The sequence below is a fragment of the Botryllus schlosseri genome, chromosome 7 (assembly GCF_051294905.1).
Source record: "Botryllus schlosseri isolate E-star chromosome 7, Bs_hap1, whole genome shotgun sequence".
Classification (NCBI taxonomy): Eukaryota; Metazoa; Chordata; class Ascidiacea; order Stolidobranchia; family Styelidae; genus Botryllus; species Botryllus schlosseri.
Window position 1 is genome coordinate 7,261,514 of NC_137242.1, and position 144,179 is coordinate 7,405,692.

The window sequence follows — 144,179 nt, forward strand, 5'->3', positions numbered from 1 at the left end:
CAACATTGTCAGAATGAAGCAACACGGTGTGTCAGCAGCACTAGCAGTGTACGCACAAGTTGAGTGTTGTCAGCCAACAACTGCTGCTGTTGAACGTTCTTGGCAAGCTTCTTAGTAAGGACGTGCAGTCCGTGCACTTTCTACCCAAGAATGTAGGAAAGTATCTCTCGTTGTACTACAAAATATTTTAATTATTTCTACCATAATACATATTGTAACCACTGGAATTCTTCATAGGGCCAGATTTCGTTAAAATAATGTTTTTTTTTCAAGTAAAAAGTTGCCTGTTTCTAAGCCAAAAACGATTTTTCAGGCCAAACTACTTCGTTAGGACAGTCAGTTCCAACCAGAAATGAAGAGAAGTGGTACAATTTTAACACCTAATTTGCATATCTTAGGTCAAAATTCGGTCAAAATTAAGTTTTTTTAGGTCAAAAAAAGTCAAAATTTGGACTTTTTAGGTCAAAATTTACTTTTTTTTAGGTAAAAAAAACCCGCCCTAATAATAACCTTTTAATATTAGGAATATGACTCCTGTGGTTCTAGTTTAATACCCAGAAAGATGCATGAACAGAATACACGATCCATCATGTGTGTGAAAAAATGTATTGTAAACGACTGACAGATACGGAAAGAGAAAAACATTATCACAGTGTTGTTTGATGTTAACATACAATGTTTCATAACGTTCGACTGCGCAGAATGTGAGAACAATATTACATTCTTCTCGTTTTGGTGCTGGAAATAAGCATCAAACTGCAGAACAGGTTGATATTATAAACAAAGCGGTCGTTTTAGAAGCAGAATGTCTGAGTCTTTGTTGTTGGAGTGTCCATACGCCCATACCTTCCAAGATCTCCTTTCATAGGCGAGGATACTTTCTGCCTCATTCGATATTCATGATTTTCAGGGATAGGAGATAAAACCTTCTTCACGGAATAGCTTATGATTTTAGGTAACTGATGATGGCGCAATGATTTGATGGCGAGATCTTTGGATTGATCAGTTTTTATTTGCGCTATTTCATTCGAATGCGGTGCGCCGCTAGACTCGCTGTCTTCTTCAATTGCTTTCAGCAATAAATCCCCAGGTCTTTCGAATCTTTTCTTCCGGCGGCCAGCAGTATTCCGACCATCTCGCGTGGAACGTTCCTGGCAATATTCTTCTGATTCACGACCTTCCATTACTATCACGCCGCTTCTCATTTCAACGGTCGGGATGAATTCAATGTACTGACGCCTTGAGTAAACGTACAACTCTTTTATATATAGGACTGAGATAGTAAGAATGCAAATAGTTCGAACGATTTTGACAAAGCGCATTCTGATGCGAATTAAGCGAAAACACGATCAGGTTACAGTCTGGCGCTGCAACTGGAAACTTGACATCCGCCCGCTTTATTGTGTCGCACTTAGAAAAGCCGGGGATGTATCAAGTTCTGGTTTCCGTAAATATCTCATCCTACACAAATGGTCCACTAACTAGATAATATTGCAGACCTATTGACCTGCTGTTTTATACGTGACACCAACAAAAACAACGCACACTGCAAACATCGATCAGATTCAAAGTCAGATTCAATCGTTTACATAGGCTACTTCACAATCAATGACTGCCATGCTATAAAGTTCATCAACATTGGATTCAGCGAAAGCTAAACGATAGCTCATAACAATCTATACCTCGTGCCGAGTAGCAGACGATAAAACATCCTCCATAATATTCGGATATTGTCAATAAATTTGATTAAAACTCTTCGACTTAAGATATCAAACGTTACGCAGTCATTTTGAAAATATGTTCGGAAGTCGATCCGTAATCAAAATTCGGTGCAAGTTTTTATTAACATATTGATAATGTCAATACTGACAGGATCCGAATGTTGACTGAAGGGCGTCTTGGCTGCTATAAACCTTCGTGCCGAAGCATATTCCCAACATCAATTTGACTGAAATGGAAAAGGATAAATATGGACCTACTAATTTGAAGTGAACAGATGATTCTTTACAGCAATATTTAGTACAAATTACGAGATCAACCTGAAATTCAGCTTGTATGGATTCACGTGATATCGCGTAACAAACAGGAAAGTCTCACTCGGATAAAAATGCACAGCTGTTCACGTGACGAATTAGCTGAGGATAGACTGGGTGAGTCTGAGAATCACCCGGTAAAATTAACGGATCAATAGCGAATAAGACAAAAGTCGACCTTTAAAATTACATCCACTATATATCGCTTCTACACCTTTATGCTGAAGTATTTAGATATGCCTGCAGCCTATCCTATCTATTTATAACTATTTTGGATATATTGTCATAGCAGTATTGTAAATACAACGATTATATTTTAAATATGCCTTCTCCGAGGCAAACGCATATAGAATACATAAGTCTGACAACATTAGTCTCAATACGTGTACGACCAGATTGCCAAACATTATAAGAATATAGATATATATGAAAATATTTAATTAAATACCTTCCCTATATTTGTACCCATATAGGAATACTTCCTTGTGTACCATGAAACTAAAAAGTACGACAGTGGTCATTTGATCGTCGACTAGATCCCATTGGAATTCTAGACTGCTTCAGACTACGCCATGTATCATCTGGACTGGTTTCATTTTACCAACATCTGCCAAATCATCGTATCCTGAGACCTTCCTGTCACCTAATATTACTTTTCGCCCTAAATATCCACGCCGGATGGAAGTCTATAAGAGGACGCTTAAACCTACAACAAAAGATTTAAACGTCGTGCTCTGCCGATTATGAGCGAAGAATGTGACGGAACGCTTCAGATGATCGCTTCAGCAAACAGGAGATGGAATAAAACACATTTAACATATCCGCCCGATGATCATATTGGCTCACAATTCAAATCTACGGGTCTTAGTCATAAATAGGGTTGTGCATAACGATCCGAATATTCGAATTCGAGTCTATAGTAATGATTCGAGTAGCGAAATTATTTCTAAGAATTACTTTACCAACGAGAAACATAGTTGCGATGTTTTTTTCCAGCCGTGGGAGCCGTCGTTTAAACCTCCAGGCCAGTAGGTGGTCAAATCCAAAGCATGTTGCACAAGTCTATACGTACATCCGTGGAAACGACATTGTATTGTATTGTAACGAGTTAAACACTTCGTCGGTCCCGCATAAAATGTTGGTCCGGACCCCATAGGGTGAACAGCCCTGGAGGGGGCTGACGAGGGGTAAGGCCCTCCTTTTCACCACTACTCGATGGCGCGAGTTTTAATGGTATGACAAGTTAGCATGCATTTGATGTCTAGTCTGGCCAAGCACGAAAACATGTTCAAATTCATGACTGAATTTCATCAATAATATTGATAATTGCATCCATTACTATTTATTTTCTGTCCTCTCTCAGACCCAAGGCCCAAATGTGTTAGAACAGTGGTTCCCAACCTTTTTGTCGTCGCGGGCCCCTTTCGGACCGTCACGGACCCCGTGGACCCCCAGGTAGTTTTAGTTCAAATTTAGCTCAATCATCGTGCAATCGCCATCTGTCTTGTGCAAATGATAACTGTAGGCTGAGTGACAAACAGCAACAAAATGACTTTTCTTGAAAATACGATCATACTATCCATGTATAAATTGAAATGATTTATATTACTTCAAAGCGAATTCTGAAATTGCATTTCTTGAAATACGGGGTCGTGTCTTGAAAATCCGCGCCTTCGATAGGATATTAACGAGTGCCGAAAATACATTTCCACAAAAATAGGTCGTGGCGAATGTAATAATAACGCGTAACGCTCCCGACGACACATTTGGGTAAAATCGCAACCGGGGCCTACGATACTTAAAGGGGCACTGCGCTCTAAAAATGATGTGGTCTCAAACTGAAGGTAAAAACGAACAAAAATTTTTGGCCGCGGCCATTTCCTTCAGAACGCCACCGTAATGGAGCTACAATTTATTGAAATTTCTACAAGACCAGCTGCCGCGGCTGCTTAACCCGTTACATGGCAAGATATCTTCACCGTCGCACTTGCTCGACGCGATTATTAGGCAGTCACGCAGAGAACGAATTTTAGATAGTTGTCAGCCGATATTATGAAGGAAATGTGTCCAAGTTTCGTTCTCTTCGTGACTGCCTTGCATGCCGTCAAAGCATCTCGATGGTGCAGGCGAAAAAGAATACCATATCTCTCTCTCTCTCTCTAGCCTATTTCTTGAACTCCCATCAGATTTTTCCTTCTTCTGCGGGTTCGAGTCCGACCGAGGTCGACTCCAGAATTCCTACCGAAGTGTTGGAGGTTTATGCAGGTTCCTCATCGCCACCACGTGATCCGCGCAAGCGGTGCCTGGAAGTGGGCCCGGCTACAAGTCCGTAAAATCAAAAATAAAGAATATTGGTCTGGTGTAAAATGACTAATGTAAACGAAACACCATGAATATCAAATATAATAATAACAAAAGCTCTTAATTGACAAAGAGCCTTCACTCTCAAAAGTGCCGCAGTGCCTCTTTCTTCGATTTCGACACGTTCTGCGCTACGAGATAAAAATACCTAGTTCGAAACATTTTGTGGAAAATGAACCGAGATAGCGTGACGGTAGTATTTTAACTGGGATCGGCGATCTAAAAGTACGCAAAATTAATCATGAATTATTGTAACCACCGCCATCATGGAAACATGTTGCAAACATTGCCGGCATATATACTTCGCGCCCAGCGCGACGAAAAATTTCGAGATTTGACAGATTTTGTCGAATGTAATCTGGAATGAAAGCTCACGGATATATAGAACTTTTGTTCTAATACAGTGGTTCTCGACCTTTTTGACCTCGCGGCACCCTTTGGTTCTGAACTTTTTCGGCTTACGGGACCTGCAGACATCCAGTATACAGCACCCAGTGGTAACGCCGACTAATGTGACCACCCCAGCAGTCAATCCAAAATGATTCTGTACTTCCTTTCTTTTGAAATATACTTTTCCATTTTAATATTTCTAGAAGTAAAATTTTGTACGTAAAACGTCCGTCGTATAGCTATTAAGCCGTGATAGAAAGTCGTTTTCCTCGTTTAATATCCCTCCTTCGTGATTACAACAAACTGGGCGTATTCAGACGAAAGTAAAGGGGGTAATTTTGGTATAGTAGCCTACTTCACAGAAACTTCGGGCTGCCCTTAAATACTATTCCATATGATTTATTTGACATTAAATCTGCCCACTGCCGCATTGGATCCAAGAGGTCAAGCACGATCGCCGCTAACGAATACAATACGGAGGCGTGTAGGCTATACAATGCATTTTCACGCAGATCGTGTAGCACGCGTTACGATAGCCATACCTCAATAGTTCTACCGGCAGCCACCCGCAGTTCATTTATATTTCCAACAAACCAAGATTATAACCTCAGCGGCGAAGAGCTTTGTTAACTGATATAATTTGATCAACATTACTTCTCAACTCTCATATCCGTCGACAGTAACACAACGTTGTGCTACAAGCCTGCATTTTATCGGAAGTGCCGGCACCATACCTAACAATCGCAATGCGGATTGATAAGGTTGTCATTCGAATTTGGAAACACGAACGTCAATTCCAAAGGAGTTCATTTCTCGCTGGTAATCGGGGAAACAATGAGGATTAGGAAACTGCATTGTCATACAGGCGCCGCCATGTCTGCTCTTCTCTGCGTTGCGATCAATCAACGTCGTATTGTGCAAAACTGAATTCCGCCTTCAAGGGGAAGGCGCGCGATCTGTCTCGTTGAGCGAATTCGAGGCCGATATTGATTGCGAGCATAACATAAATTTTGATTTGTCAATTGTACAAGCTTCACATCAAGCTCGATTTAGATTATTATTGATCGTTTGCTATTTTTCAAAATTTCAAAATTCCGAAGAAATCGCTCGCGGCACACCTGCAAGACGTAAATGGCACACCGGTCGAGAACTACTGATTCTAATATATAATCATATGTCCCTACTGCACCCTCTACTGCGACGCCATTTTTCTTCGGCGCCTCTCCCCATATACCGCCCTTTCAAAATCCAAATCGCCCCTTGGGGGCGCTGGCGACAAGGTTAGGAAATACTGGCCTAGGCCAAGGTGGGAGTCTGTGTGGCGAGATAGCGCAGTGGTATAATCCGCGGCTGCAACACCAATGGAGGCGGGTTCGAGTCCGACCGAGGTCGACTTCCGAATTCCGATGTCTAAGTGTTGGAGGTTTACCTAGGCTCCTCCTCGCCACCTCATCCGCGTCAGCGGTGTCTTACAAAAGCCTAGAGGTGGGCCGTGCTATAAGTCGGCAGTTACGGAAAATACAAAAAAGAATATCGGCCTGGTGTAAATGACCATAGTAGTCGAGAAACACCATGAATACCCCAAAACAAACAAACAAGGTGGGAGTCTGATTTCAAAGACTATGCTCGTTTCGACACTTTCCAATATCTTTTCATTCTATCTCTATCGCAATTTTGTGTTGTATTGAATTGAATTGATAAAAATTGCTAATAAACCGAAAGCGTCGCTATTTCTTGCTCTTTTTTCTTTCTTTATCGGGTCTTCTTTTTTGTCACCGTAAGAACAGCTACACGGGGACGAAAAGCCCAGAATATAGTCCGAGTCCAAGTCATTGAGTTGACTGTTCAGTTTCGAGTTAATGTCATGTGAAACCCACTTTTCACAACTCTACTCGGTGAGATTCTCCACTTTTAGCAGTTTCTGGTACCATTTTCAAGTACCAGTACTGATAGATGAAATAATATTTGTGTGATAACTTTACTATTCTTCAAAATTACAATGAAATGCCTGTCTTGGTAGATCCAGTATCGAGAATGACTTGGTCCGAGTCATGCGCAATGACCAGAGGTGGTCAAAGTAGTCAAGAAAGCTACTCAAGTAGAAGTAGAAGTAGCGACGGAAAAATCCACTCGAGTACGAGTAGAAGTACTTCTTTCATAAGCAACCTAAAACTACTTGAAGGAAAAGTAGAATTGACTGACTTTAAATCTACTCAAGTAAGTAAGTAGTTGTGAAAACGATCGTAATTCGTTCGCATGGGCTGTCAAAAGCTGCAAATTGAGCTATGCGAAAGGTAAAGAGCTTGACTCATATTGATGCATACCAGGAGTCACATAGGCGCCGAGTTACGGGGTGGCAGGGTGGCGCAGCCACCCCATACAAAATGCTTAAACGCCCGCCGTCTGTGCTGTAAATTAGCGAGTCTGTGATTATCGCGTAAATGCAAACTATTTACTATTAACCGAGACGCGCGCCAATAATTGAATATTCAGCTTAAGCTAGTGCTTAAAACGCCCAAATAAATTGTAATTCGTGATTAGTAATCATACAATCGAAGCGACCTCGTTTACGACGTCGATTTCGACACGCGCGTTCTCTGAGAAACACCAGCTCTCTTTACTGTACGAGCGAATTCACGTTCTACTTCTCTCAATTAAATTCTATTTGCGCGCATATTCGTTTACAAAATAATTCTTGAATTAGTTTCGTGATAGCATTTTTAATTGTAGCGCGAAATAGGACAGTGTGTTTGTGTATGCCTGCAAATTGAAAGACATTCTTGCGCAAAGTGCGCATATTCAATTGCAAAAAATTGTCGTGATGTCAGACTCGGAACCCCATTGTGCCAATCGCAAGTTGAGGAATTACTGATTAGATGCGCGCTTTGTCGTTTGCTGTCATCTGTAGGCTACTAATTCTTGTCTGCTTATACACTCGTATTCCCTCGGAGACACCTGTCAGTGTTTGATTTGTTATTACGACTGCGCATTGTGCCACGGCGTTGAATTATGTTGTCAAATATTAATGCAACAAGATATTCTCGGGGGCGGAAATTCTGAATTTATTCGATTAGTTTGAGCGGGAACCTTCTATGTTCCAATAAACTTCATTTCTGGACGGATTCTATCGGGCGCAACCTTGTCGCGGGTCGAATTTTAAACCATCGGGATTTGCATTTCTAATGATACGGTTGTGGCATGCGCCCATATTACTCTTGCTGCAATAACACCTGAATATTTTAAATCGCACCATTTCACGATCAAATTCGACAGGCTGATCGGGACTTATGTAGGCCGTAGGCCCTCGACTGATATTAACCAGCGCGTTGTCGGTATTAAAGCCCTGTGCGTAGCCAGTGAGTTTCTCATTTAAAACTAGAAATCCAGTCCTTTTGAAATGCCAATTCACTAATTCGTATTATCGATGCTGCGTACTGCAAATTAGCTAGAATCATTTTTATGCGAAATGGGTCATAGATATCTCATGTGCACTATCGGCGGCCTACTACCGTCCGCAGAAACACTTTCGCCAAACAGTAACAATCTCTGAGTGTAATATTGTTGGTGTTTATGTATCTTTTTAACTAAAACTTAAGCCCGCGTCTGAATAAACTGTGCTCGTTGCCATTGCCGAATCCGGGTATTTAGGTATGACTAGCGCACCCTGTAATTGTAATTATTGCAGGTTTGCGACATGTCTGCAATTTTGTTATCAGCGCAACCTTGCCGGCCGATTGTACAGTCCGATAAAATTGATCACTACTATGTATTTCGCACAACGCACTGATTCTGATTTCAGCAAACTAACGATCCTTATTAGATGTACCAATTCGACCTCATCGTTAGAAACGTAGGTTTCATCGCGCGTTCTGAGCAACACCATCTCCTATCGCGATTTGACGACCAAATATACGTTCACGTTCTACAAGTTAAAGTGCATTATTGGCATTGATGAGGGCCGCAAGCCGCGTTTAAAATATTTTGTGAACCATTTTTGTGATAAATTCTCGTAGCGCAAAGTTGAACAGTGTTTTATTGTGTGTGCCTGGCTGCCTGCTAGTTGGAATTTCCAGTGCCCATAATAATAATAATCCAATTATCCTTTGCGAACGTAAATCGGGAAATGCAACAATGCAGTCAAAATCGATGCTTTAATCAGCAACCAATTGTCGTGATGCTAGCTACTCAATACCAAGTAAAAATCCATTGCATTGGCGGCAAGGGATGATTACTGACAGGCCGCCGCGCGTTTGTATTCATCATTCTTGCTTGTCTTTCGTGTTCCAGAATTGTCGCACCGTGTTATTGCTCAGTCCAGCGACGAATGCCGAGTGCGCGGCAATCAATGACCTACTTTCGCAATCATCTCAGCCGGTGATCGCGTCGCGTTATACTGTGCGATGCGATATACGTGCACAAACGAATCTCGCTAATTGGCCGCACGTAACACTGATAATACGCGGCTTGTTGAACTGCAACTGAATATTAACGTCAGGATGGTCATTTCAAAAGGAAGGGGTTTTGCGTTTCAAAAGGAGAGGATTTCGACACCCCCCTGGCTACGCGCCTGCCACCCCATGCAAAAATAAAAGTCGGCGCCTTTGAGGAGATGATATCCAATTTTCGACAGCGTAAGCATTCGTCCGCATCATGGGATGAAAATGATAGTATTGATATGGAAATGCGACACTAATCCTCTGTTTACTCGAACAGTACGTTGTAAAAATTATCATGGTATGGCACCCTCCCTCATATTGAGGCCCGTATAGTTTAGTCGAGGAGCAATACGGAGAAATTGTATATGACACGGTGTAAACACTTCGCGCGATTAGGAAACGTTAATAAAAAAACATGGATATATAGAACTATCCCTGATAAAAAATATGGTGGATCGTAAAAATGCCATATCGTGTAGCTTTATTTCCGGAAATTAATAAGGCATTATTACATACTTCAACATGTATGTTATCCAGACAAAAGAACTGATACGAATTAGAACTCAAAGTATGATACTGGGAATTGAAATATAAATATACTGCTTAAAGCGGAAAATGTATTTCATGTCTTTAGTCCAGAAAGTTTCAAAGGGGGTATGCTAAAACAGGTCTAAAACTAAAAAAAGTCAGAGTCCACTTTTTCAGATTAGGACACGCCATCGACTGCTAGCGATTACCATATGATAAGTATGCTGGATTGTGAAACATCAGTTTCAAACGTTATGATGAGCCATATATACTGTGATGAAATATTTCATATGTGCGACAATGCGGTGTGAACGGAACCACGCAACCCGCTACCTAAATTATTATCACCGATACTTCCGTGAAATCATACTGGTTACTCCATATCCACTGTGCGCGAAGCACGAGGAAAATTCTGGGCTTTACTCAACTTTTATGAAAATTGCATGTTGATACTGTGTGAAAACAGCCCCGAAATTTCTCAGGCTATCTTCCTGATTGGAGGATTAAACTACTTCTACTTGACAAACTGAAAATTGCGAAAAGTAAGTAAGTAGATCACAAAATATTACGAAGTAGAAGTAGCGAAACTAAAATCTAATTGAGTAATTACCTGAAGTAGAGGAAAACTACTTGAGAACTTCGAAAAAGTAGAAGTACATCGTTACTGACCACCTCTGGCAATGACTCGAGTACATGTCGAATCAATACACAAATTGACTCGGTCAGTCATTTTTCATTTTTTAATAAAATGACTCGAGTCAAGTCGAGTCACCAAAAAATCGCTACTCGATTCTGACTCGAGTCGAATCATGACTCGAGTCGAGACATTACAATCCTGTCCTGAACATACAAGATAAGCGGAACAGGAAACTAGAAATTGCCAAGTTTTCGTATAAGTTACATTGCGGTCGCTACCCGAAAATTTAAATGACTTCTTTACCCCGGAATCAAAGCGGATAACTACAACACATTTTATCACACAACACGCTCTATCAAGAATTCCGGACCAGAACTATGGAACGATAATATAGCGAAGGCAATTCAACAGTCCATGAGCATTGTCCTCATTCAAATCGAAATACAAACTGACTCTACAGATCAAAGATGCTTTTGATCACACTCTTGCAATCTCCGATGGAATTTACGCTTCCGCTGGTTCCGTTTTGTGTCGTTTTGTCTTCGCCGGCCACGTCGGATACGTAGGATACGCAAACCCCGTCGTCTCCGCCGTAACTATGAGAATATCAAGCAACAGAAGCAAGTAATCGACATGTTTGCGTCACTGAGCAAGTGAGCATTCTCTGATTTCGATCTCGCATGTAAGTTCTATATCTATCCCTCTCGTTCGTATGTTCGTAGGAAAGGAGACCTGTAAACTGGTTTATTTGCTACAAATCGTGATTAAGGTATAATGTTAGCATAAAATGGTGGAAAGAAACACCGAGCATGTAGTAAAAAGCTGCAGAAACCTGGTTACCACAGAAATCAAAACATTGCGGCACGATTTGGGAAATCTGCGGGGATTTTTACGAAATTGCCAGGACACGATAAACTCAGAAACTTCGAGGCTCGAAAAGAGATGTCTTGCCAAAATCGAGGATTTAGAAGAGGAAAGAGTGAATTTAGAAAAGGCCATATCAACTTTGAAAGAGGAAAATGAGTCTCTGCAACAATCGTCGAATGCATTGGTCGTAAAAATGGCCGAAGTGGAGAAAAAGAATCAACAATATCACGACAATTTTTCGCAGATCCAAGTGCATGTGAAATCACTCGAGTCCCAACTGACCACCAAGATAACCCAGTGCGAAGGTTATTGTAAAAAGTTGGAAGACTCAAAATTGCAATGTTTGTCGCTGGAAAACAAGCTAGCGTCTAACGAAGCGTATGTAAAAGAGCAAAAATCGATTCTAGAAGAAATGGCTAGGGAAAATAAACAGTTGGAAGGCGATACAAAAGATCTGCAAATGAGGGCAGCGGAATCGGAAGAATATGAGAAAGCTCTCGAAAGCCATATTGAAGAGTTAGAAGCGATATGCTCAATACTGCGCGAACAGCATGACGAACAACGCAAATATTTCCTTCAGAAAGAATCATCGCTCAAACGCGAAGCTCAAGACACGCAACGCAGTCTACAAGCAGAAAATAAAAAACTGGCTCATGAAGTCGAATTACTGACTTCAAAACTGGAGAGCGAAACTTCAAAATATCTGGAATTGCTGGAAATGAAAAAAAATCATGAAATAAAGAGCCAAGAACAAGAAATACTCGTTGTTGACCTTAATGAGAAAATTGATGTGTCCAAACACGACTTGCAAATTGAGAAAGCAACTATCGAAATGCTGAGTCGCAAAAATAACGATCTCACAGCAGAAATCTCTGCTTTAAACCAAAAATTATCAGCATTGGAAGAAAAAGCAACTTCCACTGAAAAACTTGTAAACAGAAAAGCGTTGAAGGAGATAGGGAACACGGTACAACAATATTTTGATGATAACTCGTCGCTCGTGAAAAGACTTGAAAGCTCGCTGATTGTGAACAATAATGAGAAGCTCGAAGAATGCGAAAGGCAATTAGTGTTTGAACGTAAAAAACGTCTGAACGCGGAGATGGATGCCGCCAATTTATCGGTTGAATTGGAGAAAGCGAAGGTGGAAATAGCGGTGTACAGGAGTAATGCGTCCGACTCTTCACGTAGACGCTCGCTCAGTTATTCAAAGTCGAACTTACTGGCTTTACCGGGGCTGAATAAATCTAACACCGCACCAAATGTAGCTACTTTCAATACTACTCTGCCGGTGTCATCTGCCAATGATGTTTTGCCGACCTTTACATCAATATGTAATGATGGTGATACCGCCAAACACTCGAATGAATCGAATGCATCCTCTCACATTTTCGAAAAAGATACGCTTGAATTGGATGGTGAACAAAACACAGCGGAGGACACTGAATTCAGACCCATTACTCCCGATATAAAGGGTGCCGTTTCGGTAGCGGAAATCTCAATTTCGAATCGAGCATCACGGAAAATGGAGGAGGCAACAAGAAAAGCTATGGAAATGCTGAACAAGTCGAAAGAGTCATTGTGAACTGTTTTCTCAGTTAATTTCTTCGGATTTGTGGACTTTATTAATTTAAAGATGTTGAATTGGATGCTGATTTGAAAAATATTTCTACTTCCTGTCTAAATGTGATCCTTTAATTAATTACAGTTCAAGTTTTAGTATTTGAAGTCCTAACGGTATTTTTATGTATTACCTTACAAGATTGATTAAAAAGAAGGGCACAGCAAGGTTGTGTGGAACATCCTAATGTCTTAAGATGTCATCATTTGCTACCAATGATTTGCACGATTTATTTACATTATAAGCTCTAAGGAACGATAACGTGGTGCCATATTAGTAGGTAATTTTCTATGGTTAAAATGAAGTACAAATAAGACAGTGTTAAATTGATGTTAGCCTTATGCCATGTATGCTTCTTGAAAAATTGGTTGATCGTTAAAATGAGCGTGACGATTGTCGATTGATACACTATGCTCGTAAAGTAATGTGGTGTCCAGTTTTGGTGTGGGATTGTTGTCTATAAGCAATACGCATACCTAGCTCAATGCCTAACCTTTTTCAGCAGCTTTGTTATTTGAAGTATGCGCTACTATATCCTACTGCCATGCTATATCAATAATATAGTTTATTCTGTAGCACACCTTACAGTGTTGACTTAGTTTGACGTGTGCTTTTTGTGGGTGTGGTTTCATTGTGTACCTTCTGTCAAAGTGAAGTCTTATTTTCTTTGCGATAGGGAGTGATTGTTGTTCACTGTTTTTAGTTGTGTTTAAAATAGATAGATTAACACTTGAATGAATCCTAGAGTTTGTGTGGATTTCAAATTGTGATTGATTACGATGTCATAATACACAAAAGTACCACGTATAACTTGTGGCAAAATTGTAACCTCAAAGCAATCTCAGTGCCAATCTGCTAATACTCTAATATTCTAGCAATTTACTTCAATCAAACCCTCTCGCCAATATAAAAAATGATCAGTCACATACTTCCCCAGAAATTCGAGCTTTACAAAGGGAAATTGGTACTGGCACAAGGCAATTGTTTGAGATGCTCAACCTTGATGCTGCACAAGTGAATTTTGCATATCCATTTGAATGCTGCTTTCAATATTCATAAATAATTGCGGAATTATTGGTAGGGGATTAATTTCAAACATCCGGTATGATCTAATCCACTAAAACTAAATGTTTTCTAAAAAAAAAACGTAACAAAATCCGCTTTTTCTATTTTTCTGCTAGTGTGTTCGCCTATGTACTTTTATCAAGTGCTTGTACTGTGTTACACTTCTCGTGCAATCTTGCCTTCTTTCATATATGTTTGGTTGCTACTAGGGTTGGGCACAACGATTAAGTACTCGAATCCTAGTCGAGTATTGGTTACAATGATTTGAGTCAAACACTAAGAGTCTGATGTTTCGAGTACTAAAACCGTACACCCCTTACGATGAAGAACTCTTTGATCGCATAGAATTATAATCGTTTTGACACTTTCTTCCCACCTTGGAAGCCCTCAAACCTTACTAGGCTTAATCATATTAAAGAAACGACCTTTTTGTGTAGTGACATCGTAACGAAGCCATCTACTACAGTAGGGTTGTTCAAAAATAACTTATTTTCAACTGGAACCCCGGTATCCACTGACTAAATTGTTATGTTGCCTAAGAGACGCTGTATAACAAATTTGGCTCAATTCCTACCAGTAGAAGCTGACGCTGAGCCAGTTGAAATTTCTTACTGATTTGAAAGAAAATAAAAAGTTATTTTTCAGATTTTACTGTAAAACTCATGAAATTGTCGAGTTGCCTACGAAAACATTCAAAACAAATTTGACCCAAGTCCATCCCGTAAAAGCGAAGTTATTTGAGTTTTTCGTTACAAATTCTGGGTTTTCCCATGGTCGATGCGATTTTAAAATTTTCAACTGCAATAACTCTGCTTCTACCGGTTGGAATTGAGCAAGAATTGTTATACACCGTTCTTTTAGGTAACTTGAAAATTTCATGGAATTGAAAGTAACATTTGAAAAATTTATATTTTACGGTATATTAAACTAGAAAATTTCAATCGACTCGGGAATGAGTCCAATTTGGTGTACAACGTTTTTTTAGCCAACTTAACAATATAATCAGTGAATCCCCGAATCCGGAAAAAAAGTTATTTTTTAACAACCCAAATCAACAGTCATTGTTATGAATGACATTGTTGACAAATGTGAAAATGTTCATTTTGGTTGGTGTAACTTGCAACATGTAACCGATTTTGTGAAAACTATAAATTTTGACTCTGATATTCATTCTTACTATGTAGGACGCCGTAATGAATGGAACTCGAAAACTCGACTCAAAGCTTGATACCGTACTCAAATCGAATCAGTCTGATACTCGATTTTGCTCAGCCCTAGTCGCTATGTAGTTTCCTTGGTGCGCTCACTGTATTTTGCCAAAATTACACTGAAATTTTATCGAACGCCTATTCCTTGAGAAGCCGTACAATTTCCGATTCCTCAAATTCTATTTTAAGTGTTCTGTGGTGTCGTTAATTAACGTGGTGTTTTTGTGACAGTGGCTATGAGCGCGATTAGGATACTGATTCGCGGAGCGTGTGGGTTAAAATACACGAATCAAGTCAGGTGCGTCCATTATATCAACAGCCACGATGGCGAAAGCTTGTGGAAAGCCGTGCGCGCCGACACCGGCAAACAAGGCGGCCGTGGTAAGCGCACGAAAAAGCGAAAAACTGTGGATTTAGGAGCTGGGAAAATCATCGGAGAAGGAAAAGCCGGTATACTGTGGCCTGGGTTGAATGTGTCGGCGAACAACAAAAAAATAATGCGGCGGACCGAGCAGGAACAAGCCGACTGGGAAGAGAGCCGTACGCTAGCGAAGAAAATGAATTTTAGAAAAGTAACCGGTATGGAACGTGGCTGGACCGGGGGTCTGTGGGGCGGGCAAAAACTGATACCCGACAAGGGAGACAGCGCCACGGCCGGTTTCGACGCTTACCTTTTAGAAGCGGCTCGGGTGTCGCATATGAACGGCATAGTGGGTCGGGTGTACTCGATGCGTACGTTGGTTGTCGCCGGTAACGGTAATGGGACGTTTGGTGTCGGAATGCAATCGTCTCAAGATGTGCCTAACGCGGCGAGAAAGGCCTGGATCAAGGCTATGAAGAGGTTGCAGTTTATTGAAAGGTAATGATGTTCTTTTCCATTCGTTGTATGTGAAAGGTACAGTCAGAGTGGTCATCATTGCATTGCTAATCAAGTAGAAGTAATGGAATCCATTAAGTTCTACACAATTACAACTGGGAGTAGCGGTTTCCAAGACAAACTAAAAGCTCTTCATGTAGAAGTCGAAATTAAAGGATTGGAAATGTACTGAAGTAGTTTAAAGAATGGCCGAGCCCGATGAATCCACAAATAGAGCAAATTGTATTACATGATACAGCAGCCATTTTGTCAAGTTGATATGATGGTGAGTCATTTTGTGACATGTTTTTTGTATCACTTTTATTGTCATGACGACTGGGCAAAAGAGCCCCTGTGCCACAGTAATTGAACATATTTTTGGACATCCCACCTATTTGCGGTGTCGTTGATCATTTTGCGTTAATGACGATGATGCACCCTGCAATATTGAGAGTTGCCACCTATCTGGTCTATGGTTAACTAGTAGCCTAGGCTATGCAACCCCTCAACTAAATCGAATGTTTGAAACTGCTTGCACCCGAGCACTTTTCACATCTTCATTTGGTACTGTAGTTTGACATAATATTGAGACTACTACTTGGGATTGAGTGGAAATATACGGCGTTGCTGGAGTACTATTTGGGTAGCAACGCTGACTAATTTGACCACCTCTGATCGTGTGTAACCACGAACCAAAACCGTCGGACATCTCTCACTCTTATGAACTTCAACGTAACTGGACTTGAATTGTATACCACAAAAAGGGCCATCATGAGTATTTGTCACTTGAATTAATGCTATTGTAGGCAGGTGTTGATGTTAGATCGATACACCGTACTTGGTCGTTTAACATTCGCCTATGTTTGTTACAATGTTGCATCACATTGTCTCTTGTGTATCGCATTGTACATTTTGTCTTGAAAGCATGAATATCAAGAGAATTTCTGAATGTTATTGTCTTTTGTCACTCAAATAAGATGTCACTCGGTTATGCGTTTACCATGGTGTTACTTTAAAAAAAAGAACGCATTCATTTACAATACATGATCAAAGCCTTCAGAAGTGATCCTCGTCCCGGCAGGGTTGGTTGCTTTTGATTTACTTGTGATTTCATTGTTACAGATTCGAGGATCGAACGGTTTTCGAAGACATGTACGTTAATCATCACAGAACTTTCATGCATATACGACAACAACCGGAGGGCTACGGCTTGCGGTGTCACAGGGTCGTCTCGTTAATGTGCAATGCAGTCGGTAAGCCAAGTGTCATATTATTATTATTGTGTTATTATGATTTTTGATTGAATGTGCCATGTACGATGTGACCACATGCTCACAAACGTGGCAATCCATTTACGTATTTCTCGAACAGTTCCTTGAAGGGCTACAGATCATCGCACCTTTTTCATCTTCCCCCTCCCTTTTCTTGACCGCCCACTTTGAGGAGTGAGGACCATTGCGATAAATTGCAGTAGATTTGTTTGAAAAGTTGACTGACAAGGCTAATACGGTACCCGAATCATTAAAATCAAAAGTAGACTCGGATTTTTGAGCGCTGGAATCATTGTGCCCAGCCCTATTCGCGATTAGAAACCAGGGTTGTAACCAAGTCACAAAGCTCCGAGTCACAAGTCATTCTCACTGTTATGGTTTTGACTCGAGTCAAGTCGAGTCATTTTCAATTCACCACCAAGTCAAGTCCAAGTCATCGAGCAGATGTTCGAGTCTGAGTCATGGTATTATGACTCGAGTCCGAGTCCAAGTAATTGTGTTGACTGCTCGGTTTCCAGTTAAAGTGAAAGCCACTCTTATAACTCTGTTTGGTGATATCGAATGGTTCACATTTATAATATACTAATTTTTCTCACTTTTAACAGTTTCTGGTCGCATTTTCAAGTACCAATACCAATAGACGTAATCCCAATAGAGTTGTTACTTTACTGTTCTTCGAAATTACATTGAAATGTCGGTCTTGACCGGCTGAATCTCGAGTCATATGACTTGGTTCGAGTCATGCACAAAGACTCGAGTCCAAGTTGAGTCAATTCACAAATTGACTCGAGTCGAGTCATTTCCGTATTTTGAGAAAATGAGTCAAGTCGAGTCATCAAAAAATCGTGACTCGAGTCTGACTCGAGTCGAGTCATGACTCGAGTCATTACAGCCCTGTTAGAAACACGCCGTCACCAGAGGTGGTCCGTAACGAAGTTCTTCTACGTTTTCAGACTACTGAAGTATGTTTTGGCTAATCACATTACTTAAGTCGATATGTTTTAGACCAGTGCTCTTCAACCTTTTTCGTCGTGTTACACCCTTTCAACTTTTATTCAAAACCCGTACACCCCTGACCGCATAACACACTGATTCCGTAGTAAGCCTAATCCAGGGGAGCTCAACCTTTTCGCAATCCATGGCCTTTCTCGATTAGATACGTAGTTTTCCAAATATAGTGCGCCCTCATGTATAATACGCAGAGGTGGTCAGTAACGAAGTACTTCTACTTTTTGAAGTACTTGAAGTAGATTTTGCCTACTCACACTACTTTTGAAGTAGTTATGATTTTAGTCTACTTCTACTTGACAGTTTTCAATTTTGTAGGCAAAAATAAGCGTAGAATACCTACTTACTTACTTGTGAACCACCACTCTTACTTCTACTTGAGTAGAAATTCCGGCGCTACTTCTACTTCTACTTGAGTAGCGACGGTAACTAATTTGACCACCTCTGATAATACGCACCCTTAAAATGGCGTGTAAATTCTGGGAAAAAGCCTGTACCCATGTATAGTCCGCACCCTTCATTCGCAGTACATGAATAGTTGTGTTTTAGTATTCGATGTCGTTCTGTTTTGCGATGACACTGTTGAGCAATCATGACATAACCATCGCTAATCATTGTACAATGTACACTTAGCGGCATTGTCGCTAAACGATAGTAGATAGCAGCCTAATCCTGCGAGGCCCGCAACGCGAAAGTTCAGGCCAGCGACATTTTGCGCACGAGGGCTATTACAGATGCGATTGCTCAGGCAAACGGTTATGTTGTGCGCACCAGGCCTGTTGGATATGCGACTATGGTGTTTAGGCCAGCGATTACATCTTGCGCACATGGCGTGTTGTATATGCGATGGCTCAGGGCTGTCGTTGACGCGATAAATTAACGAGCATTGCCGCGAGCGCGTGCAGCAATCAATTTCGCTCGCGTAAAACGGCGAAGTGCGAACCAACTCAGCAGGAGATCGCTCGCTGTTGTGCACTGTGCAGCGCAGACGCTGATTGGTAACACGCTTCTTGCTAATTGGCAGCGCGTCACGCTGATAATGCGAATTACGGCCATGATGGCTGAATATGACTCGCGATTAAAACAAACATGAAGAAAGGTGTGATTGCAAGGGAGGTCGAGGGAGATTTTTTTCAATGCTTGTTGTACTCATGCATAATACGCACCCCCCACAATAATACGCAGATTAACGAGAGCTTGTAGGGGGAGTGGTATCTTCGAAAATTACCACAGAATTAACGATGAAGATGATGCTGATGCATCTTCTGGTTTTTATTAATCATTTTGTTGCATGTTGTTATTTTTGACGTCCCGTCAGGATTGTAGGCATATTCGAAATATATATTGGAATCGCCCAAACGTGGCAGAAAAAACCTTCATTCGTGTAACCCACACGTTTCTGACTTCGTATTTTTTATGGGGTGCATCATTTTTTGAGGTTCGCTTATGTACGGTGTGGCGCAGATTACACAATTATATCAAAAACGAAAAATCACCCTGAATCGCACCAAGCGGGAATAAGATTTTCAAGTTTAATTAACATCTCTCAGAGTTTTAAGAACCAATTCGTTAATTCAAATTGCACATTGACATCCGTCAACACGCGCTAATTTAATTATGTGCAGAGGGCCGCACAATTATTGTTTAACGGCTGCATGCGACCGTACCCCTGCCGGTTTCTACCTCTGGCCGGTTGAAATAAGTATGAACATTGAACAATGACCATTGAACAAGGCTGCAACATATTGAGAATGCAAAATACTAATCAGGGCTCCCTCCAGGTTACCGGACCGCCACTTAACACAGTGTTTCTCACACTCCACCCATATTACCAATGAATGATGAACCAATGATAAGGATAAGAATTTGCTTCTTACATCACAAAAGGAATGTAATTTACAGGCTGCGTACAGATGATATGAACATTGTACTGTATTGCACAACCGGCAACATGTTCTGAGGCATAAACTATTTGTTGTGATAGCTGGTCAGTGGTCCATTTCAATGCGGGTCTGGTACACCCCATTACACCCCATCTGAGCGGCACACCCTTTTATAATTTTGGTACACCCCAGGGTGTACAAATCACCCGGTTGAAGAGCCCTGTTTTAGACTACTTCCACTTATACCTCAACAGTTTATAGATTTCAATTTTACAATTCGGATTTTGCAAAGTAGAAAGTAGTTTGGTGGTTTGCATCACTTATACGATTGAAATTGTCATAACAAACGGTCGATATAGCCCCTTATTAAGGTGACTGAATGTATTTCCAAAATTCATGCCTATCCGCTAAGATTTTCGTATTTTTACGGGCAGTCAAGCAGATTTTGCCAACTTGCACTAGTTAACTAGAGTGTCGGGGTGGTTTTGTTTTTAGGCTTTAGGGTAATTTTCCACCTATTTATTGTCCCAAAATCGAGAGTCGCGCATTATGCATGGGTGGTAAAATAATTCTTGAAACAATTTCCTTCGAAAATCACACCTTCTTGTTTGTTGTCAATCGCGCATTACATTCAACAATCATGCCCGGTAAAATTCGTGTTCATCAGTGTTTTGGCGCGGCCAATTAGCGAAAAGACTGTTGCCAATAGGCCTTTTGCAGGACTTCGATCACGTGACTAGATACGCATAGCAACAACAAATTGGTTAGCAAGCTACTTTCTCGCGCACCTGCTTCAGTGCTAAATATCGCATAGTGTACTGTTGATTTCTGGTTGTAAACGTTTCGGAAATTTGTTGTAGAAGTCATCAGAGATTAACCTATGCTAGATGTCAATCCTGTACAAAGCACATAGAATGATATCGTCAGAATTACGCAGAAATCCGTCGTTAACGTAGCCGTATTTCGGATACAGTATATTATCGTTTTCGGGCTGTAAACGTTCGCAAGTGTCATGGAGATGCGCAAGGATTCAAATATGTTGGAGGTCTTTGATTCATGAACTATGTAAACTCCTTGCGTCAAAATGATCAACATTGTAGCCGTTATTTGGTAGTCAACTATGATTTTATGACACAAAATTCGACATTGCAGGACATTGACTGCGTGATATTTATTGCATCATTAAGTTAGGTGTGGATAGTATACTATAGTTGTATTGTAGCGGTAGTTGGTAATCATTGCAGCATTTTGATGATTGATATCGATTGCAATATATATAGGATGCTGCTATTTTTAAGCCTAAGAGACAATGACTGCCAGTGCCAGTACGTTGATGTGTTATGAATTCATGCAATGTGCTACATACCATATATATATTAAATATCCTAAGCTATTGTATGACTTCTCAGTTAAACAATTCAAAATATTTAGACCTCTACACCTATATTACAAGTTATTGATCATTCTGTCATGCTGCCAAGTGCCACTACCCGAAGGAAAATGATCATCAGCTCCAATTGAGGGTGAAACAAACTGTCCCGGGGCCGGGATTACTTGATTGATTGCCTGGATTGGATTACTTCACTCTATGGCACAGTGCAAATATCTTGAGTTTCAAGACATATGGCTATACCACATGCATACGGATTAATGATCTGATGGATTATCCCAAGAGAGCCGAACATAGGCAACTAAGAAATTGATGATGCCCTCGTCAAGAATTCAGCCTGGAGCCAATTATTATCACCACATAAAATTTGGTCATGCGGTGGAAGGCAGCGTGGTTTCATGCCAACAGAAAATGTCAGCAAATGATCTGACCACTGACTAACTGTCCTGAACTTCCATTCCCGATGTTGATGTCTGCTTTGAAAATGATATTTCATTTGTGTACAGCAAGACAAGCGCTCTTCCGTGGATGCTATGAATATGTCTAGACAAGTGGCTATGGAGGTAGAAGAAAATACATAGGCATAACAGTCTCGGCAGTTATTGAACTTGATAAGGTTAACATCCATTTTTCTTCAACTATTTCTTATGCTCTGGGTATCGAATGCACAAAAATTAATAAATCGATCTTCTTTGCAAGTTTATTTGTAAATTCAATGAATCAAAGAATATCATAAGTTCAGAATATTACGGAGTCAATGCGAAAGAAACAATGTTAGTCGTCTTTAGAGGATGTTTCTGAGTTGGTTGAGCCAATACACAGAGGGGGTCAGCAACGAAGTACTATTTTATCTGAGTACTAGCGTCATTATGAGTTTATGCTACTTCCACTTCTACTTGACGCTTTTTAGGTAGTACTTTTTTGTCAGGTTTGGGATTTTGTCAACTAGAATGTAGCTTTGGCGCATGATTGCATCCCCTTCAAGCGTGAGGTTGAACTGGGCAAAATAGCCCCAGTACCACGGTAACTAAATTAATTTTTAAAAATTGCACTTATTTGTGGTCTCATCACCCTTTTGCGTTGATCAAGAAGATGCAACATGCAATGTTTACAGTTGTCACATGGCATCAATTTCTAAAACTAAGTGACCCTCAACCAAATCTACTTCATGTAACGAATTTCTTGACCGCTTTTCAGAAATTCATTTCTACTTCCACTTGAAGTACTTTGGACATGTCCTGGAAGTAATTAGTGCTACTTGTACTGGAGTATAAATTAAGGCATTACTTCTACTCGGTTCCCAACAATGACCACGTTGACCACGTCTGGGTATAGGATGACCGATCTTGTCACTGCGTTTGAGCTGCTCTAAGAGTTATATGATAGTTACTTCCCTTAGTTCGCTAAATATCGCACATATGTCACATCAACTATTTATCAAAATCGAGTGTGATTTGCCAAATCCACTTCAATCGCAGTTGCGAAGTAGTGGTAATAAAATTGGCATTGTATAAGGCAACAATAAAGTGCACTGATTTGCTTAGTCTTGACGGCAGGTTCTCCCAAAAGATACTTCCGATGTGTTCAGCGACATTTGTTTTATAGCAGGCCGCCCGCACCCAAACCAGCAGACAGTATATCCTGATCCTTGCGGGTCCCGGCTGCTTCAGCCATATCTTCCATCCAAAATCAGGCTCCACAACAGACAAATAGTACTGCTTGAACTAACAAATACTCTTACCAGAATATAAGCCAATCGCTTTACTTCAAATGCATAAATTTAAGTACATATGATCAGAGTTGAGTACAGTAATACGACTAGGTTACCGATGGATTTCTGCGTAATTCTGACGATATCGTTCTAAATGCTTTGTACAGGATTGACATCTAGCATAGGTGAATCTATGATGACTTCTACAACAAATTTCCGAAACGTTTACAACCAGAAATCAACAGTACACTATGCGATATTTAGCACTGAAGCAGGTGCGCGAGAAAGTAGCTTGCTAACCAATTTGTTGTTGCTATGCGTATCTAGTCACGTGATCGAAGTCCGGCAAAAGGCCTATTAGCGAGATCAGTCTGCGGCACACGACAGGACGTGATCTCCTGCTTAGTTGGTTTGCCATTTGCACCTGAGCGAAATTAGTAGCCTGGATGGTGCGAACGTTAGGTTCGTGCTCGCGTTCTGTGTGTGAACCTAAGAAATTTAAATGTTCACGTTCACAAACGAACCTTGGTAGGTTCTGCACTGTGAACCTTTTTCATATATTACAAGTTTTACAAATTATAACATCCTTGGTTAAAATTTATTGCATTTCAACTGTGGGTCACTCTATAGTTTGCTGTTTGCTCGAAATGTCCTGCTTTCTGTTTGTGAATATTTAGTGACTCTCTGCTGTGAGCTTACCCACAATCACACAACATTAAGAGCGAATTACGCTACATGTAGGTAGTTGGCGAATGATGCTTATTCAACCAATCAATGGAATTGATATCGGTGCCTGGTGTAAAAAATCTCTATTTCGTATGTTTATTCTGTCATAAAATCCAAATTCATGCGATTGGGGTGTTGGCTACTGCTGTATAACTTGTTAGAGGGGTAATATCGTTTAGCAAGTATAGAAACCCATTTTACACTCTGCTCAATATCAATGTAGAAATACTCAGACGCCGAATACATTTCCCCGTCTGGTCTAGACGGAAGATATTGATTCTATGGCATTATTAGATCATTTGATTGCCCCAGTTGATACATTTGGCGACGTTTAAGAAGTCAGTATGTAGTTCAGCATTGTGGCATTATGTGTGAAATTTAGGGTTGGAATTAGCTATATGACGTCACGTCATCGCGTTCGCACAGAACCTTAGAGAAAGATTCCCGAGAAATTAGACCTTTGATCGCTGGACGCGCGCGCAATCGTCGCTGGCCTGATTTTTCGCGCCCACAGGCCTGAACAATCGCATCTACAACCGGGCAGGTGCGCAAGATGTAATCGATGGCCTAAACAGTCGCGTCTGCAACAGGCCTGGTGCGCACGATATAATCATTGGCCTGAGCAATTGAACTTGCAGTAGTCCTGGTGCGCAAGAGATCGTCGCTGGCCTGTAGTATCGCGTCTCGAGCCTCGCAGGCTTTGGCTCCTATCTACAGTTCTCTACAGTCGTTTAGCTTTAGAGACGATGCCGATAAGTGTATATTATACACTATTACTGTATACTACACTGTATAATGATTAGCCATGGTTATGCCATGATGGTTCAACAGCGACATCGCAAAACATAATGACATCAATGTGCGTAATCGATTTCCGCTAACACTAAAACATAACCATCGCCGACAACTTACACGCGGAAGTTCGTCAACACGAGAAGCTTGTATAATCGGGATTTACGCATGTACTGTATGCATGTGCTGCTCGTGCGGGGTGCGTACTGTACATGACTACAGGCTTTCTCCCAGAATGAACATGCCATTTTCAGGGTGCGTACTGCGTATTATACATTGGGACGTACACGTACTCACTTCTTACTTACTAGGAAATCGTTACTTCTACGTGTTAGCTAATTGAGTAGAAATACGCAACGTCACTCACCACTTCTGTCACGCTTATACACCTTTATCACCCATACATAGATTACATACCACTGAATCATTACCGAAATAACGCAGGAATCAAAGACTTGTACGTCCGGACGTACGGCGCCACGACCCCTCTGAGCGTCGTCAAGTGCTTCATGAAAGCCCTCCACACGCAAGAGACGCACCAGGAGAAGGCGGACCGCCTGGGTTACCACGTAGTGCGCTTCGACTCGATGAGAGACAATTTCCCGCAAGTGCTGGCGTCGCCGCGCGACGGCGTCAGAGAGGAACCGTACGACGAGTACAGGGAGTATCTCAGTCAGCCGCTGCTTACGCGCGACGTGCGCAAACGCGAGGGTTTCGGCCTGCACGACTGGATGAACGTTTTGTATCAGTCGAATCGCGGGCCGCCGGTGCCGAACCCGGTTAGGGTACCGGAGAAACTGAGTCGGGTTAAGGAGTCGGAGCTGTAGGGAAACGGGTTGGGTTGGTGGAGAGGCAGGATGGATGGCAGCGGCTGCGCAGTGCGTAAATTATGTTCTATCTGCAACTCACGTCCGGAGATGGATCGGCATATCGCTCACGAATTTATAACCCTTTAAGGCAGAGGTCTCAAACACGAGGCCCGCGAGACCATTTTGGATTTCAAAGTATTCGACAATATTTAACCACCATCTTTTTTAATTTGAGAACTTAAAATTCGCTCTAAAACTACTCCAGAAGCCAGAAACTACTCGTCAAACTTCACGTTTACATCACTTTCTGAAGTTACATCGCAGTAAAAGATTACCTATCGCTTGACATTACTTCTTTATGATGGTTAAACATGGCCCGTTGATGATTCGTACTGAAAATTGGGATGTGTACTTGGGCGCGACCTTTTGTAGAATTACTCGAACTCAGACTCAATGGGTGATAAAATAGTAATGACTCGAGTTGAGTCGCGTCAAAAGATACAAGCAGAGAAGGCCTATTGTGACACGGAACGCCGTAACCTGGTACAACCACGGACGCACCAAACTATTAAACTGGTATGGAAACGCGACAGCTTTTACGAGGTCCTGATGGATTTCTTCTCTCACATAGTGTCTGCAACTAATTATTTTGACAATCTATGCCAAGTACAGCAACAATTTTACTCAAATATCTAAAAAATGTTTTTTTTTTCGTGCCAGGTGTGAATTCACAATACTAAATCACATATTTACGATACGTGTGAAATGTCAGTCTTCAAGGTCCTGCCATATAAGGCTTACTTGGAAATACATTGAATTCCCCTATTACTGGGGGCTGCGGCCCGCGGCGCCATCAAAAAGTAGGAAGTTGGCCCGCGAGCACATTTGAGTTTGAGACCTTTGCTTTAAGGCTACCCGAACGGTGGAGTCGTACTATATAAAATGCTAGTCCTGCCCGCTCTTCTGGCCGTGTTTCGTCATAAAATGTACAAAGAATGCGGTTTTGCAATTGTGTGACGTGCCAATGTTGAGCTCTTTCCCTTGCATCAGATGTCCTCTCAGTGTGATACGTATATTCTGCGTTTGTCCATGAAATTTCTGTGATATGCCGTTCAACGAATGCAGTCCTTGCGATGATGTCACCGTGCGCGGGCCTTGATGGCAGCAAATATATTTACCGCGCCGGTAATAAATTCTTGCATTGTCAAAGTCGGTGTTTCGTTTTCGCGGAACTCAACGTATTGGCTGTGGCGTGACAGAACTATTCATGAATCATGAGCGATGTCGCATGGTCAACGGCCAGGTTTTTTCTGAAGGATTCCAGGCACGGTGTACAATAGGTAGATAGCCGTGGCCTATATAACCCTGTAATAATCAAGTCTCATGAGGTAGGTGGCTATATATTGGCCAACGGAGAATGCCGTAATTCAGGATAGGGCAGTATTTCAGTTAGTCTTCCAGCAACGCAAAAGGTTGGATGTTCATGAAGTGATGACGATGATAAAGGTAACCTACTGATAGGTTTCCCTTCATCGGCGACGCCGCCGTAATATATGCGTTAACGCTGTGCCGTATTTGGTAGAGCGTATTTTGTATTATCGCTACGCATCTCCGCCGACGACGGTGTGCCATCTACGAGGTTGGTTGTATTATGCCCGCGGTGATCTTCAACTACCTGCTCAAAGAGATTTCGCAAATGAACAAAGCGTGACGAAGGACAGCGCTCAACAACACAGCACGATAAAAGGTGTGTCAGCCTGAAATTTAGAATTTTCAGTGAATTTGAGTTTGGCTTTTGCAAAACGATGAGTAAAGTACTTGTAGTAATCTCTGTGTTGGTGGGACTGGTTGCCTTCATTTTAAGTATTGTTGGCATCTGCACTACTCAATGGAGGACGGGTGACGGAACTGGTAAGAGTTCGAATTGTACAGGCTAATGATCGTTCATGTAAATGTCAACAAAACGGGTTTCCCAGAGCACAATGAAATAGGACTGTGGACCAAATGCGCCAATGGCAATTGTTCGGATCTTTACGTCGGACAGAGTAGAGCTTTCTTTGCGTTTGGTAAGTTTTGAAATGGTTTGCGTTCTCATATGTTCTTTGTTAAAGCTGTGCTGAAGTCATTACCACTCAAGAGTATATCGCCACCCACTTGTAGTCGATTGTAGTATAAGTAAAATCTTATATAAATTCATCGGGAACTTATATCGTTTCTAGTATCGCATACAAGCCACCGTGTGTGTTACATATTAAAGCATTATGGATATTCGAATATGATTAATATTGTCTGTCACTGATTACAATTTTTGATATAGCCTATTCATACGATTTGGCGACGGTAATTGCATAATCGACCGACTTCGCCGGCACCCACTGCTATATCATGCCTCGTCATCACCTGTCCATTTTTGGTGATTGTCATAGGCGATATCGAGTGTCCACTGTCCAACTTTCCAGTGTCCATACCTCTTTTGGCGCATTTTTCCTCCTGTTTATAATCTCGGGGGAGTTCGATTTATTGACTTTACCAAATCGTTTCGACTGCTTTAACTGTCGCTTCATTGTATGACAATTTTGTGGTGGATCATCGTATGAAGTCGTTAACAAACCAAACTGATTAACCGCGCAAACGGCTGCAAGTCATAGTTGCGTTTCTAACTTCGATGTTTTTAGAAATTGTGAGGGGTTTCGGAATTATCGCTGTTATCACGGCGTTTGCTGGAGTCGTATTCGGAATATTGATGGCGACCGTGAAGAAATTCAACATCGGCTACTCTGTACCGGCCACATTTTTCTTGATGAGCGGTAAGTGCGATTAATTTTCATTTCCCCAACGTCGTCATTAGGGTTGCATTTAAAACAAATGATTGTTTAAAACACTTTGTTTAAAACATGCTTTAAACAGTTTTATGAATAAAGGCCCTTTAAAAAAATTTTTTCAAGTGGTATAATTATTCCATAATTGTGTAATTACTTCCCAAAACATGTTGTACGAGCCTACGGACGATTATACCACCCGATATAGCAGACGTATACGATGGGATGGTTGGAAACCTCAAAATAGTCGGTTCAACAGCTATAGGCTAGTACAGTGGTTCCCAATTGGGGGGAATTCCCCCATTGGGGGAATTTTGAAGTTTTTAGGGGCGAATCTGGCTTAATTTTTTTTATGGGGAATCTGGTGTTGGCAATGTATCGGAAGATACCCTGGGTTCACAAGGTTTTTAGATTTTTATGATATAGAACTGTTCAGTAGAAATTAGTTCTTTACAATTGGATGTTTCTTTGGCGGATTTCAAGCTTGGTGTATGTGTAAATGCCTTCCGTACATATTACATAGGCTTACCATATTTTGGAAATCTAAAAAGAGGACACTTTTTCAGAAATTTGAGACTTGCAAAACCAGAGAAGAATTCTCAGGAATCGGTGAATTCTTCCCACTTTGCGATCGGTTGACTAAAAAAAAAGGTCTATTTCACCGCTCAGAGATCAAAATACCGTTTTTCTCTCCACATTGCTAGGTGGATGACTAAAAAAAAATCACCATTTAGCTCAGGGCTCAATCCGCCGTTTTTCACTCCGAAATACCCGCCGGAGCGTCACTTCTGTACTGATTTACGCCATATCACTCGCATTTTGCTCTGAATGTCACCCAAATTTTCAAAAAAGAGGACAAAATCTCAAAAAAGAGGACAAAAGGGCGTCCTCCGAGGACACTTTCAAAAAAGTCAAAAAAGAGGACAAATCCTCTTAAAAGAGGACGTATGGTAACCCTAATATTACACCCCCGGATAAAGTGAGGCTCACAAGACGATTTCGTTGGGTCCGCGACAGCCTCTCGACCAAATTTCTACTAAGCAGGAAAACATCAAGCCGAATTCAGCACAAGGCCGCTAGTGAAATTGTTTAACTTTTTAAGCCAACATATGAGCTAACGTGAAAAACATACCAAATTCATCGATTCAACTTAAGTCCATAGCAAGCGGACTAGGTGATTTATTTTTCGTCAGCGGCTACCCGACCGGTCAAAAACAGGTCAAATTTGACTGTACTTTACCAAGGTTTAGTGCGGTCCGCATTCGCCATAGTTCAGACATATCTGAATATGTTTGGCCATTTATTGCTCAGTCAACAAATGATTGCGCGTCACAGAAAACTTTTTCATAGGGGGGGGGGGGATTTTAGCTCAAATATCGGCCAAGGGGGGCACGAGACGAAAAAGGTTGGGAACCACTGGGCTAGTACGTAGATATTTCATCAAAGGAGCTATATTTACCCGATATTTTCAATTGTCAATGTCAATCCACTACGACGTCACAATTGAATATTCCTGACGGCTTAAAAAAAAGCAGAAAAAACAACAACAATAAAAACATATTTTTGACAAGGGCCTTGATATAAACAAACAATCAAACATGTTTGTTTTAAATTGATTTTTGTGTTAAATGCAACGCTAGTCATGTGTGCCTGAGTGGATTAGCTATTGGAAAAGCAGAACGTGCTAGCTAGAGGCAGGCTAGAACGATGGAGGGCTAGACGTCGTCTTCTAAACCAGTTGTTTCCATTCTTTGACTCATCGCCCCTTAACAAAGCGGAGGAACGCCAACTCGCCTACTTATAATTGCATTTGGGAAGGTGACTGTCAATAATAATTAAATCAATGATCGTCAGTTTCTATATTCATTCAACTAAACAAAAGATCCACCATACTCGGGCCATTCGACCGTGATGTTGAGTTCTGGTCGAATATGTTTATCTTTTTCCCAGTGACCCCCATCAGAACCAAAGGGATGAACATGAACAGTGACATAACGTTGGTTAATGACCTTTTTCTATCTTCTTGCCAAATCTTGAACTCTGGTTACTCCTCATTTTTAAGTCTTTGACATGATAATTTTACACCCAGACCGATATTGCTTATGCGATTCCCGAAATGAAAATTTCTAGCACTACTAACGTTCACTAGTGTTTTCTAAGAAATCGGTTACGCAGATCGCATGGCGAGTAGGAGCCTAGATAAACCTCCAACACCAAGGAAGGGTTCCTAGAGTCGATCTTGATCGGACGTGAACCCGTAACATTTCTATGTTGCAGTGGTGTGATGTACCAATACGCTACTCGCCACTCAGGGTAGTCGCTATGCTGGTGTGCCGCGAACTATTTTTCTCCTTCGCGAGGGTGCATCGTTGAATTGATCGTTCGAACCATTACTTTGAACAGCCCCCTCAAATGTTTAGCGGCTACGGGGAAAACGAATCCAATAGCCTACTCCGATTCGAAAGCGTTATATCCTTTATTATTTTATTCGTGTTTTACGCCGTTACTCTATATACCGTAAACCCGGCACGCAGCATTGTTATTTGTTGCAAGTGGATTTGCTAGTGGAATAACAGCCAAAAACAACTTCAACGGCACTGTGCATTGTGCAAGTGCGCAAGAATCAAAACTGAATAAAACCCGTACTCCCTTAATAGGCCAGACGCTACGCCGTCGCCAGTAATAAGATGCACTTTGAAAGTAGGCCTACACCCGCCGAAGGGCAGCGCTTTTCAATAAATGCTCCTATACGTAAGTATACTGAGTAGCCTACCAATTGATCTTCATAACATATTACCGTATTCACATCTGCGTATACACTCGAATGTTGCACTGCAAGTATATGGCGAACAATACCAGCATTCGCTTTGAAATCGCAATCAAACTAATCCCAACAGCTACAGTACAAATAAGTTACTACTCCCATGATATTGAAAATTATGAGCGAGGTGAGAGAATCGGAATGACTTAGTTTAGGTTTCGGTGAATCGGATAGTTATTCCGCCGTAACTCACGGTTAGATTCAAAATACCCTATTCCAGGGGCGGGCAACTTCTCCAGTCGGCGGGCCGGATATAGAAAAATTAAGTACTTGGCGGGCCGGATTGCTGAATCAATACATTATTCGCCCATTTATCCATGTATACGAGGAATAAATCGTACTTAATGAATGTATTTCAACGACAGCAATGGCACTCCAAAGCCATTTCTCGCCTATAATTACGAAGACAATGTGGATTTGAGAATAGCATTGTCATACAGGCGCCGCCATGTCTGCTTCCAACTGATCAATGAACATTGAACACACGGTGCAATCCTTAATTAGGATTTCAAGGCGTTCGATAAGCCCGGTACCGCAAATTTACCAAGATATCAATTTATTAGGGTTGAGTAGGTGACGGGATAGCGTCGTTGTTCAACTGTGTGGCCTAATTAATCTCGATATTGAATTCATGCGGCCCGCCTCCTCTAAGAAATTTGAAAGCTGGCCTGCGACCCATTTTGAGTTGGCGGCCCCTGTTATATGCGGTGCAAAAAGCCTAGAAGTGTGCCGGGCTACAAGTCGGCGGTTACGGGTTCAAAAATGTGATATATCAGCATGGTGTAAATGATCTTTGTAGTCGACAAACACCATGATTAGAGGCTACCACAAACGGCATTAGGGTTGAGGTTGAGTACATCGTAAATGCCAATAATGCAAGTCTTCTCGCTTCGACGAACTTACGCCTAAGATCCACTCTCGCAGGCTGCAGATACACGAATATAATAACATACAGTCACTAAAATTTGACGTAGTAAGCAAGAAGTGGGGAATCTCGGCAGATTGGGGCAGCGGGCCACATTATCATGTAATACGGAAAACTGTCCGCGGGCCGGACAAAATCCCTTCGCGGGCCGGGTCTGGCCCGCGGGCCGTATGTTGCCCGCCCCTGCCCTATTCCAATCTATTTCTAATTACCGTCTATGTCTTTCCGAAATCTTCTGCTAATTATTATGAGGATAATTTCGTGGTGATATTTCACCTTGTTGATTTGTAGGAGCATTCGGGATCGTATGCGCATCGGTTTTCACAAGCCTGGACCACATAACGACATCAGGCTATGGATATTCGTACGGTCTGACGTGGGCTGCTGCTCCACTTGCGCTCTGTGCTGGAATTATGAATGTGCTACCCGAGATTGGAGTTAAGCTCTGATTCTGTTATGATCTTCCTTTTGCACGGTAATACCGAGTATGACTGGGGTTTTGCGACCTTATTGACTTCATGACTTGGCAATGATGATGTTAAATGTCGATTTTATATTGATTGAAACTTTTTACCGAAATAAATAACCATTTATTATTTTATTTGGCCTATTATTATTAGTGTGACCTATGATCGATAGATTTATGGATTATATATAGGAAATGTATTTCTTCAGTTGGTAGGTGGTAAGGAGGTTATAGCGCTCGGGTGTTCGTTCGTTTGAGAGATGGACTCGAACCAGCACCAGCACTCTAGCAGTCGTTTCGACTCCACGTTACCTTTTCGTTGTATAACAATCGTGTGGTGTCTTGAATCGATGAAAATAACAATATGTACGAATGGAGGATGCTGAACGAATTCATAGAACAATATCGTAGCTGTATTGTGCGGATAGATCAGTGGCTCTATTGATTTTATCCGCTTAAGACAAACAATGTAGAATGTGATATACATGCCCCTCCTTTAGCGACCTTGAATGGTGTCAAAACCTTTACTCACCCGCAGAACGCTTAGGCTACGCTATGCTACAAGTCTCCGCATAATCCACAAGTTTCGCTGAGTCGTAAATACAAAAATCTGCCACACACGTCGAACACATTACTATGGACAATGGTGCACAAAATAAACTGTGCATCAACGGAGTGTTAAAAGAACAAACCTTTAAAACAAAATTTTTGCACAAAACGAAAACATTTCAATGAATATTTAAAACAAATCGCTTCTGCTGTTCCCCTTCAGATACCAGTTCAGAAATGCGAGACTTCACTTGGAAAGTGCATCGTATTTTGCAGACAAAACTCAACAGCGTATAGCTCCACTGCGCAATGCGCATGACGTACCACCATAACAGTCATAATTGGAGTAGTGTTCTGTCCTAATTACCTGCAGTTAACGATGGCCACGATCGGCGGATTATCACAAATCATATGTACGAGATGAGTGTGAGTCTTGGTCTTCAAGGAACCCCTGTGACTAACTCGTGGAACCCCTAGTGATCCATGGAACATCGGTTAAGAACCATTGGACGAGATGGAACGAAGGAACGCAGAAATGTGACGAGTTACATTCTGTATGTCTCCCGAGCTAATTTTACGAACATTACTCCGATTTTATTCCAAACGGGGCAACTATACCTGGGCTCCGATTCCTCGCGGGCTTAAGATACTGATTTTATTCCATTACTTAGCATTGAACATATATGTGATTGCATTAAAACGTTTTCTATATTATGCCGGTTCATACATAGCCCGGCCGATTTTCCTTCTTTTAGCCGTTTGTAACTTGCTGAATTCACCCTCAAGAGATTGGTTTCACAATAACTCTTTAGGCGAGTTGAATAACCATCATTTGGACACTGATGTGCTTTTTAATGCTCTCTGCGTCGTCTCGTGCGACGTCACAATGTTCACAATTAATAGCGACAATAGCACTTTCATTTCGCTTGTCACTTCATCAAAAATCAAACTTTCCTCTGAAGATTATTGCAAATGACGGAATGATCGAATCAAATTTATCATCGTTAATAATTCAGCTAAAAAATCTTGTAGAAGCGGTTGGATGAAAACTCCTGTTTTCCTAGTGATTGTGACGAAAAATGCTTGCGCTGCATCACCGAAATTTCAGAGCCATCATACCCGCTATGATTCCGTCGCACGAAATTGAAATATTCATCTCAGAAAATCGATTTCGTGACAGGTGTTGCTTGGAATCACAGAAAAAAAATTGGATTTTGAATAATAAGACGATGCAGAGGTCAATCGTGAATACGCATTATCATTCAGTGTAGTATTCACGCTGTAGCGCACAAAGGTATTGAATGAATATAACGCCGTGCCTTCTACTTCGTAAATATTGACTAGAATTGTATCGTCATAATAATATCAAAAATTTGATAGCTGGAGTGCTTTGAGAAGGTCAAAACGTTCGTCGTCAAGTCATATACGATACATATTTCCTGAAATTCCATTTTCGGCAGTTTCAATCTATATTCTACGGGCAGTCGGACACACAAACTGTACGCATAATCATCGCAATTCCCATATCGATGCCTGGGATACGTGTTTGAGTGCATTTACATATTCACTCAATTTTAATCAAATATTACGATATCCAAAATGCGACAGCGTGCCTTCTACTTTGGATATGTTGTACAGATGTTGTACATGTACATTGTACAATTGTACATTCATATCAGACGATGTGTTTTGAGAAGCTCAAAGTCGTCGTTGCGTCGACATATCCGCGCTCGAATGGATTTACATTTGCGGTCAATTTCGATCAAGGAGTAAAGGCAAATAAATTGTAACGGCGTAGCCTACCTTCTACTTTGGATATGTTGTGCAATGTACATTAAAATACATGTTTTATAACTATAATAATGATAATTTCGCATATTTTAATGACACAAAGTGTCATTGATTACGTCAAAATACGCTTGCTAAGCATTTTTGTAGTGAATCTTTCAGCATTCGGATGACGACATATAGTTTGTATAAGGCGTATCCATTACGGAAAGCAAGGATTATTAAATGTCGAAGCTAGGGATTAGTATTAGTAGCAGTAAAAGATGTTCACGTGATTTTCACGAATTAAAATTCCATGAGCAATGAGCATATGGTATCAAGCGAATTATATGCATGCATAAATGATCAAAATTCAGTATTGACAGGGGTACGCGGACGTTTGCTTTTTTCGCATCGACTCCTTCTTACGAGTGGGCGCCTTCTTTTTATTTTGTTCTTGGCGTCTTTACAGAGGGTCAAAAGCACGAGAAAATTGAGCGGGTTGAATTCAGACATCGTTCCTTGTTGCTTTGACGAGGACATAGATAAAAGAGTGGAAGAGTAGAATGATGGGACCTCCTATAACTGATTAATAGAATAGACTTGTTATAGGTGTATGTTAGCAATGTTATAACAAAAATATTAGCACATTCTTAATGTACCGCGGCTAATTTGTATATTGGGTGGAAAATCAACAGCAACATGGTTCATTAAGTTTTCGCGACACATGAGTTAGTACATCGCACTTGGTTGTGGAATACGATCCCGATTAGTCGTCCACTTGTTTCGTAGGGTCATTTCGGATAGTCTACTCGCAATCGGCACACATGAAAGAACGTAGGGCCATGCCGAAGTGTAGGTCTAAATATCATTTCGCGAAGAATGTGAGTATTCGATGACTGTTTATAGCTGATATTTATTCCTGAAGATTTTTGGTCTCGTTATTGATCGTTTCTATGCCAAGCGCTGCGTTACAAATCGATAATATTGTGGTGTCAAGAAAGGTATAATACAAATCACAGCTAAACTCGATCTTAGTATATGCTTTCACGCGGAAACAGTGCACGCATTTCTTTGTTTATGCAGAATGAGGGATATCCATATTAAGTTCGTGTTATTGTGAGCAAATGCCAATATATTTACGGTGTGAAGGCGAGGAAGGGTTCAGAACAAATGTCGCAAGAATACGGTATTGTTTTGGAGTAAATGTGCCAGGCGGGCGGCGCACAGTTTGTTGGAAAACAGATATTCCGGTGTTGGACTAACGATCGATGTATATTAATACAAACAGCAAGCAGGGCTTGCACAAAACGCCTTTGCCACAGTTATGTATAGCCAGGATTAGAAAGTCACAAGAAAGGATGATTCATCAACCATAATGCAAAGTGATCGAATATCATAGGGACGGAATAGAACTTAGACCAAGTTTGATCGCAAGTATATAGACAGACCTGGCGAAGATACAATTTGGGAGGGAGCGAAACTTTTGAACAATGAAGTGACGCCCCGAATATTCATTGTCGTGCAGTAAAACAACGGGTAGAGACGTCATAATAACCAAGTCGAAATTTAGGAGAATCTATCCATTCGCTCCAACATACCCCACCTGGGTACACCACTGATCTCGAGTGGTGTATTGCCTACTCATAGAAGTGCATTCAGCGATTCATCATGGCATCAAGCGAACTGCCAATATTCAATATATATAGTCTGCGGATGATCGATCATGAATCAGCCACGACTTACGAGTCTTCAGCATGGATTCTGCATTAGATTGTATTAGCGATATATATGGTTACAGTATTAGATTGCTTTCAGAAAGGCATGAAACAGGATATTATGGTCAGAATGGAAATATATTCAAAATGTATGGGAGTTGTGGACAATTCGTCACAATTCTACATACAAGAATTTGACGATATATACATATAGTTTGCTCAATTCCCATTTTGACTATATTCCAACAAAGTGACGTGTTATGCAATATGCGCGCAGTGTTTTCAGGCTACTTTAGCAGAAGCGCGGTTGCAAAATCAAATGACGTGTTTAGACTGCTCAGTGCTCATCGTCACAGGTGTAGTTTAACGGGCCGGTGGTCAGGACAGGTAGTGTCGCAGTTAGGTGTGATTGGTCGTAGACAGATTATGTTTGTTGTTGCTGTTGATGATCACAGTATAGCTGTGGAGATGGTGGTCTTTTCAAAAGCGTAAAAATGTTTTCATATTATATCGTTGCTCCAAACTATATTCATCCAGGCATTCGATCATGCGAAAGTTCTTCCAAGTCATCTTTTCAATATACATCAGAGCTTGTATGACTTGTAAGATATATTATTCCTAGAATCGCACTTCATTCATCGTGAATGCAGTCGTGAGACTATAATGGTAGTCCAATTTCGTCCTTCAGCTATGTGTTGTTCATCCGTGTTGGTAACAAACATTGTCGTAACTATAACAGAATTACTACTGCAACAATACATAGTACGCATGTCACGATCAGACTTCTTGTCGTTCTGAGAAAAACTGGATCGACGTGAAAAATAGACATGCATAGGAGCGCATCTTCAGTTGAAGGAGGATATGCAGTTATACACACAAGGCAACAAGTGACAGCGGAGGCACTGTGATTACGCCATCTATAATTAATCACTTTTAAGGGCTGCCTTCCGTTGATTTATTGATTAACGACCGCATTTTTCAATACAGGCCGGTGACTACCGCCATATATTTCTCCACGCTTTGTGTAAAAAGGGAAAATAAATTGCGCACCATGAATAGTAATATAAAAGCTTATTTATCATTTGGTATTGACCGACTGCAGTCAATTTTTTTACGAAAATGAATCTCATCCACTTCAGCTGAACGGCGTGACTCTGAAGCATGCACTTCCTATAGCTGGGCCCGCTATATACGCTAAGCATTGCGAATCGATTACGCATACTTCGGTGCGGCTGGAAGGATTTATTGTGCTATTGCACATGCAAATCAAGACAATAACAGTAGTTTGAATAACCTCTATATGCACGTCGAATATCGGTAGAATATTGCTTCGACAACTAAACTATATTTCGACTTACATTGCAATTGACAGATTGATGGTATTGACAACAGAAAAGATTAGGATTTATGATATTTATAATATAGCAGTCCAAAATGAGTCAGTTTTCGCATGTTTATTCAACCTTTATTTGCCTATCAAAGGAGATTGGACGTAAAGCCCTTACTTGGGTCACACGAAAGGTGTAACTAATGCAAGTAGCAATATGTAAATATCGTGTACCACGTCATATATGTGCATTGTGTATTGTGCAATTGTTATCACATCGATGATGAAGCGAAAGCATCCAAACTGTATATATGCGTCAAGTGACCTGCACATCATTTATAATATGGATATTCCTGCCTGCCTGCGCAGTAATGCCGGAAACACTCTTTGATTAGCGAGCTATGCAGCAGATTGTTGACTGCGCGTTATACTGTAGCGAGATCCTTTTACATCTACAGTATTTATCACATGTCCACATTTCAGATTCAATTAAAGGTAACGATTCCACTGACAAGAAATATGAAAAAGCCAAAAAGTTTATCCACGCAGGCTCCTAAACAATAATTTTATCAACGCAACAGCAAGCCTACAACTTGTAACGCATTTGTATGCATGCCATATATACTCGCACCCATACGGCAAATTGTAGAGTACAAAAGCTGTATGCAGTATACAGAGCAAGGAAGTCAACCAGGATGTCGGAAATATACCCAACTCACTCTCTGCAGCATAGTATGACTTGATCAGGATTACGAGGACAATAATTTAAATCTGTATGTACAGTTGTTTTCGTTGCAGAAAATCACTGATATTCACGAAGGAGTTAACTAAATAGAATCATGTCAGCATTCGGTGCTCCCGGTCTTGATTTCTCCGGAATTAACGCCACCAAATTCGCGGAAATCTGGAATCTCTTTGATAAAGATAGTAGGTTTGCTTATTCCGGCCATTTACAGCGTACCATGGACATTTTGCTTCTTATTTTAAGAAAACGGACACATAGAAGACAAAGAACTAGACGATTTCTTCAGAGAGATGTCTAAAAAGATTTTACAGAAGGTGAGTGTGGTAGTTGCTGTTCTCATGGGATAAAGTTTTCTACAGCAACGGTACTATACTTTTGTAGGAACCCACTGATGAAGAATTTAAAGGCATCAAAGAATCCCTCATGTCAGCGTACGATTTGCAAATGGACGGGAAGATATCGATCTCTGAGGTAATAAATGTAATGGCAATATTCCTGTCTTTGAATCACCATAGGAGACTTGTTTTTTACGCCAGTACGCCTGCTTGTCACAACCATAAATTCATGAAATATGCATGTGAAATAGATGGATTTGCAGATAAAACAGCGTTACCAACATTTTCACACGTGGATCGTCACTTGATCGATGGAAAACTTCAACGGATAAAAGCTGCTTGATTGATATTGATCAATCAGGAAATGATGATATTCTCAATTTCAGCTTGCTCAAATGCTACTCCCTAATGATCAACTGTTCCTGTTGCTTTTTCGAAGATCGGTACCCTTGCAGTCGAGCGTCATATTCATGAAGGTATAGTCGAACTATGGGAAATAGTAGACATTTGAACATGTATTAAACAATATATTCTTATTGCAATAGACCTGTATATTTTCGTAGGAGAGAATTGAAAATAACATTGTATATCAACAATCGTATCACAAGATATGACGTCACCGGCATGAAAGTTCGAAGTCCATCTTTATCAGGGTTGTAATGACTCGAGTCATGACTCGACTCGAGTCTGACTCGAGTCGCGATTTTCTGATGACTCGACTTGACTCGAGTCATTTTTTCAAAATACGGAAATGACTCGACTCGACTCGAGTCATTGCGCATGACTCGAACCAAGTCATTGACTCGAGACTCAGACAGCCAAGACCGACATTTCATTGTAATTCCGAAGCCAACACACTATTTGGATTTCGTCTGTTGGTACTGGTACCTGAATATGCGACCAGAAACTGCTAAAAGTGAGGAAAATTGATATATTATAAATGCGAAACATCCGATATCACCAAACAGAGTTATAAAAAGTGGGTTTACCATGACTTTAACTGGAAACTGAGCAGTCTATACAATGACTTGGACTCGGACTCGAGCCATAATTCCATGACTCAGACTCGACCCTCTGCTCGCTGACTTGGACTCGGACTTGACTCGGTGGTGAATTGAAATGACTCGACTTGACTCGAGTCAAAACTATAAAAGTGAGATTGACTTGTGACTCGGAGCCTTGTGACTTGGCCTTTATGAAAGTTCATGCCGGTTTCAATATGAATATATTATTCAATTGTATACTGGAGTTTTGTATGGGTCTTTTCAAATGTTTTAAAACTGAACTGAACAGTTGCTTTACTGCGGTTTCATGTTCCAACACTAAAAGTAAATTACGTTACTTTGGAAAATCAAATCTGAGCGAGTAGGGTTAGGGTGAGACAGTAGTAGGCCTAAGTGTATAGTAACATTTCGGCAAAGAAGTTGTTTTTGAAGACGATACGGCATCAGACACGCGCCAATTAATGTATCAGAGCTGTATTTAATAAATTGTGCATCGTGAAGCTTTTCCTGGCTGTTGCCGCACTTCGCCTCCATTTTGAACGCGGACAGCACATATGCAAATTGCATATTTTTGAGCGCATGTAGAATGTTAAAAGCTGTTCATTAACAAATGTCAGTAGACAAACATCAATATTTTCACGTAATGTTATCACAATGTTCATCCGCTTCATATGACCACATTTCCCTGTTGCTATAACGAGCACAAGCAATCATTCGTACAGTCAACGTATTGCTTATATTCTGCCATTGTATTGCAAGGGCGAGTAGAACTGATTTTCGCATGAAATCCTATCCTACGCCTTCAATACTAGCGAACTCATATATAATGGTACTCCGTCGACTTCCGTCCATATTTCATTGTCATAGGTTGTGAAGCTAAAATATTCCAAGAAATTAAGCTTCTTAAAGGTTGAGGGCGGCCCAGTCCAGTTTACACAAAATTCAGCAGCTTAGCCTACACTGCAAGAGTGCACACTGCACAAGTGCACATGCACAGCCATGGATGCACTGTTGTTTATGTAATGTACTCGGGATCACAGAATAAATGGTCACGAAGTTGGATTTCAGACTCAATCTATTGTCAAACGTATATATTTCACAACATGACCTTTTGTATGCGGGGAAGGTAGACACTAACAATAAAACATTAATTAATTTATTTATTAGTTATGATGTAATCTGGTCTGGCTTGATTAGAGACTCATTTTATACCGTGAGCGCCAACTATGTCGTATGGCAACGTGCATCGAACACACTTTATACTTACATTTCAGAGGTTCGATCCAGTACTTGTTACATTTCTCGTATCAATACTGCTGTCGAACTATTTCCCTTCTCACGTTTCAGATATGGCGAAAATACGACAAAAACCGTAGTGGATTCATTACCACTCCAGAACTCACAGTAAGCGTTTTTTTAATAGTGCTAATATGGATTTGAAACTGTATTGACCATTATCTCATAACATTAATGCATCGATGTATGTGATTTACATCGCCTAGGCCAAGGTGGGTGTCCGATTTCATAGACTACCCTAAGTCGCCTCGAGACCTTCCTATCTTTCATTGTATCGCATTTTTGTGGTGTATTGAACTGATAAAATTGTTAATAAACCAATGATGATGATGATTTGAACAGAAATTCATATCGGACTTTGTCGAACAATCCGGGGAACTCGTCAGCCCAGAGAAGATAAATGAATATGCTCAGTCGATAGTGAGTACGACAAGGACAAAATTGAATCTGAAGTTGAAACCCATTTAATATCTTTTTTTTCAGATGCAAGTTTACGACCGTAATGAGGATGGTTTGTTGGACTTGGCGGACATGGCGCAACTGCTCAACCTAACGGACAATTTCCTGCTCCAGTTTAATATCGAGGTGAGTGGCGTGACTGTTTGCAGGGTGCACTGCGTAGCCTATGCAAATCGTTCAACTTAGAAAATATTATATTTCACGGTATAGATACTCTATTTTCGGTTAAACCTATGAGACTGACAAATGAGCCTATTCCCTATGGGTTATCGAAATGTATCTGGACTGTATCTGGACATCTTGCGTAATGTCGGATATAAAGGCGTCCGAAAATGTTCCGCATGATATTGTTCACAAATTAGTTTTGCTTTGGATCTGCGTGGTACGCAGGTGCCTATACCTGCGCTAACCCTCAACGTCGGTGTTCGTACAATTGTCAATATTGTGTTCTGATCGTGTGATCTCGAAGTACCTATAGTGCCTCTTGCCGCAATTCTGTAATTCCATTCGCATGTTGAATTCGCCAATTCGCAACTCTCGCGATTTATTCGACTTTAGACACTAGATTTAGATCTATTTGTGGTTTGATGCAACCTCTCTGAATTATAGACATTCAATTATGTAATTTCATTTCGATACTATATTTTTTCAGGACTCATCTAAAGCTGAACGAAAAAGAGACTTCGAAAAGATATTTCAACATTACGACTTGGTAATATACTGTATCTTACATAGGATTCTTATTAAGCGGCAAACGTATACGAAGTATTTAATTTGATGAGTTTTACAGGGTGGTACAGGAGCACTTGAAGGGGAAGAGATAGATGGATTTGTTAAAGACATGATGGAGACTATTCGGGTAATTCATCTTCTGAAAATATGCGCGCGCTGTTTTACCGAAGCTAAAAATGGCTGCCGAACCTAAGGTCCTACGTATCCGCGTTGTTATTTTTTATAGTTCCATTACGACGCATGCTCAAATGCTCACTCAAAATATTATAATATACATGGGAGTTAATGTTCTAATACTTCTACCTACCTATACTCCTAATGCCTACGAAATATATCCTCTATAAACCTCTATTTTATATCTCTATAACCTGCTTTTATTTCAAAGGGCCCGTTGTCAGCCACAGAACTTACTGCATTCAAAGAACGTATGTTGCAACATACAGACAATAATTGCGACGGAAAAATTCAAAAAGAGGAATTGGCACTTTGTCTCGGCATACCTTTAAAATGAGAATGTATTTATTTGACAGTGTAACGTTATAACTGTAAATTTGCAGTGCTGGTTGTATGACAACATGACTGGGAAAGTGCATGGATCCCCACAATCTCCATTAGAGATTTCTGATCGTTGCACAAATGCACATCTTTTCGTTATCGTGTATTGCACCGTGATACGAATAAGCTCATAGTCATGCTTTAATTTTATTCGTGCAGTAGAGGCTATGTATCTTTGTATAATATGCTATGTATCCTGTTTATTAGTAGGCTACAATAAACACAACTCGTATTGCGTGAAAAATAAACTGATGATGATGAAAAATACACATTTGAGGACTAATCTGCATTGTGCCGCAAGGCCAGATAGCCAGGGCATGCTATGGTATGGTATAGTATGGTATGGTATGGTATGGTATGGAAGTATGGTATGGTATGGAACGAAATTTCGGTATGGATATGGAAATGTGCAAGTATATGGTATGAAATTGTTTTTCCATATCTCCATACTTTGACAGTACTGCCAAAGCCATAACAATGATCCTAATGTCGATTTGTTAAATTGATTGCATACCTCATAAAATCGCTCACTGTCTATGTTCATGTCTCAAATTGCGATTCATGACTCACCCACCTCGGTCGAAATCTATTTGAAGGCAAAGTTGCGCAAAGCGCATATGAATGAAAGTGATATTAATGATTATTATTCCAATCTAAATATCGTAAAAACGAATGATATTCGACCGCTGTCGCGATACAACTTGCATTTCGCTTATCGTACCTTCGTGGTCGGTTGACAAAGAAGGTCAACTTTCTCGCGCCCAAAATACAGTTTTTATTTCACATTATCAGTTGGTTGACTAAAAAAGGTCAACTTTCCGGCTCAGCTCCCGAAATAGTCGTTAGAGGGTTACTTCAGTGCTGATTTACTGTATCTCAGTCAAAGTTTGCCCTATATTTAAAAAAATTCTCAGAAAAGAGGACAAAATCTCAAAAAGGAGGACATTTAGGCTAGGGACCATATTTCAGCAACCAAAATTCAGGACACTCTTTAGCGCCCACTAGGGGATTTTAAAATGAGTTATGACGCCACACTTTGCTCATAGACCAGAGGTGGTCACGATTCGGTTCAGGAGTATGTGGCTGTGTGTTGTGTAACTGGGACCGATGGCACATGTTTTCAGCCCCTCTCCGCTCAAATAAACAATGATTTTGAGCCCACACTATAGGGCAATCGATGGGGGGGGGGGGGGGGGGCTTGCTATATGAATGTGGTTTCTATATGCATCTGGTCGTTCCATTATTTGAATGAATTCTGTCAATAATATTGGTCGTTCCGTATATTACTGTATAGATACTACTCTCCGCCCACATGATCAGAGTTAGCGGTAGAGTTGTTGGAGGATAATGAGTTCGAAAATACAGGAAGCATAATCGCACACCGTTAAGTCATGTTCATGTCCTACCGATAAGATTGTCTATCAGCCTTATGCCAGTGCGCACCACGGAGCTTGATAAACACCCCATATCCTGTGGTTTCAAACCTTCTATGGTCGCGACTCCATCTCCAATTTGAAAATGTTCCGTGGCCCAGATCAAAATTTGACGAGCTGATTACTAAAAGAAGTCAACACCTTTGCCCAAACTTACTCACGCGGGCCATTTTGGAAGCAAACATATTCGCAAACCCCAGAATAAAAGCAAACGACCCCCCCGCCCGTTTGGGACCATTATCTTTGAATAAAGCATTTAAACGGCCTTAACGATCTCTAGGATCATACCGTTCTCCTATAATTGGGATTGCAATTAGGCTTATTCCAGTAAATGAAGGTTGTTTTATTTATATTTTATGGCAGTTTTTGCGAGAGTGGTATAGTCTACAGATTAAAATCAATAAATGTGATGGTAAATCGCGCGCAGCGCGAAGAAAAATATCATGCATCAGCATAAATATTCCCCAAAAATATTGTTTTTATGCTGATTTACGAAAAAATTATGAGCCTACGTCAAAATTCCGGACATTTGGCATATTTTAGAAATTCCTCCCGGACGCTAGTTTGAACAGTGAAACTCCGGACATGTCCGGGAAATTCCGGACGTATGGCAACCCTAATTTAGGCGTCCTCTGAGGACATTCTCAAAAACCTGTAAAAGGAAGGCCAGCTGAGCTCTCCCACTCTCTCTGCGCAGCCGCTCTTTTGCCCTTGAGCTACTCTCTCGTTTCGCCAGACAGCATTTTTGGGTCCCAATGCTAATCTCCATACCAATGAAAAATTCGAGGCTGATTGTGGGGGTTCCAGGGCCACGAGCGGAATAAAATTTATATTTTCGTAATCAGTGCAGAGTCAGCTTTCGATTGATACCCGTTTTAGCAAATTTAATGCTCGGCAAGCCGGTCAAAAATGACCGTCAAATTGCCTGTATCCAAATGGAAATTGTGACGTGAATCAATTTCACCGAGGGGTGAGATTTGCTTGTGTCGACACCGTATAGGACACTATGGTCACACATTAACTAGGCTAGTAATTTCTTCACCGAAGTAGATTATGCATATTTTGTGTGCATCTACCGCAATAATACTTGAGATTAAACAGGAAATCCAAACAGTGGCAATGGAACCCAAAACGTAGTTATAATCAGCGGTGGCGCTGCGCTATGTCACGGCATATTCTTGAAAAGTAATGGATAATTGTAATCATCTGTATGGCATTAAATTTTGATTCATGCGTACTCAGTTCAATTAAGTATAAAATTTTTACCCAATCAATACACCACAGAATGAGGTACCATGGCCTAGGCTGCATTGATTGGATAAAAATTTGTAAATGTGTATGGCGACACAATGAAAAGATAGGAAGGTGCCGAAACCGAAATTCAGCGATACTTGTCAGTGTTTTAGTAAACTGGTTACTCACCCAGCGAATTTTGCTGCGGAGTGTGGCCATGGACTACGTAAATACAGCGTAATTTGTGGAAATGGTGATGCAAGGCAAGATTTTCAGAGACAAAAATGTTGATGATCTTAACGCGCTCGCCGGATATGACACCTTAGATTTTCATGGATACAAAATTATTACTTTCGGAACGGAGGATGCACTCTAGCACGGCTGAGATTCACTTCACTCGCACTGATTTCATACTGCCGGATGCTGTTATAGGATTTCTGCTGCAGTTGGCAACCCAGGTTTTAATTTTGAATTGTTGTAGCAGTAAACCGAGAGTGATGTTTCAGGTGTTGAGTACAGTAGAGGAGAGTTATTGCAAGTCGACAAATTTAAGAGCGCTTGTTCGATCGCGACGTGACGCATACTTGAGAACCACTGATATAAAATGAATTAATGAACGGTACACTGCGAGGCTGCTTTTAGACTTGAAATGACTTAGTAGCACCGGCTGACTGGCCAGTTTTAAGGTTATAACTGGTAAATTGGAGATTGTTTGTATGTGTGAATAGTGAAGGATGAAGTGAAGCAACTTATTATGCATTAAAATAAAGGCACTTCTTCGTTATTCCCCACACATCCAGAAGTGATCACCATGAAACCAATAAATGATTCCCATGAACATGTGAAATTTTATAGACGTCAAAATGAATTGTTTTTCGCGTTGGGGTGGGATAGACGGATATTAGGGTTGAGGAGAGGGGAGATATTAGGGTTGGGGGAGAGGGGGATGTTAGGGTTAGGAGGGTTAGGGTTAGGTTAGGGTTATGATTAGGGTTAGGGGAGGTGGGATATTAGGGTTAGGGGAGGTGGAATATTAGGGTTAGGGGAGGTGGGATATTAGGGTTGGGGGAGGTGGGATATTAGGGTTAGGGGTTTGGTTAGGGTTAGGGGAGGTGGAATATTAGGGTTAGTGGAGGTGGGATATTAGGGTTAGGGGTTAGGGTTATGATTAGGGTTAGGGGAGGTGGGATATTAGGGTTAGGGGACGTGAATATTAGGGTTGAGGGAGAGGGTGATGTTAGGGGAGGCGGGATTTAGGGTTGGAGAGAGGGGGATGTTAGGGTTGGGGAGAGGGGTGATATTAGGGTTGGAGAAGAGGGTTAGGGACATGATATCCCACCTCCCCTAACCCTAACCTAACCCTAATATCCCACCTCCCCTAACCCTAATATCCCACCTCCCCTAACCCTAATATTCCACCTCCCCTAACCCTAATATCCCACCTCCCCTAACCCTAATCCTAACCTAACCCTAATATCCCACCTCCCCTAACCCTAATATCCCACCTCCCCTAACCCTAATATTCCACCTCCCCTAACCCTAATATCCCCCTCTCCCCCAACCCTAATATCTCCCCTCTCCTCAACCCTAATATCCCCCTCACGTAACCCTAATATCCCCCTCTCCCCCAACCCTAATATCTTCCCTCTCCTCAACCCTAATATCCGTCTATCCCACCCCAACGCGAAAAACAATTCATTTTGACGTTTATAAATTTTTCTGTTTATGTTCATGGGGAAACATTTATTCGTGTCATGGGGATCATTTTTTCGATGTGTGGGGAATAACGAAGAAGTGCCAAAATAAATACATGGCAACTTGACGAGAAGAGAGAAGAAGTTCTATTTGCGACCCTACTTCCTTACTGGAAGCTTCTGTTTATCTAAAAATGACATTGATTTCATTTTTCAGATTTGTATATTATTAATGGAATCTCAAAATAAATTATGCTCATTGTCATGTGAGCATGTTGCGGCTTGCGCCAATAAATGCCCCAAGACCGTCAGTTGGGGTGAAAACTCTCTGATAGCAATTGGCAGTGGCCAATCCATTGTCATATGCGTAAATTTGCTGAAAGATGAACGCAAAACATTTAAAAAAATCATAAAAACACTGAATGGAAATCATGGAAGGGTTAATTGTGTCAGTTGGATTCGTGACATGGATAAAAGTGTGGGAAGATCTGGTAGTTTTCTTGTCAGCGGCTCGGCAGATGGGACTTTAACGGTATGGGGCTGTAAAAAAGTGGCTGATGAGCATTTTGAATTCGATGTAATGTGCTCCTTACATGACTCTGATGGTGGTGGCATTGCATGCATTGATGCAATCATGTATCAAAATGTTTCGCCTGCCAAAGGCAGATGCTACCTGATAGCGTCTTGTGGAATAGATACAGATGTGAAAATTTGGTGCAATCAGGACTCTTGTGTAAAAAGTCTTGTTCAAATTCAGACCATCAGCATCAACCCGTCATTGGCACTTACACTCTCCCTCCATACATTAAATCAGCAACCGATCCTTATTTGTGGACTGGACAATTCGCGTGTTCATCTATACACCTCACACCAGGAGAATGATGAACATTCGTTTAAATATGCATTGAGCTTGGCGGGTCATGAGGATTGGGTGCGGGGGAGCGATTTTGTCACTCTGCTAAATAATGATGTCCTACTTGCAACGTCTTCACAAGATGGATTTATTCGCTTGTGGAGAATATCCTTGCAAAAAGAAATCGACGATTCAGACGCCAGTGAGTTGAAAGTGAAAGAAATGTCTTTTGAGATATCTTCGCTTGGACATGAAAAAAGATACATTGTGTCACTGGACGCTGTGCTGTCTGGTCATGAAGGATGGGTGTATAGCGTAAATTGGAGTGCCCTCGACTCGGAAAACAAGGTCTTGTACCTTTTGTCTGCTTCCATGGATAAGTCCTTGGTGTTATGGAAGTTGGATACAGAAAATCAAATTTGGATTGAAGATGCACGATTCGGTGAAGTTGGTGGCAACACCCTTGGTTTTTATGGAGCTTACTTCAGTCCCGACAATCGAGAAATACTGGCGCATAGCTACAACGGAGCCCTGCATTTATGGGAAAAATTTGACGGATCTGATGCATGGAAAACTGGAGTAGTTATTTCCGGACATTTCGGGGCTGTGTTAGATTTATCGTGGGAGCCTAATTTCGGACGATACATTGTCACAACCAGTACCGATCAAACCACACGGCTGTTCTCAAAATGGTCACTTGGTCAAAAGGATTCCTGGCACGAAATCGCTCGTCCGCAAGTTCACGGCTACGATATGCAATCAGTTGCGATGATTGACAGCTACCGGTTTGTATCAGGCGCCGATGAAAAAGTACTGCGGGTCTTCGAAGCTCCTGATACATTTATTAAAAACTTTGAAACATTAACCCGAGTCGTGCTAGAAAGGAGCTCACCTGGCCCGGAAGGTGCCACTGTCCCTGCTTTGGGGTTATCAAATAAAGCTGTGTTTTCCATTGAATCTCAATCGAATCAAGAAACTCCGACCACACGTGGTGAACAATATATTGAAAATCAATTCAAAAAATGTCTAATATACCAGCCGCCTACGGAAGAATACTTACTTCAAAACTCATTGTGGCCAGAGACGCATAAGCTGTATTGGCACGTGTATGAGATATTCTGTGTCGCTGCGAATTCATCGGGTACACTAGTGGCCACAACAGCCAAGGCATCTACTCCCGAGCATTCTACAATTGTACTATGGGACACTAATTCGTGGAAGGACGTGGGGCAGCTACGTGGACATACGCTTACAGTCACTCAGATTGAATTCAGTCCTGATGGTAACTTCTTACTGTCAGTTTCTAGAGATAGAACTTGGATTTTGCATGTGATAGCTGGCGATTGCCACTCTGGTTACTCGACTAGGATATTCGCAAGATCGGATAAGAAGACATGCCATAGTAGGATAATATGGTCGGCGTCCTGGACTCACGACAGTAAATTCTTCTGTACCGGTTCTCGCGATAAAAAACTTATGTTCTGGAAAGTTGCTAGCGGTAATTCAACAAACCAATCAACTGGCGATAATATCCTTGTAGAGAAAGTACTTGTTGTTAATTTCACTGTGGCAATCACAGCCGTTGCTTTTTCCAAATCATACATCAACGGTTCCGACTATCTCCTTGCAATAGGTAAAGAGAATGGACATATAGAACTGAATACTTTTGCGATTTCGCCACAATTTCAATGTTCCATGCTTCGAGCGTTCGATGTGAACGAGTCACACGGTACCTGCGTCAAACGCATGAAATGGCGGCCAATGCAACAGGAAAGTGATGAACACTATTTGGCTTCGTGTGGTGCTGATAATATGTTCAAAATATTCTCGGTTTCTTGCACTGCCAGGCAAACCAGTTGATCGGTAATAACTGTAATGCTGCTTGTTACTCTATGCTAGTGTGTGTTTATAGAACCCCATCATCGTTTTATGAAGGAAATTATGGAAATAAAAATGCACCCCAGTCTTGTGTCGAAAATGGGGCCAAGACCATTATTCCCCTCTCCGTTGTGGTGCCTAGACATCCTATACAATATGTAAAGTGTTGAAACTTTTAGTAGCAATGCTATCAATCATATTTTTCGTCTGCAGAAATTTAGATAACAATGACTCACTGGGTGCTATGGATATCTCTAGTGCTCTTGAATTTAGTGCGACTGTCGTCAGCTGAACTTTCCACAGACGATCCATCATACAAGATGGAGCACGATCTTGGACTCGGCACCTTCACAAGTCGGGGAAGCCTTCAATTGCCGGGGGCAAAACGAAAAGACGCGGAACCGCACGTATCTCAAAACGCGTTGGAAGCCGATGAGATTATGGCCATGGGAAGTAAAGATGGTCACGGATTGTATCGGTTGAAACTAAATTCGCAGTCCGGCGACGATAATAACACCGTAGTGATGGGATACACTTGTTTAGACTCTATCAAATCAACTTCATTGCACGACGTCATTACTGTCTATTCTGATGATGAAGGTAGTGTGGTTAGTGTTTCGGTGAGGCCAATCTCCAATGTACTCACCGCCGAAGATGAGACCGAATTCGAAACCACATTGTTGGTGAGATCTCCAAGCCTGGCACCAGTCCCCGATACGGCGGCCTTCCTTGAAAAGTTACGGGAGGAAAAGATACAGAAAGAGCAAGCCGATAAGGACCCCAAGTCATTTCTCGGAAAATACTGGATGTACATTGTGCCAGTGGTTGTATTCATGTTTATGTCAAATGCTGCGCAGGCGCAACAGGGCGGTTGATCTCCCGCAGTACAATGTTCTTCACGTGGTACACACAAGCTCCATTACGACTTGATGGTCTTGTGCGGCAGTGGATTTATGCTCATGATACGAAACAAAGTAACGTGTTTATGATTTTATCGGATTGTTAATAAGAGCTATTAATTTATATAATTTCCTTCTGACAATGGTGAGCTTTGCAGATCTATGAAATGTCGGAGGGACATTCCGGAAAGCTGCTCAGTGTCCGGAATTGTAACGCTTGCGAAATTAATTTTTGATACAACTGATGACATTCACATTGCATGTTGTTCTGCAAACTTGTTGATTGGCCATTCTGTTCTTCAATTGATTCGATTAATTTATGGAAATCTAAGAAGTCTTCTAACGTTACATGCGATCTTGGTATTGTCTGCACTTGCTGATGTTGGACTGGAATGAGTGCAATTCTTTTTGCTATGACGGTAGCAAATCTATCATTGGTAAGTTTCTTGTCACGGAATGCTTTTGATGTCCTTGTCAGTCCTGGAAAAACAGAATAATGACCTATCTATGAAATACTTGTGCTGGACTGCTGCAGTAGCTGTCTGTTTGAGGCAGGAGATAACGAGGTGTTTTTAGCTGGGTAGAGGTGGTCAGTAAGGAAGTACTTCTGCTTTATTACGCATATAGGTTTTGTGTACTTATGTTTCTTACTCGTGCGGTCGACTTTTTTTACTTCTTTGATTTCTACTAAACAGCTTTTGCGGCTAAATGACTTACTCTTGACCAGACGTGGTCAGTAACGAAGTAGATTTTGCCTGTGACTAGCACTACTTTCTCAAGTGGCTGTGATCTTCAACCACTTCTACTTGGCAGTTTTTTAGGCAAACCTAGGCCTAGAGGCCTAGAATACTTATTTACTTCTACATCTCTACTCCTACTTGAGTAGAAATTGGCTGAATTACTTGTACTTCAGTGACAACGATAGATACTTTGACCACTTCTGCTATTGACCTAGGTGTTACCAATTATTTATCGCAGTGATGAATTGGCGTGGGTAATTGCGATTCGGCTGTAGCACGGTTCGAAGGTTTGTATCAGTGATGAGCACCGGAGCGGAGTCGGAGTGGATTCGTAACGGAGTTTTGCCGAATTTGTGACAGTCGGAGCGGAGTCGGAGTTTACTACGGATATTTTTTCGGAGAATTTCGGAGTATTGTAACTTTTGTCTCCGATATCTTTGGATAGCTCTGACCAGAATACACTCTTGATTATGATTACAAACCAAAACACAGACAGTTGACACCTTGTAAAGTTGTAATATGACAGGTAACATGCAAAATGATTGCCAAGTGCATAAAAATCAGCCATCTGCACTGCAATTAGGGACTGGAGAGTAGACAATACTATGAGGTCAACCATATTATCACATTAATTTAGTAAAACGCATTACCAAGTGCACAATGCTTGCCACTGTTTCGGATACTTGACGAGATTCGGCGGAGTATCTCGGAGTCTGGGATTGAGCTGTTCGGAGTCGGAGGGAGTTTTCCTCAGACACTAAAGTTGTCGGAGGGATTCGGAGTCTCGAAAAGCACTATCCGCTCATCAGTGGTTTGTATGGGCTGCGTCTTCACAAAAAAGCCAGAGGAATACCAGAATCTAATCTAATCATATTCTGTAACAACCCAATAAGGATCCAAAGCAGGGTTGTAATGACTCGAGTCATGACTCGACTCGAGTCACGATTTTCGGATGACTCGACTCGAGTCAATCTGTGTATTGACCTGACTTGGACTCGAGTCATTGCGCATGACTCGACGCAAGTCATTGACTCGAGATTCAGACGGCGAAGACCGACACTTCATTGTAATTTCGAAGCCAACACACTATTGGGATTTCGTTTGTTGGTAGTGGTGCTTGAAAATGCGACCCGAAACTGCTAAAAGTGAGGAAAATTGATATATCATAAATACGAACCATTCAATATCACCAAACAGAGTTAAAAAAGTGGGTTTAGGAAGATTTTAACTGGAAACTGAGCAGTCAACACAATGAGTTGGACTCGGACTCGAGTCATAATAGCATGACTCGGACTCGATCCTCTGTTCGATGACTTGGACTCGGACTTGACTCGGTGGGAATTGAAAATGACTCGACTTGACTCGAGTCAAAAATATAAAAGTGACATTGACTTGTGACTCGGAGCCATGTGACTTGGTTACAACCCTGATCCAAAGTCATTTTTCGGAAAAAAATGGATGTACACTGTGCCAGTTACGTAGGGTTACCATACGTCCTCTTTTTTGAAAGTGTCCTCGGAGGACGCTCTTTTGTCCTCTTTTTTGAAAATTTTCGTCATATCTATAGCAAAATCCGACTGAGATGCCGTAAATGAGCACCGAAGTGACGCTCCGGCGGGTATTTCGGGAGCTGAGCGGAAAGTTGACTTTTTTAGTCAACCGACCACGAAGTGGGTAAAATTTACAATTTTTTGAGAATTCTCCTCCGGTTTTGCAAGTCTGAAAATTCTGAAAAATTGTCCTCTTTTTAGATTTCCAAAATGTGGTAACCCTACAGTTACGAATATATTGGAAAGAACATTGTAAATCAACAATCGTATCACAAAATATGACGTCACCAGCATGGAATGAAATCTCGAATAAGAGAGATTTCGCGTCGTCGGAAAGGGCCGCTCACACTTTCATCTGTGTGCCTCGGAGTCGACCTTTATGAAAATACACCAGCCCAAGCTTTGTCTACAGAAGGAGTTCGTGTACCATCTTAAAATAGTACATTGAACGCTCTCTTATTAAAGATTTCGTTCCATGCTGGCGACGTCATATTTTGTGATACGATTGTTGATCTACAAGTTCTTTCCAATTCTTTACTAGTTGAGTTGCTGACGATTACCCCTGACGAGTGTCAGCCGAAAATGTTCGGGTTTATTTCAATATGAATATACTAACTAGTCCATTGATGAGTACTTTGAAAACTTTTGGTTTGGCATTCTACTTGAGTACCAACAAAGACTACTTCGATCACATCTGCAGGCATTTTTAGAAACGAAACAATGTCAAGTCATTTCGACTCGTTCCTATAATGGTGTTACAAAATTGTGGTGTTTTGAAATGAGGTGAATTCCAAGTAGTCGTGGCGTAAATTTATCGACTGCCGGATTCAACTTTAAGTCGCGTGCTGACGCTGGTGAGCAGATAATTCTGCGGCACAGGGCGCACCATCACCAAGGTCGCAATCGCAACTCGTAACCGCCGTAATTCTGTAAGCAGTGCTCGCTGTTGATGCGGCTGTGGCCATTATTGTGGTTTTACGTTGGTAAGTAATCCGCCGCACCACACACAAACGTAAAAAAGCAAATATTCAGAGGGTGTTGCCCCAAATAGCTCTATCAGTATAGTAACAGTTGATTGCGCATGCGCACATTTCCTGAACGAATATTTGTGATTTTGTCTTACCCAAGACCCAAACCTTCGGAATCGGCTCATTATAATGATCGACAAATGAAACTGTCAATACGGTCACAATACGGAGTCTGCGAGTAGGCCTACGCGTTGGTGTACCTCTCGACAATCATTCCGTGAGATTCCACCGAAATCACCGTTGAATAGGAACCAAACCCAAGATATATGTGACATCATAAGAATAGAACACGCTCGATGAAAAGCTCACCCTTAACTCACCCGCTCAAGATTGATGCGGAACAATCAAAGGCCATAAATTCTGCAATTGGCAAACACTTGTTGGATAATCCCGCCTGTGCGAAAAATTATCGAGACGACAGATTTCGCATACTCGGAAAGGGTCGCTCACACTTTCATTTGTGCGCCTTGGAGTCGACTTTTATCAAAATACACCAGCCAAGGCTGTGTCAACAAAAAGAGTTCGTGTATCATCTAAAAATAGTACATTGAACGCTCTCGTATTCGAAATTTCGTGCTGGTGACGTCATATTTTGTGTTACGATTGTTGATATACGCTGTTCTTTCGAATTCTCTACTAGTTGCTGACGATTACCCCTGACGAGTGTCAGCCGAAAATATTCGGGTTCATTTTAATATGAATATACTATTCAATTGTATATTGAAGTTCTGTACCTCAAAGAAGCTGTTCAATTATTGCATATGTATCACATTCATTGTGAAAAGTACGGTACAAAGCATTATACCCATATTTGTATAGTATAAGCAGGGATGTCTAGAGTTCTAGATATCCCCGAGTATAAGTAGGCCTATTGGACTGCATATGTAATTGAAAACCACAACTAACGTTGAGCTAAGGCTCTCTTGCACTCTTGCAGATTATCAAACAAAAACACGCTTCCTACACCGTTTAATTAGGTTGATTCGCATCATTTCTAATCCGACACAATTTTTATAGGTATCGCGATACTGTTAACGTCGGTTGTCTCATATGTCTACTGAGCCTAGTGTTGGACACTAGACGCGAATATGTTGATTTGACTTTATCATCATCGGATATTTGCTATACTTGAATTATCATGTACGGGGCCATCCCTTTATAAAGGTCGATGTTGGGTTGTGCCATCCATATTTTGAAGCATTGAACTCCAACCCAGAGACAAACGTTTGTGCGTTCGTGCACTTCGGACTTCAAGAGGCCAGAACGCAATACTGCAGCCTAACCGGTGCTACGTGGAAAAACGAGCCAGATCTATTGCATAACCGACGAACGCCAACAAATCTACGCATTTTTTCTCTGGCTTAAACCATTTCTTACGCAGTGTCAGCAAACATTCAGCGGCTCTCCGCAATATCACAAATCACCGCTAAATTTTCAATTGGAGTGAACAAACAGAGACTATCCACTAATATTTCTTCATCATTAACTGCCTTTAGCCCTTTATGGAGTAAGTGCAACTGTTTGATATCTCCATTTGAGCAAGCCGTCCCCTTTACGTTCTGAAGTGGTGTCGCCCTATCAGCTGTTGCTGTTATCAGCTGTTGAAGCGGAACGAAGACCGTCATTCCAAAACAACGCCGATTGCGATCGTGCGCTGCGTTTTTCAAGCTCGGAATGTGAAAGTTGAACGTTTTGGAGGGATTTGAAGACATCGGCGTGGTCCTGGTATAAAATCGTGGGTATTGTTGGAAGCATTTAATGTGGCAATGGTCTCACAACGAATTCATGAGGCAATTTATTTTCAAATAGAAACAATTGTAATGTTAACGCAGCAAGCCTACCGTACATGCCATCCCGTATGGGTATAAAACATGTGCTTGGCAAATCTGCGATCCTAATTGTATTGTCGCACAATTATCATTCACGAAAAACAAAGACTTAACAATACACTACTCCGTCTAATGGCTTGAACAGAGACTATTCACTATAGCTGTGTAAATTTGCACAATTTCAAATATACGGTATGTATCCTAACAGCTGTGAGTATGCTGAATGATTTTTTTTTCAATTTACTGCCCGATTTTGATTCCCAACAGCTGCTGTGTGGGTTGGGATGAGTTGCTGCCTAATCATTATTGATCACCAAGTAGGGCCTATACAGTTATACCATCTTCTCCCCTAATAGAATTCATCATTAGAGCACCTTGCCCTAATTAAAATCAATCTCCAATAGCAATCAACGGGCTTGTACGTTGTGAAGATGCTGATACTGTGGCATTAGTACCAAGCGCTGTTCATAGCAACTGGCCTGGCTTACAGTAGGACTGTCCAATATTGCTTCATTCAAGCAATGAAAATGTGATCTTGTAGAATGTCCGTTTTATGCTTTGTCTATTGCTATCATAGAGTTCCACTCAATCAAGCAACCTTCAAAAAGAAAATGTTATGCTAGTGAAAGAGTTGAAATGAAAGTTGATTATTTTCTCAGATATAGAGATCATAGCTATTTTGCTTTATAAAATATGTACACAGAGTTTAAAAGAGTCACCGCAATACTCCAAACATTACGCTCCGAAGAAATACAAGATAGTGACCGACAAAAACACGAGTTTTCTTAGCCTTACGCATACTGTACCTGCACTGGGTAGAGTTGAATCATGGCAGTAAGCGCTGAGGCTCTCTGCGATAAAGAGTTCTTCACAAGTTTGGGAATGCTGATCATCCAAGGTAGAAAATGGGATGCGTTTCGCAGGATAAGGGGGCGCGGCTTGCATTGTCCAACAGTGAGGAACTTGTCGCCGCCTCATCATCAATGTTCCATTAGTAACTTGGAGGTGAGTGAACGCTTGTAATACCATAATACAAGGTTTGTTGGAACTACAATACAGGAGTCGAATCACTTTATTTGTTGCTTGTCTCATCAAAACTCTACCTACTTTTGTAGAAAATTAACTAAACAAGAGATATTCTTCTTTTTTCAACTTTATAACCCGCATACCGCGTTTATCCAAGCATTTTTAAATTACACTGGAAAAAATTTCTTCCTAATTTTTATTAAAAGGAATTTTGAGGAATTTTGTGGCATTAAGGCTAACATATTCTGTCTACAAACGCATTTTGTACCAGGAAATGTAACATTCAATGTATCCTACAGTATTTGTGTCTTGAAAATGTTAATTTTTGGGTATGTATCACCTTTGGATAAGCTCAAGGCTGCGATAACCTCGTAAATTTAATAAAGGAGCACGGCTAGGGTGGCATGAATGTGATGTCTAAGCTGAGCATAGTGATACTCATATGCTACGAAAATAAATATTAGTAAACTCCACTCCACCAAATGGAAATTTTATGTTTGAGGTGTGTTTTCCCAGATCGCCAAGCTGCAATGATGATAAGCAGACCTCTGAACTCAAACGAGTTGCTAAATTGTCGATCAATGTACTCCTTAGATTACACTGACTGACTATTTTTTTATATCTTCATCAATATGTAGATGTATCGTATGTCACAACTGTAGCCTAATACTCCAAATCCCTTTGTTGGGTGTTACATTTCATAAACACTGGAATCGGGTGCATCTGGTTACTGTGCATAACAGGTGCAGATTTACCAAATTGTTCCTGAGAATTTATTTAACATATGTGATTTTTAGTGATTAGATGTAATATTTGCAACATTCAACAGTGCCGTGAACATCAAGTTTGGCGGCTATTCATATTTTTAGAGCAATATCTATTATTCATGTGTGATACATACACAAGGAATACTAATTGGGTTCCCAATCATCAATTGCACTTTCTTTGTTTGGAAGTTTGTTGTGAAATATTTAAACATTGTGCAGCAGCGTGCTAATTGCTTCAAATTGATATCACAATAACTGTTCTGCAGTCAACAACAAGCATGTATAGTATATTCGAATGTGATGTGATGTTTCTGCCACACCAGTAATTATCACATATGTCACAAAATAGATTATGTCATTCTCATAACTAAAGGAAATGATGTCATTTGATAAGTCACTTTCATCACTCATGTGTTTCGTTGATGACCGTTACTGAGAAAGCTAAGCATGAAGCCTTATAACATCACGTTTTGAGAAACTGTATACGCATGCTTCAGTTGTATTCTATGACATCTGGGCATGCTGTTTGTTAGATTATTTCATAAATCACTTGATGGACACAACGATTGATTGGCACAACCATGTGATAGCCTACACCTTGATGCTAGATGTAGTTCAAGGTTTTTCCCTTGTGCATATAAATCCTTCTTAATGCTCTAACAGTCGGTAAATTTCTATCTGTCTGTGACTTAAGCTGTATCAATATTTTTTTTTCTCGAATGTGGCTACGTCAGTGGATAATTTAAGTCTATAAAGAGTGTATTAATCATGTATTTTGTCAAAGTCACAATACATATCTATTTTACTTACCAACACATGCCACTTCAGTTTCATTGCTTAGCCATTTTTATGTCATCTACTTCTTTTCAACGTGTGAACAATCTGAACATACCTCTAATGTGTATATGTTCTAGGTCAAGGTGGGCGTTACATTGAAAGACTCCTTCCTACCTTTTCACTGGATCGCATTCTTGTAGTGTTTTGAATTGATGAAATTAATAATAAACTGAATGTGTGAAATATGTTGATACGATGCTAAAAAACGCAATATAATAATTCTGTTGGTAACAGACTTTGATTGGCATGTATTTTCTGTGGAATTACACTTTTGAAGTAGTTGTCCGTCCATTACAGGCTGAAGTGTCATCAATGGCTTTAAAGTATTTGTTACTAAGTCTATTTCTGACCTAGTGAATAGGTAATTCTTCCATAACTGAAGTCGTTCTGAGCTGAAGCTGAAAAGCCTGAAACAGACAGGAACATGAGATTGTAGCGCTTGAAAGAGTGAAGTCATGTTTGATGTCGACTCACAAAACTCAAGATCATTAATGACACAATACATTCTGAACAAGGTTACCGTGCGAAGTGAAGTGTAAGCCATGTCAAAAACGATATATCTTTTCATATGACATGAACCTGTCTTGTTGATGGTACCGTATTTCTGCACAGTCATGGCTAGTGCCGTGTGATACAAGATCATAAAGTTATATAGTTAAAATCCACTAACTCGGGCAATGAGGCCTACAAGTTGTTTTTAATTAGTTCATGTGTACAAAAACCATGTTTGCCAATAGTTGAATGACCTATTCACCAGAAAACATTGTCACCCAGACTTGTAGACTCGCGAAACTAATCCTAATTACACATCCTAAATTCATGTTTTTAATTCTTCAATATAGAATATGACGATACCGAGTATGCAGCTTGTAATGATCTTGAGTTGGATAGTCTTGTGATCTGTTTGTTCGTAATCTTTTCAGTGTCAACGGGCATTGGCTTTCCAGCGCACCATAGAAGGCATTTGGCATGCTGGTGGTGTTGTGGCAATTGAAGTTATACTGCTACCCGAATGTGGCCATGCTGACCCTGCTTTGCTGTTGGAGAGATGGACTTTGAAAATAACGGATGCGTACGTACATGTTACCACATCATAAAAATTGACCAACTCTTGATTTAAATGCTATAGTCATTGGTGTGTGATGTTATTTTAACACATCTATCAATAGCCTTCCATTCACCCTTCATGTTTATTAGGCTTACTGCTTGCTTCAAAACAATGCCGTTACAGTCTCGGTTACTAAAATAGATCCATTGTGATTGAGCTTGTTGAACTCAAGTATCATCTCAGCACAGCTGCTCCAATTGACTGCCATTACAGGCTTGCCGATGGTATTTCCTGGTCAGAGGTGGACAAAGTAGTCGGCATTCCCACCAAGTAAAAGTAAAAGTTAAGTCGTATATTACTACTCAAATGCAAGTAGAAGTAGGGAGTTCCAAGACATTCCATAACGAATTCAAGTTGATGTAGAAGAGTAATCAATAACCCAAGTATGCAGTTTCTTGAAGTAGATTGTAGTTAGTCTTAGATCACTGCTTTTGAAATTGCAATACATACATAGCGTCATGAAAAACGACCAATGACACTACCAATAGGCGCGGTCTCAATATATATATATAGCTACTGTGATGCAGGGGGGCTATCTAACATTTTTATGATAATTTAACTATTAAAAGTGAAGAAAACCTATCGCAAAACTACTTTGTACTTTACGTGTGAGAAGTGAGGAGGTTTGCATTGAAAACAATTTTAAATAGGAGGCAGGAGTGCAAACGTAAACGCTGGAGTGCGAGTGGTGCAAGTAGGGAAAACGTAGTCGAGAGCTCGTAAAATGCAAATTTGCTTTGTTACTGACCGCCTCAGTTCCGTGTCGTTCGGTCGGTCTCAATGATTCCCCGTTACGTTACAGCCCATCGAAAATGTCTCAACTGTCACTGTTGCAAGCGATCGATTCCACGATCCATTTCTCTCAACTGTCGTCGTGGTGGGCGTCAACCAACGGGTCACGCCCGGAAAGCGTCCTCTATAACGTATACGAACATGACGGCGACTCCGTGGATCGGACTGAATTTCGCGACACGCCCATAGAACACCAATTTGCTACATGCGACAGGGTGAACGTTCGATTGAAATCATTACCCAGACGGTCGACACTGCCGATAATGCACTGTGAATTATGTGAATCTGTCTCGGGTACAAAAGACGGTAGTCGTTGTCAGGAGCGCGGGCGTAGTTTCTTACAAGCCAGGCCCGGGTCCAGACATTCTTCGGGGTCATCGGACAGTGTTTCAACCGCGGCTAATTTTGAACCCGGGTCGCCAGCGTCTAGGTCCAGGTCTAGGTCACCGCGGAGCAGTGGTGTTTTGGATAATTTACACTCGGACTGCATAGATCAGGACGTGGAACTCGCGAATCAGCTGGACTCTTTGAGTGACAGCGATTTATCTGACGATTATGTCATAGATGGCCCGGTCGGCTCGCCTGGCTTAGTGGGGGCGCCGGTAGCATCACCCCACGACACTAGAGTACAGATATTGCAAAGCGCGTACGCGGGGTTTCACATACGTCACCCTGCGTTCGATCGTCTGATGGGTGATGTCACTGTCGGCGACAGTGAAAACCGCACCAGACACTCTAGTCTCGACTCTGCTGTAAGCAACCTTGAAAAACTAGACTTGGAAGCGCGTCGCAAATTAAGCCGCACCAGCAGCGACGGACAAAACTTTGTAAAACTCAAAGAGCAGTGTAAAAAGTCGGTGGAGGCTGAATTTTTTATACGGGACCGCAAAAAAAGACATAAACCGCTCCCCAATTATTCCTGCTCTACGGGCGATTTGCCGCAATGCTCGGCTAACAGTCAAAGTCTCTATGCACCTTATCAAAATGCCCCAGCCATCTCTTCTCACTGTCTGGAAGTACCACCTCTTACGGACGAATTCCGACCTTCACATTGCGGTAGCAATACTTTCGACTGTCTGGGTCACAAATTCCGGCCGTCTCATGACCTCACTGTGTCCGCGGTTGGATATTTATCCGTGGAATACCCGGGCGTTACGCGCAGGAGTTTTCTACCGCCTTGTGAGCCGATGGTGGTATCCGACGATTGTTTGGGGTTGAATTTAATGATGCATCCTACCTCAAGCCATGGTTCGTTTCCGAAACAGAAACAAGCGGATGAGGGGCAAGAACAAGGCAACGTGGAGCCCTGCCATGCCTTGGCCATCGACGAGTGTTCATTTTCGATGTCTCTTTTCCAAAAACGTGACCCCAACGACCAGGAGGGACACGGGAGACAGACGTTACCGAGGCAATGCAAGAGAGATTGCTCGCCGAGCGCTACCTCGAGAGAAATGGACATAAGGCAACGGCGAAAGGTTTCGGATGAGGATCTGAAGTTGGATCTCGAAGATTTGAACGCGGAACAGGTATGAATTGAGCGCATCACGTTAATAGGCCTAACGATCCCGGCAGTATGAGTTTTGCGAATATATAAACTAAGATTGCGTATTTAATCTGTGGTTCTGAACCACATGTCCATGTCAACTTTCAGATTGGTCCGCCAACTTATTTCAGTTTTTTTCTCAATTGCAAAAGTTAAGAGGCTGAAATCAAGCCCGCTGTCCGCTGTGATACGAGTCTGCGGTCCACTATCAACTAATCACAGTTCAAAATGCTTCCAGCGTTAGTTAGCCTACAACTAATTTACAACCAGTAATGTGTGAAAGCTAAGAAGATTCAACAAAATTTGGCGAAATTCCACCGTTCAATACAATTGTCAGTATAATACAATCTAGCAAAAGGCAAAGTCACATTGCTGACAATAGAAACCAAACTGTCTAAATCAAGTAGGTGCTGTAACACGGATAGAACCATGCAAAGCAGGTATAATATCAAGAAGACCGCAGCAAATTTATCAATTGATTTGAGTGCCAATTCTTTGTTTGGAGTTTACATAAGTATTTCTTAATTAAATTCTGGGTTTATTCTGATTATCGAAAGTTCATTGCGGTACTCGCAGTTTGTTCCGTTTGCAAGCTGAAAAAGGTCGAGAACCACCATATTAGATCACAACACTCAAGATCAAATAGGAATTGCATGCCGCGCTACAATTTGCAATATTATTGTGTCAGCACTAAAATATAATTCGTCTCGTCTTTGACAAATCATAATCTGGTCAGAGAATTGCTTTGGTGACCCGAACTGTTTTCATGACCTGTGCTGCTGCTGTATCCGGCAACACAAACTTGGACTGAGCAGATTTTTCCGTTGTTTACATTGTCACTATGAATGGCGAAGATCTGGAATTTAGACGCCAATATTTGGAGTACTTGGTGGGCTGAATACGGCACTTTGTGACGAATCAAATCTCGCTTCAATTGATATTTAGGATAGAGAAGTTATGCAATTTTTAGCATTACTGTTCTTTGCTAAGGTATAGCATTTGAATGTTGCAACGAAGGATGCAATTATATTCGCTTCAAGTTATTCACTCTGAGAGTCAGTTGAAAAGGATTGAATACATTGTGAATATGTATGTATATTGTATTGTTCGTTGCAATACTGCTGTAACTGTAAAAGATATGTAGGCTACTCTAAACATGACTAGTATGCACTTTTCTTGAAGAGCATTACTTGGTGGGTGTGGCCGATTTTATATCACAAGCAGCTTTTATGCGACTGCTGAACACGGCCTGTGCTATATTTAGATACGGTGACGTGTAGTATCTCCATCAAAATCTTTAAAATTTCAAAAATGCTACCCACTTACTGTGGGAAATATGTGATAACTTTTATCTAAGGTACTGAAACGGATTTTATGAACTTTGCAATACCGTATGCTGGATAAGAACAGATATTTTCACATTCATGTTTATTATATCGATAGCAATCCAATAAGATCATTATAAATGCTCGACAATAATAAAACGTAAGTGTATTGACTGACAAATAACTGTCACGTAATCCGCCTTCATTGTGTTACATTGAATCAGCTATCGAGTTGATTTTTTCCAGATAGGAGTGCCTCCACTATTTGATAAATTCCATGTCAAAACATGTCTCGGACAAAGGCTAAGTGTAGATATACGTATATGTTATCAGTATCTCCGCTAAAACGAAGGCAACACATGACGCGCGTGATACATTCTATGTTCAGTAACACTCTAACATACCGTGATCTATTAATAGCAATCGGTTTTGACATGCAAAACTTGTCATTCAAGTAATTGCCCACTATTGATGAACACGAGACGTATTCAGATTGATTTGTTCTGGTTGTATTGGTGAAATTCAACTACATTGTCATTGAATGCTTTGTCATGCTACACCTTGATTGGTCACTGTCAGTTGTTGCTGCTTTAATTTTAAATATAAATAGGCTGCCCAAACCTTTGAAATAATTATGCCAGGCTGATCATCTAGAAAAGTAAACTGAGATGATATGTTTTGAAGGTTCGTCTTTGTTTATTCTGACCTATGACTTCACAAATATTTCCTTTCCACTGGTGCACCTTGTACCAGGCCATTGACGCGCATATGATTAAATGCAATATGTGCGAGATTGATCAACTAATTGTATGCAACAAGGAAATTGCGTTGCAATATTGAGGTTATGTAACGATTTCACGTTTGTCTGAAAACCGGCCAACGATGATATCCCAACTATTCCAACTTTGTAGTACGGAACAATGGTTTAATTTGCAGTGCTGTTGTGATTGTCTTCTCGTGTTTGTAGTGGCATACGCTCACAAAAGAATTGGTTGTCCATATCGTCTTGTTTTCATTGTGGGGCTTGTGGTGTTAGGACAATGCTTCTCATAGCAGCTTTCAACCTGTAACGAGGTCAGTGTAAAATATTCGGAGATTTTCAAATTCAGATTATGGAGGGATTATAACCGGTTTCATCCCATTACTTGTAGTGCAATGACTCATTGCATTTTTGGCATATTCTATAATTGCCGCACGCACGGTTGCGTGTTCACTTGCACAGTTATTACTCTATTGTTGCTGCAATCCAAATCCTCAACTCCTGGTTTGTGTGCCTTCCTGTTAATTGGAATGGCTGAATGATGGTTAAATACAGACAGCCTAATATATTTAATACAGCTCTTCTGATTGGTGTTTCATGTTTCATGTGAAGTTGTGCTGGAATTATCCGCTGGTTGCAAAATGTCTGCGGTTGTTTCCAACCTAATGTAGTCCCTGGCACTCCATATGGTATGCAAGATGGGGGCATGGGCCTAAATTCTGTCTTGAAAAAAATGTTGTTAATAAATTAATAGTAATACCGTACTCCTTAAAACACCGCCAATTCAATGACACAAACATATCACGAAACATGAGCAAATTAATATGTACCATGTACTAGTTGATGACGATTACCCCTGACGTGTGTCGGCCGAAAATATTCGGGTTCATTTCAATATGAAGAAACTTTACAATTGTATATTGTAGTTTTGTACCTCCAAGAAGCTCTTCTGATATGTATTTGCCGACGGAGCAGTTACAAAACTTGCTTGCAGAATAATCTTGATTGCAGTTGTTATAAATATGGATTGAGATTTGTGGGTGAATAAAAAATGTATTTTTGTCTCTATAATTATAAATCCTTGATCCAAGTAGCAACTGTTACTCGTGCTACTTAATCACTTGCTGCCAGATTGTCCATGATGTTCACAGCACAGCCGAGATGAATGTCTGATCTACAGACTACTATAATTGATTTAATTTTTGTTGCAATCCTGTGATGTCTTGAATTGATAAAAGATAGTAATAAACGAATGTATCGAGGAGCGCTATGCTTTGCTATCCTACCACGCCCTGCTTTCTTCTTTCCTCCAGGAGACTAGCGGTGACTCTGGCAACGCAGTGTCTAGCCTGCTACGGTCGCCACCGTCAAAACTACGTGTCTTACCGAGTAACTGTGTGGAAAACAACTATGCACACAATCCAAAACACGAGGCCGTACACAAACCGTCGCAAGCAACGCCATGCGGCACAGCGAGAAAGCTACGCTTCAATCCTCCGCAACAGAAAACTGTTTGTACCAGCCCGGTAAGTACTTAGTGTGGTCTCGTCATGAACTACCATTTAGAATATATGCTAACAACTTTGGCATGATTTAATAATTGGTTCCCCACTGGAAATCGGATTTTCGACTGATATGTAAGTTCTTATTGGCATTTCGCTTACGAAGGCAACTCAGTTCCCGCAGTTAGTTATGTCATTGAATTGTACGATTCTTTGCTCAACTATGATAGAAGGTGTCTTATACCCAGAACTGGTCAAAGTAGTCAGCGTTCGGGCTCGGGTAGAAGTAGAAGTAACACGGTATGTGCTTTGGTCGAGGTGTCTCGTACTGTTAGCAGTTAATAGGAGGTGACTGCACCTTTTTGACTAGCGCAATATAACATTACAATAAAGCTGCAATTTTGAAAAATATATTCGGTTACTGTTACACAGGTGCTACTTCACCCAATTGTTTTGACAATTTAACTCGTCAAGTTGACGCAAACATACCCCGAAGTTTCCTACTTTGCAAAATTAAAAGGAATATGTTGTTGTGCCTTAAATTCTAAAGTAGAAGTAAAAGTAGTCTAAAAACAACGATTTGAGGAAGTAGTTCGAGGAAGAAAAAATTATACGAGCACTTTGACAACGTAGAAGTAGCCTACTTTGTTAGTGACCGCCCGTGAATAGATTTGTAATTTTCCGGTGTTTAATCTGGGAGCATTCGCGATATTTGAATTCCAAAAATTTCAGCCCCCGTTACGAAGAAACAACAGCGTGCGATTCGAGTTTGACGAAGATATGTCCAAGTTGAACCAACGCAGTTCGCGTTCCGTATGCCGTGGGAAGTGCATGAAGCGAAACGGACTGATTGTCCACGGTCACAATCATTTAACGCCGACAAGGCGACTGCTGGGATCGTTTGAGGTGCGTGAAATGATTTACAGTAGGAGATGTAGCCCATTCGATCAATATGCTGCGACACTTCTGTCATTCGAGTCGAGTCCTTAATTATTACAGCTGTGCCATCAATATTGTATGAGATTTTATCGTAGTGTCAAAGGTGCACAAGATATGTGTAAAGCAACCCATGACAAGTTATGTAAAATGCGCATGTCGATTTAATTATTTAGTGTTTTCTTTTCCAAAAGATGGTGAGTTGTACCAATTGAGATTTGAGGAAAAACCTTTGATTTGTTATCAATAGAAATATGTGTTTGCTGCTGTAAAGTAAAGTAAAGGTTATTGTTAAACCAGTTTTTCTGCATGTTGTTTGCATGCATCGTACGCATGCGACGCGATCACGCCCTACTGCCATTGCTTTTGTGACGTGGCAATATAATACAGAGCAGATGACAAATTATGTGATACGAAATGTCAATTATAAGTTATATCAAGGTCAATTACGTCATGATATGTTGGTCAATTTCCTAATCAAGAAATCTTTCAAACGCTTTATTTGCTGCGTGATTCTGTAGCTATGGAGACAGAATTATCAATTATCTATTCACTGTTACTTGGTTGCGTTGCATATCTGTATTTTGGCAAGGTGACTTATTGACCTCTTCCACTTGCATACTGATTTTATTGAACAATGAAAATTCTTATGTTATTTGATGACTGGTACATGTCAAATAATCATGCATCATACGTTTTTGTAATATAATGATCAATAATGAAGCAACGTTTTCAAATACTGATATACCGTAGTGAAATGTCATTGTGACTATACTGGGATAACGATATCTCGAACCGAGAGTATCAGGGTGAATTCGTGTCCTCGTTTTGTGGGAATTGGCATCAACCAGGAAGTTAGTGTGTAACGATCAAAGGTCATATGTAATATGCTTCTTTCGCGCTACACTTAGTTCTACCTGACTTTTGAATTCAAATTGTCATATCACGGACTGGAAAATTGCTGAATTATGCAACCCTTTATTGCAAGCGAAACGGAAAATTTTACAAGGCCATCCTAATGTGAGCCAAGACATTACATTGCCGTTCAGGTCATAATGATTCGTTTAATGTTATTCCGGGTCGTTTGCAAAGTTTTAATGAAGCGCAAGTGCATTACCATGTGATAATCTACGAGACTCTAAATGAAATCGCTTGTTATTATGATGTGCGTGGCGCGCGAATCGTTGTTTAATGACCTGCGGGTCGTCAATATGCTATCTTGACAAACGGGTCATTCAAGGTTGTATATACAATTATGTGTGGTGTGTGTATACTGGGATGGGAAGATGATAGCAACACTGCAGCTGATCACATGATCATTCCCGTGGCATTGATAATTACAATGGTTCAAGGTAAATTACAGTCACGGTTATCTTGCAACTAATCTCGCTCAAAGTTATGTTGGCGACTTTCGACAGAAATGGGCGTTGAAGCATGCTGCCAGCTATAAATTTGTATGTTAGGTAACACGTTTTTTTCCTTTGCACTTGCAAAATGGGGTTTCTATGCACTTATCAGGAATTGATTAGAAAATCAAAATTTTCAAGTTTTTCACGTAGAAGAGCATAACATATACAACGAGTCGTGCATGTCAATTGTAACGATTCGAGTTGAGGGGGGTAGAGATGATTTTTTCGAGGACTGAAATTGTGCGTCCCATGTCACTAAGAGTTGAAATTATACTTTCGATACTATGTACCCATTCTGAAAGCCCTAAAACCTCGGTTGTAAAACTGGTTGTATCACAGCATACTGATCGTGCAGTACTGAGCAACCTGTGTTAGTGATAATGGCATATATGTGAAAACGTGATCAACTCCTGACCAAAATTACCTATAATGCGATATAGTACTGCCAGTATTTTCTATGTAGTCGCGTAAAAGGTACATATTTGATCTAAAGAAAGTTCCACATCATCGGTACTGGAGACGACCTTGTAATGAGTGATAAGGAATGCTAGGCTCTAATCGAAGCTGAATATTCAGAATCTAGTCACTTAGATATTCGATTTTTCCAAACACATCTGAACCGATATTCAGACACTATGTATTGAAAAGTTTGTGGAACGAGATACGATAATCCACACTTTTTGCAGGAATCGATAATCCACGACCGCCTTGAAATACTGGGGTCTGTGGAGGGGTTTCAAGCGGAGCTAGGGGCTAGCGGGTCCTTCTGTCCCTTGAAGGTCAAGTTGCCGATTCCAGTCCAGTTCTTTCACGTGTCCGACGACAATGCACCGTCACCCTACATGGGCACGATGTCTCTCAAGGGAAAAGAATGCAAGAAACGCAGATATCCCATTCCCAGGAAAGGAACGATACAGCTTGTGAGTGAAGATCTATGAATAATTATAGTGTGACTCGTAAATGTTCTGGGTATGTGTTTATACGAGATTGTGCTCATTGATTTTGTCAGTTTCAATATGATGTCACAATCTAGTGCTGGCATGCTGTAGAGACGTGATGACTCGTTTAAAGTTTTCAATGATGTAATTCCACGCCACATTTTATGTTACTACATGCAGGAACCCAGTCGCAGAAATAGCCGATTGGTTATTTTATGTGAGATCCACACTCGTAATAAATGTATGTAATTCACGACTGATGTCACTTAACATTATTATACCTAATAGTAGCACCATTGTAAATTTTACCTCCCTTCACCATGTGGTTACTGTATGACTAATTGCCTGTGCATAGTTCCGACTTAAGAGCAGTGATTCACCTTTGACACTTCATGATTGACTTACTGTAATAATAGATGTCTGTTGACCTCCAAGAAGTCATTTTGAGTGGCTGATAAGGTTAGAAGTATTTGTGATTTTGACAGATTTGCGACCTCTGTGTAATGAAAATTTGCAATACTAAATTGAAAATGCATGTTTGAACTTGAAGAATGATTTTGAGTCCCACTTCGATGCATCACCAAAGTTAACACCAAATAGGCTGATATCTCCCTTGGGGTCTACAATTAGCAACAAGTGGTCAAGGGAATAGAGATGAAATTGAGGGGTTGATTGTAATGAAGTTCTTTAGGCAATTGATCAATATATCACTTTCTAAACCGATAGTAGTAGGATTTCCTACTTCTAAACTGATTGTGGTAGAGTACTCGGAAGTAGATTGCCTGTACCTACAAACAGTTTTTGTTACCAAAGCAGTAGCGTACCGGGACTAATTTTTCACTTGTTAAATCCATACTTTGTCAAGTATGACATGTTTTATGCATAACCACGCCTGCTTTTTACTAGTGAAACAGTAATGACAGTCTTATACTGTCAAAATCAAGACCGCAGAGTGTAATTGTTAAATGTGCACCCAGGGTTGTAACCAAGTCACAAGGCTCCGAGTCACCAGTCAATCTCACTTTTATAGTTTTGACTCGAGTCAAGTCGAGTCATTTTCAATTCACCATCGAGTCAAGTCCGAGTCCAAGTCATCGAGCAGAGGTTCGAGTCCGAGTCATGGTATTATGGCTCGAGTCGGAGTCCAAGTCATTGTGTTGACTGCTCAGTTTCCAGTTAAAGTCTTGTTAAACTCACTTTTTATAACTCTGTTTGGTGATATTGAATGGTTCGCATTTATAATATAGCAATTTTCCTCCCTTTTAACAGTTTTTGGTCGCATTTTCAAGTATCAGTACCAATAGACGGAATCCCAATAGGTTGGTTACTTTTCTATTCTTCTAAATTGCAATGAAATGTCGGCCTTGGCCGTCTGAGTCTCGCGTCATATGACTTGGTTCGAGTCATGCGCAATGACTCGAGTCCAAGTCGAGTCAATACACATATTGACTCAAGTCGAGTCGAGTCATTTCCGTATTTTAAGAAAATGACTCGAGTCAAGTCGAGTCATCAGAAAATCGTGACTCGAGTCTGACTCGAGTCGAGTCATGACTCTAGTCATTACAACTCTGTGTGCACCCCACCCCACCATTTGTGGCTTTGTGATAATGATACAGATAGCATCGATGAAGTTGCCACGCAAAAAGTAGCCTGAGACTACTTTTTCAAAGCACCCAAGTAGATTTGGCCTACTGGCACTACTTATCATTTGAAGACTACTTCTACTTCCCAGTTCTCAGTTTTTAGGCAAAACTGGGCCTAGAATACTTACTTATTTACTCACTCGGACATCGCCTTTTCTAGTTGTATCTGTACGCAGTAGAGATCAGTGTTATTACGACTCGAGTCATGACTTGACTCGGCGTTTAAATAATATGGATCGACTCGTGACTCGAAGCAAAATTTTCCTTGTCCATTTCAAGCCATCAAGTAATCGGTGTCTGTTAAAAAAGCTTTTTCTTCAAATTTCACTGGCTACGTGATAAAACTGTTAGGTTGGCTAGAACAATGCTCCACACCAAATTTGTCTCAAATCCAACCAGCAGAAGCGAACTACCTGCAGTTGCAAAAATTTAGATTTATTATATAAAAAATAAAATTTCAAATTTCTCTGTCTACCTCAGCAGAGACGATGCACACCAAATTCTGCTCAATTTCAACCGCTGGAAGCGAAGTTGTTGCAGTAGACAAATTTCTAATTCTATGATTCTGTAACAAGAGTTGGGCACATAAAATGCTATTATATTCAAGTCCAAGTTTGTCTACTGCTATAACTTGGCTTCTACTGGCTGGAATTGAGCCAAAATTGGCATGCGCCTCTGAAATTTGACATGATCTGTGTAACTGTGTCGGCAACCGGTCATTCAAGAATTGCACAGCCTGGTTTAACTCAGCCTCCGTCGCTTTGTCACAAGTAAATTGACCGCAAGCGTAATGATTAGAGCGTGTGTCGTCTACTAGTATAGTATTCTATCTACAGCAGTGTCTTTCTGCTCTTAATGAAACTCTTGCGTTATTTTAATCGGGCTGATATATTAGTTTATACATTTATATTGCTTGTCAATAATTGGTGCAGGCTCAATTTATATCGCATGGACTTGATGGTGGATTGTGTATTCCATCATATCAATTTGTTCAACTCTCCGAGGTTTCATATTCTAACATCTATTTGGCGGACAGTCACCGACGTGGTCTAGTAGTTCTACGTATCTGTGAGCCGTACAACGCCCTGTTGGCAAATGACTCGAATTGACTTGTGACTTGATCCCAATACCGGTAGAGATTTACGTTGTTACTTGCACCTGAGTATCAATATTCCAGCAATGGCTAAGCCTTTGAACGTCGATTTAGCGGTGCTGCCTGTAAGAGCACCCGTATCTAACACTAACAGTAATTCATATCTCGTGTTTTTCTATTTTCAGACTCTGTTCAATCCGAATAACAAGGTCGTGAAAGTATTTGTTATTCTGTACGACGTGGAAGACATGCCCGCGGGTCACTGCACGTTCCTGCGACACCGCATCTTCAGCCGGCCGGTCGAAGGTGCCTGCGACGCTCGTGGGACCGGGTCCGGACGGCTTCCGGAAGACTCGAATGGCAGCTGTCATCGGAACCAGCCGAGTCCGAAGCAGCTTCGCTATTTTGTACACTTACGGTGAGTGTCTGGGTTTGATCGTTTCCATATTTCAAGTTTCTACCTACTTTTGGTAATTTCACATTCGTTTGTTCATTCAATGATAATGACTGGGTAAAATTGGGACCTGAGCGATTCGATTATTGGGCTTTGAGTCGACTACTCCTTTCTCACTTATTGGTACGTCATGATAGTATGGATGATGTGGGACATTAAAATGGGCGGCATCGAAGAGAGTAATGTCAATGGCACTGTCTTACTTGAGTTAACGTTACCATATTTTGAAATACAAAAAAGAGGATACTATTCAAAAATTCTGAAAGCTCCAGCGCCAGAAAATAAAGCTGGTGATTTTGAAAACTTTTCGACCAATGGTACTGTGTTGACCAGAAAAAAAGATCATCACTTTGGTTCGGCTCCCGAATTAACCGCTTTTTTACGACAAAGTGTAGTGTTGACTAAAAAAAAGGTTATCACTTTGCCTCAACTCCCGTTTTACCCCAGGTTTTTATGTAACTCTGACTTTACTGCGTCGGGGTAATGATGCTACTATATGTGCAATTTTTGAAAATACAATTCGTTTTAGGACACAGGGCTATTTCGTCTGGTTTTTGTGATTTTTACTAATAAAAGTGACTCAAACGTATCCGTAAATTCCAGCTACAAATTATAGTTTAAAAAGGAAGTAGCCTAAAATCGTAACACTTCACCAGCCGCATGCCAGTAACTCAAAACCTATTCGAGTACTATTGTTGAAATAAACCCAAATATTTTCGGCTGACTATCTCGTCAGGGGTAATCGTCAGCAACTAGTAGAGAATTCAAAAGAACTTTCGATATCAACATTCATGTCACCAAACATGAATTATCTACTATGATAATAATAAGATTATATTTTCATCTGATCAAGACGCGCACAATTGTATAATGCGATAACACACAATGCAATGTAATGAGCAGACAGGAGGATGTCGAACGACCAGTTGCTGTCTCTTAAACTAGTGTCCGATGTCACGGTTCTTTTCCGATGTTAATCTCTATTCCGCAGCTCTTTCTTGCTTTTTCCATTCCTTGTGAGTGCGTTCTTTCGTTGGGTCTTTTTTGTCACCGTAAGAACATCAACACGGAGGAAGAGGAGCTCAGGGAAACCTCCGACGCAGAATCGATCCTGGGCTGCCCGGGTAGAGGGGCTTATCGTCACCACTACGCTAACTCACCGCTAGTTGCTGAATATTTGAGTTTATTTCAATAACTGTATATATTATTCAATTGTACATTGAAGTTCATCAGCTCTAAGAGTATCTTCAAATATTTGAGTAATCTGAAAAGTAGAACACATAGGTATGACCATCTCTCACATTTCACCCACTCGGTTTCGGCAGGCTCGAGAGCAGCAAGACTAATAACGTCTACATCCACGGCAACATCAAGATCTTATTCTCTCTCGCCTCGAACGAATGGGATTCCGGGAACACCTTCGAACTGCACAGCGAGACCGAGTTCCCCTCGAACCCAAAGTACTCGTCGAAACGAAGCCACAAATGCAGGCAATGACGTACTTTTACGCTCCGGGGATATTTTGTCTCGCGAAATATGAACAAAACCTTGTCGCGGATCGAAGATGTGCTTACAGATTTTAGAAAAATACTAGATACGATTTTAATGCTATATTACTACTCTTGATACGTTTTAATGCCTCGCCTGGTAAGCGACTGGTGGAAGATGAATTAATGATAGATAAAGTCCTACCGCCAATCTGATCGCCTATTATAACCGCGTGGTTTCCATTTATCAAAATCTCTGTAACGCCTGTTCCTAGATTTCAATGCCTATTTGTAAACGTCAGTGTCGCGAGATGTCTTCTCGAAGAAGGCTACAAGGCCGCGTGCGTATTCCTCTTAGTAACATTAATATCGACGATTGCAACTGTCCACAGTAACCTCACAGCCTCTTTGTCGATTTGCTTGTGATTTTCAGTTACGTTCTTGCACTTTGTTTATTCTATGGGGTTACGATTCAGAGTTCTCTATTTATGTTCTTTCCTCTTTTTGTTCGCTTTCTTCTTTCCCTCCTTCCTACGGTGTTGCGGTACCTTGGAACGATATCCATTGATTTGGTACTTGATAATACATCACGGTTTGTGTATTGGAGCGTCAGATCCTTGATGAGAGTGTGTGCTTTTACGCAGTTGATTCTTGCAAATTTTAACAAATGCTCGGTATATTACTTCAGACGCATTCTAACGGAAAAACAAAGTAGACTCGTTGTTTTGTGTCACTATAGCTACGGGGAATGGTGTCATTTTTAGAGCATTGCTAGGTGAGTTTCACTTGCTAGTGTCTTGCATCTATTCTGACTTCTTACAAGAGTTAGAGTAAACGTTCATCCGTCTAATTGTATTTTGCATCCTCTGTGAACATGAACATGAACTGCCCAGGAGATATTCTGCTGGTTTTTTGTTGTCAAAGCGATGGCCACCGCGTATCCGTTGCAAAACCGTTAGTAACGTGAACATAGCATTAAGTAGTGGTGGAAGAGTGTAATAGTTAATACCTAGTACCATACCGTACCAATACACCATTTCTACCTTGTCGCTTCATCTTTACAGTCGAGTATTGCTTCTTTTATTTATGATAGCAATCTTCTGTACCTTATGGCGGTGAGAGATCTATGTCACCATGCTTTTCTTTCCCATTGTCGGGACGACGTTTTAGCCTTTCCGGTTGTTGGTTAGTTTGAATAAACTTTGGATTTGAGAATGTGTCGGTGGGATGTTGAAAGTTTGTAGAATCGTGTATAAAGTTCTCATTTTGTGGTGAGAGATAGTGCAGATTTAATAATTGATGCCAGGTTTTGATGTTGAATGGTATTTTTTCGAGATCAAGTCATCAAGTTGATAGGACTTTGTTTTGAATACTCAAGATCGAGAACGCCTTATTAGTAAGCGAATTCCTCAAAATGGGCTGGTTTCCTACTCAGCCTAATTCGGCAGGAAAACTGCCACTTAATTCCCTGAATATGCTACAGCTTGGATGCGAATAAGGTAGAATTTTGCTATGGCACTAAACTCCCAATCAATGAGGGATGATTTTGATACTGAGTTGAGTATGAAGCTTTGAGTCGAGTCAAGTTCACAAGCATCTCACTCTTTATGGCTAAAATATATACAGTTCATTGGATCGCAAATAAAATGTTGCCAGTTTAACATGACCAGAAATAATTTGGTACGTGTTTACCACAGAGGTGGTCAAAGTAGTCAGCATTGCTACTCATGTACAAGTAACTGCAAATTTATACTCAATTGCAAGAAGTAGCAATTTCTGAGATGTGTTCAAATCGACTTGACTTGTGTCCCTGTGCCTAGTCCCAACTATAGAAATTACAACTGTTTACCCTGGCCGATAGTTGATGCTGTGGATTATCAAATCTGCCGGCTTGTTCCCTCTCAGGCTTCTATCGTGAACCGCAGGACCAGGGTTTGTCAACCTCGGTAGATATACGTTAAAGGATAATGCGCATCACAAATATTGACGGCATCGCGCTTTCTTGACAGGTGCTCGTGAGTGCGGAAGCAGTCCTAGTTTTGAGCCATATGACTTGGTTCGAATGCAAGTCGAGTCCAGTCATTTTAAGGCATTTCAAAAATGACTCTGAGTCAAGTAGGAGTCACCAACCCTGAGTGGAAGTAATTCTAGCGCTCCTGATTCCATAAAAAATCGAATCAGATTTAGTGAAGACGAGTTTTATTAGAAAAAGTATGAAAAAATTGGTTATTGTAAATTTGATTGCTGTTCCAGGAAATGTCGAATCCGGATTAAAAGTTCTTTCTTGACACTGTCAGGAACAAGTTGTCTTCCTTTCGGCGTAATTTCACGCACAAGATCGTCCACAGTGGTCAGGCCTCTCTCTCGAATGATGTCCTGAATTTACCAAAAGTTGAGTCGAGCTTATTGTTGATAATTTCATCAGAATAATACACCATGAAATTGCGATACAATGAAAAGATAGGAAAGTGCCGAAACAGCTTGGAGAAGTCTATGAAGCCTGACCTGGGCCCAGACGATGTAAAGAGAAGGCATGCACACTGAATGAAAAGTAAAAGAAGGCCGTATAAGGACAAGCGATAATAATGAGGCGGTATTTGGAAAGGTGAGATTGATAGATCTATATCAGATCGTGGTCAGGGCTCGGCATTTTGCACTTATTGTTAATGAAATGCTAAGTAATATTTGGCAGATGGATTAATTGCGCAGTAGGATTGTTAAGTTCAACACAGTATGTATATATGATTACATCCGATGCTATCAACACCAAGGATTTCTGACTAAGCAAGCCTATATTGCCTCCAGAGCCCCAGAAAATTAGGAAATATTCCAGTCAATTGTGAAGCATGCAGGGTCGGGGGTGTTTAGGTTAAACTAGTCCAATTTGCCCACCCATTGCCCACTTGCATCAATGGCGATAGCAACCAATGAGATATAATATCAATCAAGCAGTGGTCACTTCACTGGTCAGTACATTGTGGTTCACTGTTCTGTTACAATGGCGTTTTGTCACTTGTAAAAAATACCTTTGGAGTACTAAACATGAATATATGTAAGGTACAATTAACAAATCTTTGAAAACTTTTTGCTTATCGTGGAACACCACCAATAGCCTGGACTCCTGTCCAACGCCAACTACACAACCAAGTGAACTAAACCAAGGGCCAGTTAACAGTGAGAACTACAGTGCAACTACTTCAAATATTGTGATATACAAACTTTGCAAATTTCCTTTAACTGGTCCCTCCAACCGCATTCTGTGAGTCGAGTACGAAGAAGCTCTTTCAGTTTTTCACGTTCTCCAGTTTCCACAAGCTGCTGGTTTATTGCAGACCTCATTTGACCATCTTTCGTTTTCCTATCACCACCATATTCCGCCATAACTGTTGTATTGAGTTGCCTGAGAGTGTATGGAAGTATGAGAACTCCGACCTCGTTTCAAGATAACTTGGACAACAGTGAACAGTGGAAATAGCGGAGGAGGCGATGTACAGAAACCACCGAGCTCGGTCTGTTTACATCAGAGATCAAATTATTGTATATTCCAACCGGATCCGGAATCCAATTCTCCCGAAGAGCCGGATCCGGATCAGAAATGGAAGCTCCAAATATAATTCTAATTTGAAATCATTATTGAAATTTTCTTGAATCATCATCATCATAATTTATTAAATTTTTTATCAAATCAATACACCACAAGATTGCGATATAAATAAATGCGCCGAAACGACTTGAAGTAGTCTTTTAATCAGACACCCACCTTGGTCTAGGGCAGGGGTGGGCAAACTACGGCCCGCAACAACATTTTGTGGGGCCCGTCGAGGCATCGAGAATCGTGATAAAAATGTGCAGTAAAAATCAAATTAGTAGACCTAGAGCGACTTGATTGAACTTCTTTTTAAATACATTTTATCATGAAATTGATTAAGTTATAGTCATAATGTTGCATTTTCTTATTTTATTGTTAGTACAATAGCCAACCTAGGGGTCTACGCATTTTGAAACGCTTCAGTTGCTAAATATCCAAGACAATCAAAACGGAATTGAGTGGGTTCGGATCACAATTGTGATTTTAGAGTAGAACTTTCAGTGCCGTACTTTGAAAAACGATTCGTGCCTGCGTTTGGTAGATTCGGCCTCTATGTGCAGTTAGTTGCAAATCATTCATAACTTCGGTCTCAACTCATCCATAATGAGTAGTCCAAAGCAATACAAAGTTGAAAATGAATGCCGCTGCAATCCATAAAGAATCAACTTATAGGTAGGTCTATTTCTGTTCCGGCGTCGATGGTAACGCAATATGTATTAGGCTAGGACTTGTCATAATATGACATTATTATAATGAATTCGTTGCTGCAATTCAAAACACCATTTGAATCCAAACATCCGAATCATAGGCACAATTCATCAAATTATGAGGTGCAAAATATATCAACGGAATTATGGTTGATACAATAGTAAATTATTATGATGATGATGATGTCGTCCTCACAAAAGAACGTGAAAAAGGCAAGTTGAATACAGTAAGCCCTATGCTGAAACTCATTTAAAGGTAGCATGTTGGTGTCAGAATTGTGTGTTCTGAAGTTTGACCAGACGCAGAATCAACATATCTATAAACCGATCGTTGTTCACATATGCAGATTTCCATCCTATGCTAAGAATCAGCAAAACCTTTTTTCATCCCTTATTTTGACGAATTGATTCAGGATGGCAGTTTATAAAATTTCGGTAATGTTTCTGACGTATGTGCGTTATCATATCAAATCAACATTTAAATTGTTTTAATATACATTCATATGTAATGTATACATATGTATTAGAAGAGCTTCTTGGAGGTACAGAACTTCAATATACAATTAAATAGTATATTCATATTGAAATGAACCCGAATATTTTCGGCTGACACTCGTCAGGGGTAATCGTCAGCAACTAGTAGAGAATTGGAAAGAACATTGTAAATCAACAATCGTATCACAAAATATGACGTCACCAGCATGAAATTTCGAATGAGAGAGCGTTCAATGTACTATTTTTAAGTGGTACACGAACTCCTTTTGTACCACCTAAAAATAGTAGGCTACATTGAACGCTCTCTCATTCGAAATTTCATGCTGGTGACGTCATATTTTGTGATACGATTGTTGATGTACAATGTTCTTTCCAATTCTCTAGTTGCTGACGATTACCCCTGACTAGTGTCAGCCGAAAATATTCGGGTTCATTCCAATATGAATATACTATTTAATTACATATGTATTATCTCCACGTCTTCGGTTACTTTATATCAGGGGTCCTGAAATTTTGGGTCACGATTTCATCGAAGCGATATTTTAATATGTAATATTTCTTTTCGCTACTATAGGCCAATCAGCGAGACGCGTAGAAAATTCATCACAACTTGGCTTAATCATAAAAATGGGCCTTTGTATTGGTTTGAATCCACCACACGATTTGTCCGACCATGGTTTCACTGAAAATCTATGTCGGGGACCGTTGGGATGCTTTAGTGTAGGGGTGTGCGGTGCAGCGATCGGGTGCGGGGCTATGAGATAGAGGACTTGCGAGGTCAACCCCTGGGACGGCATTGCGACGCAACAATGCTGTCTGGCAAAACGAGAGAGTAGCTCAAGAGAAAAAGAGCCAGACGGCATTGTTGCGTCCCAATGCCAATCTCCATAACAATGAAAAATTCGTGGCTGATTGTGGGAGTTCCAGGGCCACGAGCGGAATAAAATTTATATTTTCGTAATCAGTGCATAGTCAGCTTTCGATTGATACCCGTTTTACCAAATTTAATGCTCGGCTAGCCGGTCAAAAATGACCGTCGAATTGTCTGTAGCCAAATGGGAATTGTGACGTGATACAATTTCACTGAGGCGTGAGATTTGCTTGTGTCGACACCATATAGGACACTATGGTTAAATCTATAGTCTTTCTCTAGCCCAGTGGTTCCCAACGTGGGCGATATCGCCCCCCAGGGGGCAATTTGGCGGTCTAGGGGGCGAAAATAACGAAGGGGGCGATAGGGGGCGATGGCACGTTAAAGCGGCTATATTGGAGTCAGGACCATAACTGCCGCACCGCAAACCCCAAATTGGGGCCGAACTCGATGGGGGCCCAAAATTATTTCGTGAATTAACATAAGTCATAGAGTTTTTTAAAAATACGCATGATTTATGGAATTGGAGACTTCGTCGTCGGCCATTACTGCTCCACGACGCACCAATACATATGAAGTTATAGGCCATGTAACATGCAACTCCGAGAAGTGTGCAAGAACGATCAGCAGCGAGAAGACCTTGGACGAAAAGGAATGCCCTTGTGCTGATCGAATACTGTGATATACATATATGTTTAATTGTCCTTAGGCTCCTCAATGGCTGGTGTCGAATGTTCCTATCCTGGCGATCTGAACCCGACAAGACAAATGCCACCCCGCAGGGTAAAATTATATGCCACTAAAGAAATACCCATTTGAAACAATATGCGTCTTTTAGTTTGGTACGTTTTGGCGATATCCATATATTTTGACATAGCAGATATATATAGGAGGTCACGATATAGCATCATGTAACGAAGTCAATGCAACAAAGGGTACGCCCGAAGATGTTTAATTATTATTTAGGGGTCCTACCTTTTCCAACACACCACACTAGGCTCTACCGATAAATCTGATTACATGAGCAGAGAGAGAATATTTAAATTCATAGCACTATATATGCAATTCCCGACCATATTGACCGATTCAAGCCTGAATTATATAAATTTAGCTGATGTGTAACGACTGGTTGAGGGGGCTGGTTGGTTTATCACCCTATCGGGGCCCAAGACCAACGTTTTTTTTTTGGAGGGGGGGGATGACGAAGTGCTGTTACGGTCCTGATGGGAGTCAAGTCGGAGAAATGACCTTTTTTTAGTCAACTCACGAACATTTAGCCGTAGAAGTGTAATTTCGAGGTCGAGCCGAAAAGTTGACCTTTTTTTATTAGTCAACTCGCCGGTGATCCCAGATTCTATGCCCATTTTTTGGTTCCCAATATTTGGGGGGTGATGGTCGGCGTGGAGGTTCAAAAGGGGGCGATGAGACGAAAAAGGTTGGGAACCACTGATCTAGCCTGTCCATGGTAAATTGGCGCAATCAACACTGGGGGCCCCAATTCGAATCTCGGCATTGTCTTGAGCGAATAAAGATAATATTACCACCGATTGATTGATTGATTCCGTCAACTTCTTTTTGCTTGTCATGTAAATCTCCACTTTTTTACTTAAATGTAATGACTAGGGCCATTTAAAGTCATTAAAGTCATATTTTTTTTCTTTGCATCAGTAAGTCGTGAAATCAATTTTAACGCAAAAATCGCATCCATATGGGGTATATTAAGAAAGTTATAAAGTCATATAAAGTCATATTTTCCTGGTTAGGTCATATTTGAGTTATAAAGTCATATTGTTGTATACTTTAAATAAAATGTGTCAATTGAAGCAATTACGCACTAAGAAAGCAAGGCAATTTGTGATTGAACGAAGGCAAACTGTAAGGTTAGCCTACATAACATTACAGTCGCAGACCTATGAGGTCACACATTGCATTGTGTTGCTACACAATCTGTTTTACTTCTGTGCACTGAAGTGCGACGTAATTTGAAGTTCAGAGACTTCCACAAGTGAAAGAAATAGTCAACGCATGGGAAGCTGAAGGAGTTATTGTAAAGAGCGTCAAAGATTCAGTGAACGATCCAAAGTTGACGAGTCAGTTAACAGAAATATGCCTCCACTACTACAATATTTCAAACTTGATACTGAAAATGGAGTTGTACGGTACGTACACTATCAAAGAGGCTCATGCTGATCTAAATGACCTTGATTTCGGAAAAGATCCGCTTGAGCTCAAAAATTACATTAAGAAGCGATTGGACAAAAACGATGTGAAACAAATTATGGAGCTACAAAGACAAGACATTTCACCAGCGCTGTATGCAAAACTGCAGAAGTGTCAACAAACATCTGCGTCTGTGGAGCGCTCATTTTCCTTACTAAAGTCATTTTTACGTCCAAATAGAAACTTTAAAGACTCCAACATTCCACACTATACATGAAACTGTACTACAAAAGTGGTTTAAAATAAAAATGGATGTGTATTGCTGTTATGTTGTTCATGTTTTACTCGTCAGTTCCATGAGTGACGTTGGTTACATGTAAAAATACACGATTTTCGCATAAAGTCATATAAAGTCATATTTTCCCAAAAATAAATTCATATAATTGATTTTTAAGGTCATATAAAAATGGCCATAGTAATAGGCTTACCATACGTCCCCTTTTATGAGGATTTGTCCTCTTTTTTGACTTTTTTGAAAGTGTCCTCGGAGGACGCCCTTTTGTACTCTTTTTTGAGATTCTGTCCTCTTTTTTAGGATTTAGAGCAGATTTAGAGCAAATTGCGAGTGATATGCCATATATTAGCACAGACGTGAAGCTCCGACGGGTGAAAAACGGCGATTTTAGCTCTGAGCGAAAAGATGACCTTTTTTTTTTTAGTTAGCCAGTCACAAAGTGGGAAAATTTAACCGGTTTTTGAGAATTCTACTCCGGTTTTGAAAGTTGGAAATTTATGAAAAAGTGTCCTCTTTTTAGATTTCCAAAATATGGTAAGCCTACATAGTAATGACTATATATACTCTGCAGAGATGAGCATGGATTTGGATTAGGATTTGAAAAAACCGGATTTGTGTGATTTTGTCGGATTTGGATTGGATTAGGATTATAGATTTTTTTCTGAATGGATTAGGATTTGGATTGGATTGACCGATTTTCTGGGAGATTGATATGTCGTGTGGCTAATGGCGACAAACTTAATTCAGATAAGTTAATAATGTACTTCTGACACGCTACACCAGGGGTGGGCAAACTACGGCCCGCGGGCCGCATGCGGCCCGCAACACCGTTCTGTGCGGCCCGCGAGAGTCTAAATAAACTTAATGAAAATATTGATAAAATGCGTACTAAAAATCGAATTAATGCAGGGACTTGATTAAACTTTTTCTTAGTATATTTCACCATGATAATTCTAAGGCAGTGGGTCTCAACCTGGGGGACGCGTGCCCCTTGGGTCATGAAAGCATCCAAAGGGGATCGCGAAGCTGAGCTCAACTGAAAAATTTTTTCGCGCTTCGCGCGATTTACTTCCAATTCATAATTATTGCTCTGTATTTGGTATGAATGTCATATTTAATAATCCCTCTTCAGTAGTCGTAAGCTCCCGTGCCACCAAACTATCCGTTAGGTTTGCTATAGCATCCTGGTTGCGTTTTGTGATATGACGATAAGGGGGCGCGAAATCTACACATATAGTAGAAGCGTGTTTGAAGCTAACATGGTTATGATGCTGTCGGCATTGTGTGTCCTGGAACTGAACCCAAAGCGGAATTAGTAGGCTAAATCTATGAACAGATCACTGCTCACAGATTTAAATTTCAATCCTGGTCTAAGAATCGGGACAACAGACTTTCATCTCTATAGTTGTGACAAATTGGTTATTGAGGTCGACCAGCCTACGAAATTCCGCTATTGTTTCTGGCGCGTGTACGATATCATCACAGCAATGTTTGGTTTGTTTCAAATAAGCATATATATCATCCCCATGTCCTCACTATATAATCAAATACCAGCAATATGGCGTTTTGGTTTATGATCCCAATTTTATATAGTGCGGCCCGCGAATGGATTCAGATGTTGAATGCGGCCCGCGAGCTCAAAAGTTTGCCCACCCCTGCGCTACACTATGGCACGCTCGGTGTGAATGAACATGAGATGTGCAGTAGGGTTGTTAAAAAAAAACTTTTTTTCCAAATCTCACTCGCCTAGCAGAGATGAGCGGATTTGAAATTTCTATGTCCCAATCCAATCCAAATCCGAACCTTCAAATCCAAATCCTAATCCATAACTTTTACATATTCAAGGCCATGTCCAATCCTAATCCGATTCCAACTGGAAATTCAGAAAAAAAAAACTAATTTATGCAATGGAGGGATTCGAAAATTTTCTTTGACAACCAACGATTCACTTGATTCAGTATTACCTAGTAACCATAAGTACATTGATAACTGATTTGAATAAAGTTTGTCGCCATTCGCCACACGACATTTCAATCTCCCAGAAAATAGATAAATCCAATCCAAATCCTAATCCGTTCTGAAAAAATGTCTAATCCAAATCCAATCCAAATCCAACAAAATTTCACAAATCCTGTTTTTTCAAAACCTAATCCTAATCCATGCTCATCTCTGTCGCCTGGTGACTAAATCGTCACGCTGTCCAAGAAAACGATGCACACCAAATTTGACTCAATTCCAACCAGTAAATGCCGTGCAATCTTCAATTGAAATTTTTAATTTATTAATAAAAATTAAAAAATAAATTCTCAAATTTTTCTGTCAACCTCATGAAATTGTAGAGCTGTCTTCAAAGACGATGCAAAACAAATTTGAGTCAATTCCGACTTGTAGAAGCGGAGTTATTCGCGTTTTTCGTTGATAATTTCCGGATTATCCTAGATTCGGGGGTTTCGGATTTGGATTGGATTAGGACATATAAATTCCAAATCCGCTCATCTCTGATACTCTGACGGACTACCTCTGCATCATTTGTTCTTAACCAGGGTTCAATCGAACGAATTTCGGATCGAATGGCTCCTCCGCATATTTGATATCTGTTGTGTTGCAAACTGGCATATAGTAAGATAACAGTAGTACACTTATATAACGAATGCTGGTATGGTAATGCCTTATGTCTCAGAACAAATGTAAAATTATAGTGCCTTCAACCATAACACACACACACAATGTCTCTTGAATGTGCTTGCATCGCACTGTCTTGAATATTTGTGCAAACTATAATTTAATGAAATAAAGAATCTGCATGTCTCCGTTTGTCAGTCATGAAATTACGAAGTATTTATTAACTTAGCAAGTTACCATATTTCGAGACCTCAAAAAGTGGACACTTTTCAAAAATTCTGAAATTCTGAAATTCGACCACTAGTATTGTGTTGAGTAAAAAAATAAAAAAGGGTTATCTTTCCCATCTCTGCTCTCAAAATAGCCGTCGTGCCGTATTTTTCGTTGATTGTTCTGCCATCTCCCGTTTAAGCTCATTTTAACACTTTTTCGAGATAAAGAGAATACATTCGCAAAAAAGAGCACAAATAGGCGTCCTCCGAGGAGACTTTCAATTTATTGTAAAAAGAGGACAATTCATCTTAAAAGAGGACATATGGTAACCCTAATTAACTTGCTTTTATCCCTCCTTTTATGGCCATTGGCGAGCCTGAAATATCGTACACTAGATGTCGCCAATGTTTCATTACAGTGACTCAAACAAGACAGGGAAAAGACGTAGTTTATTTTTGTCCTAGATATTTTTGCGGCATCTACACCGACTCAAGCTATACGCATAGGCCTACACACAATCTGTGCACTGTGCATACATGCATACCATCAGTGTATGACGTACAATGTGCATATGCCGCTAGACAAGGAATGTACAGATACAGCCTTGTACGGCTTTCTAAGTCTTGCACCGCCCCTCCATGCTATCCCAGTAATACATGAGCGGCGAGCGCCAAGCATGCATGGAATTAAGTCCTGGATACCAGTGTTACTAATCATGCAGGTCTTTGATCTGAGGTTTGACCAGGCCTGGGATCGAGCCCACGAGCTACCGATCAAGCAGCCGAACGCGTCATTACTACTCTATCTTGTCGGCGGAGCAGCTTCCAAATCCTTGTACATTTGATATTTATAAATCCTGATAATAATATGTGCAATTGTGCATGAGGCATTTCAATGTAAATCATTGCTATCCTTCAGCATTCTCGTTGGCGTTTGCTTCGACACCAACAGAAGAAATAGAAAGTCACTATGTTGAACAGTTGACCAAACGCATAATGACCGAAATCACCATCAGTGATGTTATTCCTGGGGTGTTACAGCATTATATGTTGTGAAGCCTTACATTGGATGCCATAAACGTTCACGTTCGAAGAAATTAAACCAAGGCACAACTCTAAGCCCATCCGCGCCCCTGACAGCCGTGAGTGATGTAATGAAATGATATGTATAATAGCAATTGAAGACATAAAAAACACGCTTAGAACCACATGCTATGGTTTATGAAGGAATAGATTTCAAAACGGAGCTGCACGCCGCCAGTTTTTTCTTCATATGGTGGTAATGCCTCTCCAGTCGTAACGATTCTATAGCGACGATAAGTCTGGTCTTGGCGTTCCATGAAAAGTCTTGAATGTATCTGGCGTTTTCCACGTCAAGTTCGAGCAGATCATCCTCAGAATCGCACCCGTTACAGTGCAAAATATATGCCGTTCGCGACGGAAGTTCGTTTTCTTTACACCACAATATCAATGCAGCGTAATCTGAAATACCAACAATTTGATTATTTATTGTACGGCGGGAAGAAAGGATAGGGAAAAGTACTCAGACGTATATACAAGAATTTGCTGATAGTGCTATATCTTTTAATACTCTCGGAGGCCAAACGGACTTCCGCAATTTTTTGGAAAGCAAAGAAATTTGAAAATCTTTGGTGGCGATAGGTAATAAGGTAAGGTATATATGAATTATACAATAGAAAGTGATCATGACCCTAAACGGTAATACTTAGATTACGTACAATCGGATATATTCAAATAAGTTTTCACAATCAATAATCAAAAGCCGCATTCATTTTGCTAGTATTTGGAGAAACTATAGTGATATGAATGATGATAATTCTAGATATACTTTTCTAGAATCTGACCAAAATCAACAGCGCTTTCTCGATAACCGATCCCGCAAATTAAATATAATGATATACACGAGTATAGTCGAAATGTAGACGTTTCCGTTGATGGGAACGGATGTATGATCTCAACTTTTTGCTTGGATTTAATAGTGTAATTAGTTCGCTCTTGACATGAGCCCATTACATACAAAACACTAGCTTGTACAAACGCTATATTAGTCATACAAAACCATAATGTTGAGAAAATGCGAATCATAGCATTTGACTATAACCTAGTTGATTGACAAATGCTTTAGTTTTTTAGTATGAACTTTTAAAATATCGCGTTTGTTATCATGTTTAGTAATATTTGATAAAATCATTTTAAATTCATATATATCAACGACAACCTGCAAGACCTCGATCAAGACCTCAAGACATAAATAAAGATTACGACAGCTTAATATCGGGCATGCGTTGAATATCAATTGAACGGTGCGAAACCATACGTCAAATGTGGAATTTGTCAACTAATCACGCATTCTTCTAGGCTTTTCGTCTTCGCCTACGGCACTGGACAACTTTCTAAAGCTATCTTGATGATGCACTTGTCGCCGATGATTTCCAATTTAAACGATGACAATTGATATCTAATTGATCAGCAGCATCGTCAACGGAAATTATACTACATGTACATAGATGTAATTTATTTATATAGCCAAGTCATACGCAATAGTTTTATTCCATCAATATCCCCATCAATGAATAGAAGTTGCAAAATATTTTGATTCCGTTTTTGGACACGCAAAATACCACACAACGTCAACAAGTAACGCGCGAAATCAACACCGTTACACCAAAGATCGGAGGCAGATATAGTGACATATAAACGATCATGTTATCTTCTTTAAATTGATCTCATGAGCGGAATATTCATTGGAATGTTTTATGATCAAAATGTACATATTTTACACATGTTTTACAATTAAATGTTCATATTTGAGTATGACAATTTCAATGTTAAGTGATGCGCTCATATATCTATATATCACTGAATAAAAACTCGGAGCGATTGCGTTATAAAACGTTTCACAGAATTAGAATATCTCGAGCCGTGTGAAACTTCTCCGATCGGAAATCTCGCGTAATTGCTATGGCTACAGTGAGTATAAACTACGCTTTTATGGACAACGGTAGTCATCACTATAATGTCGTCCTCCCATGTTGTTATGCCATTACTTAACGTGTCGGTCTTAACCATAAAACCAAGTCTAAATTGTTTTGTTGATGATTTGAGTTATCTAAGCGGGGCTATTTACCGAGAGTCCATCTCTGGTCCCGCGAGCATTCAAGGATTCTTAATGCCAATGAGTCGAGGAAAAACAGGTTATTGTTTTGCATGATTGTCCCGATATATAGTACATCAATATTACTCATCGATACCAATCCAACCGATGCGAAACGCCAAATTCATTTAGCTTGTTAATTTAAACTGACGTCTGGTGCGTACAAAATATACTTCTATTGATAAATCATGTCGCGTCTTTTATCTGTGGTCATGAATGGGACCTATAAATTAATATTGGTAGAAAAAATATATGGCGACTACCTTTCCTGGTCGTACAATAGTAGTCGTAACTATATTTTTCTGGGATAAGCCAGTCATGAAACAAATCGAGGACATCGCTGGATTAGTTTTACACGAAACAGCAGGGCAGTGGACGACAGTGGACGGACACCCTCAGGCACATTGTTTCAGTCAGAAACTCTTCTAATTATATCATCGACGCTATATCTTGGTGACACCGACAATTCAATTGACATGCAGACCTATTTTCAGCACGGAATGTTGTGTATTTGATGTGCCAGATACCACCCACCAAATCGAAATTTACCGTCGCACGAGATTGAATGCTCAACACATCATACACCACGCAAATGCCATTAATTTCGCATTTTAATGTGATTTCGGAGGTAATTTAAAGTAATTTGACGAGATCAGAGTGTTGCACTGGTTACACAATATGCTACATCACACCAGTGTTAACAGTGTCATATTCCTATAAATATTAGGATTAAATTTTATTATTTTTGTAGAAGATACAAATCTCGTAATTTATGAAAGGGATTCAAGGAATCTTACGACAGACTGCGGTAGGCCCGTAGTAGCTTCGCTTGCTCGCCGTAGAAATAGTGCTTGTACGGCAAAGACTTGGAATACTGATATTACTAAAGTGAAATTCGAATGCCTGGTAAACAGGCATCATGATAAGCTAACGGTATCATAATTCTGTTCATCAGATTAGTAACAAAGACTCTTTAGAAGCGTACAGCGAAAAACCCAGAGACTTCCATTTTGTCTGCGGTCACGTATAGTGCCTACCTCTATCCAACGAACACGATGAAATCGGATAAGGAAATTTAAGCAAACGCTCTGACGAGAATGTCGTAACGGGATATCTAATTTTCAAATAATTGTACGCGATTATTTAACAACGATAACATTGAACACGGAAAATGACGATTAGGACAAGGGCATGACTTATTGCTCCTCGTATGGAGTACGAGTACATATTATACGGACAGCAGCGACAGCTAAACATGTTATATATACAACACCTTGTAGCTGTAACGATGGTGCCAAATTTAGTCGATGATCTTGGACATCTGCGTACGAATTTACACTGATAATTTGATCACACTGACATCAATAGGCAAGCGAGAAGATCATACTGTACAATATAATATACAACGGTGAGTTTCGGTACGTCGAGAGACGACAAATTAGCGAAGCAGAGCCAACTAAGCCATTTGGTAATTATTAAAATTCCTGCTTTCATCGTAAACGAATTGTATATAACGTTGAAATATTTGAAGTATGATAATATCAATGCAGAGCCTTCTTGAATTTAGGCATCAACTATAAATTTACGTACTTTCCAGCTTTGCTTCTACTTCTACTTAAGTGGCATCAGCAACTATAACTTAGATCACTTCTATAGTAACAACAGACACTTGGATCATTAATAATATAACTGAGGATGCATAAGTAATAAGAACCGTCTCTGATATGTCATGCAATTATTAGTTGTTTTGGTAATTGCAATTTAATACGTATATAAAGCTGTAAAGATATTATTGGAGGTAAAGAACCTCAATATACAATTAAAAAGTAGATTTATAGTGAAATAAACCCGAATCGTCTCGTCTGACACTATAGTCTGGGGTAATCGTCAGCAAGTAGAGAATTGGAAAGAACATTGTATATCAAAAATCGTAAAGAACTTTATTGATGCGTCTCAGACTTTTGTTTCTAGATCGATATCAAGATGCATCCTGGCTATACTTAGGTGGAATTACTCTTGGTATTTCTCCATTGTTAGAGCGATTTTTCGTTGTCGCAAAAAAGCAGCGAAACCACGTTGACTCTCAAAATGATGTAGATAAAAATAAATCTACATAATAATATTCACATCGTGAATAGTCTGATTTCGAAAACCGCCGGTGTAAAAGTCCAGAATTAATTAAGAGGAAGCAGTGTGTGATTGGAAAGAGAGCATCCGTGTGTTTATAACGAGTTCGTTACCAGCCGTATCGAGTGTCGAGATAATGTAGTGGTACGTACCACAGCTACAACACAAATGGGTTGTGAGTTCGAGTCTGATCGAGGTTGACTCCAGAATTCTTACCTATGTGTTGGAGGTTTATCTAGGCTTCTCCCACCGTGCTACAAGCACGGAATCGCAATGAAACATGTGGGCCTGATGTGAAAGGACTAATGTCATCGAAATACCATGAATATCAAAACAACGATAACCAGCCGTCTCTGCTGTCTCAGTGTTAACTCAACATAATTTTAGTCCACACAATGTTAGTCACAGCAGACGATGGCCCGTAACTCACCTTTACAAGTAAACGTATCGTTGGCTGACGACCGCCTTCCGATTCGCCTGGGCGTTCGATTTTGATGACTCGATGAATTTGAAGATTTGAAGTTGTAGCTAAACGAGTTGGACCGAGCTGACGTAACAGTAAATGATCGCGCCTGTCTTTCAACGGGCTTTGAGTTATTGCAATCACTTCGATAGCTGTTACATCCCGGGTATGCGAAGCTGTTGGATTTTCTAGTGTACAGATTTGTGAAATTGTCTTCAACAGATTTTTTCGGGAGAAAATATCTATTCTGTGTGCTCCGTATTGCTACCGATATTTCCCGAGTGAATGTCTCGGCCAACGCCTCCTCGTCGTTTGAACCTAGTATCGTCCACACTTGCCGCGGGGTCAGTACTTTCATATCGATTAGCAAAGGTAGCGATTGCTTAATTGTGCTTTCGCTGGCGCTACTGTGATTTGGTAGCATTTCTAAACCGGTGCTATTCAACTGCGCGCCGCATTGGAAGTCCAGCTCGGACCCTAATCCGGAACTGTCTTCGAAGTTGTCCGAGCCGCAGCTTGAAAACTCGCCGGCTTCACGAATTGATGAGTCGTCCGGAAAATCTGATGATGCGGAATCTGTTTCATTTGCGATCGCCTGCGATGATTCGCAGAGTAATTCTCTTTTCGCCGCGAGTTTTTGAACGGCTTCGTAATCTTCAAAACTGGATAATTTGCACAATTTTCCCATCGTGTATTTACAACAGCGGGATAAGTCTCCCACCGCCAAAGTAGACAGTAAATCCAATAGTTTGTCGGTGGGATTGAGACCATCAGCTTCCGTTTTATCAATAGTTACGCTATCAGATGCTGTGGAGTGATTGTTGTTATACATCTGGTCTTCTACCGCTAGCGTATCCGCATCAAAATTTTTAATCACTGTCTTGGCGCATTCAGCATCGATTATGTTCAACGAAACAGCATCTCTTAAGCATTCCTCAACAGAAATGTTTTCTGCCTCTATCTCCTCAATGATATCCATCAGCATTTCGTTAGCGTCATCTAACACGTTAAAAGTTTCTGTAGCATCGGAATTAGCGCTATTGATGGGATTTCCAGCCTGTTGGTGATATTTCATGCTTCTTTCCAGATCGTCTTCATTTAGAAATTGAGTTACACTTGAATTGATAGGGATTTTTCGAAATTCGTCCTCACTGCTCGAAGACACGTCGGAGTCGAACTCAATTTCAGCTGGAGGTAGCAAACTAAACGAAACTTTGCGCCTAATCTTCTGATAATCCTTTATAGTGTGTCTCTTTCGTGTTACAGGCGATTCCTTCATAGTATGTGCGATTACCTCGCAGAATTTATTCTGTACTTTATGATCGAGCTCGCATAGTCGAAACGTTACAGTCTGATATTTCGGTACACTGGTACTATCACGCCTTGTCCTAATTCACACTCTTCTGACTGGTGCTGCAATGTTTTGAAGATAAAAATAGAGTGCTCTCGCACTCGATTCACGCCATATAGTGAGCCTTTATTCATTAACGCTTGCAGCATTGCCCTCCGGCGGTTATCGGATTTCGGCTTTCGCACTTTATTTTCAATCCATCAACCCGAATTAATTTTTTGGTTGAATGGCAACTCATCCTGTCGCATGAAATAATCATAAGCTTGGCATAAGCTATATACGTTAAGCAAATCTATACCCAGAGGATATACGCACGATTTTCTGAACGAGCATACTCCTGCTTTATTGGGAATCTATATCAATGAGGGGAGCAAGCGCACAGTTCGCGGTCGTGCTCATTATGCGAATTACGAACCTTAATAATTCAGAGGTTCACGTTCGCAAAAGAACCTTGGTATGTTCTAGCTAGTGAATGTTTTGTGAAATATCAGAATTTTACAGTTTTTAATATTGTTGAACAAACTATATCATGATTGTAAACTTCCCAGCATTCACTGTATCAAGAAAACAAATTCAAAAGCAAACTAAATTAAACCAGGTTTAGGGATGGTGCGAAAGGTTCCGGTTCTTGTGAACGCGAACCTTGAGTACTGCTGAAGTACATGCTGTCTTTCTTAAACGTCCCCGCTATTGTATAAACTGGAACAATCAAATGCTATAATAATTCCACAAAACCAATATCTTCCGTCGCTTTGCCAACAATTTCGACGAGGACTCGGCTAGACCGGACAAATGTATTCTTAAGAGTGAAACACCGGTTTCTATACTTGCGCCAGGTATTATCTCAAAAACAAGTTTAGTCAACTAGCCAACAACGCAATCGGACGGATTTAGTTTTGATGAAAATATTAATAAAACTGATTGATTGATGATACAATAATGATATCAAATCAAGAAAAACCACGTACGCCTGATCGATTTTTTACATTAGACATCGATGCATTCTTTATTTCAATTTCGTTGATGCAAATAATTGATTGGTTGACTAAGTAGGCTACAATTCGCTGACTTTCTACATGTAGTGTATTTCGATCTATGGCTATTGTGTTATTGCGGGCAAAGCTCACAGCAGAGAGTCACTAAAGATTCACTAACGGAAAGTTGAATATTCCCAGCGAACGTTCAAGCAAAATTTTGAAATTGGCAAGGTGCATGCATGCTCGTTTACTGCTGAATTTATTTCCATGCTGCCAGTACCATGCGGACAGTGGTCCGGAGTTGAAATGCAAAGAATGTCAACTCAAGACGTTAAGATAACGACAGGATAGCGTAATTGTGAAGCGTCCGGCTTCTTGATCGATAGGTCGTGGTTTCGATCCCCGGCCGAGTCAGACCAAAGCAGAGTTGGATCAATTACAATATTTTAATTCAATTACAATTACAATTACTTCCTTGCATGTTTCCATTACATTACAATTACAATTACTCAATGCTAAAAATATCAAATTACAATTACAATTACAATTACTGTTAAACATGTAATTAATTACAATTATAATTACAATTACAATTACTTTTAAACAGGTAATTGATTCAGTAAAGAGGTGTTCATTGACAACCGTAGCGACGTAATTAGCAACAATCTCAAGCTATTCATGTTTCATTTCTGATATGTAGAATACCCTTTAATTAAAAAACTCGAACGTATTCGAATTATTCCTAATCATGCGTACTGAAAACTACAAGCACAGAAAAATGTTTCAACCGACTGTTAAGAACCAAAGGTTTGAGCGACTAACAGTGAATAGGCTACAGGACAGTCAATGAAATGTAATCAAACGATTAGGCAACTCGGAGCTGAGTCAGGGTAATGAAATGTAATGGTAAGGCGTCAGCGATAAGGATGATACCGATAAGGTGCGTAAAATTAAAATAAATGCAAAAGGAAAGAACCTCCTGATCACTAAGAATTACAATATTTTGGTTCGCATTTACATTTTCACTTGCTCTTAAGATTGCATTTGGTGAACATTAGGGTGTGAAAAGTTTCTGGCACCAGTAAGTTTGGCCAAGATTGGAGGTAAGATTGGGATAACATCTCTACAAATGCGTGATCAAGTTTGATGAAGCCTTGGTCGGAAACTTGAATTTCTTTTTACAATTGTTGCAGAAGCCTCGGTACTGGTCAGAGATTTAAAAAACGTTGACCGTGGCGTAGGAAATGGTTCAGCACAGGTTTCGTAAGAGTTTATTTGCTGTTCATCAATTTTTGAAATATTAAGATTTAGTTTAGCCCTCTGGTTCTCTAACTTTTTTAGACACCCCCCCCCCCTTTATGACAGTGAATATTTCGTTCCCCCTTATCGTCATAGCACACAATGAAACCAGAAAGTTAGCAATCCTTACATATGGTTTGATGGTATGGAAGGTTAGGACTGTTGATGGGAGAATTCTCCAATACCAAATTCAGACTATACACCGAGCAATAGCCATAAATCGGATCTGAATCGGGCCAAGCGCGGAAAAGATTTCAGTTCAATGGAGCGTCGCGCCCCGTTCAGATTCTTTCACGCTGCCCAAGGGGGCACGCCCCCAGTTTGAGAACCACTGGTTTAGCCTATTGTAATTCAAAAAGTTTTCTGTTGCTACTGAAGTATGGAAACAGTTTAGCGTGGTTGAATTATCTAGTTATAACGCGGCACGCATAGAACACCGATGTAAATAGGCTAATTATTACATGTGGTGCTGACTGTTTACTAAGGCCTTAAGGCCCCTCGTCGTCATCCTGGTTCGTACCGGATTTTCACTGGTGCGACAAATAAATCATTGATTAAATGATTATTTTATGTTGTGATTGTCAGGTTTCCATGAAAATGTAATTGAGATTGTAATTGAGCAAAATTTTGATCAAATTACAATTACAATTACAATTACACAAAATTGAAATGCTTCAATTACAATTACAATTACAATTACATGAAAAAATGTAATTAATTACATTCAGCTCAATTACAAATTACAATTGATCCAACTCTGGACCAAAGACCTGGTTAGTAACAGTGGTATCCATGACTTCCCTGCTTGGCGCTCATGCACTAATGGGATAGCATGGAGGGGTGGTGCAAGACTTAGAAAGCCGTAAAAGGCTATACCTGTACCTTCCTTGTCCAGCGGCAAATCCACATCATGCACCCATGATATGCGTATGCGCAGATCGTGTGTATGTGTATCGTGAGTCGGTGTATATATGCCTCAGAAACATCAACCATCAAGGACAAAAATAAACTTCGTCTTTTCTCATAAGGAAGGTTCTCAGTGCAGGACTTACCAAGGTTGGTTTGTGAACACGAACCTCAAAATTTCAGAGGTTCGCACACAGAAAGCGAAATTTAACCTCGGGTTCACCATCCCTCTCGCATCACCAACAATGATTGTGATTCTGGAGAATTTTGCTAGAAATTCACACAATTCCGGTATATAGTGAATGATAAGTTGACTCGCGTCCGTCACCGCTATACATTCTACGTGCTTGACTTGAAAACGGATGTCTGATGCAACCGCAAATTATATTTTGGTTCAGTGGTGCAGGAGCCTTCCAGGGCTTCGAGGACCTTCTCAGCATCCCAATGATGTCAGGGAGACTATAACGAACCGTTAGGCGTCGAGAACTAACAGCAGAATTATTACAATGCCAATAAGTTGTTATAAGATCGTATACATTTCAAACCAGTCACTTCATCATGGGTGACAGTGTGACACCAAGGGTACTTAGATTATTGATTACTACTCCGGAAATATTTGATACAGACAGGGGCGTAGACCGGAAGGCAAAAATCGATGTATTCTTGAATTATGAGCATGACGTCATATGGTCGTGTCCAGTCCACGCACACTTCATATATGTTCGGCGCTTCTTCGATATACGCTCGAGATCGAAACAGTGTTTCACGTAACACCAGAAAGTGCTTCCCATGAGCACGATACAATTTTATAAACGTCAAAATATTTTTTTTGCCCTTGGAGAGACAGATATTAGGGTTGGAGGGGGGTTAGGGTCAAAGTTGGGTTGGGGTATCACAATATTAGGGTTGGGGAAGGGGGATATTAGGGTTGGAGCAGGGGGGTCTCAGAGTTGGATGTGGGTTAGGGTCAAAGTTGAGGTTAGGGTTTCCCAATATTACGGTTGGGGGAGGGGGTTGGATGTGGGTTAGGGATACCCCAACCTAAATTTTGACCCCAACCTACATCAAACCTTAATACCCCTCCCCCAACCCTAATATCCCCCTTTCCCGCAACCCTAATCTTGGGATACCCTAACCCACATCCAATCCTAATATCCCTACTTCCTCTTCCCGCGAACCAGCACCTTCTGGGAGTTTGCAGCAACATTGTTCTTTATATGGTATCTGTCAAATCAGTGATATCTAGATATCCATGTGTCAACTATAATTATAACTACACATTCTTACACTCCCTCAATCCTTTGTCGCGTTCAATTGGAGACAGTTTTGAAATATCAATGGTACCGTGATGCAAGAATTGAAATCGGGCAGTTTAATTGTTAATTCACCCAGCACTAATATGGTGCACGGGTTTGACTGTCTAATGCGACACGTAAGGTTCCCCCAGAGTCCGCAACAGAAAGTCGCCATTAAGTTGACCTGAACTTTATTCCTCAGCAAAATACATTGACAGTTCTAACCAATGTTCCCTCTAAGTTGCGCACGTGCGCAAATGCGCAGTGCTGACGCGCTCTCTGCGCACAGAAAATCTAAGTTGCGCACAAAAAATCCGAAGTGATGACTTTTTTTTAGTCGTTACGCACTGTTGTCCACGGGTCTGCGCAGTAAATTGTCGAGTGTGCGCAGACTCCCCGAAAATTAGAGGGAACATTGGTTCTAACGCAAGGCAATCGAAGTCACAGATAGCGTAGTAGCATCAGTCATACAAAGGAAAACATAACAAGCTGTTATTTGGTACATTGCTACGAGACTTTCCCGATTAACCAGAAATGTCCAGTTCGATAACACTATGATTACGCAAATACCATCAATATTCAATGAGATTTGGTAAAATTCCACAAAAATATGAAATATATCCGGGCCGAGTCGCAGGAGTCATACGGTAAAATAACGACGATAATAATTCAAATCGTTAATAATCCTTGGAGACGTGTCAGCAGTTAATTATATATACGTCGCTCTTTCGGATTTACGACTGCTCGAATGCGTGGGGTTCACAGCAGACTTAATCTTACAGTGACAGCGTATTGTCTACGTCACTTGATAATGATTTGGGACACAATATACACGGAAATGAAAATAAAGGGTGTTGATGCTTTGAAGTTGTCGCATGCAGACATGGTGGTCGGCCAAAAGGTGGAATGTTTCGGAACAAATATCTTTCTTCTCACTGCTTCCAAATGAAAGTCTTCGGACGGACGTGCAGCGGTAACCCAGTTGGTGAAGAACGATAACTTCGTAAGAAGCTCAATGTCACGTATCCTCGAAACGTGTCTAAATAATTCTGCTGGAGCCCAGTCTTCGACTGAGTCTTTTACCTATAAATAAACAAGTAAGATAAACACAAAAAGGCTTACCCAATTTTATTGTTCACTGCTGATGTTATACACAGCATCTGGCGAATCCTTTTGCTTCGTATTAGAAGATCAAATTCCCAATGACAAGTAATACGCACAACTGTGTAAACTATAATGCGATCTGATGGCGACATCGGACTTGTTGGATACTTCAAAAATTTGTCTACCAGATATCATCAACAGTATCGACAAATTTTGTGTATTCTAATGTATTAAACAAGTGATTTGTGGTACAGAACTTCAGAATAACGCGAAACAATAACTTCATATTGTTAATTTATTCGCTAAAAGCTTTTCGACTAACTCTCATCAGTAGCCCGTCTACTAGTTGTTTGTTTTTGTTATTATTACGTCATAGAGACAAAATAGTTCTTACATTTCGAATTTGATTCACCCCATCACTAACGTTCGCTACTGATGAGAGTTAGTCGAAAAGCTTTTAGCGAATAAATTAACAATATGAAGTTATTGTTTCGCGTTATAATGTATTAAACTACTCCAAGTCGTTTCTGTACCATCCTATCTTTTCATTATATCGCAATCTTGTGGTGCATTGATCTGATAAAAATTTTAATAAATGATAATGATGATGTGCATTGGGATGGTGTACGGTTTTTGTGACTCAAAGAAATTTTGGGTTTGCCGAAGGCTTGTAGACCAGTCTAAAGCTCGCCAGGTTAGTAAAGGTCAAGAACCACTGCTCTATTAGTGAAGCAAAAATACGTCCGCTAACGGCGCTAAGAGCTAAGAAGAGTAACGGATGCTCGTTGTCATTGCCGAACATTCACGCGTCACAATTACCTAACAAATGCAGTTGTCTTAGGAGACAGCGACCAGATGTGATTAGAGTACATCTAGTAAGCGAGCACTGCGGCATTCGACCTCAGAACAGAATAACGGAATTCTAGCGACCGGTTTTGTTTCTACTGTGACCTCAACGAATTTACTAGCACTTGCAGCGGAAAGACTTCGAGATCTATCGGAAAACTACACTAATCCCCTTAAATTCTCTATATACCTCATGACACGGGTCTTCCTTGTAATTGGGAAGTATGAAACTCTGAACATCTACGTCGAGTTCAGCGGAGCAGTCACGGATGCTTTTGCCTTTAGAGATATCTTTGCATTTCGTCATGATAACGAAGTAATGCGTAGGAATCACCGTTGTTTCGTCCGCGGACAGGAAACTGCCATTGCTATATAGAATTGAAGTATATATTGTCACTTTCCGCAATCGGGAACTGCGCGTGTCAAACTGGTAACATGAAAATAATTGCGGTTTACGGATTGCGATTCAGCAATCTAAGTCATCTGACTTTTATCGCATGATGTATTAAATATAGCGAGTATACAGATGAAATAGATTTGGATATGACCGAACTGACCTTCGTCTTGTAACCGAATCATCTGCATGTCCATCGTAATTATAATCGAATATCGGACCAACGTGTACGGTAATTCCATTGTACCGTGCTGCCCACCGAATCATCAGTTTTTGAACGTATTCCCAGACTAGAAATAGAATCAGACATAAAATTCAAACCGTTCAGTTCATACTTAACAACAGCGGGGCATAGATAATTTTAGGCAACACTGTAGAAGTATGGGTGGAATTGCATGTACATAATATTGATTATTGCTGAGTAAGCCTACTTTCCCATAACAATAATAATTGATAGCTTCTGGAAATCATCGCGAACGGCCAGCGTACTATAATGTAGTACCTATTCTTAATGAGTTGGAGCACTGAGTAAGGTTTATGAAGCTCTGCAAAACGAACCAGCACTTACCCCAGCAGCAGATTAATTCGAATAGTTAACTCCCATCACTTACTTCGAGCAAATCCATAATGAATCGGAATAGTATTGGATGTCACAGTGGCATCAGAAATAACTGCATTACTTGACGAACCTTGCCGTAAAACATTAGATATAATTGTCGCACGCAAATACACTTATATATATACCTGCAGGATGAAACAAATAGGCCCAGGTTGTCGCGTTGTTGTAGTCCGAACACGCGGTAATTGCAGAGTCTGGAAGACGGACATCCCTACGAAGGCACGTCATGGTTTCAATCTTCACACATGAAAATGAGATATGCCTATCACACAAGCGTTCACGGTCCTATGCGATAAACATGCCACGCGGGATATCCCTCTGCGCGGCGTGAGCACTTCCAATACAAACTATTTATATAGGTAAATTTAAAGAAGTAAAGTGTTTCCAGGTCAAGACAAATGTGAGATATCAAGCCTATATTACTTACCCAGGAGTTGCTTTCATCTAAAACAAACGATACGATTCGAGGCATGCGTAGTTTCTTATCATATGTAGTGAGGAAATCGTGTTGGTACAGAACGCAGTAATCTGCTTCGTCGTCAAATATCCTTGGTTTTCCGTAAAGCATGTGCTTTCTTTCTAATTCAGACGAATCTAAAAATATAGGTATGGAATCGGTTATGAACACATTATCGAGAATTAACGAATAGCCGGATGAGTGCCTACACAGTACGGGGTCTACAGCAAGCATTAGCTTGATTGTGGCTTCAAAAATAAATATGTGGTTTGGACCGCGATTCAGAAGTTTTCTAGCACTCCAAATATCAGTTAACAGCAGATGGTGAATGTGAGGAAGAGTGGGCTTACTCACATCGCGACGTTAGAGTTCAGCAATAAGTCTGAGTTAAAAATCTTATCGAACCGTGTTACTTTTGTTATCTTGTGGTATGCACGATGGTGTTTTTCGACTATACAATGGTCATTGGTTATTTACACCAGGCCGATAACGCGGATCGCTTTAGGTTTTTCAATATACTGCCGGCGTGGATCAAATGGAGAACCTTTTTCGACCCATCGCCCCCTTATCAAGTTCGATGCAAATTTTCGCCCCCGCCACATATTTCTGGATCGGGCAAAGAGGATGTATAAACGGGAAAATTATTGACCTAACTCTGATCGTTGGTGTATGGACTAAAAAAGGGTCATTTTTTTAGAAGGTGCTCGAAAAATCGGATTCTACGTCTACTTTCCGTAGCCTTGACCTTTTTTCACGTCATATGCAGAATAATCCGTTTTCGCGTGCATTTTTTGCCTTGTTAATCAAATATATCTCACTCGCCGTTCTAACATTTTCGACCCTATCGGCCCCAAGTCGCCCCCTTTGCATGGTATTATCGCCCCCTTGTTTCTCAAAATCGCCCACTAGGGACCATATCGCTCACCTTTTGGGAACCACTGGCTCAGATAAACCTCCAGCCTTTGGGACGGAATTACGGAGTCCGAACCCACGAATTATTGATGTGTGTTGCATTGCTACTGTGGACCTACTACGACCACTATGGTGGGCCATGGCACAAGGCCTGTAAATTTTGATGGAATAACAGAATATAACCTTTCAAAGCGTAGCTATTCAGTCTTCTGTTTGCTTCGTCTTCAGCGTTCCCCTGAAAGCATATCGAGAGGACGAGGTCGAATTTCAGTGGACGACTGATCACATCGCGAAAATATCAACATTCAGTTAGGCCCGATAGGTATACTCTAAGAACTAAAAACAATGTCGTTCTTACTTCACAGTCTTGACAGCCTAGGCTTTCTTGGCTGTCATCAGCAGCAGTACATATGCTAGCTTTTTCTCCATTGCCCTCTTCAGAGAGTCCAGGGCTATTTGCCATAACATCGTGTAACGCTCCATTCGTACCATTATTCTCTGCTCCTTGTATGTCAAGCAAGCCTGCAAATTCTCGTCGTCAGATTCCATGTATACTGCAGTGGAAAGCGTCTAGCTATCGTTCGATCAATTATATGTTGCAAGGCTAAAGTTATGCATACATACGGTAACGTTTATATGTGCCCATACAAAATGAATTTTTGTCCATATCTTCGATGTGAAACTGCTCTTCTTTTATTTTTAGAAGCAGCAATCCAAATTTTTTATACTTACCGGCGCATAAGTTGTAGAGTTCAATGCCTTCAAACGGTTCCTTTCTTGTGTAGTTACGTTTCAAACCTGATCCGTGGGCAAGGAATATAGTCTGCCAATATCATATTTGAATAGATTCGTGTTGTCTCAAGTGCTATATAGCTGAATAGCGTTTTACGAGTTTCCCTATATACACATACTAAAGAGTCAAAGAAAATAATATGCAGAACATTTTGCATCATCAATGATACTGCTATATTACCACTGGATGCCAGTGTACCTAATACCTATGTATAAGATCCCTGGAATCAGTATATTCTGTGTATTCAACCATAACATTGAAGATTCCATTACCCGCATGTCCGAATACTGTGGGTCATACCCATGTTCGCCCCTGTCGCATCCTCCACCTTCCGTTACGGATCTAAGAATGTAATGTAAATAAAACTGGAATTTCTGATAGTTGCAACGTTGTGATAACTCCAATCATCCTTTTCATTTTGTGAAATTCTGACAACCATTACCGTAGAGCTAGAATTGGCCACGACGCCTTATGTGTTACGCTAGTTTTACATCCGGTATAACCGAGAGCCGAGACCGAGATTTTCGAGCATAGCGGTCGCTAGTCGGCGGAACGAAAAACGATGCCCGAAAATGTTAGCGTCATACATATTGTTGTATACTCGGTGGTGAATCTTGATATTGCAGTGCTTGTCTTACCCGCCAACCCACCAGGCTTGGTCCATTACCAGGTGCAAATCCTCAATCCACGGATTGTTAGCGTAATGATATCTCTTCGGCATGTACTCGTATTTGAGATACACCTGAATAGACACAAGAATGAAGAGTGGCAAGGTATACACCACAGCTGTGACACAAGGTTCGTGAGTTCGAGGCTGAACAATGTCTACTCCAGAATCCCTTCAAGTGCAATCAAATTCGCAGAAGCGGCTCTTCTAAAATCTTAGAACAAATAAGTGTCGCGCTATAAATAGCCAGTTCGGGAATCACACAAAAGGTTAGCAGTCTCGATGGGTTTAGTTTATACATCACATCTGTTTGCATGACAGTTTTTCGGACACAGCGTATTAGCTTCATGTTTTTATTTGAAAGTGATGATGGATATTTCACAAGTAGAAATCATGACACTTTATCACTCCGCATCAAGGACACAATTACATTTTGGTAATATACCTTGTGAAGAAATATGATTATTTACGCATTCAGTTAACATTTCGTACATTGTAGATACGATGGTTAGCAGCGGCTCTTAAATTGAGGGGGGGGGGCGTGAAAGCATATGACGGGTATGCGAAGCAACCTCAGAGAAATGATGTTTCTCAAACTAGGAATGAGATAATTTTGACAACAGCGACAATCCTAACTACATTATGACTTTCAATGTCGTAATTGCCTCATGCCATCCATACACAGATTTTAGATTTTGAATGATATACTGTACCCTGTAAGATGTCTCTGAATTTGGAGCAATTGAAAAATGATTGTATCTGTTAATCTGTTAGCTGTCGGGTATATGGTCTGCCTGTCAAGCATCTATGCAAGGTGCTTATGGAAAGGCAAAAAATTATGGAGAAATAAGACGTTGGGATTGCAAGCAATCTGGTAGCTGTTTTTGTTATCCTATTTGATATGACGATAAGGGGGGCGCAAAATTTCTCATTATAATCAAGGGAGACGTATCGTCACTGCGTTCTTCTAAATCTTACTTGCCAGCGAGTCTCGTCGCTCTGGCATTGCAATTCCTTTTTCGTTTCGACGGGATCAAACAAGTGCCAAAGGTCCTTCTTCTTGCTTTTTCCAATTCTCGCATACGGACCAATGTCAAGGTACACTGATGATATATCAACTCCATAGTCTTCCAAGTAAGTCACATTCTTTTCGCAGTCAACGCCAGCCATGCCTAGGATGAAGATTATGTATGACATGATATTTTCGTTCCAATCTAGCACCAGAGGTGGCCAAAGTAGTCACCATCGCTACTCAAGTAGAAGTAGAAGTAAAGCTGGAATTTCTACTCAAGTAGAAGTAGAAGTGTTGGTTCACAAGTAAGTAAGTAAGTAGGTATTCTACGCTTATTTTGCCTACAAAACTGAAAACTGTCAAGTAGAAGTAGAAGTAGTCTAAAATCATAACTACTTAAAAAGTAGTGTGAGTATGCAAAATCTACTTCAAGTACTTTAAAAAGTAGAAGTACTTCGTTACTGACCACCTCTGTCTAGCACCCAGATATGGGACACACATTGTTCTGTCTGTATTTATTGATTGTGTGTCGCTAATAAAGCCCTCAACGACGAATATATTAGTATTCACTATATAATTACCATCACCATCTATTAATGTTCAGTTAGTTCATGTACAGGCGTAATCATATTTTCTGACGGGCGAAAAAATGAGAAATCGCCATTCTATTAAAAACAAATCGCCTTTTAATATATTTAACTTACTATAGATGAGAATTATGATCCATGTCAGCTATAGATAGCCCATTTGCGATCATGATGAGCATGATTAGCAAGGGCAGTGTCATTACCAATGCACACGGAGGAAAAAATGACTGCGCTGTATAGACTTCACATGTGATCAAGAACGGGACAAGATCTCGGCCATGTCGTATCTTTGTAAAACCGTTGTAAGATGCCGAAAGACCATGGAAATAAAAGCCAACCACTGTAAATTATCAATTATAAATCTGCCACTGCCGATCCCGTGTCCTGTGTTGTGCTCGGTTATTTTTATATCGGAATTTTCTCTACTAACCTTGGTTATACCCGGAGAACACAGAGAATGATTATGTTTACTTGTCGTCACAACGACAAAGTTATTTCCGCATTTCGCATTCGTTAAATTGCATTTATTCATGCTCGCCCCTAATGAGGGCCAATCGAAAAGCTTAGAGTGGTAATATGAATATATTGTTTGTTATGATATTGGAATTTTGTACCTAAAGAAGCCTATTTGAAAATTGAACCAACAATAATCATAATAATATTAGAGCAAAATCGACTAACCGTGGTCGCCCACGATGATAACATTTACACAAGTATCAAGTTTCCGATCTCGCAATCCGTTCATTATCATTTCGATAAACTGATCAGTCTTTTTCAGCGATTCGTCAAGAAGCCAGCTGGAAGGTCCGCCAAGATGGCCCGCGCTGTCCACGGTAGAGGTATACATCACCATCATTTTAGGTCTGTCAAACGAGCGGGAAAACATGAACGATTGCTTGCTACCGCAGAAAAAGACGAGATTTATCGCAGTATTGTCGTGACTAGCGTGGGTAGTTAGTATGACAGAACGAATATTGACTAATCAAACATGGGGTACATAAGCGTTGCGAAACGTCCAATAAACACCTCCAGACAGCCGGCTCTGAAGCTGTGTTCTCGACTAAATCCTTGTTCGAACACATTCAGTGTTAACTCTCACACTATTTTTCATATTGACACAAAATGATGGAATAGCGGTTCGTGTTTGAAGGCTATTGCCGGCATATTTGCCAAATATCAGTGAATTGAACTGAATTCGCCGATATGATAGCCCACTATATCAACACTCGAAATATATCGATCAATAGGAGGCCAATATCGGCATCTCATTACCTAAGCCAAGTTCTTCTTGTATTAAATAATTAATTAATTAATTTATTTGACACATACAACAGTTTTGATTTTCGCCTATTAAAGCCATGTGCACCACGACAACGACTTCAGGAATGTTCAATGTAATTGACTTGTTTATTTGCTTCAGTGGAAATAACTTACGAACCTATGCTGCCTATTCTTTCCAGATTTTACTATAATATTCCCTCGATAGTTGAAGCGATAACCTCATATTGGTGTATCATAACTATAGATCTTTGGATATGATTCATTCGGGAAATAATAATATATTTAATGCGTAGAATTTTTAGAGAGTTTGAGTTAGGAAGTATATTTCGTGTGGAATCAAAAAAAATTCGTGATATATACTCCCGAAGTAACCGTACACATTGCAACAACAACGTTACCTGCTTTCGTCATCCTTGTTCATCCAATTGAGCATTGTATACGCCCGTTCTTCGACGTCAATGCTTTCGTCGTACTCTTTCCAGTAGTCGGGATATCTAGTGATATTAACATCGCTTCCAGGCCAAAAGAAAGCGGCAGACTTCAGTCCGGCATTAGAAGCAGTGACCCATATCTGAAAAAAGTAGCCTATATGTAGTGATCGAAAATATAACGGGATATTAATAAGATGTCGCTAAATATGCGCATTGTGAATAGTATCGGTATTCAAAAATTGAAATTTCCAAGTCGCTGACTATAAACTTTGTCTGACCAGATATCATTAATGAAACATGTTCGCGAGCTATATGTAAATAGGTCTATCTGTTATCGTAGATAAGAAGTTATCTCTGGTGGTACTGCCACTTACAGGTTCCCCTTTCCACCACTCTGGATTAGTCGACGCAGTTCTATTGCGTAGGAGGAATTCTTCTTCAGTGTCATGGTTGTACATTTTGTTCGCAATGATGCCATGGCTTTCAGGATAAAGCCCCTGCAACCGGACAGTTAACTTTGAAAGAGACCTTAGTTCGAATTATCTGAGCCTTACCGTCGCCATTGTGTAATGGTTAGGGAAAGTTTTGCTTGGGTAAACTGGTATCATATATGGCGTACTGACTCCACATCGCACTATAGAATTAGAGACACAATATTTAATCTGTACTGATCCATGGGAGCAGAAATGGAGCCATTTTGCTTCTGCGACATCACAGACTGATACCACAATGGTAAACATTCGAAATGTGACCTGGGCGAAAAGTTACACAAAAGCAAGCTGGATCCAATAAAATCACCCAAGCCTGTCTTTATTGTGTTTAATACTCAATTTCAGGTGTACAATATCGGTTTTAACGACGAACAACGCGTCGATTGTTGCTAACTAGACTAGGTAATTTCGGTTGTCATTAGCTAGAATTATAAGGGAAAGAAGAATTCAATGATTCACATTGCTTCCGACGCAGATATGATCTTGGGTCGCTGTGGGTGGGTAAGGACAGTGTTAGATCGCATTTCACAAATGTTCAAGTAAGGTCACGAGTTAAGTCAAGCAAAATCAAACAAATAACTCATGCTATATAACGTGTCAAACTCGATTCCCTGCTACTTCTAAACTACTAAGGCGACAATGAGTCACCCGGGTTATTTATGTCGGTCTTCGAGATTGCTATAGGAGGTTAAGAATGATTTGCGAAGTAGCTTATTTGATGACTTGAAAATTGACACTAAAATATGACTCCGAATCGAGTTGAGGTGAGTCATTATAGGACAGTGACTCGAGTAAAATGATACGAAAAAAATGTGCCTCGAGTAAGCGAAACAGTGGTAAAGTGATATGGATCGGGACGGCGATTTCTGTGTAAATGTTGTTGTGCTGTTTGCGGTATTCATGATGTTTGTCGACTACTATGGCCAATGGTCATTTACACCAGGCCAACTTTTCATTTTTATTCCGTAGCTGCCGACTCGTAGCACGGCGCACTTCTAGTTTTATTTTTACTTTTTACAAGACACCGCTTGTAAGGATGAGATGGCGAGGAGGAGCCTAGACAAACCTCCAACACTTATAGGTACGGATTGCGGAGTAGACATCGGTCGGACTCGAACCCACAATCCATCGGTGCTGTAGCTGTGGATCATACCACCACGCTATCTCACCACTGTGTAAATGTTCTCGGTTAGGAAATTACGAGTACTGGGGTCAAGTATTTGGATTTGTGGCCGAACGCCATTACATAATTTGGATTCGAGATATCTTCTCAAATCATGCCAAAATGGTACCAATTGACACACGGTGAATTGCGAATTCCAAAAATATAAGCATTTCAACTTCATACATTTTAGAGGTAATAAATCACATTTAGCGCAATATCACGGGCGTGAAAACGTCAACATGGTAAGGTGCCTAGGCCTACTCACTTAATTTTTCCAATGTTGGTGTGAGATTCCTATTGAAATAATCCGATCGAAATCCGTCGATCGACAGCATCAATACCGTGTTTTCATAGCTGACCAAATAACACCTAAGCATAGTGAAATGCGTAAACATAAAATTCAGAAAATTTCCATACCCCTTGGGACAGATCATTTCGTCTTCGGGCGTACATGATTCTTTGGTCCAAGAGTGACCACCTGTACACGGAAGGAATGTAAATGATTCCTAAAATTCAAACATCTATTTCCGCCATTAATTAATTATTAGATGTTGTAGTAGAGTCCAGGGTTGTAATGACTCGAGTCATGACTAGACTCGAGTCAGACTCGAGTCACGATTTTTTGATGACTCGACTTGACTCGAGTCATTTTCCTAAAAATGAGAAATGACTCGACTTGACTCGAGTCAATTTGTATATTGACTCGACTTGTACTCGAGTCATATGACTCGGGACTGGGTCTGCCAAAACAGGCATTTCATTGTAATTTTGAAGAATAGTTAGGTTATCAGACTATTATTATTTCGTCTATCAGTACTGATACTTGAAAATGCTACCAGAAACTATTAAAAGTGAGGAAAATTAGTATATTATGAATGCGAAGCATTTGATCTCACCGAGCAGAGTTGTAAAAAGTATAGGTTTCACATGACATTAACTTGGAACTGAACAGTCAACACAATGACTTGGACTCGGACTAGAGTCAAAACAATATGACTTGGACTCGACACTCTATTCCGTGACTTGGACTCGGACTTGACTCGTTGGTGAATTGAAAATGACTCGACTTGACTCTAGTCCAAACTATAAAAGTGAGATTGACTTGTGACTTAGTTACAGCCCTGAGAGTCAGAGGTGATCAGTAACGAAGTAATTCTACTCTTGAAAGTATACTCAAGTAGGTTTGCCGACTTCAAATACTTACCCAAGCAGTCATGTTTTTTTTACTATTTCCACTTTCACTTATCTGCTCTTAGGAGAAACTATTGACGTTTTACATTTTGGATTTTGTAAAGAATAATGTAGCTTTGCGGTATGCTTGCATTACATTTATGAATGAAATTGTGATAACGACTGGGTGAAAACGACCACGTGAACAAATTGAACATTTTGATCCGTCTATCTACTATGTCGTATAATAATTGTATAGTTGTAGACACGGGCCACTGTTACCTTGACAACTTTCCGTATAATCAGTACAGCAAGTTCCCAATTCGAGACAGCCCTCGTGACAACTACATCTTGCTCTGTGGATGTTGCATTCACCTTTGCAGAAATACTTTTCCACTAAAGTATAATAAGGTGATTCCATTATGAACGTCGACATTAACATTAACTATAAATAAGGTTTGCATTCTACAACTTGTTAATAACGTACAGCGATGTTATGGTATACGGATACGGACTGGGGATGTTGCGAACGTTCGGTAATAGAACTTTGATAATTCAGAGGTTCGTGTTCGCAAACGAGCCTTAGTAAGTTTTACACTGCGAACATTCTTGTGAAATACCAGTATTTTCCAGTGATCATACCATTTTTAAGGAAAATTCCTTCGATTTCATCACAATCGCACCAAGAGAGCAAATTCAACACGAAACCAAGTGGAACCTTGTGGCGTAATAAACTATATCTATTTTTGAGAAGGTTCGTTGTATATATCACGCTATTTTAGTTGTTAATATTAAAATGAATCGCTTCCATCACTGCTACATAGCCTACTTGGTCTATATAGCCTACTATATAGGCATAAATTTCCGTAAACTTCAATCTTGGTTTTATAGTTACGCTAAGGGAGCCAACAATTTATGTTATGCGTCATTTTGTGTCTGGAAGAAGTCAAGTGATGTCATACGTTCATGTTCACAGAGAGCCTTTTATAAACACTCATATGTTTATACACGGACCAGAACCTTTCAGCTGTTGACACCATCCCTGGTACGGGCTAGATTGAGTTTGCAAATGCACAGTGTAAAATGCAGGGAAGAGATGGACTGACGAGCTTGCTCGATAATACGAGAATAAGGTAGTCCGTAAATATCGCATTCTCTGGTATAATTATTTCCAATGTTGCATAGCCTATCTGTCAAATTGTCCACGATCAAGATATGGAAAATCCCCTACATTGCATTGCCTACTATTAGGGATGGTGTGGACGTGAGGTTCACGTTCGCGTTCTGTGAATGAACTTCAGAAATTTAAGGTTCACGTTCACAAACGAACCTTGGTAGGTTCTGCACTGTGAATCTTTCTCATGTATTATAATTTTCACTTCATTATAACATCTTTGGTTGGAATTTATTGCATTTCAACTGCGGGCCACTCTATGCATGGCGCTGGCAACATAAAAAAAAATAAACGAGCATACACCTTGAAAATCTCAAAAATTTTACTTGCTTTGTTACAAAGGTTTGCTCGAAATATCCAGCTTTCCGTTTGTGAATATGTAGTGGCACTCTGCTGTGCGCTTGACCCGCAATCACACAATATCAAGAGCGAAATACACTAATGCAGTCAGCGAATGATGCTTATTCAACCAATCAATGCGATTGATACCGTTGTCTGATGTAAAAAATCTAGCAGGCGTACGGGGTCAATCTTAACTTCATATTTTTACTGTATCATAAAAACCAAGTCCGTGGGATTGGGGTGTTGGCTACTGCTGTATAACTTGTTAATCAAGTAATATCGGTAGCAAGTATATAGAAACCCGTTTTACACAATGCTCAATATCAACGTAGCAATACTCAGTTGGCGAATACATTGTCCGGTCTGGCCTAGACCATTGAGGCGTGCGCTTATATTCGTGTTAAGGTTAAGTCCTCGTCGAAATTATGGGCAAAGCGACTGAAAATATTGATTTTATGGGATTATTATATTATTTGATTGACCCAGTTCATACGTTTGGTGACGTTTAAAACGTCAAAATTTACTTCAGCATTGCTGCATTATGTGGCCCGAGTCGTCGCTAGGTATCGTGTAAATTAATATAGGCTATCACTTCACTGAAATATAGGGTTAGAATTAGCAATATGATGTCACGTGACGTCATGAGGTTCACGTTCGCGTTCACACAGAACCTTACAAAAAGGTTCGCGTTCACATGAGCCTGAACCTTTCGGAGGTTCACACCATCCCTACCTACTATACATGAATGGGCTATTGTCGATTGGACTAGTATGATTTTTACTAAATCTGGATTGGATTTGGACAGGGATATCTGGAATTTCTAGTTCTAGAAATCCCTGGATTTGGATTTAAGATTGGGAAAGGGAATTCATCATCATTGTGACTTTTTAACGCCTCTTCATTGATTTGAACTTGAGTTTTTTATGGGGTGCGGTCTTGGGCGTGTGCAATCAGGCATGGTGAGAAATGAATTCATGGCTTGGGTTTAAACTCGGGTTCGAAGATCAAATCTGAAATTGCATTCGGATTCGAAATCCGATCATCTCTGACATCTGTATACGGCAGAGGTCAAGAAAGGTCAAAATGAAGGTCCTGCAAATTATATGATCAAAACATTTCAAAGGTATTTGCTTCTTTTCAGTATTCTGTTTCTGACAAACCCAGCATGACTGAATTATTATTTCTCCTACGCTCCTTACACTTAGCCTGATATGAGGAAAATGTATCGTTATTAACACCAGATAACACTGGTCGACATTTTTCAACTTTTTTTTTGTATTTTTAGAACGAATAGTTGAGTTTACCTAATTTGACGATGCTGATTCCGAATTTGCCGTCAGAATTCACTCATCACGTCACAATTTTTCGCAAAAATCGAATGAAAATTTTACTCAAATACGGCTGTATTAAGGGCGTTTATGCCCGTTTAGGTCCGTATATGACACGAAACACATCCCACAAAGCTCTCAGCTTACTTCATTGGATTTGTGTTTTGATTATCTTGAACTAAAACCCTCCAGTTCAGTGGTTCTCAACCGGGGGTCCGCGAATCATTTTCAGGGGGTCCGCGAAGCCTCAAAATAATTCATAACCTAATTTGTATTTTTTCAATTGGGAAAATCACGATGCAGTTTCGCTTCATTTTTATTAAAACTCCAGAGCTCACATCAACAGAATGGCCATCTGAGATGAAATATCCTACTGTGCAGACTCTTATTGATTGCTAGATTGCCAATAGCCTACTGATACAAACATTTTATGGTTTAGAGATGTTTTGTTGGAGATTATGGGGTTGTGGGATTGTTTACGAACCATTGCATGGGCCACTTGAATGTTGATGACCTTTACCCGATTGGATACTGATGAAAAAGATACCTAGAATAATACGCATCAAAATCAATAACAACTATGACATGAAGACTCTGTGTGCATCCATGACCTAGACACGCACAGCGCGAAAATATTTCAATGTCAATGAATGAATTCGGTCAACAATAATGTTACTTGCATAAATTATAGGTTGCCTCTGCATAACGCTGGGCTCAATTGGTAAGATCAACGATAATTCGGCACTTGGACTCTTCAATATCAAAGATTTCGGTGAATACGTGGAATATTTTACTTTATGGTCACATACGAGGATCTACGAAAAATTTGGCTGGCCCTTGGGTATGCCAATACGTCGGAACTGATAGTTTAGTCATTAACATCCCAAATTTTGCGGTCAGGCTAATCAAATTTTGGGTTGGCCTTGCAAGTTCTCAATAAATTATACCTCGGTACTTTATTTTTCATAATATAACTAGTTACCATAATTGGCCCGCGGACCACGGGTTGGCCACTCCTGTGCTAGATAGAAAGGACCAGGCTTGACGTAATATATTCATTAAAAAAATTATTTGTCAATTTTGGTGCCATATTTGTTGCGATAATACCCAAATGTATCGTCGGAAGCGTTACGCGGTATTATTACATTCGTCGACATCCATATTTGTGGAAATGAGTTTTCGGCACTTGTTCATATCAAAGTGAGGCGCGGATTTTCAAGACACGACCACGTATTTCGAGAAATGCATTTGTAGAATTCGATTTGAAATAATAGAAGTCAGCCGAATTGCTACATTAATAGTATGATCTTATTTTCAAGAGAAGTCATTTCGTTGCTGAGTATCACTAAGCCTATAGTTATCATTTGCACAAGACAGTTGACGATTGCACGATAATTGAGCGAAATTTGAACCAAAACTTCGTGGGGGTCCGCGGGGTCCGTGATGGTCCGAAAGGGGTCCGCAAAGACAAAAAGGTTGAGAACCACTGCTCCAGATGATCAGGATCCTCAGTATTTCCAAGAAATTTAGATGCAACTTCAATGAAAGAGAGTCATGTATTTTTTCCAAATCCGCCTTCCTAATAAGAAATAGGGGGTTTTGGTGAGTGTTCTGATTTGAGGTCCAGCAAATACACCCTCTATTGCAGGGCTCACCAACACGCGGCCCGCGGGCCGCATGCGGCCCGCAAGGTCATATTTTGCGGCCTGCGGCCTGATTTGGGGAAATTTTGGAAGAACGGTCAGTAAACCATTTTGAAATGCCGAAATTGATTTCAGTTTAAACATATTGTGGTTGTTGTTGTTCAAAGTAAGTCATTCTACTGTGCCCAATATCCCTATTCCTTCGGTTCGGCATGGTAATATCATTATATGGAGGAATAATTTGCTGATATGAATGGGCATTGGGCATATTGCCTTGCCGTGCAATGGCCCACCACTGCCAAGACCGGGAGGCTTGATAAACGATTTCGGGCCCTCCAAGAGACCATGCTTTACGAGGAGATAGTTTTCCAGCAAATAGGCTACCGTCGTACCGTGTCTATAACTAACCCCAATATCGATTCTTTAATCCCGAGGCGGCCAATCTGTGGGCAGTAGAAGAAAAATTATGCGGCCGTCGACATTCAATTCAATTAGGATGTGTGATTGGCGGCTGTGAATATTATGCAAATTGAATTTACGAATTGACTCCCTAATTAATGTGAGGTTTGAATTATTCTTGAAATTTTCTTGATCGAAATGCGGCCGTGAATAGCAAAAAGGTTGCCCACCCCTGTTTTAGTTGCTACAGAGTGTTGTCGGGTATCGTGCGCAGCTCATAGTTCAAAATATAATGAAATTGATGAGCATGATATTTTTTGTTGAATTTGTGTTTGTTCAATAAAATATTATTCATTTTGTGGTGACTATGCCCATCGCCCATCTAAGAGAGCACAACATTGTACTTAGTAGAGTTATCATACGTAGTAGTTAAGCTGCGTTGGCTATGTTAATCTCGATATTGAAGTCATGCGGCCCGGGGCCTCTAGGAATTTTGAAATGTGGCCCGCGACCCATTTTGAGTTGACGACCCCTGCTCTATTGTATTAACTAGAGTGAGGAAACCGTTCGTGAATGTATTTAGAACGTGCTCTCTCTTTGATCGGAGCCTTCAAAAACTTTTTCATGAGATACAGTTATATACTGATGCTGGAAATACAACATTAGATCTGTCGATAAGAGCAAGCTCTGAAACAGTTTAGTAACATTCTGTAAAACACTCGCTCATCGGCCACTTACGTTAAATTCAATGATTTCTACTGCCCCATTCACACATAAAACAAGAATACCTTATAGTTCTAAACCGTTGAACCAGTACCATATTTACGAGTTCAAAATCAACGGAAACTTTACACGTTTGAGTAGTTTGATAACTACATACCAAATTTGAAATCAAAAGTTTCATATTCTCGCAAGACCCCTTGATGCCAGTTGTACCAGCTATAAGGTTAGAAGCACATTGATTTGTATTGCGCGACAAAACAGCTTCTAGGCTTGATGCATAAATAAAGAGGCTACAATTCACGGTTGCCAATGCCTCTCTGAGACCTTGAACATAGACGCAATAGACTAAAGAGGGTTTGCCGGCAAAGAAGAGTGTGTATTCACTATCACGATGCAAAAAACCAAGTAAAAGTGGTAACAGTGCCAAGTAGGCTATATGTTTGGCTTTCACTCTGGAACCTACAATAAAAGCAGATTCATTTGGCAAATTCAAATTTATGACACAGTTATTTAGTTCAGTTTGATTCAACTTTATATAGCTGCTGATCACCATCACACACATGCTGAGAACATTCTTCAGACAAATACTCTTCACAGAAAGAATCTTCTTCAACTGCTGGCAAAACTTTTGAAGGCAATGGAATTGTAACATTTGGCCCATGAGAAATCGGTCGTATTGCGCAAGTCAAATTGGATATTGAATTTTATGCTGATTTTTGACATTAAATAAAAAAAAACATGAGCAAAAGTAACAATCTTTTCCATGTCCATGTGGCTCTCTCCAAACCATATTGGCACACCAAATGGTAAATATTTTTGTTTTCAAATGCTTCACAGCCTGAATGTCGCTTTATTATTCATTCATTGTGATGTGCATACCTCTTCTGTACATCGCCTAGGCCCAGGTCTGATTTCAGTTTTCTGATGTCTGATTTCAAAGACTACTCCAAGTCGTTTCGAAACCTTCCTATCTTTCCATTGTATCACAGTCGCGTGATGTTTTGAAATGAAGAAAATATCAATAGATTGATACTGATATCAAAAACTAGGCCTAGATAATGACTTTTTTACATATTTGAGTAGAAATAACGCTGTTACTTCTACTTCTACTTGAGTACCTATGGTAAGTACTTTGTTTTAGCACTAAAATGCAAAATTTTAAATCGCAGATTATATAAAATCTTGACGTGAGAGAAAAAAAAGCGACTTCATATTCATAATCAGCGTACGAAAATTGACTTAATAGTCATCATTTTGATCAGAAAACAAAAATCATGTCGACAAGTGAATTAGTTTTCCGAGATTTATAGCAGCTCAGTTACAGTACCATTGAATTAGGCTGGGGAAACTAGATAACAGTCAGCTGTTCAGTAGTTCTGCTGGAGTAGTTACATTTGCCCTCCCTCAACGCATGAAAGTTCAAATTCGGCCACGAATTACCGTTATTTCATTGGAAGGCAGCACATTACATTGGAGGTTGGAGGTAGTATTATTACTGCGTTTAACTTTATAGATGTGTAACAGTAAGCTCAAATTCTGAAATTTGAGATTAACAATATAAGAATTACTCTCAGTAGGTTCAATGGCTACATCAAGTTCAATGACTAGTATTAGAAATGGTGTGACTGTGAACCTCTGAAAGGTTCGGCAGGTTCGTTTGAACGCGAACCTTTTTGAAAGCATCTGTGTGAACGCGAACGTGAAACTCATGACGTCACGTGACATCATATTGCTAATTTTAACCCTACATTTCAGTGAAGTGATATATTAATGTAGCCTAGACGATACCTAGAGACGACTCGGACAACATAATGGCACATTGCTGAAGTTTATACCGACTTTTTAGACGTTCCCAAATGTATCAACTGGGGCAATCAAATGATATAATAATCCCATAAAATCAATATCTTTCGTCGCTTTGCCAACGATTTCGACGAGGACTGGTAAGGGAATATAAGTTTACACCTTAACGGTCTAGGCCAGACTGGACAATGTATTCGGCGTCTGAGTGTTGCTACGTTGATATTGAGCAGAGTGTAAAACGGGTTTGTATACTTGCCACCGTGATTACCCCATTAACAAGATATACAGCAGTAGCCAACACCCGCACATCGCACGGATTTGGTTTTTATTATAAAATAAACATATGAAATCGAGATGGACCACATACGCTTGCTAGATTTTGTACATCAGATCACGATATGAATTTCATTGATTGGTTGAATAAGCACCATTCGCTGTGTACCTACAGCAGGGATGACCAACCTGCGGCCGTAGAAGGGAATTTGTGCGGCTGTCGTCGCGTAATTCAATTAGCATGTGTTGGTGGCCGTCGCCATGCAAATTGAATTTACGAATGACTCCCGAATTTTTGAGAGATTATAATTAATCTTGAAATTTTCTTCGCGCTGGGCGCGATACAATACTACTTCATTTTTTGATTTTAATATAGTAACGCCCTTCGGCGATATGAGCCCCACAGTACTATGTGAACAGCACAGGAAAAGGATTCGGTCCGTATATAAATATCAACTTGGAATCGTGTGCTCTTCACGAACGAAATTTGTTTCTGATACGATTGGATGATTCCAATATCGTTCCACTATATCGACATTCCGACAATCCTGCTGGAATGTCAACAAATAATAGCATGCAAAAACGCGACTAATAACAATTGGCCCACCCGAAGGTCCGTCATTATTTATAACTTGCCATAATTTTTTTAAAGCACACCTTCCATCAACTCTACCGACTAATCTGATCACATGGGCTGCTAAAGGATAAATGTGAGATAGTGTTATGTGAAACTACTAACATTAATGACGAAATTCATTCGTGAATCTGAAGATTTGTCCGCGCTTCGCGCGACCATGACTGATCCCAAATGCATTTTATTTGACAACTAGTGATTTCGGTGCGTATAGTAAGCCGTTATCAGTAAATAGATTCATCCAGAGTTCGCCAGAAATGGACATAGACAATTTAATATGGTTATTTAGCGCCCAGTTAGTTCATTGCGACTATCCCCAGGAATGCGGCCGTAGGCTACATGAGAAATCAAAATGCGGACGTGACTAGCAAAAAGGTTGGCCACCTGTGAATCCTACAGGTAGCGTATTTCTTTTTTTTGTAGTATTCATGGTGTTTGTCGACTATTATGGTCATTTACACCAGGCCGAGATTCTTCATTATTTTCCGTAACTGCCGAGTTATAGCACGGCCCACCTCTAGGCTTTTAGTAAGACACCGCTTACGCGGATGACGTGACGAGGAGGAGCCTAGGTAAACCTCCAACACTTAGGTATCGGAATTCTGAAGTCGACCTCGGTCGGACTCGAACCCGCACCCATTGGTATTGCAGCCGCGGATTATAGTGGCGTATTTCGCTTTTGATGTTGTGTTATTGCGGGTCAAGCTCGCAGCAGATAGTCACTAAATATTCAAGAACGGAAAGCTGGCTATTTCGAGCAAACTTTTGTAACAGGGCAAGTAAAGTTTTTGAGACTGTCAAGATTGCATGCTCGTTTAATGTTGATTTTTTATGCTGCCAGCGCCATGCATAGAGTGGTCCGAAGTTATTATGCAATAAGTTTCAACCAAAGATGTTATAATGAAGGGAAAATTGTAATATATAAAAAAGGTTCACAGTGTTAACGTGAACCTCTAAATTTTTGAGGTTCACATACAGAACGCGAACGTGAACCTCACGTTCACACCCATCTCTACTAGTACTCTTTCACAGCTCCGAGTCCGAAATGCGGGTCGGGTTGGGCCGTGGGCCGTTGGGTCGGGTCGGGTTCCGCCTCAATTGTGGGAAATCCCGGCTGTAATGACCACTAAAATCAACGATGCTTAATTTTTACTAGTTTTCGTGCTCATACCAGACTGCAATAAACCTACACCTGGTGTTTGTTTTGGTATTCATGGTGCATTTACATCAATTTTCATATTACACCATATAGGCCGATACTATTTCTTATGATTGCTGAACTGACGGCTTATAACGCGGTCCGTTGTTTGGGTAAGACATCGCTTAATCGGATCGGGTGGCGATGTGGAGCCTATAATCATCAATGACTGAGACTTGGATCATGAGATATTTGGTAAACTCAGATCTCGGTCGAGCCCTGAAAACTCTGGGAACCAAACTGTTATATGGGGTGTGATCTACGATGGCAATGCTTCACGTAAATCTAACGGCATTCTCACGTATTCGATCAATAGCAAGGTAATCAAAGTCAATTTAACGTTGATAACCTATTGACAATACGGAATAAGACAAATATTTAATCACCCTCTCTTGAGTTTCCCTCCCTTGACTGGCAGCGAGTGGACTTTGATATAAGTACGAGCGTCTAAATTCAAAGCGGTTTTATAAATGCACAATAGAATGGAGATATAAATGACCATAAAACACCTCAAACTTCGATTATGATAATATAGACTGTAGCCAACTATGCTGGTTTCACCTATACTGACTGTCCAGGATATCGTAAACATGACCAACATACAGCACTTAGACAGTATGAGTATGGGATATAAAAATGACTATGTAAGGACAGAGGCAACTTTGCTAGTAATGGAATATGTGCCACACGCTGTAACGACCACCACTAACAGCGAAAAACTTGTCGTATCGGATCGTTCATTAGCAGGGACGAACATATCTAATTAGTGCACAACATGTCAACGATTCTGTAAAGCTCATGTGGGATATATCCCATACTCTGTTCTTCTTCGAAATGTAGACGGACCTTTCGCAGCGGCATTTGAAGTCAAAGTCATAAGTGCATGACTTACCGACACTAAAATCCAAAAACGCATGTCCGCAGCTGCTTCTCACGAGACGCCCCTTCGATTTGAATAGTCAACGTCTCGGATTCACGATAGGGTCCAATGAAATGACGTCACATGCCTCGTCACAGGCGAAAGCACAATACATATATTTATGCGACTCTCTTGAGTACGATTTCCGTGCCTTATCTCCACGAAAAAATGTAATAGCCCGATACACAGATTTTATATATTACCATTCAATAGCATCGGTCCGAGTGACGGCATACCGAAACGTGCTATTGTGAGTTGCTTACGAGTAAAATTTCCGCTCATGTAGGAATGAAATTTATTAACACGATGAAGGAATATTTTGTTAATTTCTCAACGTAGTATGCGTGTTGCAGGATTTGGCTGGTAGAACAAAGTCAAAGCGCAAATATATGCACGAGTCTATCCTGTAGTTGACTCGCAATAGTGATCACAACATTATATCATTCAATAACGACTTCAGAGCTCATCAGTCTAATATTTTCAAACAATTCTGCTATAGTTATACTTGCATTTAATACAAATGATTGTTTTAAAAAACTTTAAAACATGTTTTAAACAGTGTTTTAAACAATTGGCCTTTTTAAATGAAACAATTTTTTTCTTCAACTTGTATAATTATGCCATATTTGTGTAAATCCTTTCATAAAACATGAAGTATGAGCCTACGGATTATTTACACCCGATATAGCTCATGTATGCGATACGGAATGGTTGGAACCCTCGAATAGTGGGCTCAACAGCTAGAGTATGTATATATAGAATATAGATCATTGGTACGGAATGAATGTTTTGATGATGATACCCTCGACGGTAAAATGCTGCATGACGATGTAGTCCTGGTTTAAAATATTTATGGTCCCTATATGACACGGGTTGGAAGCAGGACCGTAACTGCCGCACTCCGAACCCCCAATTGGGGGGGGGGGGCGAGATCGAAGGGGGTCAAAAATTGTTTCGTGAATGAACATAAATTATAGAGTTTTTGTGAAAATTTAGGAAATTCTATTAAAATTTATTTCGCGCTGAGCGCGCTTTGATGTTTCCGAATATCTTGATTTTGGGGTACCCACCCCCAGAAATACGCATGATTTATAGAAATAGGCATTTCGGCGTCGGCCATTACCGCGACACGACGCTCCAAGACATATGAAGTTTTAGGCCATATGTAACATGCGACTCCGAGAAGTGTGCCAGACGACCGGCATCGAGAAAACCTTGGCCGAAAAGGACCGCCGTTATGCTGGTCGAAAACATCGATATATATACAATATACATATATGTTTAATTCTCCATAGGCGCCTAAATGGCTGGCGTCAAATATTCCTGTCTTGGCAATCTGAACCCATCAAGACAAATTCCATCCCACAGAGAAAAATTATCTGCCAGTGAAGAAATACCAATTTGAAATCGTGCGCTACCGGCGAACCGGCTCGCTAATGGCTTCAACAAATACCGGTCACAAAGTAGCGGTGAAAAGCATACCTCGAGGTGGGGTCTTGGGGGAGGGGGCGAAACCTCTAGAAGTTCGGTTTATCACCCTATGAGGGGCCGAGACCAACGTTTTAGGGGGGCTGACAAAATGCTGTTTCGGCTCTGGTTGCAGCTATATTTACCCTGTATTTTCAATTGTCAATGCCTTTCGTCACGAATAATCAATTGTGATGCCATGGCTTTAGAAATGTTTTAAACAAGGGCCTTGTCTTAAACATGTTTGTTTTAAATATATTTTTGTTTTCAATGCAACCCGAGTTCTAGTTCAACAATAGATCTTTGATTTTCCGAGCTTCAAAGACAGTTAACCCACAGGACCCTTCGATACTCAGATCGTAATATATCTGTAGGCTATCTCCTCCTACAGGTAAATTTCTGAATCGGAATTACAAAACTGAAAAGTCACGCTAGAAACGGTACCGGGACTTGATCTTTATTCTCCATTAAAACACTTTAATCTCACCGAACAAGCGTGCGGCGTCAGTTCCATTCATCAAGTTTATATAGTTTGAAAATTATTGCTAAAACCGTCACTCCGGTAGTAATTACGACGATGAAAAATTGTAACATAGAAAATCGCCTCTGGTTAGACTCGGCTAGAATAGTTCGCGAACTCTTCACAAAGTCACTCAACCACGAAGACGACGACTCTCTGGGTAAATACAATTTCGCCCTGACCGCAGCAAAGTGAATGTCGTCCGATTCGCTTGCAATCCACTTTTGTAAAAACGAGATATTCGTCAACAATTCAATGTCTCTTATCCTGGCAACGTGACGCAACAAAGATCTTGGAATCCACTCCTCTCGCTTTTCGGTTGCCTGAAAGAATAGCAAAGATTCTAACTCTTGCAACACGCTATGTCTTTCATGACAACGATATCATACATTCTCAGAATGTGATACGCGCTTGTGGTAAACTATTTGCAATCTTGAACATTATTAATACTTTGACAAGTTAAGTGTGCAATCTAAAATCCGAATTACTTTTTCAATATATAGTTAGGCTTATATAAATATATTTTGTGGTACGTACAATTTGTACTTCGGACATAATCTAATAATCTAGGCATAGTCGCCAGCCACCGAATTGATGGTAGCGAGTTTCTGAAGATCAAAGCATACGAAGAAGACTGCGAGGGTAAATGATTAGACGTAGCACAAAACAAGCAATCATTGTCCTTCGGCAGCAGTCATAGTCATAGTCCAGATTTTCCATTCGCGGACGAAAATTACTTTGGTAAACGCGTCATCAGACTAAATTATTGTGCGTAGGCCTATACAATACAGCCTTCGTGCACTGCTCTCTTTACGTTGATATAATCTAGGCTACATATCGTGCTTCGCTGACAAGTTAAGAAATTTACATGAAATCCCTATATTAGATACTTTATAATATTGAATACTCCAGTCGATAACATCGGTAGTATAATGATGGTATTAAACAATGTATACAGTCCATGCGCAATCGGATAGTGATGGAATTACCTTGTGGCAAGGAAGGTCTTTGTAGTTTGGTATGACAAAATTCAAAACTTCAATATTATCGACATCGTTCATGCACTCCGACACTCTCGAGTGCACCGAGGGATTCTTGCATCTTGCCATGATTAAATAAAAATGAGTCGGCATCGGAGTCTCGCCGGGTGGAGCCGAGTATGCAGCAGACCTGTTGCAAATGTAGATTTCGTAATTCACGTAAGAGGAAAGCCACTTTACGTGAGACCTCAGCTCCGGCTATCACAGGGTATTAAAATCCATGACTCTGATTCACGAGTCGGTCTTTACTCAAGCGGGTTTCGATACTTACAGCATAGTGTCCTATATGGTGTGGACACAGCGAGAGTGAACTGCTCAGTGCTCAGTGCTTATTGCATTTGGGTTACGTCATACTTTCCGTTTGACCAAAGGCAACTTTACGGCCATTTTTGACGGGCTTGCCGAGCGCAAAATTCGATAAAACGGGTATCAATGTAAAGCTGCTGCTGTACTGAATACGAAAATATAAATTTTATTCTGTTCATGGTCCCGGAACCCCCCAAAATCAGCCTAGTAATTTGCATTGTGATCGAGTTTTGGCATCGTGACTAGGGTTGGATTATCCGGATAACGGTTAACCGATTACCCGCAGTTTTTTTTAAAATCTGATGTCCGGATATAATTCTGCCGGTTAACCGGATAAAAGAGTATCGTTGCTATTGCGTGTTACACTTTTTAGGAAGTTTCAACGAGTCGTATTATCAGTGTTGCGCGCGGCCAATTAGCCACAAGCGTGTTCACAATTAGCGAGATTCATCTGCTCACACTGCACAACTGCACATGCACATGCACAATATAACGCCATGCGATCTCCCGCTGAGATGATCGCGAAATTTGGTCATTGATTCCGCGCTCGGCTATCGTCACTGGCCTGATTTATGGCGTTTCCAACAAGCCTAGTTCCGCTAGCTTGAAGAATCGCATCTGCAATAGGCCTGTGCACACTATACCATCGCTGGTCTGCACAGTGCACAATCGCATCTGCTTTAGCTTGGTGCTCACGATAATATCGCTGGCCTACACAATCGCATCTGCAATAAGCCTGGTACGAAAGATATCATCGCCGGCCTAACTATGGCGTCTCGGGCCCAGACTTGGACAACTAGAAAATTTTCAGCTTTTCTAAATTAGATTAGAATTAGATTACCGGTATTTCGCTCTAGTTTAGTGAAATTAGACAACTAGAATTATCTAGTTGTCCAACCATATACTTGGACAACTAGAAAATTTTCAGCTTTTCCAAATTAGATTAGAATTAGATTACTGGCATTTTGCTCTAATTTAGTGAAATTAGACAACTAGAATTATCTAGTTGTCCAAGTCTGCTCGGGCCTAGCATGCGTAGGCTCTTATCTCGCGATGGGTTGTAGATAGGGCTGGGCAAAATCGAGTACTTTAGTGATTCGATTCTGAATCACGTATTTTGCTTCGAGTCGAGTCGAGTATTCGAGTATCACTCATTGCGACGTAATATCAAATGCCAAGGTTCAAATATGTAGCTTTATGCCACCACAAAGAATATAATGCCTGTTATCCATCACATCAATGATACTTTGATATTATTTTGACCCTACCGATTTCATTTCACTTTCTGACAATGTTGTTGGCGGATCAGGACTTCGGAAATGTGTTATTTCCAGTAACGTTCGTAGCTTTGTACCATGTGTCGTATGCTGCGACACGGCCAATCAAGGTTTCAAGGCTACCACAGTGGAAAATGGTATCAAAACCCTAATTCTCGTCGTTAAAATAACTTTCAGTGGCGAGGAACGTATAATTTCAGTACTCGAAAAAATCGTCTCTTGCTACTCGACTCGAATCATTGGAATAAATACTCGATTCAGATTCGAGTACTCGAATCATTGTGCCCAGCCCTAGTTGTAGACAATATGTCGTTAAGTGTATGCTGATTAGCGATTGTGATTAAATAGTGACATCGCGGGACTGAATAAAATTGAATATTCGCAAACATGTGCGTGCGTGCCCGTGCATGCGTAATTGATTTGCGCAGATACTTAATTCGAAAAAAATCGCAACCCTTTCATTTTATTTCAACCCGCCCCTAATTTTTCGGCTGGCTACGCGCCTGATCACGTGAATTTCTCAAGGGGTAATTTGAGCAAGCTATCATGTCGGCATCAATTCCAGCATCAGCTACTCGTCCTTGCAGTACTGTAAACCTAGACAGAAGAATGGTCCAAAAGGAATATAAAGTCTTTGAAGATTCTGGGAAACGACCTGTCAACCTTTAGACTCCCTACGAAGCGCTGCTTACTATTCAGCCCATTTCTGTGGAAGCAGAAAGAGCATTCCATGCATGCGGATTGTGGACTCGTTGTTATTAAACTCCGGTGCCGTCTACAGGATTCCACAATTGATGTATTGTGCTTATAAGGAGGGTGTTGCAGAAGCAGGGAACATTAAATTAGCGTGATTTTTCTCGTATTCACTCGTACTGCGCGTGTACGTAGATCTACAATAACACTGTGTAATGATTTTACGATTCCTTTTTCATGCAAACCTCGTTGAAATCGATTGTCTCATTTAGCAGTTATTATTCGGTTAACCGGTTAGATAAATTCTAAATATACGGATATATCCAGTATCCGGATAGTGAAAATTATTGATATCCGAACTAACCCTCATGGTGACGCAACTATTCTGTCTAGAAAAACGAGAGTGAAGCTGAGAAGAAAGAGCTAGACAGTCCTGTTGCGTCACAATGACAAAACTCAATAACAATAAATTTCTAGGCTGATTTCAGGGGTTCTAGGGCCAAGAACAGAATAAAATTTATATTTTCGTATTCAGTACAGCAGCAGCTTTACATTGATACCCGTTTTATCGAATTGTGCGCTCGGCAAGTCGGTCAAAAATGGCCGTAAAGTTACCTTTGGCCAAATGGAAAGTATGACGTAACCCAAATGCAGTGAGCCGCTCACTCTCGCTGTGTCCACACCATATCGGTACTATGATGACAGGATCTGAAAATCCCGCTACCATTGCGAATGCTAGGTTGAGCATTTCTATCGTAGGAGTTATTATTATTTCCCTGCAACGACCAACTCTGAAGTCTGAACACCCAATCGAAATGAGCCTCGAAATGAGTGTCTTACCGCTGAAGGACGTTGCTATCGTCGGCATGTCCGTCATAGTTGTAGTCGAAAATTGGGCCAACGTGAATCGCAATCCCATTGTACGATTTCGCCCATTTTCTAATCTCTTGTTGCATATAGACCCAAACTGAACGAAAATAACACGGATGCCATATATCCAACCAACCGAAATCATAGAATGCGAGTATTAGTCGTTCCCTGCATATGTCATTAATGCATTCCTGGTAATGGTCATGATAAAAAATATATGTACTGTCATTAGACAGTCCTGATTGGAGGCAGGGTTTCTTGAGGTGTTTATTGACTGATTCTGTTTACTGTACTTGGTCAAGTGACGTCATAGCTTTCCCACTAAATTCACAGTTTAGTGAACTACCCAATTTATCAGGATGGAGCAAGGTAATAAGTTTTCATGCACAGACCTACAGGTATAGGGATTTGAAAAGTTCGCACATATATGCGGAGTTGTAGAGGCCTCGATAGTTTTCTTAATGACTCCCCGTATACGAATCTTATTAACGGACATAGAGCATAGTATACTCACTTTTATGAAATGCGTGGTATACCGGAACTCTTCGTGATACATCATCATCGCGTTTGCCGGCCCGGTTATCTGGCACACAGAAAATAAACACATAATTAGGCCAGGACGCTGAAGCTAGAATAAGATTCCATTGACCAAATTTAGCATTTCAAGCTTCGGTATGGTAGACGTTTAAACGTTTTGATCAAGGTGTGAAATCCTATCACGAACCGACTCGATAGGTATGAATTTCACCTGTAACGAGCAAGTCTGTGTAGATTATTCCATGATCAGTGACGTTGCTCATTGCTTCGTCGGCAGTCTCCTCTTGAGGTGAATCGGTCGAATGCTAAACTCACACACTGCTCTATCACACATGATGAATCACAAAAGGTCATATGCAACTGCAAATCGAGTTACCTCAACATCCTGTGTGGACAACAAAGAAGAGGATATGACCCGTGACATTCGCAAACTTCTGTCGTAAATGGACAGGAGGTTGGTTCCGATGACGGCACAACAGTCGTCTGCTGGATTTAGCAGGCTTGGCGTGCCGGAGAGCATTTGGAAATTAGCTTCCATCATCTCAGAACTCCTTGATGCAGCTGGTAACTCGGAGAACTCACACAATGAAGTGCGAAATGTTTCTCTTTCCTTTGTCCTTTTCGGTGGGCTGTACATAATATCGTACAAGGCTCCATCAGTGCCGTTGTTAGCGGCTTTCGATACTTTTAGTATATCTGGAAGGGGAAAAGTAGAACTGCAGCCTTGCGGTTGTATGCATTTGGGTATACTGTAATGACGTGCAAGCCGTATGTAGGACTAGAACGCGCGACTGGTCACTGGTATAGGCTATACGTCACTGAGACAGAGTCTTTCCGTAATTGAGAGCTACAGGGGCTGGTAACCCTAGAGTTTTGAGTAAGATACACTGTATACAGATAGTTTTAAAGTTCAGAGGTGGTCAATAACGAATAAGTAATTCTATCTTTTCCAAGTATAATCAAGTAACTTTTACGTACTTACAGTGTACTTCTTCACGTGGTTATATGTTTATGCTACTTGCACTACAACTTGACATTTTTAAGCGAAAATACGTAACGTACACATCATATTCTGTAAAGTAGAAAGCAGTCTTGGAATATGTTTGCAATACCATTATTCATTTTTACTACCACTCGCAGTAATTTTGAATTCCTATACCTAAGTGTTGGAGGTTTATCCAGGCTCTTCCTTGCTACCTCATCCGCGTAAGCGGTGTCTCACAAAAAGCCTATAAGTGGGCCGTGCTATAAGTCGGCAGTTGCGGAAAAAAATTACGAAATATCGGCCTGATGTAAATGACCATAGTAGTCGACAAACACCATGAATATCACAAAACAGACAGTAATTTTGACATGTCTTGGGAGATTGCAACTTCGACTTGAAACTAATTAGAAGTTATATTTTGACTAGTCAAATCAACCTAGAATTACTTTGCCTTGTTCGCTGAGTCAAAATCGCACAGTTTCAACAATCAATAATTTCGAAAGATGTAAACAGGGACGCGTCCATTACATAATATAAGAGTGACCGGATATATTCCAATCAATCTGCTGATCACGTACCTGCACAGAGGTTATACAGCTCTACGTTGTCGAAAGGCTGACTCCGGTTGTATCCGAGCTTGAAACTAGGCCCGTGTCCGACGAATAAAGCCTTGAAAAGAAAATCTGAAATTGGCAATATCAGCAAGACAGCTTTGTGCATGTAGTCTACCATCATTTCGTCGTAGAGATTGTCATACCCGTGATCGCCAAGGTTACAGTCTCTTCCGATGGTTGGACTTCTAAGATTTAGAGCAGATGAGCTAAGGACATGTTGAACTCGATTTCTCGAGCATGGCTTACCCGGTCGCCCACCAACCCATATCCACCAGTAAATGGATGTTTTCGATGCAGGGGTGGTTGGCGTAATGATACCTCTTCGGCAAATATTCGTTCTTCAGGAAAACCTGAGCATAGATATAGAAGAGTTCGAAGAACGTGACCAGAGCGCGATTGATCTCTGCTTATCAATCAAATCCAGACCATAATCGTGAGATTATATTTTCACTTGATCAAGACGCAAACAATGTACAATGCGATAAGACACAATGCGATGTAATGAGCGGATAAGAGGACGTTGAACGACCGTGATTGCGATCTCTTAAACTGGCATTGACCTCGACGTAGAGCCCAAAGTCACGGTTCCTTTTCGCTTTTAATCTCTATTCTGCGGCTCTTTCTTGCTCTTTCCATTCCTTGCGAGTGCGTTCTTTCATTGGGTCCTTTTCTGGGCTTTTTTCCCTGCTGTAGGAACAGGGACGCGAAGGAAGAGGAGCCAGGATAAACCTCTGACGCGGAATCGAACCAGGACCGCCCGGGTTGCAGGCGCTTATCGGCACTACTACACAAACTCCCCCTAATGTAGGGATATGGGTATCTGACAACTCGGGTTGATGACGGTTTGTCCAGTGACGTCACCCTCTTACAACTATTAATTTGGTGTGCTGCAGGACTGTTGGATGAATTTATGAGATAATAGAAGTTCACTTCCTGGTAAAAAAAATCCTGAAAATTGTGTGTTCTTGACACGCAATACACCCCCCTGCACTGGAAGTACTTTTCAAATTAATGCCACTAATCTGCCATAGTCCTAGTTGGAAAATGTCACAACTTGATATCAGAAGAATCCATCGGCTCATCGGGAAAATATGTGGAGACTTCGGTGTTCGTTCAAAATATAAGAAAAGTCACGAGCCAATCATGATACGTTTTAACGCCGTGTCTGTGGTGGAGTTGTGACGTCTATTTACGACGATACGTTTATTTCTTATAGATCCAGATAGCGTGACTCCTAATTTCAGAGGTGGGCAAGAACCAATAACAAACTGCATGATTCTGCTCCAAATGACATCTAAATTAGCTCAATTCCATCTACTTTGTGGAGGTCTTGCGTTTATATCATTTTACTGATGGAGAATTTCTGACGTCAAAGTCAATCATCCTGTTGAGAGTTCGTCGAAACGCACCGTGCGAAATAAATAGGCAATACGAATGTTTTGATGGCTACACCTTCCACAGGTCAAACCAAGAAAAAATTCTAATAAATAGCTCTCATACTTCCCAGTGAGTTTCATCTTGTTTACATTCGAGCTTCTTTTTTATTTGGGACATATCAAATGTACTTCTGAGGGATTCCTGAGGGCTTTTTCCGATTCTCACGTACGTTCCCACATCCAAGTAAAGTTCCGATACATTGACACCGTAGTCCTCCAAGTATTTGATGTTTTCGGCGGCGCAGTTGACGTCAGCCATACCTGTTACGGAGAATTCGAATTATCTTAGGCCTACCGCAGGTTTTATGAAACCATAAAATATTCTGAAGGCAAATGACTATAGGATATAGGATATAGAATATAGCTGATTTAGAGATGCGGCACCAGTATTTGAATTTGAGAAGCATTTGGACTATTGTCAACTTCAAATGAAGACGTTAGAGTAGAAGGCCCGCTACCAATTACCGTGATCGGAGACAACTGCCACATCGATGCAATTATGAAGTCCGAGATTGTATAGTCCGTTCATGATCATTCCCACCATTTTGTCGGCTTGAATTAGTGAGCTATCTACTGTGCTGCCAATAGGTCCCGTTAAATGTCCCGCAGAGTCAACTACGATGTAGTACATCACGATTAGTCTCGGCCTGCAAAGGAAGAAATACCCGCTTGAACGAAATTAGTCTATTTATTTCAGATTCTAGAAGTAGATATAAAAGGAACATATATGACTTTCACATTAATAATCAGACATCATACAGCCATTAATAACTGTGATTTTAACCTGTTCTTCGCATCCATTTTTAACCAGTTCAAAACGGTATGCACTCTTTCTTCCGCTGGAACGCTTCCATTGTATCTCATCCAGTAGTCAGGGTATCTAGTGACGTTTACGTCACTGCCGGGCCAGAAGTATGCCGCCGTCTTCATTCCAGCTTTGGACGCAGTAACCCAAATCTATAAATTATAAAAGAGCAATTTTTTTTGGCATTTTTAACCAACATCCGACTATGACGTTATATGGTTGTCTATTTTATCCTAACTGTATATGACCCTGAGCGCTGCAATTCTATCTACAGCTCTACACAATGTCACGACAAACCCCTTGAAAGCATAGCTGATGTTTACTGCATTAGAGAATATATGGGTATTGCAAAGCTTTTCAGGACTGTTGCTGTAGAAAGTACTGCGATAGAGCTGATTATTGCAGATGTGCCAATTGGTTACGGCAGTCTGTTTTCCCGCGCCTCACTTCATGGATCACAGGATCCAGTGCTAGACATCAGGTGGTATGTTAATCGACTATATTTGCAAGACTTCGGTAACGTAATTGGTTGCTCATGGCACCGGCCGACTGGTTATGGTCACTGTGGTCGCAGCTTGCTGGTTAGTGTATACAGAGATGCCACTGGGTTATTTCGAGAAAACCCAGATATGGAGGCCAAATAAACCCAGAAAAACCCAGATCCTATATTTCACTCAAAATTATGTAAAATATCTGTGAAACTGGGTCCTGACAGTCATCGTACGATCATACAGTCTTAGGAGTCTTTAATATTGAATTTCCAACAGCTCATATTACACATTTTGCTCGGTTAAAACGGAAAATCCAACAAAAATATGTTGTTTTCCTCTCGACGCATTGCTATGAAACAACTGGTGCGCCGCTTTAATAGTTAATAGTATATTATTTATATCATTGCGCTCAGAAAGTTCCTAAGAATGCCATCCATTCCCTATTTCTGAGGGTGATTTTCGTATATCTTCAGTGACCCAGATTGAAAGTAACTTTCAATTGATTCATCCGGGGAAAATCACTTTTATCTGGGATAATGACACATACGCATGTTTAGTCGAAAAAATAACTGCCAAGTCATGAAATTCAGAGAGTATTCTAATGTGGTGATAACCAACGCAGCCACTGAATAACTTGCTGGGACTGGTGTGTCCTTGTTGGAACTAAATAGAATCAGATAACAATCATCACCTGGTCTACCCAGCCCATGTGCATTAGGGCTGTTCAAAAATAACTTTTTTTCCTGAATCTTGCGGGTTACGTGATTAAATCGTTAGGTTGCCTTAAAAAACGACGCACACCAAATTTGAATTCATTCCAACCAATATTCGCGGATTTCGTAGAGTTTGAAAATTTCGAATTTGCCTAGAAATGCAAAAAAAAAATTTTTCAAATTTTTTTTCAAACCCCATAAAATTGTTGCGCTGTCTTCAAAGATAATGCAAAACAAATTTGACTCAATTCCAAGCCGTAGAAGCGGAGTTATTTGAGTTTTTTGATGATAATTATTGGATTATCCTTGATTGGGGGATAATCCCAGAATTGTGATCGAAAAACTCAAATAACTCCGCTTCTACGGCTTGGAATTGAGTCAAATTTGTTTTGCATCGTTTTTGAAGACAGCGCAACAATTTTATGGGGTTGGAAGAAAAATTTGAAAAAATTTTTTTTTTGCATTCATAGGCAAATTCGAAATTTTCAAACTCTACGAAATCCGCGAATATTGGTTGGAATGAATTCAAATTTGATGTGCGTCGTTTTTTAAGGCAACCTAACGATTTAATCACGTAACCCGCAAGATTCAAGAAAAAAAGTTATTTTTGAACAGCCCTAATGTGCATATCATAAATAAAACTACATGTTATCCATCGCTACACTACGAATTTGTTGGAGTGATACTGGCATTGAAGTCCTAAATCGTTTCAAATTGTAAGACAGTGTTTCTAATGAATTGCCCAACGAACATGACTTTCTTCGACCTGTAAGTTACTGTTCAATTAAGTTCCGTCACATCACGCCGAGGCCTCTCATTTTAGTATTGAATCAGTCTCTCAAGACTATGTCGTTACAATAACAGCAAAATTCATCGACAATGACGAACTGCAGTACGCGTGCAGTTTACGATATTACGATCTTACTAATCTAATAATTAATTTTCGGGCGTAAAACTGACCTGACGAACATGAAGTTGAAAAAAAAACAGATTTCATGGATAAAAACCCAGACCCCCAGGTGATGCTAAAAAAACAGATCTGGGTCGAAAAACCCATGAATGGCATGTCTGTTAGTGTAGCATCCGTGCTCTGTACTGCCACCTATGACGGTATAGCGATGCCTCACGCTGTGTGATGTATCGTGGAACATCAAGCTACTCTGTCGTTTGTGCTTATGTAAAATAAATCATTTTAACTTTGTTTCAAGGTTGTGAACGTATCGAAATGTCACGACAAAAGCCATTTGAAATTTGGTTATGCTCGATGCCGTGCCATTTTCGGAAGAATACACGCTGAAATATTTGGTCTTGTGGAGTCGTATTGAGGGATTTAACATTAGGCCCAATTACATGACCGTAGTGGGTTTGGGAAGCTGACTCGCCAATTCGACTATCTCGCTTTCGAATGAGAGAAAACGGCAAACTGCTTCAAGCCGTCTTGAGCTTAATCCGTTCAGCAGAGTTGCTTGGAAACGGCTGGAGGAGTACCGGTGCTTGAAAATGAATCCCGACTCTACCACTTCTACAAGCATTTATAAATTATTTCACGAGCTCGGCACGTATATCTCAACTGGGTGTAATGGAGAGGCATATCACTGCATGATAGCCTACTTCTTTTCCAATCGTATGTACGTGGTCTTATTTGTTCAGCGTCACGAATTATGAAGTTGGTATAGCCAACAATATAACTTGCACAAATGCACAACTCAGCATCAGGAAATTGCACAAGGTGTGCTTGGTCATTCTGGAATCACGTAAGAGTATTTCTAGTTATTGCATAAACCCCGAGCACAATTCCAGCCTACTGTATCGCTTGAGATGTGACAAACATTTGCCCAATGTCCATGTAAACTCAATAGAATTTTCAGTACTTCGGTAATCCTAATCCGCCTCGTGACGTCACTGCAAGAAGTCTTAACCGTATAAACCAGTGGTTCTTAACCTTTTTTCCTCCAGCGCCCCCTTTCAAAAATTATCGTGCTCCAGCGCCCTCTCCTCGTATTATAAGGACTGTGATAAAGACAATGGGTAAGAGGGAGGGCCGTAACAGCACTTCGTCAGCCCCCCTAACAACACGATTGTCTTGCGCATTCATAGCGTGATAAACCAAACTTCTGAGCGCTTCACCCCCAAGAACCCCGCCGCGTGATTTCGATGGTTAGCAAAGTTTGTGTGGCCTGGTCGCCCCAGGCACCAAAATTTTCTATAATGCATGAATGAATAGGTGGTAATTGCATATATATGTCGCTAAAAACGTTTTATCCTCTCAGCCTACGTAATCAGATTTACCAGTAGGGCTGAGTGAGCTGTTGTATTGGAAAATGAAGACCACGTAATTAATAGTTGAACATCTTCGGGCGTGCCCATTGGTACAAATAATTCGTTACATGTTGTTATTTTGTTACCTCTTGTCCGCTATATAGTCAAAGATATTGAAACGCATAAACGTATCAAACTAAAGTAAGCACACAATTCAAAATTGGTATTTCTTCACTGGCAAATACTTTTCTCTGATGGATGTTATTTGGGTGCAGATTTAGACGACAAAATAATTCGGCACGAGCGATTTAAGCATCTATGGACAATTAGACTTACATACATCGAAGTAAGGGCAATCCTCTTCGGCTAAGGTTTTCTCGCGGACGATCTTTTTGACGCACTTCTCGGAGTCCCATGTTGACCGGAACTTCATATGTCTTCGTGCATCGTGGCGTGGTAATGGCCGACGCCGAAATGCCTATTTCTATTTTCTCTAATTATGCGTATTCTTCCGTGGGGGAGTCGTCAAAGTATGATGAGTAATTTATGTCCCAACACTGCTCTGAATACTCATTAAGGACATGTCCTACTACGACATCATCTACTGCGAAGCCATTTTTCGTCAGCGCCCCCCATTTCGCGCCCCAAGCCCAGCTCCCCCCATATCGCCCCCTGAACGTTTCCGCCCCCTTCAAATTCGCCAGCGCCCCTTGGGGGCGCTGGAGGCAAGGTTAAGAACCACTGGTATAAACGGACTTAAATTGATTGATTAGTGACCACCGATCAAGGTACGTTTAGTGGACGGGCACTGACTCATTTGATTGCACTGTAAGTAGCTGTTGAATTCCTGCAAATACCTATTTCAGTATCAATGCAAATCCACTAAACCATGGTAGGTTTGTCCAGCAAGAACGTTTTACCCACCGGTTCCCCTTTCCACCATTTCGGATCAAAGGCGGACGGTTTGTTCACCAGAAATTCATCTTTGTTGTCGTGATCGTACATCATGTTACCAATGATCCCATGGCTTTCTGGATAAAGTCCCTTTGCCATGAAAAGGGATATAAAAGTTCTGTAACGTCACTCGGGACAAACGGTACTCACGGTCGCCATTGTGTAATGGTTCGGTAACGTTTTGGTGGGGTACTGAGGTGTCATTTGAGATACCACTCCGCAATGAGCTGATAGATAAATACGGAAAAGATATTGCAATTCATCATACACGTAGCGACGTAAGCCTATAGAAACACATAACATAGCACAGCAACGAGTCAGACATATAGACTCACCTAACTTGGAAATATATGGCGTCAGGCCTCGTTCCAGATATGAGTCGTGAAAGCCATCAATCGAAACCATCAATATTGTTCTTTCATATCTGTATTCCAAATGTTGTCATAAGATAACTATTGGTAACATTTCACGGGTCGCTATTATGTCGGACTTGTATCGGGAATACAAGGTAGTGCATCTAATAGTGAGTTATGTGGGATAAATTAAGAAATGTGACTGCAGTCGCATCTGATGACTGATTTAATGTGAGAAGGGAAATAATCAGTAATATTAATAGCGAGCTGTACATTGTACAACCAGCTGTTCAAATGTTATTTATGTCCTCTTCAATACCACTGCTATCACTGACAGGAGCGAAAAATAAACACGATTTGCTTTAAATGCGGCCCTTGTCGTTGGACCTGATATCCCTGATAATATGACAAGTGTTCTGCAAAAGCTATATTTGATTAAATTTACACGGTGCGATTAGCAGTGCACCATGTATTTGAGCTTAGATATCGTACCCATTGGGACAAGTCATTTCGCCTCGAGTAACACACTTTTCGTCGATCCAGGATTTTCCTCCTGAAAATTCAACATGTGAAAGCGAATGAGAGAGTTTCATTGCCAAACGATCAAAATGCCTGGTGTAGTTAAAGTGACGAGCTATATAAGATTTAAATATCGGGAAAGATCTATTTCCTAACACCCGCCACTCTTGATCTACGTGCCATCACAGCATATTACAAAATCTTCGATCCTCTCCCGAATTTTCAGCCTGTCTGCACGTATATGTTAGGGTTACCATATTTTGGAAATCTGAAAAGAGGACACTTTTTCAGAATTTTCAGACTTGCAAAACCGGTGGAACATCCTGAAAAAATGGTAAGTTTTTCCCACATCGTGGTTGGTTGACTAAAAAAAGGTCAAATTTCTCGCGCAGAGCCCAAAATACCTGCCGCAGCGTTACTTCAGTGCTGATTTACGGTATCTCAGTAGAATTTGGCCGTAAATTTGACCTACATTCTCAAAAAATAGGACAAAATCTCAAAAAACAGGATTTTGGGCGTCCTCCAATGACACTTTTAAAAAAGTAAAAAAAGAGGACAAATCTTCCTAAAAGAGAACGTATGGTAACCCTAGTAGCATGTACCTTCTTTGGGTTTTCTTGAATGTTATTGAAAACTATACAGTCATGAAACTAATGAGAGTTGTATTCAGTCGGTAAAACGGCTGCATGACTGTGTATATATATATATATGTATGGCACTTGTTGATGCTCATTCGACTGAAGTTAAAATCCCCCTTCCAAATCCCCTCGAATGGACTCAAATTCACAATCCATTGGCGTTGCGGCATCGGATCTACAGTAGCATTGATAGTTGTCAGTTGCAATGCCCGCGTTAACAGTGAAAGCATATGCTTATAATCAATATTTCCCTCGTTTCATCTTATATCCGTAAAATGCGATTAAAATAAAACACAGTTAGGAGATCTTGTTTCCAGTTACCAAACATATATAACTGTTCTATCATGAAATCAATAGCACTAGGATGCAAACGTAAGGCCTATACCTCCGCAAATTTCGTTGTAATCAAAGCAACAGTTTTTCAGCGTTTTGCAGGTCGACTTGCAACTACACATCTCGCGATCAACCCCACATTTTCCGTTGCAATAGTATTTGTGAGCTCCTAAATACGATTTCCCAAGTAAACTCGAAATTCGCTTTCATTTTCACGTAAAATGAGAAACAGGAGCACAATCTCATTACACATATGCCATAAAATGACCTATTGATCACGCATCCTATACCTTTATCTTGGCGACTTGAAAATCTAACGAATAGGGCTGCTGCAATACAAAATATGCTGACCTGGAGAAAAGAAGGCGGTAGAAGTTATCAGGACTATAAGTACGAATAACTTCGTCGAATATTCTTACCCTGTACCCCGTTAGCCTGACATAATGTGATTTGACTATTCGCATTCTGTTGAGGTACTTCCAGGTTACCTTCATGTCAATGTCAACGGTCCAAATTGCCGAACAGGGTTGTCCACATTACTCCTCGTTTCAGTAAGAAATAGCATAAGTTATCATATGTACCGACTGCCGACTAAACCAGAGATTCTTAACCTAGGGAAAATTGACCCCCGGGGGATTAATTTCCATTTTCTAGAAGGCAGATTTAAGCAATCAGGGGACTAAACATCAAATAAAATAAAAAATTCCTATTGTATATTACCTTCTTAGAAACAATGGAATGAAAGAAAAAGCAGTATATATCGCAAAACTCATTTAGTAACCATCATGTCTTTATTGTCTTCCACTCACTCACATTTGTGGAACATATAGTTTGAGAGTCCTGTATCCCAAAGTTTGGTTGAACATAAGAAAAAGCATATTCCACAATTTATTTACTGGTAAAAATAATTTGCAATGAATAGATGGGATTATTATTATTGTTTGTTTAGGTGACGGGAGTGCTTGCTACAGCGGTTAGAGTTCGGTCTCTTGGTCTTCGCGATTTATAGCTGTATAGTGTATAGGTATTAATTAGGGTTACCATATTTTGGGATATGGAAAGAAGGACACTTTTTATCAATTACAAAAGTCGGATTACCACTCCAGAAAAAAGTTCCGATTTCAGGATTGATTTTTACGAGACATCATGCTGTGTTGACTAAAAAAAGGTAATTTTTCTAGTCGTACCCCGAAAGATCCGCCCGAACATCCGCATTGCAGATTTTGCATCATTTATGGCCTTTTTTTGGTTATGCCTGTCCATTAGCCCGGCTTTCAAAGCTATAAAGGAGGACATTTAGGCGTCCTCGGAGGAGATTGCGATTTCCTGAAAAAGGAGAACAAATCTGCCTATTGGGGGGCATATGACAACCCTATATGAATGTGTTAAGCTCGGCAGGAGGTCACGGTAACAAACTAGAATTAGTAATATGCCAAAGTATGAAAATACACACAACAAGAAGGTGCATGAGCTGCGTGAATACTTATCATCGTTTTCCTGATCTACTACCGTTACCATATTGACATTATTGTAAACATCATTATAACGCAGGCTAACGCAAGCTAACCTGTCCCCTAACCAAGCGGACTTCAACTCAAAATACGTAATGGGCCACTTCCGGCCAGAGTAAGGGGTAAGAGCCGGAGTGACTTTAACTTGGCCGACAGAGTCGCGAGTCGAAAATAGTTTTCCGATTTTATCGACCGCATCAATTGAAAATCAAAAGGATTCAGATTTTGTCATTGATGAAAACAATACAAACATACCATTTTCATGCGATATCCTGTTACCGCCTGAACGTAGTCTTCTCCGCGACATTATATTAAAGGAGTGCAGCGTAAGTTGAGAACAGAAATAATGTAATGCTATGTATAGATTTGAGCATTACGGGCGGGGAAAACTACGCCGTAATACTGTTGGCGTCTTGATCATTGTTAATATCGGACAATTGTCATATCAAGGCGAGGTTTATTTATTATGCTCCTTTAAGAGAACGCTGTAGTTATCGCTACAGTTTTGTTTTGCTATATTCACACACAACAGTGACGCTATTCGCTTATTAAGGTCATGTGCATCGACAAAAATATCAGTAATAAATGTTCAATGCAGTCTTTATGCTCTCTCCACGTTGTAGTCGCTATCAACCATGCGTGAAACTGAAATTATCAGCAACATCAATTGAAATTCTATTATCACGCGTAAGTAGGCTACTGACATCTTAGGATAGACCGCGTATAGAAAAACGTGACCTGCAATCTGGCTAACCCTGTTCCAACCCTAAAGCACACCAACCTGACTTTACTGGTACCCCTAACCATTTTCTAAAGCTAACCCTATTGCATGTCAACCCTTGATCACCTTCGGTAAACGATATCTCGGTTAACATTAAATTTTTAGTGGATAGGGGTATATTTTGGAAACCAGAATAAAAAACCTTGAAAATTAGTCGAAGTCATTTCGACCGCGATAGATGAGTTAAAACAGCGCGGAATATTCATGACCTCATGAGACTATACGGCTTGTAGCCCAAAACAATGGCAACCGTCATACAACTTATACATTTCTCCAATTTTTCTTTGTCTTTAATAACCGATAAATTGCCAGTGTATTGGAGATAAATTTAGTAACTTTAGCAAGAGATTCAGAACAATCTGACATCAAGCCGCACTTCCATAATGATGTCATGGTAACCTAGTCCTGTGCTAGGCACCCCAACAAAAGCTGTCGTGATATGTCATTAGCAAATATGGGCCCTACATGACGTGAACATATAAGTCCTACATGACGTGAATATACGCAATAACACCTAATAACTACAAGGACTTGCAAGTGGACGCGGCGGATTTAAACATAATTCGCTTGGAACTTAAGCGACAGTTAGCGTTGCACATGATATAACTCAACTTGGATGCCGGTTTTGTGAGTATCAGTATTGACTTGCCGATGATAATTTGCTGCAAAGTGACTTTTTTGTTGGTAATTGATTCCAGAAACTATTTCCTAGAAAGGAAGGAAAACAACTGATCAATCCTATTAACCAATGTATCTTTATTTCCGAACATACAAAATGCTTGATATTTTACCTACTACTGCGAAGGCTCAAGCGAGAGAGAAAATTACTCTACCGTCATCACGCAGCCTGGCAATGCTTTGTCGATCTGACATGGGGTAATCGCGATTTGTAATCTTAATCCACTATGATGATTACAACATTTTCATTCAAGTAATGGTAATCGATTTTATATTTGAAAGAAATCGTAATCGTCGAATCCAGTGGTTCTTAACCTTTTCCCCTCCAGCGCCCCCTTTCAAAAATTATCATGCTCCAGCGCCCCCCACCTCATATTGTAAGGACTGTAGACAATGGGTGAGAGGGGGGCCGTAACAGCACTTCGTCAGCCCCCCTAAAAAGACTGTCTTTCCCATAGCGTGAAAAATAAACTCATGAGGGCTTCGCTCCCCAAGAACCCCGTCGCGTGATTTCGATGATCAGCAAAGTTTATGTGGTCTGGTCGCCCTAGGAGCCGAAATTTTCTATAATGCATGAATGAAATAGGTTGTAATTGCTTATATACGTCCCTATAAGCTTTTTGCCTCTCCGCACACGTAATCATATTTACCAGTAGCGCTGAGTGAGCTGTTTTATTGGAAAATGAAGGTCACGTAATTAATGATAGAATATATTCGGGGGTGCCCATTGGTACAATTAAATAGTTACATGTTATTTTGTTACCTCTTGTCTGCTATATAGTCAAAAGATATATTGAAACGCATAAACGTATTAAATTAAACTATTAAAGTAATCACACGACTCAAAATTGGTGTTTTGTCACTGGCAAATAATTTTCTCTGATGGATGTTATTTGTCCTGTGGGGTGCAGATTGCGACGACATGATAATTCGGCACAAGCGATTTGGGCATCTGTGGACAATTAGACTTATATACATCGAAGTTTACACCCAACAGAAGGGTAATCCTCTTCGGTTTTCTCGCTGGCGATCTTTTTAACACTCTTCTCGGAGTCCCATTTTCACCGGAACTTCATATGTCTTCGTGTATCGTGGCGTGGTAATGGCCGACGCCGAAATGCCTATTTCTATTTTCTATAATTATGCGTATTCTTCCGTGAGGGAGTCATCAAAACATGATGTTTAATTTATGTTCATTCACCGAAATAGTTTAGGGCACCCTTCTAGCTTACCGATTGGGGGTTTAAGTTGCAGCAGTTTCGGTCTTGGTAAGAGGTCAAAGTTCAGTCGGTCTGTTTGGGACTTTCGTATTGGAAATATTTCGCGCTTTATATCTGCTCACATTGAATTTAGCACTGTACCCAGTTATTAATTTTAACACGAATGTATTCCAAACAGAGCAATCATATTACATAACGTTCATGTGAGGTTGTGAACCACAACACGAGATAGTATCATCCTTTACGATACGATGATGAAATATTCTGACGATTTAATTTTTTAGCTCTCAAATACAAGTATATTTAGTTATTCATTTCGTGCACAAAGTTTCAAAACTTATTTTAAGTACAAGGGGCTCTCACTATCAAAAGTGATATACAGTGCCTCCTTCTTCGATTTTCACACGCTGTGCGCTGGGGGATATATTTTGCGAAACATTTTTTTAAAATAACCTTATGGCAAGTGTGACGGCAGTGTTTTAAATAATGGGAGATTGGCGATCTAAAAGTACGCGCAATTCATTTTATATGAGATATAATAACCCACTACATTCATGAAAACATATGTAGTGAACATCGTCGCGTACCGTCGGGATTTGACATGTTTTGTGGAATGGTAATTTGTTCTGAATATTCATTAAGGATATGCCCTACTACCATATCATCTACGGCGAAGCCATTTTTCTTCAGCGCCCCCTTATCGCCCCCTGAGCCCAGCGCCCCCCATATCGCCCCCTGAGCGTTTTCGCCCCCTTCAAAATCGCCAGCGCCTCTTGGGGGGGGGGGGGGGGGCGCTGCGGGCAAGGTTAAGAACCACTGGTAATCTATTATATTGCCATTATAACCGATTGCTTTGTAAAAGGACGATTCCTGAAGTCTTTAGTATTACAAGGACTAATCCGAAGTCGACTCTAGAATTCCTACCCAAGTGTTGAAGGTTTATCTAGGCTCCTCATCGCCAGCTGATCCGCATTAGCGGTGTATTACAAAAAGTCTGGAAGTGATCCGTGTTACAAGTCGGTAGATACGGAATCAAAAATAAGGAATATCTCCTGGTGTAAATGACCATTGACCAATGACCATAGTAGTCAACAAACACCACCAATACCACAAACAACAACAACAACAACAACAACAACAACAAGGACTATTCTCTGGCTGTATCAAGTTATCAACTGTGGACGCTTCGGATTTCTGAACCTCTATCCTCATTACTATATCGCAAGTATTAGCTATGGTCATTGAATGCGTCGTACGGAAATATATACATTTCCCTGTATATTCTTCGCAATGGTGCCTTACGATATCCGTTTTATGTGGATTCAAGAGGTACCACGTGTTGCATGTGTTCCGTCACGAAAAGCATTAGTCGTTATGACAGAATTTCGTGTTCACGTTATCTTATAATGCTATATTGTCCGGGAACCAATGGATGATTCGCCATTATTTGATGAAAATTTGAACTTACAGTCAGTCACCCGAATATATTTTGTTATAGCTTCATTAGCATGAGTCGGCGAATGACGGGAAAAAATTCCACGTATTTGATATCTCACCAGGTGTGCTCGTCTCAGTCGCTGTATCGTCATTAAACGTGGATTCAAGAAAGCAATATTTATACATGTATTCGTGAACAATCGTGATTACTTCTCCGTATATTCATATGCGTAATCGACTACTGCGAGATTTTGCTGTAATTCTAATTGTAACCGCCCGGTTACGAAGTAATACGAAATCCATGATGAAGTAATCGTACTAAGTCTGCAGCCAATTATATTATAGGAACGTTTATATGTATTTTTCATAACACAATACACGCTTTACAGGGCCCGGCAACGGCCCTGGCATTCTTCTTGGCGCTAATCTGCTGATCCGCTAACACTCTCGCCTGTACACTAAATCCTGTTCTGCAACCGTATGAGACACCACATAGCAACAACACTGCTTTATCAATACCGGTAATTGTTGCCGGTCGTCTCACTAATATCACCTGCAGGCATGTGCTGGGCTCATGTGCGTGTCGCATGAAAAGTGTTACATAATCGCTTTGCTGTAATCAGAAGGCGAGAGCCGTTATGTACTAGGGATGGTGTGAACCTCTGAAAGGTTCAGGTTCGTGTGAACGCGAACCTTTTTGAAAGGTTCTGTGTGAACGCGAACGTGAGCCTCATGACGTCACGTGACGTCATATTGCTAATTCCAGCCCTATATTTGAATGAAGTGATAGCCTAGATTAATGTACACGATACATGGCGACGACTCGGGCCACATAATGGCACAATGCTGAAGTAGGGGAGATGTGGTACCGATGGATCAAAAATTGGAAAATGATCGCTGGCCCCAAAATGTTCAGTTAAAAACAGCAGATCTTTTGCTGGCTCAGCACTTGGATACAAGCTCTACCTATCGCGCACATATACATGAATATCCGCCTTTTCAAAAAATATTTGCGGACGTTCAAAATTTGTTGCTCGAACGTATCATCGGTCCCCAGCTCCCCACCCGGTGGGTCCAATGGCACACGACCCGGGGACCTATGACACACATACCCTAAAAAACTCAGATGTGACAACTTTTCTTGCTCAGCATTATAATCTAAGCTACAGCAAGCCAAAGAAGAATGTTTGGTCGCAACCGTCAAAAAATAGAATAAATATTAACTCAAAAGTTGTCGTAAAATCACGTTTCGATTTAGGCTCGAACTTATAAATTTGACGGTACATACATATTTCCCGAAAATCGACCGTGTGACTTCCAAATACCTCGTTATAGCGATAAAACATCATATGCAATTTTTACATAAAGATTTTCTGTACGTAGGCATGTTTTATTTGTTTCATGATTATTATGCTTGATTATTTTGCTTGATATGGCTATTGTATCATCGGTCCCCACCCTACGAATTTTATACATGAATCGAAAATAATTCCACTGAAGGAAGGTACTGAAAAAAATAATAGGTGCCATTATATAGCCTGATACAACCCCTACACTTCACAATAAAAATGATTGCTGGTTTGTTCGTGTTGAAGGTTACAAAGAAAAATGTATATGTCGATATAAATTTAGTTTACACCCCCCAAAACAAAAAACATCTGTGAGAGACCCCATAGCTCGCGCACGGCGAATTTTTTTGTATGTGAGGAAAGATTTTGCCAGCATGCAATTGTAGACAAGCTCACGGAGTGTAATCATGGAATTATCATAGAGAATTTTCAAAGTATTTTCGGTCCCAGTGATCCATCGGTACCACATCTCCCCTACCTATTGACGTTTTAATCGTCGCTAAATGTATCAACTGAGGCAATCAAATGATGTAATAATCCCATAAATCAATATCTTCAGTCGCTTTGCCGACAATTTCGACGAGGACATGCTAGGGAATATAAGCTTACGGCTTAACGGTCCAGGCCAGACCGGAAAATGTATTCGGCGCCCGAGTATTGCTACACGGATATTGAGCAGAGTGTAAAGCGGGTTTCTATACTTGCTACCGCTATTACCCCACTAACAAGTTATACAACAATAGCCAACACCCCACCGCACGGATTTCGTTTTTATGATACAGCAAACATATGAAGACAAGATTGACCAAGTAAGCTTGCTAGGTTTTAGCATCAGAAATCGATATGAGTTGAATAAGCATCATTCGCTATCTACACGTAGTGTATTTCGCTCTTGATGTTGTGTGATTGCCGGTCAAGCTCACAGCAGAGAGTCACTAAATATTCATAAACGGAAAGCTGGATATTTCGAGCAAACTTTCGTTAGAAAGCAAGTAAAATCTTTGAAATTGTCAAGGTGTTGATTGTGTATGCTGTCAGTGCCATGCATAGAGTGGTCCGCAGTTGAAATGCAATAAATTTGAACCAAATAAGTTATATTGAAGTGAAAATTGTAAAATATATGAAAAAGGTTCACAGTGCAGAACCTACCAAGGTTCTGTTGTGAACGCGAACCTCAAAATTTCCGAGGTTCACACACAGAACGCGAACGTGAACCTCACGTTCACACCATCCCTATTATGTACGTATGTCGTATACGGAGAAGGATGTCTCTGCAGATCTAGCGATTACTGCAAGATGAAATTAACGATGGGTAATATAATCGGAGGAATTCCGTCTCAATATCGGATTGGGAGCAGTTTTTGATAATAGGGTCATTTGTTAAACATCACATGGTATTTGAATAAGCAAACGCAGTTGAGACAGTCAGATCGTTTGAAGCGAGAAAGAAGGAATACATTATTTTAGTCCCCACATGGAGAGCAAGGGAGATGGAGAGATTGACACTGTGGATAAAACTAGCGCAATGGCGCGAGGCTGCGGTTCGGGCACGCTTCAAAGTGTTTCAGGTTTTTCTTTACAAAACACCATCACAGAAATACGTGGTGAAGCACAAAT

At 40.5% G+C, this 144,179-nt stretch overlaps 12 protein-coding genes across 16 annotated transcripts in view; 7 read left to right on the forward strand and 5 right to left on the reverse strand.

Moving 5' to 3' along the window:
- Nucleotides 1-11,019: 11,019 nt before the first annotated feature.
- On the forward strand, nt 11,020-15,377 carry LOC145443859 (uncharacterized). The gene has a single exon (XM_080321822.1). The coding sequence runs from the start codon at nt 11,173-11,175 to the stop codon at nt 12,835-12,837; it is 1,665 nt and encodes a 554-aa protein (XP_080177948.1). The 5' UTR covers nt 11,020-11,172; the 3' UTR covers nt 12,838-15,377.
- On the forward strand, nt 15,378-26,801 carry LOC145443871 (small ribosomal subunit protein uS5m-like). Its single transcript, XM_080321834.1, has 3 exons — nt 15,378-16,005; nt 17,125-17,255; nt 25,228-26,801. The coding sequence occupies exons 1-3, from the start codon at nt 15,383-15,385 to the stop codon at nt 25,608-25,610; spliced, it is 1,137 nt and encodes a 378-aa protein (XP_080177960.1). The 5' UTR covers nt 15,378-15,382; the 3' UTR covers nt 25,611-26,801.
- A 478-nt stretch (nt 26,802-27,279) lies between these two features.
- LOC145443884 (uncharacterized) lies at nt 27,280-32,758 on the forward strand. Its single transcript, XM_080321849.1, has 4 exons — nt 27,280-27,503; nt 27,569-27,658; nt 28,268-28,399; nt 32,449-32,758. Exons 1-4 carry the CDS (start codon nt 27,398-27,400, stop codon nt 32,604-32,606), a joined length of 486 nt encoding a protein of 161 aa, XP_080177975.1. The 5' UTR covers nt 27,280-27,397; the 3' UTR covers nt 32,607-32,758.
- Nucleotides 32,759-37,734: 4,976 nt separating this feature from the next.
- Nucleotides 37,735-43,377, forward strand: LOC145443878 (secretagogin-like). Its single transcript, XM_080321842.1, has 10 exons — nt 37,735-38,911; nt 38,973-39,043; nt 39,111-39,200; nt 39,451-39,540; nt 41,416-41,472; nt 41,707-41,784; nt 41,848-41,949; nt 42,476-42,535; nt 42,614-42,682; nt 42,941-43,377. The coding sequence occupies exons 1-10, from the start codon at nt 38,824-38,826 to the stop codon at nt 43,064-43,066; spliced, it is 831 nt and encodes a 276-aa protein (XP_080177968.1). The 5' UTR covers nt 37,735-38,823; the 3' UTR covers nt 43,067-43,377.
- Nucleotides 43,378-47,644: 4,267 nt separating this feature from the next.
- On the forward strand, nt 47,645-50,323 carry LOC145443850 (elongator complex protein 2-like). Its single transcript, XM_080321806.1, has one exon. It carries the CDS (start codon nt 47,703-47,705, stop codon nt 50,181-50,183), a length of 2,481 nt encoding a protein of 826 aa, XP_080177932.1. The 5' UTR covers nt 47,645-47,702; the 3' UTR covers nt 50,184-50,323.
- An 89-nt stretch (nt 50,324-50,412) lies between these two features.
- LOC145443882 (ER membrane protein complex subunit 10-like) lies at nt 50,413-51,613 on the forward strand. Its single transcript, XM_080321847.1, has one exon. It carries the CDS (start codon nt 50,429-50,431, stop codon nt 51,074-51,076), a length of 648 nt encoding a protein of 215 aa, XP_080177973.1. The 5' UTR covers nt 50,413-50,428; the 3' UTR covers nt 51,077-51,613.
- A 4,427-nt stretch (nt 51,614-56,040) lies between these two features.
- Nucleotides 56,041-75,084, forward strand: LOC145442379 (atos homolog protein A-like). The gene is made up of 8 exons (XM_080320273.1): nt 56,041-57,252; nt 59,801-59,949; nt 60,788-62,303; nt 65,719-65,931; nt 66,640-66,813; nt 68,939-69,172; nt 72,112-72,344; nt 73,706-75,084. The coding sequence occupies exons 1-8, from the start codon at nt 57,076-57,078 to the stop codon at nt 73,875-73,877; spliced, it is 2,868 nt and encodes a 955-aa protein (XP_080176399.1). The 5' UTR covers nt 56,041-57,075; the 3' UTR covers nt 73,878-75,084.
- A 965-nt stretch (nt 75,085-76,049) lies between these two features.
- LOC145442380 (transcription and mRNA export factor ENY2-like) lies at nt 76,050-77,397 on the reverse strand. Its single transcript, XM_080320274.1, has 2 exons — nt 77,087-77,397; nt 76,050-76,243 (listed from the first exon to the last, which is right to left on the reverse strand). The coding sequence occupies exons 1-2, from the start codon at nt 77,246-77,248 to the stop codon at nt 76,094-76,096; spliced, it is 312 nt and encodes a 103-aa protein (XP_080176400.1). The 5' UTR covers nt 77,249-77,397; the 3' UTR covers nt 76,050-76,093.
- An 8,568-nt stretch (nt 77,398-85,965) lies between these two features.
- LOC145443360 (uncharacterized) lies at nt 85,966-92,373 on the reverse strand. The gene is made up of 2 exons (XM_080321336.1): nt 90,551-92,373; nt 85,966-86,300 (listed from the first exon to the last, which is right to left on the reverse strand). The coding sequence occupies exons 1-2, from the start codon at nt 91,860-91,862 to the stop codon at nt 86,038-86,040; spliced, it is 1,575 nt and encodes a 524-aa protein (XP_080177462.1). The 5' UTR covers nt 91,863-92,373; the 3' UTR covers nt 85,966-86,037.
- A 4,212-nt stretch (nt 92,374-96,585) lies between these two features.
- On the reverse strand, nt 96,586-119,226 carry LOC145443848 (venom phosphodiesterase 2-like). Of its 2 annotated transcripts, XM_080321804.1 has the most exons (21): nt 118,750-119,226; nt 118,244-118,304; nt 108,623-108,736; nt 107,588-107,648; nt 107,436-107,524; nt 106,069-106,148; nt 105,889-106,011; nt 105,482-105,654; nt 104,484-104,665; nt 103,182-103,375; nt 102,175-102,278; nt 101,809-101,878; nt 101,476-101,566; nt 101,102-101,265; nt 100,927-100,978; nt 99,802-99,968; nt 99,500-99,611; nt 99,367-99,444; nt 98,919-99,045; nt 98,552-98,729; nt 96,586-97,494 (listed from the first exon to the last, which is right to left on the reverse strand). In XM_080321804.1, the coding sequence occupies exons 1-21, from the start codon at nt 118,771-118,773 to the stop codon at nt 97,213-97,215; spliced, it is 2,526 nt and encodes an 841-aa protein (XP_080177930.1). In that variant the 5' UTR covers nt 118,774-119,226; the 3' UTR covers nt 96,586-97,212. The 2 variants fall into 2 exon arrangements, with proteins under 2 accessions (XP_080177930.1, XP_080177931.1); XM_080321805.1 differs by lacking the exons at nt 106,069-106,148; nt 107,588-107,648; nt 108,623-108,736; nt 118,244-118,304; nt 118,750-119,226 and having other exon boundaries at nt 107,436-107,525.
- Nucleotides 119,227-120,684: 1,458 nt separating this feature from the next.
- On the reverse strand, nt 120,685-140,533 carry LOC145443847 (venom phosphodiesterase 2-like). Of its 3 annotated transcripts, XM_080321802.1 has the most exons (20): nt 137,353-140,532; nt 136,006-136,912; nt 135,877-135,937; nt 135,639-135,755; nt 134,589-134,649; nt 134,079-134,167; nt 133,894-133,970; nt 133,714-133,833; nt 129,306-129,478; nt 128,987-129,168; nt 128,586-128,782; nt 127,332-127,435; nt 127,201-127,270; nt 127,050-127,140; nt 125,863-126,182; nt 125,698-125,791; nt 125,464-125,532; nt 124,920-125,046; nt 121,753-121,933; nt 120,685-121,086 (listed from the first exon to the last, which is right to left on the reverse strand). In XM_080321802.1, the coding sequence occupies exons 2-20, from the start codon at nt 136,078-136,080 to the stop codon at nt 120,748-120,750; spliced, it is 2,547 nt and encodes an 848-aa protein (XP_080177928.1). In that variant the 5' UTR covers nt 136,081-136,912; nt 137,353-140,532; the 3' UTR covers nt 120,685-120,747. The 3 variants fall into 3 exon arrangements, with proteins under 3 accessions (XP_080177928.1, XP_080177927.1, XP_080177929.1); XM_080321801.1 differs by having other exon boundaries at nt 136,006-140,532; XM_080321803.1 differs by lacking the exon at nt 135,639-135,755 and having other exon boundaries at nt 136,006-140,533.
- A 2,785-nt stretch (nt 140,534-143,318) lies between these two features.
- Nucleotides 143,319-144,179, reverse strand: part of LOC145443879 (uncharacterized) — a 5,607-nt gene continuing 4,746 nt past the window's right edge. For both annotated transcript variants that reach the window (XM_080321843.1, XM_080321844.1), the window contains exon 6: nt 143,319-144,179. This exon is cut by the window's right edge and continues 1,270 nt beyond it. The gene's annotated coding sequence lies outside the window, so the exon portion shown is untranslated.

Bases quoted from the DNA above. Each gene is read 5' to 3' on its own strand.
- LOC145443882 (XM_080321847.1), top strand. From the start codon at position 50,429: ATGACTCACTGGGTGCTATGGATATCTCTAGTGCTCTTGAATTTAGTG.
- LOC145443871 (XM_080321834.1), top strand. From the start codon at position 15,383: ATGAGCGCGATTAGGATACTGATTCGCGGAGCGTGTGGGTTAAAATAC. The intron at 16,006-17,124 runs GTAATGATGTTC...TCATTGTTACAG, and splicing joins AGGTTGCAGTTTATTGAAAG to ATTCGAGGATCGAACGGTTT. The intron at 17,256-25,227 runs GTAAGCCAAGTG...GAAATAACGCAG, and splicing joins GTTAATGTGCAATGCAGTCG to GAATCAAAGACTTGTACGTC.
- LOC145443878 (XM_080321842.1), top strand. From the start codon at position 38,824: ATGTCAGCATTCGGTGCTCCCGGTCTTGATTTCTCCGGAATTAACGCC. The intron at 39,201-39,450 runs GTAATAAATGTA...TCTCAATTTCAG, and splicing joins GGAAGATATCGATCTCTGAG to CTTGCTCAAATGCTACTCCC. The intron at 39,541-41,415 runs GTATAGTCGAAC...CTCACGTTTCAG, and splicing joins CGAGCGTCATATTCATGAAG to ATATGGCGAAAATACGACAA.
- LOC145443850 (XM_080321806.1), top strand. From the start codon at position 47,703: ATGGAATCTCAAAATAAATTATGCTCATTGTCATGTGAGCATGTTGCG.
- LOC145443859 (XM_080321822.1), top strand. From the start codon at position 11,173: ATGGTGGAAAGAAACACCGAGCATGTAGTAAAAAGCTGCAGAAACCTG.
- LOC145443847 (XM_080321802.1), bottom strand. From the start codon at position 136,080: ATGAAGGTAACCTGGAAGTACCTCAACAGAATGCGAATAGTCAAATCA. The intron at 134,168-134,588 runs GTACGATATCTA...TTTGGAATACAG, and splicing joins GAAATGACTTGTCCCAATGG to ATATGAAAGAACAATATTGA. The intron at 125,047-125,463 runs GTGAGTATACTA...ATTTTCGTTCAG, and splicing joins ATACCACGCATTTCATAAAA to TTTGGGTCTATATGCAACAA.
- LOC145443848 (XM_080321804.1), bottom strand. From the start codon at position 118,773: ATGCGTTTTTGGATTTTAGTGTCG. The intron at 118,305-118,749 runs GTAAGTCATGCA...CTTTGAATTTAG, and splicing joins GTTTTTGGATTTTAGTGTCG to ACGCTCGTACTTATATCAAA. The intron at 107,649-108,622 runs GTAACAGTGGCC...TTCCGTGTACAG, and splicing joins TTATACGGAAAGTTGTCAAG to GTGGTCACTCTTGGACCAAA.
- LOC145442379 (XM_080320273.1), top strand. From the start codon at position 57,076: ATGGCAGTAAGCGCTGAGGCTCTCTGCGATAAAGAGTTCTTCACAAGT. The intron at 59,950-60,787 runs GTACGTACATGT...GTTACGTTACAG, and splicing joins ACTTTGAAAATAACGGATGC to CCCATCGAAAATGTCTCAAC. The intron at 66,814-68,938 runs GTGCGTGAAATG...CACTTTTTGCAG, and splicing joins GACTGCTGGGATCGTTTGAG to GAATCGATAATCCACGACCG.
- LOC145443884 (XM_080321849.1), top strand. From the start codon at position 27,398: ATGAGTAAAGTACTTGTAGTAATCTCTGTGTTGGTGGGACTGGTTGCC. The intron at 27,659-28,267 runs GTAAGTTTTGAA...CGATGTTTTTAG, and splicing joins TAGAGCTTTCTTTGCGTTTG to AAATTGTGAGGGGTTTCGGA. The intron at 28,400-32,448 runs GTAAGTGCGATT...GTTGATTTGTAG, and splicing joins CACATTTTTCTTGATGAGCG to GAGCATTCGGGATCGTATGC.
- LOC145443360 (XM_080321336.1), bottom strand. From the start codon at position 91,862: ATGAAGGAATCGCCTGTAACACGAAAGAGACACACTATAAAGGATTAT. The intron at 86,301-90,550 runs GTGAGTTACGGG...TTGGTATTTCAG, and splicing joins CGATACGTTTACTTGTAAAG to ATTACGCTGCATTGATATTG.
- LOC145442380 (XM_080320274.1), bottom strand. From the start codon at position 77,248: ATGGCGGAATATGGTGGTGATAGGAAAACGAAAGATGGTCAAATGAGG. The intron at 76,244-77,086 runs GTTTGTATATCA...TGGTAAATTCAG, and splicing joins AGTTAAAGGAAATTTGCAAA to GACATCATTCGAGAGAGAGG.